The 144,179-nt window shown below is 43.2% G+C and overlaps 1 protein-coding gene across 1 annotated transcript; it reads right to left on the reverse strand.

Annotated features, from left to right (window-relative positions):
* Positions 1-59,965: 59,965 nt before the first annotated feature.
* On the reverse strand, positions 59,966-117,643 carry APOB (apolipoprotein B). The gene is made up of 30 exons (XM_049903983.1): positions 117,624-117,643; positions 106,263-106,462; positions 104,066-104,181; positions 102,660-102,805; positions 101,725-101,878; positions 100,639-100,794; positions 98,513-98,637; positions 97,762-97,847; positions 96,250-96,469; positions 95,382-95,609; positions 95,031-95,148; positions 94,773-94,919; positions 93,614-93,825; positions 93,098-93,335; positions 92,379-92,555; positions 89,322-89,513; positions 88,202-88,369; positions 87,532-87,743; positions 82,217-82,399; positions 81,260-81,381; positions 78,929-79,139; positions 77,856-78,031; positions 77,543-77,730; positions 76,759-76,904; positions 74,030-74,403; positions 63,893-70,640; positions 63,318-63,817; positions 62,803-62,917; positions 62,516-62,699; positions 59,966-61,606 (listed from the first exon to the last, which is right to left on the reverse strand). Exons 1-30 carry the CDS (start codon positions 117,641-117,643, stop codon positions 59,966-59,968), a joined length of 13,503 nt encoding a protein of 4,500 aa, XP_049759940.1.
* Between the last annotated feature and the right edge of the window lie 26,536 nt (positions 117,644-144,179).

Consider the following 144,179-nt stretch of genomic DNA (forward strand, 5'->3'; position numbering starts at 1 on the left):
TGAAAATCAACTGATTCTTTTTGGTATAATGCCTCTGTGTATTCCTTCTACCTTCTTTTGATGATTCCTGTGTTGTTTAATATTTTCCCCATGGAATCCTTCACTATTGCAACTCAAGGCCTGAATTTTTGTTTCAGTTCTTTCAGCTTGAGAAATGCCCAACGTGTTCTTCCCTTTTGGTTTTCCATCTCCAGCTGTTTGCACATGTCATTATAATACTTAGTCTTCTCGAGCTGCCCTTTGAAATCTTATGTTCAGTTCTCTTACTTCATCAATTCTTCCTTTTGCTTTAGCTGCTTGACATTCCAGAGCAAGTTTCAGAGTCTCCTCTGACAACCATCTTGGTCTTTTCTTTCTTTTCTGTCTTTTCAATGACGTCTTGCTTTCCTCATGGATGACGTCCTTGATGTCATTCTGCAACTCTTCTGGGCTTCGGTCACTGGTGTTCGGTGCATCAAATCTATTCTTCAGATGGTCTCTAAATTCAGGTGGGATATACTCAAGGTCTTATTTTGGCTCTTGTGGACTTGCTCTGATTTTCTTCACTTTCAGCTTGAACTTGCATATGAGCAATTGATGGTCTGTTCCACAGTCGGCCTCTGGCCTTGTTCTGACTGATGTTATTGAGCTTTCCCATTGTCTCTTTCCACAGATGTAGTCAATTTGGTTTCTGTGTTTTCCATCTGGCAAGGCACATGTGTATTGTTGCCATTTATGTTGGTGAAAGAAGGTATTTGTAATGAAGAAGTTGTTGGTCTTGTGAAGTTCTATCATTCAATCTCCAGCATTGTTTCTCTTACCAAGGCCATATTTTCCAACTACTGATCCTTCTTCTTTGTTTCCAACTTTCACATTCCAATCACCAGTAATTATCAATGCATCTTGATTGCATGTTCGATCAATTTCAGACTGCAGCAGCTGATAAAAATCTTCTATTTTTTCATCTTTGGCCCTAGTGGTTGGTGAGTAAATTTGAATAATAGTCACATTAACTTGTCTTCCTTGTAGACGTATATATATTATCCTATCACCGACAGTGCTGTACTTCAGGATACATCTTGAAATGTTCTTTTTGACAATGAATGCAACACCATTCCTCTTCAAGTTGTCATTCCCAGCATAGTAGACTATATGATTGTCTGATTCCAAATGGCCAATACGAGCCCATTTCAGCTCGCTAATGCCTAGCCTAGGATATTGATGTTTATGCATTCCATTTCATTTTTGATGATTTCTAATTTTCCTAGATTCATACTTCGTACATTCCAGGTTCTGATTATTAATGGATGTTTGAAGCTGTTTCTTCTCATTTTGAGTCATGCCACATCAGCAAATGAAGGTCCCGAAAGCTTTACTCCACCCACGTCATTAAGGTCAACTCTACTTTGAGGAGGCAGCTCTTCCCCAGTCATCTTTTGAGTGCCTGCCAACCTGGGAGGCTCATCTTCCAGCACTATATCAATGTTCCACTGCTACTCATAAGGTTTTCACTGGCTAATGCTTTTCAGAAGTAGACTGCTGCGTCCTTCTTCCTAGTCTGACTTAGTCTGGAAGCTCAGCTGAAACCTGTCCTCCGTGGGTGACCCTGCTGGTATCTGAAGGATGGTGGCATAGCTTCCAGCATCACAGCAACGTGCAAGTCCCCACAGTATGACAAACTGGCAGACACGTGGGGATCGCCCCGTAGAGCTCCCCATTAGGCCTTTCCTTTCTCCTGCAGGGCTACATCCTCCGACTGGTTCCTTACAGGGGATGCAGGGAAAAGCAACGTTTCCATAAGGTGGTGGTGAACAAGACTTTGAACGAACAGGCCGTCCCAGGTCCCTGAGACCTTCTGGTGTGTGTGGCCCCTCCTCTGCTGGGTGTAGGACCACATGTGTCTCCTCAGTACAGATCTGATCCTTAGGCCCCATTTCCCCAAACTCAGAATTTGTGACCTGTCCTGAGCTTCAGCTGAGTCTGAATCTCATGAATTCTTGAGAATGACTGCCTCCAGCAATGTATCTACACAGTCTAGCTACGCTTGGGCCCCTATGAGCTGTAAAATAGAGGTCTTTGTTCCAGGAAGGACTACATTTGCATTCTCTAAGCAATTGCTTTATTGGGCCACAGTAGCAGGGCCTCCACTCAGCTTTGAGACACCACATTATGGTGAGTCTCTTAATATGTGTCCTAGATCTTTGCATCGGGCTTGGCTAATATTTAAAGAGGGGTGTGCGGGAAGGACATCAGACTCCAGATTCCTGTGCTATCAGGCTCCTTGGAGCTCCTTCATGCATGTGGAGTAGAGAAACCTGCCTGGAGATACAGAAATGAGGGAGAAGGCATATACCAGCCAAGGCTGTCCAGGTTGGGAGACTAGTCATGCTAAGCAGACCAGAGTGTCAGTACATAGTAAGGATTTAATTCATAACTGTTGAATGGAAGAAGAGTTGATGAGGCAGCAGAGAGCCTTCCCTGAATTCCAGAGAGCTCTGCCCAGTCATCAGGCTACTCAACCCACAGAGGCCCGTCCTAGTAGAACATGACCTTGCCAAGCTGCTGGTGTTTAACCTTCTCTGACAGGCCATTGACCTCAAGATTTTTCAAATCCAGTGCAATAGGCTTAAACTTATGACGATATTGTTCTTCTGTTCAAACATCTTTGCTGGTTTCTCATTGCCTTTAGCAGCGTTTCCTAGAGTATGTTCTATGCAATATTTTTCCCATGAAGCGCTCTTTAAAAATGGCTTCCATGGTCATGGTGGTCAGGGCTTCTCTCCCGAGGATTTGCAATGCACATGAACACATCTAAGGGTTCTGAGACGCCCTGCAGGAAAGAAAGTGGTTCCCAAGCCTGACCGTGGTGCACTGCCATCCTGTCTTCTGTTTGCTTATTTATTTTGCTTAATACCTATTAGCACACAGCAGAGCATGGGGCACACTTGGTAACACTAACCTTAGCATAAAAGTCAAACAAATTAGTCTTGCACTCAAGGGATTGTTAAATCTGGCCCCAACCAAATGTTCTTCCTGTCTCACTTCCATGTTTTTCCTCCCTATGCCCCACACAGCCCTCTCCTGCGGCATGCTGTGCTACCTACAGTGCCCCCACCTTACCCTAAGACTCGAGAGTTCCATTCCATGATCTTGCTTACAACCCCTTCTCCTGGGATGCTTTTCTCCTGTATCTTTCTAGACTTTACTACCATATTTCTTCATATAAAAACCAACCAACTAACTAAACAAACAAAATTAAAATAAAGTAAGATATAATTTTGCCGATCCTTTAGATCTGACTCGAATGCCTCTTTCTCCAAGAAGCTCACCCTGATCCATTCAGCTGAAGTGAGCCCTTCTTGCTCCTGTGATCCCATAGCCCATGGAAACTTTATTTTAGCTTTGCTCTCCATCTGCATCTGCTGTGGTAAGCTGTGCATACGTATTCATGCCACCAAAGTGTTATATCTGGGGGGGGGGGCAGAAACTCGTCCTGTGCCCCAGTACCTAGCACAGTGCCTAGCACAAAATAGGTGCTCAATCACTATTTTCTGAGTGGGATTAAAACCATGTCTCTTGTCACCAAGCCAAGAGGAGAACTGAGGGCTGTCTGAATGCCTGGCATTTGCTAGCTCTTGGGATGCTGACAGGCAACCCTGCTATGGTTCAGGAATGGCTACGTGGAGGAGGGGGCTTTTAGGGTGGGCTTGAAGGGTGTGCCTCCATGTAAGCTGCTGGACCAGAAAGCTACACTATCTCAGGTTCCAAAGAATTGCACGTGTGTTTGACTTGTACCCTAGGGCCTCTGTTCCTGATCATAGAGGGAACTCAGTGACCACATGAGGAGGACAAAGACAGGCGATACGCCAGCATGCCAGGGCTGTTGGGGAAGTCTCTTCTAGTAGAATCATTGGAGCCAGAAGACAGGACCTTCAGGAAGCCCCAGACAGGTCAGCCCTGCACCAGGACACCTAGAGCCTGTGTCTCACCTCTCCTGTGGTGTTTGTCAAGCGTGGTGGGTAATGCTCACATCCACAGGCATGCTGACCTTGGGGAGAATGGCCCCGGTGGAAGGGGAGTTTTGACACCCTCCACTCTGATCCGAACACAGGTTTTTAATTTCCCAGTAATTTGCCCTTTCTCCCTTTCCTTGGTTTGGCTTCCCTGTCATTTCATTTCCTGCAGTATTCTCATCTTACAGAAGAGGTGAAGAGAGTTGAACTCTCCTTGCCCCAAAGCTGAATAAAATACAGAACAGATTTTTGTGAATAAAAATAGGCTTGAATACCAACAGCCAGTCACTTCAGGCTCTATTCAGCCCATCTGACCTAGTTCTCTCCCCCTGCTGTTGGACAACTTGGTCCTTTGACATAGGGGGCGGCAATGAGGATGGAAGCCTTTGAGAGGTTGCCTTTTCTGGGGGACCAAGGAAGGAAGATTGAATTGTCAACCCCTAGCGGGAAACAAATTTCTGCCTGGAACACTCGGGAAAATGCGAGGAGGGATGGAACTAGAGCCTCCAGTATAGTAGAAGGGATTGTGCCTTTAGAGACAGACAGAACTCACATCTTTTGCAGCTTGCTGCATTTTAGGCAAGGCACTTAATCTCTTCAAACCTCAGTTTACTCAACCGTAGAATGGAGATAATATCGAATCTGTAGGTCAGTCGTGAGGATGCAACGAAATAACACGTGGAAAGTGCTTGGCACATAAAAGGTGAACCTAATCCGTGTGTCATTCAGGTCTCAGCTTAAACATCATAGAGGCTTTCTCTGACAGCCTCGTCTAGCACAGTCCCTCAGCTCCAGTCTGTCAGAGTGCAGTATCTTACGTCTCTGCATAGCATGGATATTTTCTTGTTTCTTTGTGTGTGAGTATGTTGTCTGGCTCACCTTCCTAGTAGGAAAGCCTGTGAGAGGAAGGTCCTAGACTCTGTGTATGTACCCCTGTATCACAGCATCCAGCCATCCTGGCACAGAATGGGCACTCAACAATGCCCACTCAATAATGATTTATTGAATAGACCAGTAGATGCAAAAAATGATGGCTGAGTTGAAAATTGACTTGATGGCACCTAACAACACCAACAATAATTATTCTTATTGTGTCAGGGCAACTTTTGAACATGTTAGTTGTTTTTCTTTTCTTTTCTTTTTTTTCCGTCTCTGTTTTCCTATTTTTTTTATCCCCTGTTCAAGCAGTTAACAAGCTCAAGTTTCCTTGCCTCAGGGAAGATTTGTGGCTAGGCAAAAAGCAGAAGTTGCCTACAAGACCTTCTACTTAACTGGATTTTGTTTCCAAAAGCCTAGAATCATTGAAAAGATTATGCTAGTTGCCTGGAAGGTTTAGTTTTTTTTTGTTTTTTTAGTTGCCTGGAAGGTTTGAGGAGAGAGAGAAAAAAGAAAGGAGAGAGGAGAAGAGGAATGAAAGGGGAGAGTGAGTGAGCACCCAGCTGCCATCAAGCTGACTCTGACTAATGACGACCTCATGTGTGTCAGAGTAGAACTGTGGTTTATAGGGTTTTCAATGGCTGATTTTTTGGAAGTAGATCACCAGGCCTTTCTTCCAAGGTGCCTCTGGGTACACTTGAACCCCCAATCTTTTGGTTAGCAGCTGAGCGTGTTAACTGTTTGCATTACCCAGGAATTCTATGAGAGAGCAAAAGGGGTCATTTCTGGAGGAAACATAAAGAGAGACACCCCACCATCCCCACTTTATGTTCAAAAAGGCAAGTGGGGCAGAGTCTGAGTGGGGCAGGAGGAAGCACTGGGGGCTCTTGAATAACGGTGGCTCTCCATGCACCCTTGAGTTAGCATCCTAAAGAGATGGTTGGCACTCAGAGGAGGTAGCTGTGGGGGGCCCCAGGGCAGGCAGCTGGAATAAGGGATTCTCCAGTTGAGGCAGAGCCCCCACAGTGCTGTATTCTTTCCCTGGCTTCCTTCCCTATCGTGTTGTATTACAAAATCATTTCCTTTGCTGGGCTTCCCTCCCACCCCACAGCTTTGCATCTGAATCCTGCTTTTGCTTGGATGTTATATGTAAACCCCATTGTGCCTTCAGTAGTATGATTAAGGATAGATGTTGGTGTAACTTGTATGAACTCCCTACTTGTATACCCCTTTAAAAGTGATTTGCCTACCTGCCCTTGGTGAGCAGTCTTGGCAGCAGCAGCTCCAACTGACTCCATTTCCTTGTACAATGAAATAAAGGCACCTTTCCTGTTCTGCCACCTCAGTCTCTCATTTATTGGCCAATACAAGTCACATCAAGTAAGAACTTGGGGTTTCCACCTGGTATCACAGTGCTAGGCACAGCAGAGTGGACATGATGGGTGTCTAGGTGTGACCAGGGAGGGCTGGTGACCCATGACCACAGAGACCTCCTTAAAACCATGGAGAGAGAGGACGAGCCCCTAGAATGAAGTTAAATGAGGATGCAGTGTCAGAACTCAGTTGTAACAAAAAAACAAAAAACACTGATATTTCTTTTAGCCCTAAATTTGTGAACGGATTCACCTCATAGCACACTGCATCCTTCAAAAGGACTGATGTCCCCATGCCCTTGTTTGAAGCAGAACCATATGTTGCTGTCAAGGCAGGACGGGGGTACCAAGTAATGGAGGAAGGGGAGGGTGGGTGTGAGCAGTGTGTCATCTCTGCCCCCAGATACCTCAGGGGCATGACTTGACTACCCACTTGGCTCTGCCTCAGCCCAGGGCATCAGGGCTCTCGTCATGAGTTGTGAAGATCAGAGAAGACTATGTATCAAGTATACATTTTTCCACGTGCTAGAAGGGTCACAATTCTTTACAGGGTATAATTAAATCTCATAGAAGGGCCCTTGTACCATAGTCGATGTACAATATTTGTCATTTTTCATGGCTCCCCTTCCCTCACTTGTGTTACACCTCAGGGCTTTGCAATTCAGATGAAGTATGGAAGAGCTCGAATTTAGGCTGAGCAGTTGCTGTGTGCAGGACCAGGTCTGCCATGGGAACTTCTAAGGTAGGCTTGTGCCCTGATGCTTATTGTCCTCATCTCCACTGGTGCCCAGCCAGATGTTCTGCTGCTTCTGGGCTCTGCATGGAAGTGGGGTCTGGGTCCCTTCCATCCTGCAGCCTCAGGGTCTAATGTCTTAGGGGCAGGCCACTTCCCTTTGTTCCTCAAAGAACCAGCTTCTAGTTCCTCCTCGCTAAGACAAAGTCAGCTAATTCTCCTAGTAGATTTGCCTTGTTCTGCTTGATGAGGTCCCCTCTTGTTCTGAAACCCAAAAAGTATGTCAACAGAGTACTTGCTGAAAAATAAAATGACTAAAATCTGTTTTAGTTTCCTATTGCTGCTATAACAAATTATCACAACTTGGTGGTTTAAAACAGACAAGTTTATTATCTTACACTCCTGTAGAAGTCTGGTATGGGTCTCACTGTGCTAAAATCAAGCTGTTGGCAGGGCTGGTTCTTTCTGGAAGCCCCAAGGGAGAATCCATTTCCTTGTCTTTTCCAGCATCTAGAGACTGCCCACATTCCTTGGTTCTTGGTCACTTCCTCCATCTTCAAATCTAGGAACATAGATAGCATCTCTCTGACCTGCCCACAAGTAAATTTTGATCTATTTGATAATAGACAGATGAACCAACAAATGCAATCTTCAGTGGTAAGTAAAGAATGGACAAATGTTCAGGGAGGGGCACTGTAGAAGGAGAGCCCAGTAGCCTGGGGGAGGCAGGGAAGGCTTCTCAGAGGGTATTCCTAAGTCAATGCCTGTCTTCTTTCCTCTACTAGACTATGGAAAAACTGTAAGGCAAGGACTGGGTATGCTTTATCCTTCTCTTTCTCTTGATTTTAAGTTCACTGCTTTGCACCCTGTAGACACCTAATAAATATCACTTGCAATGAAATGGATCAACTCCTCCTGAGTCATCTTTCTCTTTGAGGCCACAGTTGCAAACTGTGATAGGACCATAAATGAGGGACCATTGCTCTTGCTGATAGGGCTGAGCCAGCATCCTTAGGGCAGAGCCCTAGGGTTTGGGGATCTTCTTTTTTATTACGCATCTCCCCCATCTCTCCACTGAGGACGAATTGAAGCAGAAAGCTCTATGTCCAGTAGAACCTATGGAACCTCACTAGGAGTTTGCCCCAGACGTCAGAGAATTAGATTTAAAAACCTGCCTTTGGGTTCAAGCAGGACCTTAGGATCACTTGGGGGTTGATCTGTGACAGATGTCTCCTCTTTTGAGTTTCTTCATAAAATAACATGCTAGGAGCAAAGGGGATAAATTGAGCAAGCGAAATACTTGGCAGAGTGTCAGGGAAGGCTTTCTGGGCAGATCTATTAGCTGTGCCCAGGGGGGAGGAGAGCTGCTGTCTGAGTCTTGGAGACACAGGAGCTGGCTGCAGAAGGGGCGGCAAAGGAGCTCTGCCTCTGGGCTCAGGCTCTGAGATTCTGGGCCTTCGGGTCCAAAAATTCCCTTCCTGCTTATGTCTGGTGGAGCACCTGAGCTGTGAGCCGCTCTGGCTCTCTGGCCTCAGGTTCTGCTCCATTATTCCTGTCCTTTCCTTCACACAAGGTCTCAGAAGCAGGACCCTATTCAGGTCATGGGATTCGCAGGCTGCAGAGGAATGCTGATCACAGGGGTGCCTGAAGCCGGAGATCACCTCCTCATAGGAAATAGAGGGGTCAGGGCTGAGCTCTCTGTGGTGAGTTAGTGTTTGCTGAGGGAATGAATGAAGGAGTAACACAGACAAAATGAAGCTACAGGATGAATCAAGATTGCCTTTGGTGCTTTCCTTTCCTCGAGTCATTATTCTCCCTCTTAGAATGGAGCAGCTTAGCTTCCTTAGACCCCCTCACAATCTCTTGTAGGTTCTGGGGCCTACACAGATGGCTAAGCCATAAGCTTGAATATTTTACATTCTTTGGAGGGCCATTCTCCAGGACTTCCTTCAAACCAGGACTAGCAACCAATTACTGGGTTGTCAAATCAATATAGTGGATGGAGACCAGTCCAGCATTACAAGAGAAAGAAAGATAGGAAGGAAGGAAGAAAGGAGGGAAGGAAGGAAGGAGGGAGGGAGGGAGGGTGGAAGAAATGAAGGAAAAAAGAGAATAGAATGCAATTAAAAATATCAGAGGGTATCTTAGAAATAAAGGAGCCTTGGTGGTGCAGTGGTTAAAACAATCAACTGCTCACTGAAAGGTCAACTGTTCGAAACCACCAGCAGCTCCACGGCAGATAGATGTGGCAGCCTGCTTCTGTGAAGATTACAGCGTTGGAAACCCTGTGGGATCACTATGAATTGGAATCTACTCAATGGCAGTGGGGTTAGTGGATATTAGAAATAAGGGTATTGATTTGTGAAAAATTTGTTTTATATGTGACATATGGAACCCTGGTGGCACAGTGGTTAAGACTTATAGCTGCTATCCAAAAGGCTGTCAGTTCAAATCCACCAGCCGCTCATTTGGAAACCCTATTGTGCCAGTTCTACTCTGACCTATACGGCCAGTATGAGTTGGAATCGGCTCAACAACAACAGGTTTGTGGGTTGTTTTGTGTGTGATACATGGTATACTAAATGTGGGTTGCAAAGTAAAATGTATTTCTTGTCGTGGGCTAACGTCTAAGAGGTTGGAACATCCCAGGAACTGCAGGGGTCTCCCATGCTCCCTGGAGGAAGATGCTGAAACTCTGATGTGGCAAATTCTTTACTTGTAAAATAAAAATGCGTAGCTATCCACATTGAGGCTCCAGGAATTGACAGAATACGAATTGAGATGTTTCAACAAAAGGACATAGGGCTGAAGGTGCTCACTTGTCTATGCCAAGACATTTGGAAGACAGCTACCTGGCCAACCAACTGGAAGAGATCCATATTTGTGCCCATTCCAAAGAAAGGTGATGCAACAGAATGCAGAAATTATAAAACAATATCTTTAATATCACATTCAAGTAAAATTTTGCTGAAGATAATTCAAAAACAGTTGCAGCAGTCCATCAACAGGGAACTACCAGAAATTCAAGCCGGATTCAGAAAAGGACGTAGAATGAGGGATATCATTACTGATGTCAGATGGATCTTGGCTGAAAGCAGAGAATACCAGAAAGATGTTTCTCTGTGTTTTATTGACTATGCAAAGGGATTAGACTGTGTGGGTCTATCTTAGTTATCTAGTGCTGCTATAACAGAAATATCACCAGTGGGTGGCTTTAGCAAACAGAAGTTTATTCTCTCACAGTCTAGGAGGCTGGAAGTCCAAATCCAGGGTGCCAGCTCCAGGGAAACGCTTTCTTTCTCTGTCGGCTCTGGAGGAAGTTCCTTGTCAATCTTCCCCTGGTCTAGGAGCTTTTCAGTCACAAGGATATTGGGTCCAAAGAATTCAGTCTGGTCCTGGCGCTGCTGTCTTGGTGGTATGAGGTTCCCATGTCTCTCTGCTTGCTTTTCTCTTTTATATTTCAAAAGAGGTTGACTCAAGACACAACCTAATGTTATAAATTGAGTCCTGCCTCATTAATATAACTGCCTCTAATCCTGCCTCATTAACATCATACAGGTACTATTTACAACACATAAGAAAATCACTTCAGATGACAAAATGGTGGACAATCACATAATACCAGGAATCGTGGCCTAATGAAGTTGACACACATTTTGGGGGGGACACAGTTCAATCCATAACAGGATCATAACAAATTATGAATAACATTGTGAAGAATGGGAATTCCAGAAAATTTCATTGTGCTCATTTGAAACCTGTACATAGAGCAAGATGCAGTTGCTCAGACAGAACAAGGGGATATTGCATGGCTTAAAATCAGGAAAGGTGTGTGTCAGGGTTCTATCTGTTCACCATACCTATTCAATCTGTATGCTGAGCAAATAATCCAAGAAACTGGACTATATGAAGAACTTGGCATCAGGATTGGAGGAAGGCTCATTAACAACCTTCGATACACAGATGAGAGAACCTTGCTTGCTGAAAGTGAAGAGGACGTGAAGCAGTTACTGATGAAGATCAAAGACCACAGCCTTCAGTATGGATTACACCTCAACATAAAGAAAACAAAAATCCTCACACCTGGACCAATAAGCAGCATCATGATAAATGGAGAAAAGGTTGAAGTTGTCAAAGATTTCATTTCACTTGGGTCCACAATCAATGCCCAGGGAAGAAGCTCTCAAGAAATCAAACAATGTCTTTTACTAGGCAAATCTGCTGCAAAAGACCTCTTTAAAGTGTTAAAAAGCAAAGACGTCACTTGGAGGACTAAGGTATGCCTGACCCAAGCTATGGTATTTTAGATTGCCTCATAAGCATGTGAAAGCTGGACAATGAATAAGGAAGACTGAAGAAGAATTGACACCTTTGAGTTATGGCATTGGAGAAGAATATTGAATATACCATGGACTGCCAGAAGAACAAACACATCTGTCTTGGAAGAAGTACAGCCAGAATGCTCCTTAGAAGCAAGGATGGTGAGACTTCATCTTACATACTTTGGATATGTTATCAGGAGGGACCAGTTTCTAGAAAAGGGCATCATGCTTGGTAAAATAGAGGGTCAGTGAAAAAAGGAAGACCCTCAATGAGATGGGTTGTCACAGTGGTTGCAACAATGGAGTCAAGCATAACAAAGATTGTGAGGATGGCGCAGGGCCAGGGTGTGATTCATTCTGTTGTACTTAGGGTCACTCTAAGTCTAATCCAACTCAAAGCATCTAACAACAACAAACCGTCCACAAAGTCTTTTTCAGACCTATGATGGCAAGTGAAGGAGTATCATCTAGGAGTCAGGAGGAATATTGGCGCAGAGTCAGGAAGCTGGAGTTCTGAACCTGGATCTGTCATAGTTTCCTTGTGAGCATTGGGCACGTTGCTAATCCTCTGGACCTTAGTTTTCTCCTCTCTCAAATGGGGCCGTTAGGTTGGGCTATGTGTACTGCTGCCCTCTAGCGGCAAGCTCTCTAACTTGCTGCAGCCATGAGTCCAATCTGGGTTTGTTGATTGGTGTGTAGCTGTCCGGATCCTTCAGTCTCCTTGTGAGAATGTGCATTGTAAGCTTCACTCCCAGGTGGAGTATCTAGTAGCTCACATGTGTGTTGTGAGGTTTCCATAAAGATCCCTGCCGTTCATATACTCCGTCTCAAGAAATACCCCTATATAATACTATAGAGCACAGTCCTTTTGTGAAAAGACCCATTTGTCAATAAATGTTGCCTAATCCTTCATTAACAGTGTCTGAAGCTCTCCTACTGGGGGCTTTAGGCCATTGGATTAAGGCAACAGACGCCATCAGCCTTGTCAGCTTCTGGCTTTCCTTGGTGTGGGAGTTCGTTTCGGGCACTGCCTGGCAGGGTCAAGTTGAGGGTGACAGCTTCTGGAGTCATAGCCACAAGGTTTCCAGACCCCCAGGTGGTAGTGTGTCTCCCTGACCTTTGTCCACAGCTGGGTTCCTTTCCCTGCAGGTGCCTCCACCAAACGTCAGAACCGCTAAACTGTGGTAAAGGCTGACTTTTCCTCCCAGTAAAGTGCGCAGCTAATGGGAACCTACTTTGTAGCCAAAGGTTTGATGGTGTCCACCTGTCTGAGAGTACCTAGCTGTATTTAGGGTACTCCAGATGCCCCTGCCAGGTCAGAACTGTGGTTTTTGAAGTGGCTGAGAGGGGAATCAGATGCTTAGCATGTAGAGCTTAGTTGTCTTGTCATTTTCCTCTGCCTCTTCATTTTTTTAATGGTATCGGTATCCAGTTTCATCTTCAGTTAAGGTTCTAATTAAATTCCCTTCAGTGTTTTACTCAGTTTCTTGAGGAAGTGATTTTCCCCCAAAACTGTCTCACTTAAACAGCTTGTTGCATTGTTCTGAGATTTATTTCTAGCAAATTAAAAGGGGACTGAATGTTCCCAGGCATTGTCCCTCGATTGAAAGAGGTCAGTTGTCTGCAGGAGCATATCGACCCGAGGTCTCTCCAGAATTGTGCTGTTGTTAGCTGCCACTGAGCCAGACTCATGGTGGCCTCCTGCACAATGGAACGAAACGCTGCTTGGTCCTGCACTATCCCCGTGATCAACTGTGGATAGACTGTTGTGAACTAGAGGGTTTTCATTGGCTGATTTTTGGCAGTAAATCACCAGGCCTTTCTTTCTAGTCTGTCTTAATCTGGAAGCTCTGCTGACACCTGTTCAACGTCAAAAGCAACACATAAACCACCATTGATAGATGGGTGGCAGCTGTGCTTGAGGCGCATTGGCCAGAAATTGAACTGGGGCCTCCCACATGGAAGGCAAGAATTCTACCATTGAGCCAGCACAGTCCATCGCTTCAGGATTAGAGGTTTCGTATTTATGTCCAAAGCATCTTCAAATCCCCTAAAGCAAATACTTGGGATCTGCACTTAGTAGGTGCTTAATAATTGTGTGTTAAAAGACTGAATCAATGAATGAATGGATGGAATCTCAGCAATGGCACTACAGGTGAAGCTTCTGAGCTGTGAAGTTACAGTGCTGCTGAGAAAGGATTGAACGTGTGAAGCCCCTGTTATGTGGCAGGACTGGCTGACCTTGAGCCAAGTCAGGGTATTGAATCTGTGAGGTTGAAAGACGTGAATAAACATTGGCAAAATGGAGTCAAAGCACTTTTCAGAATAATACATTTCATTATTAAACGGCTATCTTATGGGGTCTAGGAGTCTGAAGTAGGGAGTATTTTACTTTTAAACAATTTATTTCCCTTCTAACTTCAGAAATCCCCATAATAACTTGGTTTTGAAGACATTACTAGTCAGCCACAGCCAAGACGTGATTAGCAAATGCCTGCTCCGTAGACAGAAACCTGACTTCTGGGCTGAGTTCAAAGCAGACTTCTTGGTTTAAAAATAATACAGGATTAGCTTCCCTTTAAAGAACACTCCACACTGGAACCATTTTGAACAAACACAGATCTACCCATGGAAGTTTGGGAGCACAAGCAAAGATTCTGAAGAAATATTAAGTGCATGTTTGAATTCTTATGTCCATCTTCTTGTTAGGAATGGTGAAGAAAATATCCCTCCCTTATTCTTTTGATGGGAAATGGTCATTGTTTCTCCTGGGACAGAACAAAGCAGGAGATTTAATTCTTCCCGTCACCAATAAAAATGCCGTTGGTCCCAGTGCTCATGGTATCTTCAAGGAGTGGTACAGTATTGCATATTGTTCGTGAGTAGTAAAGGAATCTGACTAAAGTTTTGGAAGAAACACTAAAATTTAGAGCAGTGTTTCACAAAGTTGCAAAAGTACCGCAGGTGGCATGTGAAACAATTTTAGCAGAACATGAATAAATATTTTTTATTTTAATGCTTATGTGTTTAACACATGAAAAAGATATACAACTTAAACATCTTACTTTCACAAATGTATTTGCTCAGGGAAAAGCTAAAGGAGCTATTTAAATAAAAACAAAACAAGGGAGGCAGGTTAATTTGAAGAAAACTAATAATAGCATATTTTTAAAAAGCTTTTAAAACAAGTTTTAGGAAGCAAAATGTCACTTCGATGACTGAGGTGCTCCTGACCCAAGCCATGGTATTTTCAATAACCTCACAGGCATGAGAAAGCAGGACAATGAAAATGGAAGACAGTAGAAGAATTGGTGCATTCAAATTGTGGTGCTGGCGAAGGGTGTTGAATACCATGGACTGTCAGAAAAATGAACAAATCAGTCTTAGAAAAAATGCAACCAGATGTTCCTTAGAAGCAGGGATGGAAAGACTTTGTCTTGCTTACTTTGGACACATGATCAGGAAAGAACAATTGCTAGAACAGGACATCATATTTGGTAAAGTAGAGGGTCCATAAGTATGAGGGAAACCCTCAGTGAGGTGGATTGATACAATATCACAACAATGGACTCAAACATGAGGATGGTACAGGACCAGGAAATGTTTTATTCTGTTATACATTAGATTGCCATGATTCAGAGCTAACTCAATGGGAGCTAACAATAATAATAATAGTACATAGCAAAAATTCTGAGCCTGGTACCTCAATACTGAAGTGCAGGGAGCAGATTCAAAGTAGTCAGACTCTGTAGCATCATTTGGAACAAATATTCAGGAACTACCATCTACTTTGGGGAAGGATCAGGTGCTGTGGTTGTGCCTAGCGCATGGTTGCTCTCTCTGCTGTGAGGAACATTCTGACTCCAGCGCCCTCTCTAGAGTCAGGTCTTTGTGAGTCCCCCAGTAAAGACCCCAGCAGATAGTGATGTCTGTGCCCGGAGCTCTGTTCAGGAGAGGAAGTCTTCTCCCAGGGTTGAGCCAGCCATCAGAGGAAAGCTCACAAATTCTCCAAAGCCTTCCCCTCTTTTCACCTGTCAAGGATGTCATTGCTGGACCTCCCAGAGCACCATCTCACCAGTGCCACCACACTCCACAGTACATGAGAGTGGAGGCCAAGCTAACAGGTAGCTTTGCCATGAACTCAGGCTCCTCTACACCTAGGCTGCAGGCTGGGGTGTGGGCTCCCAGTGCATCTCTTTCAGGTTGAAGACAAGGCAAGGGGACTCCTCTTTTACTCACTTTCCTGAGGCTTTGGCAATAGACAAGTGTCCTGGGAGACAGAGCATAGCTTAACTAATAAAGCTCCTTTTCTGTGGCACCATGAGGAGTCTTGACTAGAGAATCCACTTCTAAGCCTGGCTTGCTCTGGACCCCTGGGGACAGAGAGGTGGAATATGGGATGGTGGGCTGGGGGAGGCGAGAGGAGGCCTCACCTAGTTGAGTGGTATTTCATTGAAGGAACTCAAAAGGTGCCCGGAGCTGGTGCTGGGGATGTCATTTGGTGGTCTGGGAGTTGCTGATTGCTTTCTCTGTCACAAAGCCTTTGATTTCCACCGGCTGGTGTGTACACATGTGGGTATTCTTGGTGGCCTGACCATTGAGCATAATTAAAAGAAATGATTGGCTTTCTCTTGATGCAAACATCTGGTTTTACTTGAAACAAGATGACTTAGCTGTTTCAGAAACATTCTTGTAACCCTGGATTCACATTTTCTTCTTAAAATATATATTTTCTCTGTTCGGGCAGCATGTTAATGTAAACACTCCATGTAACTGACAACCGACAGTTTCAGAAGTATGTGGGGCTCCAAGCACCGGAGGAACCGCAAGAATGATTGCGTTTTTGATTTGATCACTGGAAATCTGTTTCAACAGTCACCCTGATTTAAACAATTACTCTGATTTATACTCCAAATGCTGTAATTTGCAGAAAATGTAACCATGTGAGGACATTTTCATAGAGTATGTCTTGGCAACTTTGTTTTGTTGTGATGTCATTCCTTTGGCTTTAAGGAAGCACAGAGGGAATCAAAGGAAAACAGGGTCCTTCTTTTTGATGTGCTTTCTTGACTGCCAGGGAAAATATTCTCAAGTCTTCCTGGCATCCTTGCCTCTCCCAGCCCCCAATGCCAACTCTGCAGGGCTGAGATTGACATCCAGGGACCTTGAAAGTAGAAGAATTAAGGACCAGGAATTGGGTGGCTGGTTTTGTGGTCACCTCTGCTTTCTCTGAAGTTAAGGCAGGGTGAGTGGAAAGCTTGCCCTTGCACCATGGTCATTCCTCAAAGCTCAGGATCTCTGAGCTGGAAAGCTGTTAGAGAGCCTGAGATTCCATCTAATCATCGTCCAGAAAGGAAGCTCTAGAAAGAGTACAGAACACCACCCATGTTCCAGAGCAAGCTAGTGGCAGAGCCAAAGAAGGAACCAGGTCCCTGGGTTTCTGATTCATTGCAAAATTTTAAGTACAGACATGTAATTGTAAGTTGGTCCCATTTTATGTACAGAGTGTGTAATTTAGTGAAATGAGAATAAAAATTCATAAATAAAGAAAATTAGGCTGTACATGTTTTGTAGGGAGCTGTTTATGGAGCTAATGTTCAAAGTGTTAGCTCTGTTTATGCCGCCTCCCGCTCCAGCTAACCCAGCTGGGTCAGTGCTGCTGGGGAGAGAAACACGTAGGCAACTCCCTGTGGCCTGACTCTGCCCACTGTCTTGGTGGCAGCTCAACCAAGCCAGTGAAGGGTGCTTCTCATACAAGGTAGGCCCGCATCTATGCACACGGAGCCGAGACCTACAGTGGTGGTGGGATGCCCAGCCCCTCTGACCACATCTCCCTGGACCATCTGTTGCAAACAGCCCAGCCCAGGAGAACCACAGGCAGATGGTTTTATCTACAGTTTATCTCCTTGACATCTGTATGCTTGGCTTACTTTTTTAGTGACTCCTTAAAATCTACTTGTGTGGCTCCTGTTTCCGAGGTACAGTGGATCATTGTGAGTTCCAGCTCCACTCCTAGTTTGCTGTGAGACCAAGAAGGGGGCTCGTTCCTTTGCTCTCCTGGGGCTCCTCACCAGTTAAATGAAGGCTGAGACCAATAAGGGCTGAGATCTCTTTGAATCTATGAGTTTATCATTTTGTGTATTTGTTTTTCTTATTTAAAAATGACAGTGGTGGACATTTTTGCCATGTAACCTCATACCCTTGAAAGTGTGAGGTTCTTCCTGTGTGCTGCCTTCCTGGAGAGCCTGGAAGGGAAATGCTTAGCCAAAGGCATGCCTGTCATGGCCCATCACATCTCCTTGGACAAGCCTGAACCCCATGCACGTTCTTGTGTGCTTCTGAAATATGGTGATCTCCATGGCCCCTGAAAAATGAAGGCGAGCCTACCAACCGCTCAGCCCCTAACATTGTGTTTGGCGCATAGTTAGCACTCAACAATTGTTTGCTAAACAACACTGAATTGGATATTTGATTAATATGTCATGTGGTGATGTATTTCTCCACACTAACCACACACAAAAAAGTTGTTCTTTCTTTATTTTCCTAAAACTGATCTGGTGTTCTCCATGAGTTCCTACCCACTGGGTAGTGGGTGAAAAAATAAAACTAAATTTTGGTCCAATTCAATAATTTCAAACTGACCCCTTCATGAATAGCTTCTTTAGCTAAATGTCCTTTCAGCTTTCCTCCCTCCCCCTTTCTCTTACCCCACACGTCATTTGGGTGTGTGAGGAGGGCATGCTGTGTTCTCAGATTCCTGAGGCATTGCTAATCCTTTGGTTTCTGAGGCAATGTCCTTTCATCTGGCCACTTCTTGCCTTGCTGGCTTCGGTGGACAAGGTCAGCAGCTGGTACTTGTGACTGTAGCTCTCTTTCTCTGGTTGCCCTCTCTGGCTGGTGCAGCGTCTGCTGCATCCCCCATCTGACTTCTGACCTAAGGGGTCCACCATAGTCCTGCTGCAGGGCCACTGCCGCTTGCCATGGCAGCTCGTGCAGACTCTCTGGCTCCTACCTCAGTGTCTGTACAAACCCGTCTTAGAGAGTCTGTGGGAATGTCTGGGTCCCAGACACACTACACAGAAACTTACTACAGAAAAGGTAACCCAAGCTCTGATCTTGCCTCAGCTCTAGTATACTGTGCAATTAAGTTTACTTTGGTGCGGCTGCCACCATGTTGGTACGATGGTAGACTACCAGGTGAATTAACTCAGAGTCTCAAGTGGGATACAGAGCAAAAAATCTCTTCCCATTTTTCCCTCCAATTATGTAACATACTGGAACCCACCTATCTCATCCCCTGCCTCTCTGTATACCCTGTCTTTCTCCCTCTAATCCCTCAGGGCTGGAAGGGACAGATTTCTGGGTTTTCTTTCCTCTATATAATATCCTCCTCCTGTACTGGGCAGCGAGCCTCATGGTCTGTATATACTACAGAAGAGGATCCACAATCTGAATTTCTCCAAGCGATGTGTGGGTCACCTGCAAACATTTATCTCTTGCCTGGACTTCTACTCCGAACTCTAGATTTGGATATCCAATTGCCTTCTCGATCTTTCCACTTGGATGTCTAATAGGAATCTCAACCTTAAAATAGCCAAGTTGGAACTGTTTTGCTGCCCCGACTCCATACCTACCCCCTACTCTAAGCATTTTTAATCATGGTAAATGGCATTGCCATCCATCCACTCAGTTGCCCAAGCTAAAAATTTAAGAATCATTCTTAACTTCTCCCTTTCTTTCATACCCACATCTAATCCACAGCAAAACCCATGACTGTATCTTCAAAATGTATCTTGGATCCAAAGCACTTTTCACCATATCTCTCACTTGGACCACAGCTACAGCTTCCTAGATGGGGTTCCTACATCAACTTTTGTCCCCAGAGAGCAGAGATTCTTTTCCAGGACTGATTCTGCCCTCCAGGGGGACATTTGGCGAATGTCTGGAAACATTTTTGGTTGTCAATACTGGAAGTGGGTGCTATGGGTATCAAGCGGCTAGAGGGCAGGGATGCTGCTAAAAATTCTATAATGCATAGGTAAGTGCCCCACAAGAGAGTATTATTTGGCCCAAAATGTCAATAGTGCTAAGGTTGAGAAACCCTGCCATAGAGTTTATTCTCCCACTAGTGATCTTTCTGAAGCATAAATTAGATCATGTCACTCCTAGGCTTAAAACAATATGTGTTGTCACTATAATAAGAATATAGCCTTAATTATTTACTGTAGGCAAAAAACCAGTCAACCAGCTTCCATCGAGCTGACTCTAATTCCTGATAGCTCCATGTGTATCAGAGTAGAACTGTGCTTCATGGGGTTTTTAATGGCTGATTTTTTAGAAGCAGATTGCAAGGCCTTTCTTCTGAGGCACCTCTAGGTGGACTTGAACTTCCAACCTTTTGGTCAGCAGTCAAGTATATGAACAGTTTGTACCACCTGAGGGGCTCTACAGGCCCTACAAAGCCCTCTATACCCTACCCCCTGAAAACCTCTCCTATTATTCTTCCAGCCTGCTCATTTACAACCCTGCAGCAACGCCAGTCCTTTGCCTTTCTCTCTAATTTTCTAAACTTGTTGCTGTCTCAGGGACTTTGCACTCAGTGTTACTCTGGCTTCGAATGTATTTCTCCAGATCTTTGCTTGGTTGTTGTCTCATCACTCAGGTCTCAAGTCAAATGTCATCTCCTCAATGAGTCTTTACCAACTTCCCTAGGTCAAACAGGCCCCTTTGCCTACCCTTCCAACACACACACACACACACACACACACACACACACACACACACACCACATTATACAACGTCATCTTCCTCATTGCACTTACCAGTATCTAAAATTATCTTTCTTTGGCTTGTTTATTTGTGGACTATCTCTCTCCCCTAAGTTTCTTGAAGATAAGCCTGTTTTTCAGGAATCGTACAGAGAAGGGACTCATAAATATTGCTGACTGCCTGCTGATTGACTGTCAATTTGTCAGCTAGAAGTGAAGGTGATATAGAACATCCTTTCCCTCCTGTCAATGCCTGCGGGCCTATTGTCTTACTGGGAAATCTTATTCCAATGATATGAGCTGAGTATTAACTCTTTCGTTGTGCGTTCCTGCCATAACAGTACTAGCCACCCCACCTCACAAATATATGCCTCAATTGGCTAAGAAACACATCACGTACAAGGAAACGCAAAAAAGAAAAAGGGGAAAAAGTTACTTTGTAACTTGTTATTTAAAAAAAATATTACTCTATTACAAGTGTCAACAGCCAAGTGTTCAATTTATTATTAAAAAAAAAATCCCACTTCTTCCAGTACCCAAGTGCCACCTCCCTTCTCTTTCCCCCAGTGGGTGATAGGACTTGCCTTAGCTGGTCGGCCTGTTTGCACTGGTCCTAGTAACTGAACATGGGTCAGCTGCCCCTTCCCAGCAGCAGAAACATTACCTAAGGCTATTTCTACACTGGTGAAAAGAATTTATTTCCTTGCAAATGAACAGAGAAAGCTAAATGCAGAAGTGCTGGATTCTCAGGTGCTACTTAAATAAGAGGCTCGCCTTGGCCAGTGCAGAAGCAGCCCGAGGTTTCACTGACGCCACTGGGTGGGACTATGCGAGTGTGCTTTCTGTGCGTGGGTGTATATCGTGCTTAGTGTGTATGCACAGGTCTGAGTGTGTGCCTCAAGTGTGTGTCTGTGTCTGTGTCTGTGTCTGTGAGTATATCCTAGAGGCCAAAGACTGAAAATGAGAAAGGGTATTTTGTTTATCCGTCCTGAAAAGGGTAGTGGGGAGAGCATATTCATTTCACCAATCTAGTGTTGAAGGAGTGATGAAGGAGAAATCGAAGGTGTCAATGATTTCATTTTACTTGGATTAACAATCAGTGTCCACGGAAGCAGCAGTCAAGAAACAAACAACGCCCCATAAAATGAACACTAATAAACGTAGCTCAACTACATATACGAGACTAAATGGGCACACCAGCCTGGGGGCATGGATGAGAAGGCAGGAGGGGACAGGAAAGCTGCCCTAATGTGGAACCCAAGGTCGAGGAGGGGATAGTGTTGGCACGTTGTGGGGTTGGCAACTGATGTTACAAAACAATACGTGTATTAATTGTTTAATGAGAAACTAATTTGTTCTGTTAATCTTCATCTAAACCACAATTAAAAAAAAAGACACAAATAATGTACTGCTTTGGGCATATCTGCCGCAAAGGATCTCTTTAAAATCTTAAAATGCAAAGATGTCACTTTGATGGCTGAGGTGAGTGTTATGGATTGAATTGTGTCCCTCCAAAAAATGTGTTGTTAATCCTTACCCCTATATCTGTGGTCACTATGAGTTGGAAATGAGTCCATGGCAACAGATTTGGCTTTTTTTTTTTTTAATTTCTGTGGTTATAATCCCATTTGGGAATGGGTTTTTTTATTATGTTAATGAGGCACTATTAGTGTAGGGTGATTCTTAAATCAATCTCTTTGAGGTATAAAAGAACAGATTAAGCAAAAAAGTAAGCATAAATGGAGGGGAAGGTACAGGCCACAAGATCGCCCAGGGACCCAGAAACAGAAGCTAAAAAGAGATAAGGCTTTCCCCCAGAGCCAGCAGAGAGAGAAAACCTTCCCTTAGAGCCAGTGCCCTGAATCTGAACTTCTAGTCTCCTAAACTGTGAAAAAAATTAATTTCTGTTTGTTAAAGTTACCACTTGTGGTATTTCTGTTATAAACGAAAACAAAACAAAAAACCAAACTCGTTGCCGGTGAGTTGATTCTGACTCACAGGGACCCTATAGGACAGAGTAGAACTGCCCCATAGGGTTTCTAAGGCTGTAATCTTTATGGAAGCAGACTGCCATATCTTTCTCCCTCAGAGTGGCTGGTGGGTTTGAACTGCTGACCTTTCAGTTAGCAGTTGAACGCTTAACCACTGTGCCACCAAAGCTCCTTTTATTTCTGTTATAGCAACACTAAATAACTAAGTGCACTTGACCCACACCATGGTATTTTCAATTGCCTCATATGCATGTGAAAGCTGGACAACGAAAAAAGAAGACAGAAAAAGAATTGATGCTTTCAAATTGTGGCGTTGGTGAAGAATACTGAATATAGTACAGACTGCCAGAAGAACAAACACATCAGTTTTAGAAGAAATGAAACCAAATATTCCTTAGAAGTGAGGATGATGAGACTTCATCGTGCTTACTTTGGACATGTCATCAGGAAAGACCAATCACTTGAAAAGAGGATACCATGTTTGGTAAAGTAGAGGGTCAACGAAAATGAGAGAAACCATTAATGAGATAGAGTGACACAATAGCCTCACAATAGACTCAAACATACCAAAAATCATGAAGATGGTGCAGGACCAGGCGACATTCAGTCCTGTTATACCTAAGAGAGTAGACTCGACATCAAGACAGGGCCGACTTGATGGGAACTAAAAACAGCAACATAAACTGATATCATTTGGGTAAGGGGCAGTTATTCACCGTTTCATATAATTTATTTGCAAATAACCTGGGTTCAAATCCATTTACATTTATTAGTTTCTTCTGGAAAAGTTGCTTAATTTTTGAGTCTGAGTTTCCTGATCTGTAAATTGTGGCTGATATTTCATTAATGATGATCCAACAAATGCCATGAGTTCAGTACCCACCACCACAAGATACCTCTCCAGCTCCCGTTACTGGCTGAGAAGCATTCTGTCCTTGCCTTATAGTTCTGGGGTCTTTATCACCAGATCAGGGGGTGTGGGTGAGGGGAAACATGGAAGCTCATGGAATTCCTGTTGCAAAAGGCAGAGCCGGAAGAGGATGTAGAGAAAGAGATGAAGCCTGTGCAGGCTGAATTTGAGTGTTAGAGATGATGGAAGAGAGATTTGGGGCATCTGTCAAGCATGCACCTGGGTGGGACAGTGGTTAAGAGCTCAGCTGCTAACAAAAAGGTCAGCAGTTCAAATCCACCATCTGCTCCTTGGAAACCCTACGGGACAGCTCTGTTCTGCCCTATAGGGTCACTATGAGTTGGAATTGACTTGAAGGCAATAGGTTTGGTTTGGTCAGGTCAAGCATTTGAGACGTAGTGAGAGAGGCAAATGGGGGAAGATGAGCTTTAAGATGGTTTTTTTGTGTGTTACGATGGGGATTCCACTTTGGCATTTCCTTGATGGACTACTGCAGTACTGACTGATACTGTTCTTCTATCACTTTGGTGGCCAGATAGACATTCCTTTAAATGTGACATCATACTGAGACAGGCCTTAAGAGAAGAGCCAGAAAACTAGACTTTTTCAAGTTAAAACCAATTTGTACCGTGGTTGTGAGGATTAAATGTGATTATGCCCTTAAAGCTTCCGCTCAGAGATCGAGTTGATTCCAACTCATAGCAACCCATGCATATGAGGCAATTGAAACACCATGGCTTGAGTCAGGTGCACCTTAGTTCTCAAGGTAGCATATTTGCTTTTCAACATTTTAAAGAAGTATTTTGCAACAGATTTGCCCAATGCAATACATCGTTTGATTTCCTGACTGCTGCTTCCATGGGTGTTGATTGTGGATCCAAGTAAAATGCAATCCTTGACAACTTCAGTTTTTTCTCTGTTTATCATGATGCTTATTGGTCCAGGTGTGAGGATTTTTGTTTTCTTTATGTTGAGGTGTAACCCATACTGAAGGCTGTGGTCTTTGATCTTCATCAGTAAGTGCTCCCAGTCCTTTAGCAAGCAATGTGGTGTCATCTGCATAAGGCAGGTTGTTAATGAGTTTTCCTCCAGTCCTGGTGCTATGTTCTTCTTCATAGAGTCCAGCTTCTCAGGTTATTTGCTCAGCATACAGATTGAATAGGTATGGGGAAAGGATACAACCCTGACACACACCTTTCCTGACTTTTTAATATTAATGATATTGTTCAATAATTTCAGTGTTCCATTGGATCATCTTTCTTTGGAATGAGCACAGATATGGGTCACTTCCAGTTAGTTGTCCAGGTAGCTGTCTTCCAAATTTCTTGGCCAAAAGCAGTGAGCACTTCCAGCTTTGTATTAGTTTGTTGAAACATCTCAATTGGTATTCCTTCAATGCCTGGAGCCTAGTTTTTCAACAATGCCTTCAGTGCAGCTTGGACTTCTTCCTTCAGTATCATTGCCTCTTGATCATGTGGTACCTCCTGAAATGAATGAATGTCGACTAATTCTTTTTGGTACAGTGACTCTTTGTATTCCTTCTATCTTCTTCTGATGCTTCCTGCATTGTTCAATATTTTGCCCATAGAATCCTTCAATATTGCAACTCGAGGACTGAATTTTTTCTTCAGTTCTTTCAGCTTGAGAAATGCTGAGTGTGCTAAATGCTCAGAGTCTATTAAACATTAAATGATAAATAAAATGTAGCTACAGTTAGGATGTTCATTACTGTCATTCAAGAGATAGATGCTACTCTCGAGAGTTCACAGCATCATTTACCTAGCACTTATCATTTGCCATTTATTTAATAATTGTTTTACCTGGTGTGCATTTTGGCAACTCCTACTTCAGGTCATATTTGCTCAGAGCTCCTCATGAATCTAAGACAAACTTTGCAAGGTCAATTTGAGATCCAGAGAAATGGGGCACAGCTTTAAGGACACCCAATTCCTTTCCCTGGGAATGGGTGTGTCTGGTTCGTTTGGAGATATCTTTGTGCAAGCAAGGGAATGAGAATTCTAATGGGATGCAGATGGGACTAAAGAAAACTTGATCTAAGTTCTGATTTCTTCCCTTAGCAGCCTGTTCCTAAGTGTTGTGGTTCTTTGACTCAAGGAGTTATTAGGTGGGCAATGATGTCATGGTAAACATGTGGAACAGACAAGAGAGAAGGCCATAGATTAAGACCTGGGCCAGAAGTTGAGAATTGCAAGCTGACAATGAGCCTTCCGCCACTAAGGCTGTCCCCTGGTTCTCACCCCCATAAGAGCTGATTGTGAGATGAGTTGGCCCCAGGAAGAATATGGGAACACGGGTCCTCCTAATGTGTGCCTTTCTTGTTAATGCTGACCTTATTTGATTGGCAGATTTAAGTACATTATGGTGACCCTGGCCCTTCTGGGACCCTAGAACCCCAATAATGGCAGGTGACCCTGATACCTTGCTTATAATTGTATTAGGAACTTTAGCTTCTATGGAAAGAAGATCTAAGGTACACTCCTAGGAATGGTTGGGTATAATCTTAACCTTAGTCAAAATGGATCAAAAGGGAAATCCAGGTAAGAGGGAGAGAGAATAAAAAGACTTATACACAGGAAAGGCAGGATGCGGGACTGTAGGGTGGAGGAGATTGATTGATTGATTGATTGAGGAGGTTGAATGCAACTTTGTCAGTGAACATGTAGAAGATGTCCAATATTAAGTGCAATGAACTCAAAAAGCTTGTTCTAAAATCTTGGGCTCCCCTCTTTTTGCAATTTTGGAGGCTCTGCCTTAAGGGGTCACTGCCAAGCAGGCTCAAGAATACAGTGCTCCCCGTGTGACAGATCCCCACAACCTGTTCTCTGGAGAACTATTGGCTTATGGCTGAATATCGGTGCTATTTTTGTGAACAGTAACTCTGCTAGAATAGCAGGTTTCTCTTGGTGGCAGAAAGATGTACACACACTAGGGAGTGGTCACAAATGCCCAGAGAAGAAGTATGGGTAAAGTTTATCTTATCCCAGTGATTGAGAAGTGTCTTAGTTTCCTAGTGCTGCTGTAACACAAATGCCACAAGTGGGTGGCTTTAAAGAACAGAAATTTATTTTCTCAGTTTTGGAGGCTAAAAGTCCAAGTCAAGTTCTTAGACATATAGATTCCTTCCTTGCCAGTAGCCCTCAGCATTCTTTAGTTCCTGGGCATTCCTTGGTCCCTTGGCTTGTAGATGATCCTCACACGACATCTGTCTTGCCCTGTGTTTGTGGTATCTGTGTGTACTCTGCTGTTTTTATAACTCAGGTCCAGGATTTACCCTACACTTCTACGGCCTCGTTAACATAACAAAGAAAACCCTATTTCCATACAGGATTACTTCTACAGGTTAGGATTTCAACGCTTATTTTGGGGGGACATAATTCAATCTATAACACCAAGCATTTCAAGTAGAAATATGCCTTAAAAAAAAAAAAGTGGCTTTAAACAACAACTATTTATTTAATTCACAATTCTGTGGGTCAGCAATTTAGGCTGGGATTGGCTGAGTAGAGCCAGGCTTGGCTGACGTTGGCTGGGCCCCCTTATGAATCTGCAGTCAGCTCTGGGTTTGCTAGACACTGACAGTCTAAAATGGCTCAGTGAGAGGGCTCGGTTCCATGTGGTCTCTCATCCTCCATTAGGCAAGTCTAGACATCTTCACTTGGTGGTGGTGGCAGGGTCCCAAGAGAGGGAGTGGAAGTATGCAAAACATCCCGAGGACTAGGCTTGGAACTCGAATAACGTCATGTTCTCTGCATTCTATTATCCAAACCATATCACCAGGCCAGCCAGATTTAAGAGGCGAAGAAATCATTTCTGCCTCTTGATAGGAGAAGCTGCAATGAATTATGGCAATTTTTGCAATCCACCACAGTTGTTTTCTGTGCTTTTGTACCCTTTGGAAGGGTTTGCTTCTGGCCCTTTTAAGTCCATCAAATCATTCATGAAACGGAAATCAGAGGAGAACCTGTGTTAGCAAGATTATAAAGAATCCTTTTTGATGTCAAATGTTTTAAAAGCCTCACAGAACAGTAGATGAACGTTTACAACCAGGTGTTTGAAAACTTATTTAATGTAAAATTACTACAAATTTGAGAAACCTTTGAAATAAATTTGTACTTTTGAATCACAGTAACATCAATATGCATTTAAAAGTAGCTACAGTATATATGGAATAAGACATATTAAGACAATAAAACAAAAATCCATTGCTATTGAGTCGATTCTAACACATAGTGACCCTATAGGACAAAGTAGAACTGCCCCAAAGGGTTTCCAAGGAGCTCCTGGTGGATTTGAGCTGCCAACATTTTGGTTAGCAGCCAAGCTCTTAACCAGTCTTATAGACATTGCTTAGTGTGCAAACAGCCTAATAGGCACTTTGTAAAGCTCTGAGATCTTGATAAAGTTCCAGGGCCCATAGGGTGGGAAGCACTGTTGTAAACTAAATGAAGAACCAGCCAAAAGTGTTTTGATTCTGCACATCTCCTGCCTCCTGTGATGCATACGTATAAACCAAATCTAGCGCCGTCGAGTCGATTCTGACTCATAGGGACCCTATAGGACAGAGTGGAACTGCCCCATAGAGTTTCCAAGGAGTGCCTGGTGGATTTGAACTGCCGACCCTTTGGTTAGCAGCCATAGCACTTATCCACACATGTATGTGTGTGTATATATATATTTGCATATGAATATACGTATATGTAAAAAAAAATTTTTTTTTTATATGTAGCTACCATTTATTGAGAGACTACACTAGAAACTTCCCTAGGCCCTTTATCTCTACTACCAACCCCTAAACCATCTTCCCTTAAGGCAGTCAGTAAAGTCTGAAATTCAACCACTGAAAAGTCACGTTCAAGTTTATGATTCACAGGGTTAAAATGCATTGCAAATCACCCTGGGATGGGAGGATAAAGTGTGAGGTCACCATCATTAGTTCACTGTATTGCACCCTGCCACAGTGCGTGGCAGGTGGGCGTGCTACAGGGGGGTCAGGGTTCCAGCTCCTGATCTGCCACTAAACAGTGGTGGGATACTGGAAATTGTCTTTTCTGGGCTTCTGTTTCCTGTGTTAGGAAGGTCAAGATTGAAGAGAGTGGGAAGGAGGAGGTGAGCTTTCCACACCAGACATGAATAAAAACTGGTTCTCCTCTCTTTCTTTCTCATCTATTTATTCTTCTTACCCCACCTGCTCCCTCTGCACCTGGGCCTGCTGGTCTCCCAGAGATGGCACCGTCGCCTTCTCAGTTGGAAGAACCCTGCTTTGAGAGGCCGTGCCTGCCATGACTGGTGAATCTCCTGCCTCAAGTTTGGGGCTTTTGATAGTGGGTTTAATATACCAGTAATTTGACACTCTAGCACAGGGCCTCTTAGTGAGGGCCCAGCGACCAGTCACGCTGGTAATGGGCAGAATCTAACAACATTTGGACAGTTTATCATTTGATTTAGAATATTGGCTCCATCCTATGGACCCTATCAGACATGCAGAGGGAAATAGAGGCAAGAGGCCACCTGGAAGGAGAGAGAGAGGAAAGCAGGACAGAGCTAGGTACCTTGGTTTCTGGGGGCTCTCTTCTCTGTAGGGTGGGTTTTTGGGAGCTTGGCTGCACTTCTGACCTTCGATGCCATGAGATGCCTCCACTGTATCCCCCACCCCGATTTTGACTTATGCTAGTTTGCAGAGGTGTTCTTTTCCTTGCAATCTTAACAGTATTGATTGTGTCTTAACACAGTAATTAGCAGTATCGATTATGTCTTAACACATTAATTTAACAAATTAAGACATGTTTGTTGGACGTTTATCTGTGTCAGGCTCTGGCGGCTGCATGTTTATATCATGGACTCTGCTCTTGCAATATTAAACCTGGTATAGAAGACCAGCCTGTAAACAGATAATTATAGTGTAGGGTGAAAAGAACAAGAGATGTGCATATAGACCTCACAGACTAATGGAAAGAAGAGGGTGAAGTGGGCAGGAAAGGAGGTGCCACCAAAGGTAGGTTTTGAAAGTTTGTTAGCCATTCAACAGGTGGAGGGAGCAGCAAGACGCAGAGCAAAGAGAGGTAAAACAGGTTGTTTTCAGGGCTTTCTGGTGTGGAAGTTTGGTGTTGCTCTGCTATAGAGCGAGGGGAAGTGAAGGAGCTAGGGAGGTCAGGCCAGAGGACAGGGCCATATACCTGTGCTCAGAGAACCTTTCCAAGCTTTCTCCATGACTCTTGGCTGTTGAATTATGGAGAACTACATAGGTGTAATTACATTTCCCATATTTTCAGCAAAGGCATGTTATTAAACAGTGTCTATCACCAATTAAAAAAAAAAAAAGAATTCTTTAAAATGTTTCTACCAAGTGTTCTCAACATAGCACTAAAAGAAGGCTTCAAAATTAAATCAAGGTGGAAACAGATCCACTTAACAACTGGTTCTCATCTTCCCCCTTTTTGTCCTCACCCTCCCTTTTCCAGCCATCCCTTGCTTTGTAAGCAGAACGCTTGGAAACAAGAATGGGGAAATGGTGGAAATGTTCCCATGTTAGGGTACTGTCACCATCCAACCATGCAACTCATCTGGCTTGCTGTCACATGTTCAGGAACAGCAGTGGGGACATGTGCTGAGAGCCCCAAAAAGACATCCCCAGATAGCCAACCAGACATCCAAGACACAATGTTATAATGCCTCACACATGACACTTGATGAAACTAATTCTTTCCAGTCCTTCTTAGAGAGTCTCACCATCTTAGTGACCTAGTGCTGCTATAACAGAAGTACCACAAGTGGGTGGTTTTAAAGAACAGAAATTTATTTTCTCACAGTTCAGGAGCCTAAAAGTCTGATTCCAAGGCACTAGTTCTAGGGGAAGTCTCTCTCTCTCTCTCTGCTCTAGGGGAATATGCTTGTTTCAGCTTCTGTAACCCTGGCATTCTTTGGTTCCTTGGCCATCTCCATGTGGCATCTATTTCCCCCCCATTTGTGCTTGTTTCTCTCTGTGTCTAATCACTCTTTTTATATCTCAAAAATCATTAACATCACAAAGAAAACTCTCTTCCCAAATGGGATTATATCCATGGGTATAAGGGTTAGGATTCCAACACATATTTTTGAGGAGCACAATTCAGTCCTAACACCTGCTTCTAAGGCCACCTCCATTAGTCAGGCTTATGTTCACATTGTTGCAATATAAATTATGGAGCAGCCTGTAGCTCTCACTTTTTAAACTGGGATATAAAAGAAGCTTTAATATTTCCTCCAGGAATGCATTTCAGAGTTCATATTTCCTCCCGAGAGGCTGCTTTGGATAAGGAGTCCTCATTTCAAGCCTGACTTAATCCAGGAAGTGCCTGGGAATCAGGCAACACCAGCAACAACCAGCAAGTTCAAACCCTATTCTAAATGGTTCATCTGATGCTACCCTTGTGCATTTGCTAAGTCAGTAGGTCAGTCTATTGGTGGTTACCAAATGCTTACTCTCTACCAGATTCTCTATATTCACTGTCCCTGCCACCACCATTGCCACCATTCTCATCCCCATCTACCATAAATCTCACCATCACCATCAGGGTTATCACCACCGGGGATTCTGTGAGCCCTTACTCTGAAGCTTGCCCCATAATGAGAGGGCCAGTTGACATGAAGGGCACGTTGTCTGCTGGTCTGTTATCTTCCCTTCCCCTTGTCTTGCTGCAGAAACAGAAGCAGCAAAGCTTGGCCTAACAACTCCCTGTGAACCAGGTGGAACGGGCTTCCACAATCTGTACTTCTGGGAGGGAACTGTGGGTCAGGCAGCTATGCTACCCATTTTGCGAAAAGGAGACTGCCCAGCACTGTGAACCTTCAAATCCAGCATCTTTGGTTGGTTGGACATGCACTGCTTAGGGTAGCCATGTTTCCTGGATCACAAATGGAGTGACACATGACCATTGATGGGGCCAATTTAACAGAATGTTTGAATTTCAGTTATCTTGGAAAAATCTAGGCTTGTAGGGTATTGAGGAGTGAACCAAGAAGAGTGAAGTCTGTTCTCCAGAAGGCTATGGTAGCTGAAGGCCTACATGTGTATTCTCAGTCTTTGAACCTGGATAGGTTACTCGTAGCAGAGACTCCAGAGAATATTCACAGGAGGCATCTGGGGCAAGTCCCTATGTCCTTTTGGAAATAAAGCTGTCCAACTTATAGAGATTGAATTCTGCCCAGGGAGAGAGTGAGCTTGTGTTACTCCAAAGCAGTAGTTCCCAAGAGGAGGTGATTAGCCAGGAGACATTTGGCAATGTCTGCAGACCTTTTTGTTTGTCATTACGAGGAAGGAGGTGCTATTGGTATCAAGTAGTCAGAGGCCAGGGATGCTGCTAAACATCCTTCAGTGCAGACTACAAAGAATTATCTAGCTCATAATGTCAATAGAGTTGAGGTAGCTTTGAGGGGCAGGTCCAGGCAACTACTGCAGTGACCAAAGCCTGGGCTCAATGGGAAGTAAGACCAGGGGAGGGAGGCTAGAGAAGTACTGGCTGCTACCACAAGCCAGGGTCCTAGGACAACTTAATTGGACACCTAGCTTTGAAAATTGTAGAGAACTTACACAGAAATAAGCCAGACAATGAAGTTGCAATCAGACCTTGATTTGTTTTTATAAGTTCCTTCCTCTCCACCCACATCCCCAAGGAAGTGCAGTTGGAGGTGACCTGGGCCTGGCCACTATGGGGAAATGAGTGTAGTAAAGTTCCACTGAAGGCTTCATCAGACGAGGCCCGGGCTCTGATGGCTGCTGGAGGAGTTAACTTCAAAAAGAGCTTGCAGCTCATTAAAAAGTTGAGTGGCTGGAAAGCATGACCTCTACCATCATCTTGCAAGAAGTTAGATATTTGGCAGGAGTAGGAAGGCGGATGGGTGGAGATTTGGGAATTTCGGTCTGGCTGCATGAATGAGACACTGGCTCTGCAGTCTGTGATCCCAGATCCCAGATCTTGGCTGAGCAAGTTCTCATAGCAGACAGTCCCAGCTTGGCCAGGATAGTGCAGCCCCTGCCCTTCTTCCCGTCCACATAAAGCCAATGAGAGGATGCAGACTAGTGTTATTAGAGGTGCATGCTCCAACTCTGGGGTTGGCCTGATGCCTGGGCAAGGAAGGCAGTTACATTCTCTGTCATATGGTGTCAGATATGCAGGGGGCCCCCTGGCCCAGCACCTGCCCTCCTCCCTGAAGCCTGATAACCCCTTTCCTACTTTAGGAAGATCATTAATATGAAGACTCCTGGGCAAGACTCCAGTAACTTCTCCCTCCTCTTTTTCTGACTGTGCCTCCCGGGTGAGATTGCTCCCAATGGCCTTTGAGGGATATTATGTGGGCTTGGGCTATAAGCTGTTTGAGTACTGGGCAGGGACCCAGTGTTATTTATCTCTGTATTCCCCACCCCCAGTGAGGCCAGGAGTAGTGCTCTGTAGCATGGAGGAACAGATGGATGGATGGGTGGTTATATGGATGGATGGATAATGAAGAAACGAATAAGCGGCAGATTTGCAGAGCACTTGTTGGCCACCTGCAGAGTATATGATATTTGGCCCCTTTCTTTGATATCTCCATACCAGGGGTATCTCTGAACAGTGGAGGGTTGAAATGAGAGCAGAAGGCATGTCAGGGAGGGAGCCGAAGGGCCATGCTAGGCCAAGGTCAGCTTTCCATGGGAGGCAGTGGATAGATCTGAAGTCTTCTCAGAGATTTATGACTGAGATGCCTCCATGACCCAGGCTAGCCTGGTTGGAGGAAACTCGGATGAGCAGGGCATGGGACCTGACCTCAAGAGGTGCACATTTTAGTTGGGAAGTTAGAACATGGACGTATAAAACATTAAATGTCATATTAAGCTCTTAGCTCAGTTGAGGACTATTTGATTATAAGAAACCAAACTACTCAAATGAACTTAAGCAAAGCAGGGGATATACAATAAGAACAGAGAGACTTCATTGCTGAAAGTACTGCCAGCCCGCATGGGATCGTGGAGTCATGGAGTCAGGCCAATACCTGTCTGTCTTTGGTGCTCTATCTCTCTCTGGGACTGCATAGTCACTATCCTTTGCTTCTCTCTGCTCCAGACTCACCCTTGCAGCTTTCTCTCTTCCTTAGAGTTTTACCTTGCCCCCAGTTTGGGGTTGCCTGACACCCTCTCTGGCCTTTTAGCACCATGACTTAAACAGTTTTTACTGTAGTTTTTGTATCTCTTTGTTCAAATTCCAGAGAGAAAAAGAAAAGGGAGCAAGAGAATATCTGCTTGGTTCAGCTTGGCTAAGTTTCCCTCTTCCAACCCCAGTCACCCAGGCCCACAGCCAGAGCTGTGGGAAAGCTTACCTGAAAGGAGGCACGAGGCGCAAGGATATTTAAGCAAAGACACGTGCAAGAGATGTTGTAAATCTGTGTTGAACGAATGAGAGAAATTCCCAGGAGTTTTGACTGACTGATGACATGTAGAAAGGCTCCTAGGGGTCAAGCCTATGAGACGGGAGTATGAAGACAATGAAAATTAGCTAGGTTTGGTGGTTAGGGTTTGGAAGATGCTGAGAAAGTCAATTTTAGATTCATTGAATTTGACATACTCTTGAAGTAGTCAGGTCAGTCAGGACTATGGGGTGCTCCCTGCTAGGGGATGTTGGCCTGTAAGTGTGGGTCCTCAGGATAGACACTTGGGACAGACACGCAGGCTACTGGGATGCAGAGATTAACCCCTTAGGTGGGAGAGAATCAAGGGGCCACTGCCCCTTGGCTGGTACCTTGAAACCACTTTGGTCAGAGCCTCATGGTTTTCTCTAATCCTGCCCCAGAAAGTATGTTCCAAGTTCCTTAAGAGAAGAGACTATGGAAGTAGAAACAGCTAGTTTGCATGGGGGCCTCCAAAAGAGCTCTACTCATTGAGGTCATCTCATGTTTGACTGGGAGCCAGGCTAATAGCTGGGAAAGCCCAAGCTTCATGACCCATCGGGAGGCAAGAGGTTAATACAAGGATGAAGTCTGAGAAGCAGAGAAACAGCAGCACAGTAAATTCCACAAATACAAAGGAGAGCACGTGAGCCCCTGGGCCCCAGGAGAAGAGGGGAGAGACTTGGAAGTTTGGAATCTCAGCAACTTTTCAGAATGGGAACCCAGGGTCCAAGGTCATAGGGATTGTTCTTTAAGGCCGGAATAGCCCACAAGACCACGGCCTGAGATAAGTCAGAGGGAACATGGCACCTATGACATTCCGAGGACTGCTCAGAAGGAACTTTGCCCTATATCCAAGACATCCAGTTCAACTCAGAAAACTTTTTTAGGACTGAACTGAACCCGGAAGAGAAGAGACCCTCCTCCCATACAGACTCAAAAATGGCACCTTGAGAAGCTGCATGTCCTATGAAAAAGCCAGTTGATTTAGGTGACAATAATGGAGACGGCAGCAGAGAAGGCAGGTGACAGCCCACTCAGAAGTGCCCACACAGACACCAGCTCTATCTCCTCCCTGGCCTGGGCCACTTACCAGCGCCCTGGAGGTGGAGAGGAAACTGGAGCTGGAAATGCCTGTCAGTGGTAATGGATCTATCTGGAGGGGGAAAGTGAATCATTACCTGAGATCCATGACAAATTTCTGCATGTTATTATTTTATATTTGTATCTGAAAGTCATCATCCTGGGCTGTGACGGGGGCGGGGGGGTATGTATTCAATATAGAATTTCTGCTTTGCCTGAAAAACTCGCTTTTGGCTGTGAAAGTGACACATTGTCAATTGTCTGTGTTTTGGCCTTCACACTGCATTTCCTTCCCCGTGGTGAGGCAGTAACTGGTCACATACCTCCTCTCAGCCCGCTCCGTGCTGATGAAAAACATTCCTGCTCCTCTAGCAGAGCTGTGACAATGCTCTTGAAGCACAAACCTGAACCTCAAGCCACACTGCCTTCCTGCCAGGTGGAGGCCCCACCTGTGGAAATGGCCTCAAAACTTCCTGAGCATAGGATGATAAGCATAGGATGACAAGCATAGGATGATGATTCGTTGAGCATCACAGAATTGCCATAATGCAATTCAACACTTACTGTCATGGCAGCAAGCATAAGCCAGGAGCCTCTGGGCATGGGGTGCACACCAAGGGAATGAACAGAGTCAGTAGGAATATTCTGTAGCAATTAAGACCACAGATTTTAGAGTTAGACTTAGGCTCAAAGCCCTGTTCCACCACTTATAAGCTCTTGGCCTTTGGGCAACTTGCTTAAGCTCTTGGGCCTCAGCTTCCTTATTTGTAAAATGAGGGTAATAGCATCAACTTCAGAAGACTGGAGTAAGGACTAAACGAGAAAATGCAGGTAAAATGCTTTTCCCCCTAACTACTCGATATGTTGTTCGGCCTCCCAACTCATGGAGACCCCATGCACAATGGAATCAGATGTTGTGATCCATGTGGTTTCATTGGCTGATTTTTTAAAAGTAGGTCACCAGGCCTTTCTTGCTGTTCATCTCAGTGTGGAAGCTCTGGTGAAACCTGTTCAACATCATAGCAGCATACAAGCCTCCACAGACAGATTGGTGGTGGCTGTGCTTGCGGTGTATTGGCCGGGAATTGAACCTGGGCCTCTCACTGAACCACTACAGATCACTGACTACTGAAAAACCACCCACTGCTGTTGAGTCAATTCTGATTCATAGCAACTCTATGGGACAGAGTAGAACTGCCCCACAGGTTTTCCAAGGAGTAGTTGGTAGATTCAAACTGCCGATCTTTTGGTTAGCAGCTGAGCTCTTAACCACTGCTACCTGGTCTGTAATGGAACAGTGTAGCTTTATCAGTGTCAACATTACTTGTGCAATGTTTGAACTCTGCCTGGTTTCTAACATCCAGTGTAGGACAGTGCATGAGGCCAGGAAAGCTAGCTGCATGTTCTAAATAGCATCTGGGAGGAATCTATCACGTTTTGGAGGTGCCAGCCAAAGATCATCTTATTTCCAGCTAAGCACCTTGTTTGTCCAGCTACAGAGTATGGCTTATTTATCTGAGACATAGTCACTCCAGCCCCATTTTTCATACTTACTTCTCAAGAAGTACAGCCAATGAGGAAATTAAGTTGTGGCTTGGTTACAACCCAAAATGCAGACATTTTCCTTTATGATAGGCGCATCCGCCCTTCCAGTGGCCCCGTGAAACATGCAGGAACTGAGAATCACTTACGGTCATTGGAGGAATTGATACCCTTTGAAAGCGGGTTGAGAATCATGCACATGTCACGTGATAGCTGCTCTGCACAGAGTAGAAGGAACAAACCAATTAACTAATGGAATGTGGAGCATCGAGGGAAACTGCAGGGCTCTGAAAGTCCAAGAAGAGCAGCAAAATGGGTTACCACATGGACAGGAGTCTGCCGCCTGTGCTAAGTTTGGCCCAAACTAACAGCTTTAATGGCTTTGACTGGCTCCGAATCATCCTCTTGGGACCCTTACTTTCTTTCTAGGTGAGCACATCCCTCTTTCAACTGATAGGTTTCTACACCAGGACCCAGACATAAAGCCCAATTCCTCTTTTTCTAGAATCTTGAGTCCCCACCAACTTGTGCCTTTGTTCTTGGTATGCCTGGATCTGCTGCCTTTCCCAAATTGCCAGTCTCAGGTAGAAGGCACCAAGTCTTATCCAGATTTGAACCTTCAAAGGCAGGAGTGGATTTTTAACCACTGTCGTTGAGTTGATCCCGTCTCATGGGAATTCCACACGTATCGGAGTAGAATTGTGTTCCACTGGGTTTTCAATGGCTGATTTTTCAGAAGTAGATCACCAGGCCTTTCTTCCAAAGTGCCTCTGGAGGGGGACAAAAGCTGGCTGAATGGACCTGGGGAATACAGAGTGGAGAGGAGGAGTGTGCTGTCTCATTAGTGGGAGAGCAACTAGGAGTACACAGCAAGGTGTGCATAAGTTTTTTATGAGAGACTGACTCGATGTGTGAACTTACACTTAAAGCACAATAAAAAAATAATAATAATAATAAAAGTGTCTCTAGGTGAATTTGATCCACCAACCTTTTGGTTAGCAGCCTACCCTGCTGTTTGCACCACCCAGTAGAATTTTTAGTGGGTGCCTGAAAGCACCACGTGAAGGATCTTTGAGAAAGTGTGCAGTCATCGATTAGCAATGTCTGCTGTGGACAGGAGTACATTGAGCATAGGCTAATCAGGAAGTAGTGCACAGTAAGTGATTTATAAATGTTTTCAGAGCAAATAGCCAAATGCATGATGAGGTAGGTGAAGTGTCTTGCTGAGGGTCACACGGGCAATTTGTTGCAGAGTATGGAATATAAAGCAATCCTTTGATTGGCAGCTCTAGATTCCACCCCCCCTCCCGCCCCCCACCGTGTTATTGGCTCTTGCCCTTGGCTCAAAGCTTGGGGGCTGTGGGAAGTCACCAAGAGGGAAAGAGAATCTGGTAAAGGCTGGAGCTCTTCTTCCAGCTCCTGTTTGATCTGGTCAGAAGCAGATGCATCTGAACACAAGCTTGGGAAGAAACCTCAACTGAAAACAAACAGATTAGACCTGGGAGACTCCTGGCTTTGCTTCCACCCAGGCTGAATTTAATGCACGTTTCAACTGAGGATTGCTAGTCACATGTATTCTCCATCTAGAAATCATTTGTTAATCAATGAGTGCACTTTCTTTTTTTTTTTTTTTTAATGTTGACTAACATCTGGAAATGATCTACCTCCATAAACTGATGCTCAGGGAGATGATTAAAAAATTCTGATTGTGCCCAAACGAGTATGGAAATGTTTAATAAGGAGCTGGGTTCCTAAGATGCCTGTGAGGCACATTCTTGAATCCTCATGGTCTGGACTTCACTTTGGACAGAAGGGACCAAAGATGCGGATCAGGGTAGGTGCTGGTTTGGTTTCTGTTCCCCACCCAGTGTGGAACGAGCTCTCCCCTGTTTGCCCTTCTTCTGTCTTTCTGGAGCCCTAGTTTGCATTGCTTGATTCTTGAAGCATGTCACCAGCCTTGCTTCTGGGATGGAGGGAAGGCAGGGAGAAGAGGTGACTGTCACAGCATGGGCATATCACAGAAACACCACGAGGATGCTGGGAGGTGGGGATCACCATCCCTCCCCACCCTCAGGGAGGCTAAGTGTGATCCAAAATCTTTTTCAGCCCGAAATTCCATGGCTTTGGCTGGCACAGGGTCACGTGACAAGTCACAGCCTCGTAGCCGGACTCTGGACGCAGTGTCTTTAGTGCCTCACACCCCTTGGACTCCTGAACCAGGTCCCTGGGATGGCTCTTCCTCTCATGGGATGCAGCTGTAGGAGTTTTGAGGAAATAGGACTTAACAACCTTTGCGCTCTGGGCAGACACCCAAGAACTTTCAAAGGAGGTTCCACTTGAGGAGAGGCAGTGAGGGAAGAGGACAACACTTATTTTTCCCATTATTTCAAACCTGAGCACGCTCTGCACTCCCTACCTTTCTGCATGGGTAACTAATAATCAGCTTCTCTGAAGAGATTCTTCCTTCTATATTAGCTTGTTGTTGTTGTTGTTAGCTGCCGCCAAGTCAGCCCCCAACTCATGGCGACCCCATGCAAAATGGGACAGGACTATTGTGATCCATAGGGTTTTCATTGGCTGATTTTTGGAAGTAGATCACCAGGCCTTTCTTTCTAGTCTATCTTAGTGTGGAAGCTCCGCTGAAACCTGTTTAGCTTCAGAGCAACACACAAGTCTCTGCTGACTGATGGGTGGTGGTTGCATATAAGGTGCATTGGCCAGGAATTGAACCCCGGAGCCCCCACATGGTAAGTGAAAATTCCACCACTGTCGCTCAATGTCCCCAAGCATCATTCTAAAAAAAAAAAAAAAAAAAAACCCATTGCTGTCAAGTCAATTCCGACTCATAGCAACTCTATAGGACAGAGTAGAGCTGCCCCATAGAGTTTCCAAGGAGCACCTGGCAGATTCAAACTGCCAACATTTTGCTTAGCAACTGTAGCTCTTAACCACTACGCCCCCAGGGTCTCCAGCATAGAGAGAGAGAGCATCACTCTAGTATTCTCTGATTAGTGACAGGAGCCAAGTTGTTTTTATTTTGTGTTTTCTTTATTACATCTCCCCCTCTTAAGCCACACACCATATTGATATCCATGCCACAAAAAGGAAGCCCCAGGTTTCCAGCTCAGCCTGAAAAGACAAGTGTGATGGGGCTGGAGAAATTCTAGGGATTCAAAAGAAATCCACAGGAATAAACATGGGCTCATGCCGACTGGTCCATGCCCCATAATCTCCAAAGTGGAGTGAGCATGACCTTCTGTCTTCAGAAGACTGTTGGCACTGATATCTTCTGTGGCCTCAGCTTTTTATGTATCAAGTTCTACTTGTTTTTAGCTTTTTGTTTAACTGCCTTCCAACGTCTGGACAATAACTTATTTAGGGATGCAACCAATCACGGGGATGGCACAGGACTGGGCAGCATTTCGTTTCATTGTACATGGTTCTCCGTGAATTGGAAGCTGACCTGACAGCAGCTAACGACAGTAGAATGATGCTTATAAATTATCACAAAGGTGATTCCTCTAGAAGCAGGCAGTTAAAACGTCAAATAACCACCTTGTTCTAGGCAAAGCGATCAGAGAGCACAAAGTTCAGGCCTTGATATGGTTGTCATTTCAATGGACACACTGTATTTTGTAGACTATTGATGTTACTGAGTGGGCCGAATATTTCTGAGTATGTTTTCTAGGGATGGAAGATAGTTGAGGAAATGGTAAGTTTTATCAAGGTGAGTCGAAGCAACATTTTTTCCTTGTCTTTTTCTGTACTTGTTCTTCTCCCAGCTGAGGAAGGGGAGGAGGCAAAATGCAGTTCTGCTCAGCAGACTTTATAGCAAGCTTTCCTCCCAATAGCCCACGTCTGAGGCTCTCTGGTGCTCAGCCGGTTGTCAGGGACCTGTCCCTACAGTCCTTACTGCAGAGACCAGGACACGTAGGGATGCCTTGAATTGTGAGATGGGGTGCCAAGGAAAGGAGAGAAGATATCAATTCTAGAGAGAATTTGGGGGTCTGAGAGCTAACTCCAGGGTCACCTTCACACTAGTCCTCCATTCCAGTGCGTTCGTCACAGTCAGCTTGACGCCCAGGAGTTGGGCAAAGCTCTGTAAATCCCTGCCTTAGGCTGAGTATTTCTGGCACATTTTGTGCTTTGCCTCAATTTTTGCTGGTTTGGACCCAACAGTGGTCCTTGGCCTGAAGCTTGATATTGTGTGTAAAATATCTGTCTCCTGGCATTGGGGACAGTCCGTATATAGATGCTGCCTCCTCTGCCCTGGGCTGCCGTGTTTGCAAAGGGAGGGTGGAAGTGAACAGTGGGGAAGAGTCTAGTCAATTCCTTGGATGCAAGAGCTATCCAGGGAATGGGCTCCCTTCAGCTGATGCTGACCTGGCCAGCAAGGTGGCACAGGTAGAGAGGTGATGGGTGGAAGGGGGAGAGGAGGTGGGCATGGCACATAGAAGTTCAGAAGGGAATCGGGAAAAAAGACCCTGACTTTGGTGAGCTGATTCTTCTGGAGACAAGACAGGCAGCATGTTTCTGGGGCCATGGGTGCTGTGCCTGGTCCTTTGCTGGGCGGTGTCTGTGATATTAGGAGACATGATCCCTGCACCCCCGGAGGGGCTCAGGGCTTTTCACAGGCTACCAGCAGGCAGGCGGTCCAGGAACAGCAGCTCTGGCAAATGCTTCCTGGAGCTCAGAGGTTTGGCTGGAAGGATCTCCAAAGAGATCTGTTGGTCTTGGCAGCAGGCCTTGCGTGTCTTCTCATCAGTGTCACTTCTGGAATTCCCAGAGACCTCTCTTACTTAGAATGAGACAGAGAGAGCACTAGCATGACTGGAAGCACATTTACCAGGCAGCCAGGCCCCTTCCAGCCCTTGGATGGAATTTTTGGATGGGGTGGGTTTTATTTCAAGGTCTCTTACTAAAGTGAGACACACTGTCTGGAGAAACTCAAGTCTGGGCCTATGGCTGGCAGCGGGGGCTCTTTCTCCACAGAGACCAGGGCTCCCTCTGCCCTCATGCTTAGACAGCTCAGGTCTTTTCTGGAAGCTTTCCTGGCTGGGAGACACTAGACATCTCTGGACGTTACCCTGGCAGTCTGACTGGGAGGGACGGGAGTGATCCTGAGGCCCAATGCCTCGTAGTTCAAAGGGAAGGCTGTGGTCTCAATAGGAAATCTCACAGAGGCTGACAACCACAATGTTACTGTAGGGTAAGGCGAGGGCTCCACTGGCAGAGATATTCTGGGCAGAATCAAGAGACCTGAGTTTTGTTCACTGCTGTTTCCCCAGTGCCTAGAAGAGCACCCAGCACAGAGTAGGTACTCAACAGATGTTTGCTGACTGAAAGCTCATCCTCAGTTCTCACCTATCTCTTAGCACTGTATGAGGATGGCTCAACTGAGAGGCAGGGGCTGAGGGAATCTTCTATTTGTGCCCAGGCCAGAGAAGTGGGCTGACCTGCAGCAGGAGTTAATTTGAGACCTAAATGCTGTGATGCTCTCTTGGAGGTAACTTCTCTGTTTCCAGAAGGCCACCTACACTGGGTGTCTCTGAGCATCTTATCAAGAGCAACAGATCAGTGAAGACCACCCTGGCCCCAACCCCTGAGTCCAGCAGTGCCAAGCTGGGCCTCACCTGGTACTGGTGGAACAAAAAGACTCCTAGCCTCCTTTCTGAAAAGAGGCTGAACGTGTGGACTTCACAGACACTCAGAGGCTGCTGGTGGCAATTGCACTGGCCTGCCTGTGACTGGGCTATTTCTCTTCTAGTTGAGGTATCTTTTATCAAGCAGAGTACCAACAGGGGCCAGTTCTGTGCTGAGCACTCCAGGTTAGGATGACAAAGGACTTGCCTCAGTTCCCTCCCTCAGTGACCAGCCATCTGACTATTGACACTAGCTTCTCTCTGCTTCCAGGTACTCGGAGAGACAGCCCTTGGTTTCAAGGGAAGAGCTAAGAGGGCGCCAGGGAGCACGGGTGAAACTTTCAGAAGCAGGGGCTGCATCTGAGCCTGGGTCGCGATGTCTGTAGCAATTGCAGGGAGGCACCAAGAGGGCAGACGAACTGGGGGGATCTGTGTGTGTGTACATTTGTTCAATTGTGTGTGCACACATGCAGATGCATGTATCTCTCTCTGTGTATGTGCCTTTGTCTATACGTAGGCATTTCTGCATTCGTGTGTAAACAAGTATGCCCAGGTATGAACGTCACATGTGTGCCTACATGGCTGTTATGTGCATATGTTATCACCCCCAAGGGACGACCCTCAGGATATTTAAAAGCAGCCTGGCACAGGCACTGACCATTCAGAATGGACACTGTCAGTAATGCAGTGGTCGCTGGAGTTGTGTCATGGGGAGACCCAGAGGTCCCATGGAAGGAGCTAGGATGACTCGGGCAGTGGGGGTGGGGGACAGCATCAGGGGAGCTTGGAGCAGCAACTAATTACCAACCTGCACAGATGTATTTCAATATTTTAATAGCTGGGGTGAGTAATTAGGAAAATATGTTCTGGCTAAGCAGGTTACATTTTTGACAGAGGGAGTGACAGGGTCAGGTTTACATGTTAGAAAGAGTACTCTTGGCTCTAGACAAGTTACTTAATCCCCTGTAAAACTGGGATGATTATACCCACCTTTACGTAAGGTCTGTGCAAAGATGAAATAATATTCATGCAGTGTGCCTGGCATGTGGAAATTTTTATTATTATTGGTGTCATCATTTTTATTATAAAAATGGTACAGTGTGTGTTTCAAGGCACTGGTTTTGGAGATTATAGAGATCTGGATTTTTAAACCAGTTTACTGTTACATGTTGTGAATATGAAAATACGTAGCTTCTCTGAGCTTCAGTTTCCCCATCTATAAAGACTACAATGTATTACTATGGCTTTGCTATAACACCATTAACACCTCCTTACACAGAGTAAGTGATCTATAGATGACTCCTGTTATTATTGTCCTCGATGATGATGATGGTAGCAGAAGAGACTTCTCTTTAGTTCATCAAAACCTGTAAGTCTTTAGGATCACCTGATCCAACATTTCATTGTACAGATGGCACTACTGTACTCTGGAGAGGTGCAACTGGGCCTGACCTCAGGCCTCCCAGGGGCGGTGTCTTTGAGGGGCCTCAAAGAGAAGGCCAGTGGACCTCCAGCTGGGGGTGGCCTTATCCACTTTGCTGAGTCCTGGGCTCCACAGCTGACTTTAGGACTTTGTAAGACATTAGTGCCAGTTACACCTTCCATTACTCTTGATGAACTTAGAATTTGTTACTCATCACCCATAACTTGCTTCTCATTCTTCATACATGTGTTGTGGCAGGCACCCTCCATGGAACCTGGGTTCTTAGTCACTTTGAGAGGAGGGGAGCAGGAAGGAAGGCATTACTGGGCTCCATCTCTGCTCATGGAGCAGCAGCTTGGCTGGCTTATCCACATTGGCTGACTTTGTGGGCCCAGTCACATGCAGAAACTCTCTTCACACTATGAGGCCTGCTTAGATGCTGCCTTCAAGTAGTGGCCAAGGTGGAAACTCAGTCTAGACATCCTGCCTCCCAGCACCTGAGGAGCCAAACGTTACAGAAATTCATTGGTCCTTTAGAGGATGGTGAGGAGGCAGAGGCTAGTCGTTAATGAGGTGTCTGATTGGTAAGTTTTGGGAGTCATATCTTCAGATTATAAGAATATCAAGGACTTATATAGCATTTAGATTGTGTAAATATTTATATTGAATGACACAGAAAGCATCAAAAGGAGAGGAGTGAAATACGCAGTCACTGTACCAAAAAGAACTGGTCGATGTTCAACCACTTCAGGAGGTAACATATTCTCAAGAACCAATGGTATTGAAAGAAGTCTAACATGCACTGAAGGCATTGGCAAAAACAACTCCTAGGCTCCAGGAATTGATGGAATACCAACTGAGATGTTCCAACAAACAGATGCAATGTTGGAAGCACTCACTTGTCTGTTCCGAGAAATTTGGAAGACAGCTGCCTGGCCTACCAACTGGAAGAGATCCATATTTCTGCCCATTCCAAAGAAAGGTGATCCAACAGAATGCAGAAATTATTGAACAATGTCATTAATATCACACGCAAGTAAAATTTTGCTGAGCATAATTCAGAAATGGTTGCAGCAGTACATCGATGGAGAACTGCCAGAAATTCAAGCCGGATTCAGAAAAGGACATGGAGTGAGGGATATTCTTGCTGAGGTCAGATAGATCTTGGCTGAAAGCAGAAAATGCCAGGAAGATGTTTCCCTGTGTTTTATTGACTATGCAAAGACATTTGACTGTGTGGATCATAACAAATTACGGATAACATTGAGAAGAATGGAAATTCCAGAACATTAATTGTACTCATGAGGAACCTGTATATAGATCAAGAGGCAGTCATTCAAACAGAACAAGAAGATGCTGTGTGGTTTAAAATCAGGAAAGGTGTGTGTCAGGGTTGTATCCTTTCATCATACTTAGTCTGTATGCAGAACAAATAATCCAAGAAGCTGGGCTATATAAATAAGAACGTAGCATTAGGATTGGAGGAAGACTCATTAACAACCTGTAATATGCATGACACAACCTTGCTTGCTGAAAATGAAGAGGTCTTTAAGCACATACTGATAAAGATCAGAGACTACACTCTTTAGTGCAGATTACATCTGAACATAAAGAAAACAAAAATCCTTACAACTGGACCAATAAGCAATATCATGATAAGTGGAGAAAAGATTGAAGTTGTCAAGGATTTCATTTTACTTGGATCCATAATCAATGCCCTTGAAATGGCATATTACATTGGGCAAATCTGCTGTGAAAGACCTCTTTAAGTGTTCAAAAACAAAGATGTCACTTTGAGGACTAAGGTGCACCTGACCCAAGCCATAGTATTTTCATGCAAAAGCTGGACAATGAATAAGGAAGACGAGAAGAACTGATGCCTTTGAATTATGGTGTTGGTGAAGAATATTGACTATACCATGGACTGCCAGAAGAAGGAACAAATCTGACCTGGAAGAAGCACAGCCAGAATGCTCCTTAGAAGTGAGGATGGCAAGGCTTCGTTTCATGTACACTGAACATGTTATCAGGAGGAACCAGTCTATAGAGAAGGACATCATGCTTGGTAAAGTAGAGGGTCAGTGGAAAAAAGGAAAACCTTCAATGAGATGGATTGACACAGTGGCTGCAACAATGGGCCGAAACATAACGATTGTGAGGATAGCGCAGGACTGGGCAGCGTTTCGTTCTGTGGTACATTGGGTCGCTCTGAGTGGAAACTGACTGTATGGCAACTAACAACAATTGTGTCAGGGATTACTCTAAGCAATTTACACACATAAACCTCTATAATCCTCACAAGAACCTTCTGAGGTAAAAACCTTCTGAGGTAAAAAAAAAAAAAAGTAGGTAATACTATATCAACATTTTACATATGTAGAAACGGAGGTACAGAAAGGCTCAGTAAAGTGCCCAAGGTCACACTCTTGCACAGATGGAGCTGGAATTTGAACCCAGGTGGGCTGGCCCTGGAGTCTGCCCTCTCTATGTCTTCTGTTGGAGGGTGGGACAGAAAGACAAAGTGGCTTCTTTCCCTTTGGTAAGGTTTGAGCTGATTGTTGGGAAATTTTGAGCACGGACGTTTCTTCTCACTTCAGCAAAGAGAGAAGCCCTGGAGTTCCGTGTAGGGGCCAGGCGACTCTGAAGTCAGCTGGACTACATTCCACTGCAGCCACACACAGTTGCTTGGAGAGCCTGGGGGCTGCTGGGAGTGTCATTAATCATGGGGGGCCCTGGTGTGGGCTCACCCCACCTCACCCTGCCTTTCTTCTCCCTTCTTTTCTCTCCTCTCCTCTCACTCGTCTCCTCTTCTGGAACTCTCACTGAGAACAGGGCTGCAGGAGAGAAGCTCCTGGCCTCCCCGAAAGCATATAGTCAGGATCAACACGGTTTTGCTAGAGCCTTCCAGGGGACAGGGCCTCAGCCATGTACTGTAGAGGGGACAAAATGTGTGAGACCCAGGCCTGGCCCAAGGGGAGGGTGCAAGCCACAGTAACAAAGAAAGGAGGACTGACACCTAAGAGGAGAGGAAAGTCCCTATGGGTTTGAGGATTGGCAGTCAGAGAAACCTTCCCTGAGAAGGGGGCCTCTGGAAGCTTTGTGATGGTGAAGAGTTGGCAGACATGACGTGGTGTGTCACTGGGAAAGGTGAGGGGGCTCCTGGCAAAGCCCCAGGATCCATGTTTCCTGAATCCTTTCATTAGGCATCAAGAGGGCTGATTCTACCCAGGAATTAGGGGGAAGCCCACCTCCTGGTGCTGGGCTGCACAGTCCACTCTTACAGGAGTGAGCAGTTTGACTCAGTTGTTTATCCCTGTGTTTGCCTTACCCCAGCCCTCTTATAAGCCCCATGGGGCAGGCCCTGCTAAAACACGTGGCAGGTATTTGAGGTAGGTGAGGTGAAGAAATTAAAGACCTGAAGACAAATATTCAGGTGGTTCTCCACCTGGCACTTGATGCTCCGGCAGAACTCACTCTGAAGCAGAGGAGTGAGACGTGGCCTTCAACTCCGGGCCTGGTTGAGATCCAGGTGGCCTCCTCAGGCCCCTGAAGATCTTGGATTCGTGTCTGAATGGCTCTGGTGTGTCAGGTTGAGGTCCTAGCCCTGACTTACGTTGCTCACTCTTCAGCTGCCCTGGGGCACTCTTTGCCCAGCCTTTCTTTATACTGGCCTCAGTGTCGATCCTCCGAGCAAACACACGGAACTTCCTGGGAGATAGGACGTGGAGGTAAGAAGGCCCCCACCTCTTTCCCAAGGGAGACTACAGAAAATACAAAAATACCTTTTCCCCTCCTTCTTTCTGGAGTTTTCCAGCCTTTAGGGAAGTAGGGGACCATTAGGTTTTGAGTATCCTGCAGAAATTTTAAGGTCTCTGAGCGGTGCAAGCAGCTTGTGATTGATCAAGGGGATGCTAACCTAAAGGTTGGTGGTTTGGCACCCAGTGGCACTTGGGAAAGAAAGCCCTGGCAACCTACTTCTGTTAAGATTACAGCCTAGAAAACTCTAAGGGGCAGCTCCACTCTGTCACATGGGGTCACTATGAGTCAGAATCAACTCGATGGCAAGGGGTTTGGTTTTTTGGAGTCCTTGGGTGGCACAGGTAGTTAAGCACTCGACTACTAATCAGCACTCAACTACTAGCTGAAAGGTTGGCAGTTCAAACCCACCCAGAGGCGCCTTGGGAGAAAGGCCTGGCTATCTGTTTCTGAAAAGCCATAGCCTTGAAAACTCTATGATGTGCAGTTCTACTCTGCACAGGTGCGGTCGCCATGAGTCAGAATCTACTCGACGGCAACGGGTTTGGTTTTTGGTTTGGAGGAATTGTAAGTCTGATTTTCTATCTGCGGCCTCTGGGAAAGCCAGTGGATATTTCCTACCCAGGAGAGCAACACACTCAGTCCTCCTGTCTCCTTCCTGTCCCTAGCAAGCCCGAGTCACACCTCAGGGCCCTACCCAGCAAGGGCTGTGGCCTTGGGTAGCGGTGGGGGTGGCTATATTCTCATAGATCTACAGAGCTTGGAACCTAACTTCCCCTGGGGCTGCCTTATATTCTCACCTCCAGCTTTAGAGTTTGCTCGGAACCACTTACATTACACTTAAGTGCTTAATTCCACAGCCACAGAAAATGTGCTCTTTTAACTTATTTATTTTTTCATGTTTTGACCTAAGATCATGTTGGTGCCAATTTCCTTTAAAATGATTCTTTACCTGTAGGCCATTGGTGGGAAATCCCAGCAGTAGCCCCCTCTGGCCCTCCCTCCATAATTCCACAGCCTCCCCTGACTCATACTCCCCTTGGGGATCCTTGGCCTCTGTGTTTAGACACTAATGTTTTTTCTCACACATTCATTGTGCTGCCTTCCTTAATTTGGTGTCCCGCCGAGTGCTAGCGGGAGGCCACTCAAACATTATGTCAGTGATCTCAAAATTGAACCCCAGGGCTTTCTTCTGCCAGCGGCCGGAGCAGATGTGTGGCACACTTTATTAACTCAAGTACCCACGAGTTGAAAATTTCATTAGTTTGAGGGAAGGGCTAAGTCCCATCAAGAGACCTGGTCTGGACAGATTCTTTGTGTCAACCTGACCCCTAGCAAAACGGATTATTGTTCTAAGTGAGACAAGCGACCTAATGTTCTGCCTATTATGCACACATGGTCTGTAACCTTTTAAAACAAGAGTGTGGGAAAACAGCACATTCTGCCACATCCCTGACCACAGATTCCTGACAGGTGGCAGCCTGGCTCTTAGCAACACCACAAGGAGCCCGGAATTATCCAGGGGCCACAGTGGTTCCCTTAGGCCAGGTACTGGGCAGGGTCAGGAGGCCAGTGGCTGGGGGGAAGGCAGAGCCTCGGCCTCCAGTGCCACCCTGTGACAGGCCAGGGCACGGCCACAGCCCGGCAGAGGTCTGGGAAGAGAGTGGGAGCAGCCCACCCCCCATGTCCTCTCAGCGCGGGTCCTGGGCTGTCCACCAGGACCGAGAGAGCTGTGCCACCCAACACTGGAGCCTAAAAGGGAGGTGTTGGTTTATCTGTTGGTAAATTCTCGTTATACCAAGGACTCCCCCACTTTCTCACCTGTGCTCACCTGGGCACCCTCCCCTCCCCCTTGTCCTGAGTGACCTAATATTCTGCCTGTTACGCACACATGTCTGTAACCTTTCAAAACACAAGTGTGAGAAAACATCTCTGCCATATCCTGACCTCACATTCCTGACAGGTGGCAGCCTGGCTCTGTGGGGAAAGGTCAGGGCATACTCAGTTGAGCTAAGCGCCTCCTGGGGCCTCCCCAGCAAAGCCCTGAGCTGGGGGGCTGGGGAGGAGACAGGGGTCTCCCAACTGTGGCAGTGTTTGGGGATGAGAAGGTGGAGGAATGGCCATGCCAGGCAGGGAGCTATAATCACTGTGCCCACTGTGGCTGGAGGAGGGATGGGTTTTTAACCAAGGGACTTGGGGAGGGCTCCCAGGAGAAGAAGACCTTGAGTAAGGGTGGAATGGCCGGGAGGAATAGAGTAAGGAGGGTACTGGGAAGGAAGAGTACAAGCTGTGGGTCTTTGATTACAGTTTCACAGGGATACTACCAGGTGGCTGAGTCCCTGGGTGATACAAATGGTTAACACGCTTGGCTGCTAACTGAATGATTAGAGGCCTGACTCCATCCAGAGATGTCTTGGATGAAAGGCTTGGTGATCTACTTCTGAAAAATCAACGATTGATAACCCTACAAAGCCCAGTTCTACTCTGAAACACATGGAGTCAACATGCATAAGAGTCATCTTGACGGACACCAGTACTAGTGTTCTTTGGTCCGTGTTCTCAGCTCAGACACAGCGAAGTTCTTGGGTAGACAGAGATTTCTACCAGAGAATGTTCAGGAAACATGTCTGGTGATATATGGGTGTCCAGCAGGACCTGCAGCAGGACTCCACCCTCTGACAAGCACAGCTTTTGGGGAGTGGGCCAGGATGCCTGGAGGCCTCGGGATGCGGCTTAGGCCTGGGTTTGGCTCTCCTGACAGCCTCTGTGACCTAGCCTCCCAGAGAGCTGAGGGTAGGGCTGCACTGGCCCCTACCTTCTGACAGACACAAAGCAGAGCTGGTTGTAAAAACTTAATTAAATGAAATATTTTAACAAGAAATTCCAAGAACAGAATGCCCTGCTCGTAAGCAAGCCATCACAGAAATAAAAGCTGACGGGAAGCGTGTGTTCTGTCCAAAAAGAGAAAAGTTTCTGCAAGAAACGAGGTAGTGCAGAGAGCTGAGTTGGCCTGTTTCCTGGGGTCAGTGCCTAGCAGGGTAGGCCATACCCCTGGGACTGTGATCACTTGGCTAGGAAAAGCTTGGAGTCTGGACCATAGCCCACGTATTCAACCAGCCTTTACTGAGCACCTTTTATGCACCAGGTGTGTGCTAGGCTCTGGGCGTACAACACATTCAGTGTTCCCATGCTCCTCTGAGGGGATATTTGACAAAATGAAGAAATGGAGGCTCAGGGAAGTAAGTGACTTCCTAACTGTAGAGCACAGGGTACGATTGTGGCAAAGCTGGAACTAGACTCCAGGTCTACTGGATTTTTCACTGCCCCACTTACTCATTCCACCACAGCTCAGTTAAGAGAAGTACTGAGAAAGAAACCTGACTGTTTTTGCATTTCCACTAAATTGCAGGCTAGCCCTCAGCAGGGCCACCTCCAGGGCTGGGTGGGGCACAGGGCACATTTTCCCAGGGGGGAAGGGCACAGCCAAATTCTGTCCTCATAGTAGCTTGACCTGACTGTGGGCAGGAACCCTCATCCCCACTTCTGGGGAGAGAGACTGCAGACCACAGTGTTCGTGTAGCTTGACTTGTGGACTAGGCCATTACTGCTGAGGTACTGTGGCGTGCCCAGCCTGTGTCCAGGCCCAGAGCCAACATAGGACCTGACAGAGAACAATGAGGTCAACCATGGGACAGGCAGTTAGGTTGGTAGAGCTCAGAAGAGGGCTGGGAGATCTGGAAGGCTTCCTGGAGGATGTAGGAGTAGAAAGGGCCTTGACAATTTTTACTAAGAGTCAGGGGAAGGTGTTCAGCCAGGGGGAAAGGAGCAAGCAAAGCATGGAGCAGGGTATCAAAGCCTGGCGTGTAGCCAAAGGGCAGGAGGAGCCTGCACTGGAGATGAAAGTGGAACCTGGGTCAGCTGCTTGACTTCTGGGAAATGTGGCAGCAATGCTGAGATGACAGGAAACAGCCCCTGCTCCCATGTTGGCATGGGGCCTGTGAGAGGAAAAAGGACTTGTCTGACTTCTCTTGATTATTTCTTGGACTTGAAAGAGTCCAAGAGCTGAATCCTTGTAACAGTAGAACTGAATTCGTCCTGCCACCAGGTATATTTGTATGGTCTTCAATGGCTTCAGTAGGATGTGGCCTAGTGCCAACCTGACTTAAGAAAGCCCAATAAAAAGAAAAACTTGAAATCTACAAAGAAGATTTCATTTAGGTAGAAGTGGTCACAGAATAAGAGGAAACTTCACCTTGTGAGATTATTCCCCGTCAGGTTCTCTTATATTTTAAATTTAAAATTTTCTTTGTTTGTTGAAGTAGATACTCAAATTTTCTGGAACCTAGTAGAAGTGTAAATCACACTCAGAGAAATCAGTTTACAACACAAGTGACTCTTTTTTGCAGCAGAAAAATTGCCTGCAAATTCTACACACACACCCTGTCTTCCACCTGTTCTGTTCCCTTCAGCAGGCAAAGAATGTTCTATCAGGAACTTGCATCCACAGGGCCCATCTCTTTCGATAAAACAAAAACAAGACTTTTATGAACACTCCCCTGTGCTTAATTCTCATCTCCGGGTCTTGGGAGATTCTGCTGCAGGTGGTGCCACACTTTGAGAAACCCTGCCCTATCCTAGAGGCCCTTGGAGGAGGCAGGTCCATGTGAGCCTTTCTTCAACCAACTTACCTTGTCCCAGGAAAATTACATGAAAAAAATGTTTTGGTAAATAGATTCTTTTAAAAACATGATAGGATGAATCATTGCCCATTTTATTTGTGAAAGGAGGAAAAGATATTTTTAAGCTGACTGCAGCTGGAGCCTGTTGACTTAAAAGGAAGGCAAAGCTTTCCCTAGTAAGAGAACTGTTTGTTTTTTCTTAAGAGAAAATATCTCAATGAACCTGTTGGTTATAAAATGTAACACCCCTCACCCTCACTAGACGGAACCTACATAAGAGAGGCTTAGCCCAAGAAGAGCTTAGTTGTTCTGCATTCTACAGTAATAGGTATATTTCTCTTTTGCATGGGGCAGAAAAGATCTGGGGACCTGGGACAAGGAGAAGGGGAGATGGAGAGAGGGAGCTATAGGGAGATTGGAGAAAATGGCTCAGAGAAGGACAGCCATAGGCTAGGGATGGCCAAGGAACCTCAGGTGGGTATGTGGAATGGATGGAGCTCAGACTGGTTTATTTGGATGTTAGAGAGTGTGATGATCTTGGAGGCTGGAGAATGTGGGGACATCCAGGCAGCCAATACTTGGTCACATAGTGATTTTAGACTCGTATTTCTATATATTGAATTTTCTTAAAGTAGGTCATGCTGTGGTCATATTAAATCCACAGGCTGTCAGTTCTGGGAGGACCATGAGGACAGAGACTCAGAGACGGGTGGTGACCTATCCAAGTTCACAAAGTCATTTGGGTCACAGCAGAGATGGGACCAGCATTGCCCTTGAGGAGTGCTTTTGAGCAGAGGCCCCGCTCTGAAGCAGCTGACTCTCCCACTAAAATCAAACCAAACCCCTTGCTGCCGAGTCGATTCCAACTCATAACGACCCTACAGGACAGAGTAGAACTGCCCCATAGGGTTTCCAAGGAGTGGCTGGTGCATTTAAACTGCCGACCTTTTGGCTTACAGCAGTAGCTCTTGACCACTGCGCCATCCACTGGCCAGATGGAAACTCCAGGAAGGCCAGATTTCTGCTGGGGTTCTCTAGGACTCAGTGGCCCCATGGGGGAGTCTGGAGAAGCCAGGGAGCCCTTGGAGAAGGAGAGGGGAGTTAGGGGTTGGTGAGACCTAGAGTTGAATTATTCTCTGCCTCCAGGGTTATTGGGGAGTCGGCTACCCTAACTCCATAACTTCATCGCCTGCAGCTCCTGATAGAAACAGTCAGTCCTGCATGGCCTATGGGATCTGTGAATGGGGAGGCAGGGTGCCAGGGAAGGGGGAGAAGAGGTGGAGGGTAAAAATGCCCAATCTGGCATGGAACAAGGGCCCAAAGAGAAGAGAAGAAGGTAGATCAAAGGCATTTGGCCCCAGTCAGTGAATGGGCTGCTTTCCATTATTAGTCACCCATTTTGTTTGGTCTGGGTCAGTGCCTTGGGTCAGTGAGGGTTAGGTGTCCAATGCAACCAATGGCCTGGTGTGCTTTAGAAGTGATCGGTAAAGGCTTCAAGGACTAAGAGACATTTTTTGCTGGGCCTTGAAGGATTTTTCCTAGAGGGAATGAAAAAGAACAAGTCACATACATGGGAAAGTTTAAATAGTGTGGGAGAACTGAGACTAATTCAGTTTGTCTGAAGGCATTACTGTTCTTTGAGTTTCCATTTTGCAGATAAAGAAACTGAGGATCAGGAAAGTGATTTTCCTAACGTCCCATAGGTAGTGAGTGGCAAACTTGATACTCATACCCAGGTCTCCCTTCTAACTGTGGTGCTCTTTCTATTGCCCCAGTGCCCCTTGCGGTCCCAGGGTCCCTGTGAATCTTGCTGTGGGACCTTATGTCCTCACGTCGGCCCCTCTCAGGCTGAGGCCCTCCCCTAGCTCCTCCCCACCCCTGCCTCCCAGGACAATGCTTTTTCATTTCTGTGCTCTGAATGCTTAGGAGAGTGCCTGGCACAGAGAAGTGGCTGGATAAATAGCTGCTGGAAAAATGAAATAATTATCCCTTGAAAAGTGGGAGTTTGTCTACCCCAAAACTCAGGTTATTAAAGGGAACCACATAATAATTTAGGTGCTTTATATGTATCAGGCGCTCGCAGGTTTTCTTTTCCCTTTTTTGCCTGAATTAATTAATTAATAATATAACACCCACAACTCACTGGCCGACAGTGACAGTAACTTACATCTACCTGTGAGTCCTTCATCTGTCCTTTACCCTGCCTCTCTCCACCAGATGTAACCTATCTCGAATCTTGAGTTTATCATCCCCTTGCTTAAAAACTACAATCTTAGAAAACACATTGCTTGGTTTTAGTTGATTTTAAATTTATTAAAAAAGCATCATGCTGTATCTAATCTTCCAGGACTTACCTTTTTACTCAATATTACATTGGTAAGATTCACCTATATTGTAATTGCAATTATAGTTCATTCATCTTGACTTCTGTCAATATAACACAATCCATTTATCCATTCTGTGTGGATATCCATTCTCATTCCTTGAGGCCTTGGATACCCATGAACTTATTTAATCTTTATAACAGCCCAATAACATAAGAAGAAACCACTATTCTACTCCTGCTTAGAGTGGCTCAATCAAGCCTTCTTTCATTAATTCCATTTTAAAGGTGGAATTGAGGGTTAGAAAAATCAAGTAACTTTACTGAGGTTACATAACTCACGATTGGTGAAGCTCGAATTTGGCCCCAGAGCTGGGGTCTTCTTTTGAAAAGAGGGAAGTGCTGGTGCCCACAGTCTTGCCTACCCCAGCTCAGTAGAGCTACAGGGAAGCATTCTGCCCTCTCCCTGCTATTCTTTCCATGATCTTCCAATGTGTCATGTAATTCCAGGAATGTTCTGTTGATTCCAGCTTGGATTCATCTAGCCAGGCCCCAGTACAAGGGCCTTAGTTCTCTTGGACCTGTCCTGGGTCTCATTGTTCTATAGGGAATTAGATTACAGCCTGGATGGGCTCCATCTGATGGAAGAGAAGAGAAGAAGTGAAGAGTCTGCTTAGGAAGAATTGGTAGAGCTGGGCTGTTGACCAAGCTGCCCTTTCCTTAGAACACTTTCTAGTTTAGAGTCTAAACTCTGGCTGCTTCTGCTCAGCCTGCCTTGGTGCCCATGTTGCACAGCTGAGAGCCCTAGCCATAGCTTAAAAATGAAAGTGGGGTCACAAGTCTGCAGCTCCTGTACCAGGCCAGCTCTAAGATCTGAGCCATCCCTCTTATCCCAAATTTGAGCATCAGTGGTGCCAGTCCGGGGTAAAATTGGTAAAATTGCCAAAAGGGCCAGAGCTTAATACATCACTGACTTGATGCATTGCTCAGACCCCAGGCAGGGCGAGCAGTTTGTGCAGGAGAAGGGGAGGATCCTCACCTTGTAGAAACATGTGCACCTATTCCACCAACTTTTATGAGGGCTTGAATGTTATTTGTTGGTGACCACCCAACCATCCCACCAACAAATGCAGAGCTGCAAAGGGAGTTGTGCTGACCTCTTAACGTGAAACAACAAGACAAGGAGATGAGCTAAGAGGTAGGGTCTGTTTCTGCACATTTATCTCTGGTTATTAGACACTTTTAGAGGAAACATCTGTTTGTCCACCCTGGATCCCATATTGCAGGCCCTATTTGAAGGCCAGCTTGGCCCCTTCTCTGACTGAATGGGGCCTAGGCCATAAATTAGAGCCAGAAGAGGGACCCAGGATAGATAATCAGAGGAGGCTTTGCTCATCTCACCACAAAAGAGAATTATGCTCCTCAATGGACAGCCTTCAAGTGAAAAGCAGAAGTATCTCCAAAGGCACCTGGTGATGCCCCACTCACAATGGACCCATTTATTGCCAGATTTAGCCTGGGGACAGCATCACCAGTCTAGGTCTGGAGTCAAACTAATGCACACACCTTGATCATGCTTCAGAGGTTCCAGGGGCAACCTAAGCTGGGCTCCATTATTTCATTTCTCCTTTAGTTTTAAACTTTGGATATTTGTTTTACAGGATGAATAGCTGTGTTTATAGCAGGGCTTTCTGCATCATCTCACAGTATGTTCTTGGGAGATGTACATGTTGGCTCACTCTAAGGACAATAGGCCAATAACTTGTACAAGAGAGAAAACTCTTCGTTTTCTTGTTAAGTTCCTAAAGGTATTTATAAGGACATAAAATCAATATACTAATTGGCCAACAGTCTCCGACATTCCTGTTCCTTTGGATATTTGTTTCTCTAGCTCAAATCTCCAATTTGTTTTCTAGATATTTCCACTTGGATGCACCATTGTGACTTGAAACTCACCATGTGATAACCATAACCCTTTCCTAGCTGTGATCGTCAATAAGCCCATGCCTTACACTTACAATCTTCCCCTCAGCACATTCCTTCTCTTTCTGTTGATGCCCTATAGCTCTTCAAGTTACCCAGGAAACTTCAGAATTTCCTAACTCTGATGTCTGCTTTACTCCTTCTTCTTCTTTTCTCCTCCTGTCTCCTCTGCAATCCGTCCAACACCCAGCACCAGTAATTTGCCAAGGCAGCTCTATTTTTTAATTGTTTTTTCTTTTTTCTTCCTCCCCCCACCCCTGTCCTTGGCAGCAGCTTCAATGGGGTCCTTGCTATTATTAACAATAGCCAAAAGGGGGAAGCAACCGAAATGGCCATCAACAATGGAACAGTATACAGTCATAAGGACAGAAGCCTCCCTCAAGCAAATACAATCAAGGCCAAATTCTTAAAACAAAAATCACTTTGGTTTGAGAGGTTATTGAGGCTTCAAATGTGAATGTTATGGATTGAATTTCACCCACCAAAAATATGTGTTGTAAATCTTAACCTCTGCTTGTGGTTATAATTCCATTTGTGAATGGGTTGTGTTTGTTCGTTTAATGAGGCAGGATTAGGTTAGTCGATGAGGATTAGGTTATGTTTATCGTGTTAATGAGGCAGGGGTAGGGTATATCTTGAGCCAATCTTTTTTGAGACATAAAAGGGATTAAACAAGGAAGCAAGAAAAGCAGAGCTAGGGGAAGAAAGTTGCCAAGCCACATGAAGATCCAGCAGGAGCTCAAAGAGACAAGCAACTTCCTCTGGGCAGCTCCATTTTTGATAGCTTTTGTACCCATCCCTTCTGTTCTAAACAGTCAGCCACCTGGTTCCATCAATTCTACCTTCATGATGTTTCTTGTAACCAACCCCTCCTCTTCATTCCCAGCATCTGTGACTTGGCTAAGGTCTTCATCATCTTTCAGTTGGACCCTGACAGCCTCATGTAAAAATTCACCTTACTGTAATTCATCCTGCACATGTTGCCCACATCAGTCTTCCTAAATCATAGCTCACATCATCCTTCTACTCAAAACCTTCCATTGGATGCCTTTCTCCCGCAAGCCCTCTGCCATACTCTGCAATACTGCCAAACCTGCCTTTCCAATCCTGCCTTCCTCTTACTATCCCTGTGCTGTGGCCAAACTAGATGATTCAGTGAGTGTCAAACACACCCACCTATCTTTCTTTGCCCATTTTTCCCCTCTTCCTAGAATGACCTTTCTCCTTTATCTGCTTGACAAAATTCTATGTATCATCAAGATCCATTTCAACCTTTTCCATGAGAACTTTCCTGGTCCACATCCTTTCCTGTTTTAAACTCTCACAGTATTTTACCTTTCATGAAACATACATTCCACCTTTGATGGGTAGATGGAGAGATATTCAGGGACTGCATTTTACTGATCTTTGTCTCCTCCACAGAGCCTTTGCACAGTGCTTAGAACACTGAGCTGTTTAATGAATGTTCATTGAATTGGATGGGTCTCTCTGCCTCCATTCTCCTCACCATAAACTTATTTGAATAATCATCTAAAAATAATGACACTTAGTTTCTAGCAACATTATAGATTATAAAACTCTTTCACATCTATTACTTCAATTGATTGCAAGGCAGGCAGGGTGGATATTATCCCCAATTTACATGCCAGAAAACTGAGGCTCACATAGGGCAAATAATTTTCCAAAACTATAAGCAAGTAAGAAATGTAGCCATTCATCAAATCCAGAGAAGTATCCTGGTATACATTAGAAGACCAAAGAAGGAAGAAAGCAGTCTAAGTCCCCTAAAGGATCCCTCCTTCTAACAGTATTGAACATGGTGAAGACATTCTAAGGCAGCCAGGGGCACATCATGTGAGGAACACTAGTCTTGGAGCTGAGCAGGGGGCACTGTGGTAGCTACATGATCAGTTTGATTTGGGTGCTATTTTTCCTCCTTTTAGCCCCAGGTATACCCACTGCCGTTAAGTCAATTCCGACTCATAGCAAGCCTATAGGACAGAGTGGAACTGCCCGATAGAGTTTCCAAGGAGCGCCTGGCAGATTCTAACTGCCGACCTCTTGGTTAACAGCCGTAGCACTTAACTACTACACCACCAGAGTTTCCAGCCCCAGGTATAGATATCTTCATATGAGTATCAGGAACCCATCCTGATACTGTCCCTTACTTCCCTGCACTGTCCCTTACTTCTCAAATTAAACCAGAATTCCAAGTCTCCTTTCAGCTTGAGCATTCAGCAGCTTCTTCTTGTTTCTACTTCATCAGGAAAACTCTTGGAGAACTACACCAGGAACCATTCATGTGGTACCCTGTGATCTGAGACTAATTCTCACCCTTCTCCCACCCTTAGAACTGACCGCTCATTTACCTGTTGTTTCACCTATCGATCCATCCACACCCTCCACACCATCCATCCATCCATCCATCCATCCATCCATCCATCCATCCATCCATCCATCCATCCATCCATCCAACCATCCATCCATCCATCCATCCATCCATCCATCCATCCATCCATCCATCCATCCATCCATCCATCCATCCATCCATCCATCCATCCATCCATCCATCCATCCATCCATCCATCCATCCATCCATCCATCCATCCATCCATCCATCCATCCATCCATCCATCCATCCATCCATCCATCCATCCATCCATCCATCCATCCATCCATCCATTATCCAACAGATTTTCCTTGAATGCCAGGCCCACGCACTACCATGCATTCTACTTCACTCAGACTTTTTCTGCTTCCTCAATTCCAGACAGAAGAAACCTGCTAAAGCACCAATAGACTAATGTATTTCCTTTCCAGGTAATGCTTGAGTGTTTTAACAGTGGGCTTCACCAAGGAACATGAAGGCTTTACAAAAGAACGGTGGAGGTTAAAGGTATCTTTGGATAAAAAGAGTCTTTTCCAAACAGATATCATACAGGACTGGTGGGAGGTGAGGGGGGTAATCTTCAATTTCTTATTCCCTTTGTTCTTCAATGCCATTGAAGGGAATGTGCTATTTTTATGTGTCACCTTCCCAATGGAATTAGTGACAGTTGTGTTGCACAGGTTCTTTGCAGCTTTTGCTTACTAGGGCTCAGCTTGGATACTATCATTGGATGTTGTCCATTTTTAAAGTTAGGGTTTGAGATGAGTGGATGTGACAAGGAAAGCCCTTGAGTTTTACTTATCCTTGGGATTATTAGATAGTAGGTTTGGAAAAATCAGGAAATTCAAGAGCATAAAAGTGTGTTTTGTCCCAGAAATGTTAGGAATTCGTGACCCCATCCCTCCTCTCCTACCCTCCTTTCTCCTGAATAAAGCCTGGCGGAGCTGCAGGGAGACTTCTGGGGTTCCTATTGCCATGAAGCCCTGGGGGCTAGTCTACCTGGCCATCCTTTCCCCATTCCTGGCAGGCTGAATGATATAAATGGCCTGTTGGTTTATCTCAGAGCCCAGGAGAGAGCCTTGCCTGGCAAAGGCAGGTTGGCTGTTGAGAGAGAGATTGTGCAGCACATGAAGACAAGGTGGGCACTCCTTGGGATCAAATTATGTGAAAACCTTTGTGAATAGCTTGGCCAATGCAATCCCTGAGACCCATCAGTTACTGCCCTTTGAAGTGGTAAAATATTTCTCCCTACACATTCACTCTTTCCCCTTTTACTCTGTCACTTAGACCACAGTGTATGTTCTTCTAGAGATTTTGAAATGCCAGAATATTTGAATCCATGTCCTCATATCGCTATCTTTCAATGCGAATAAGCCACATTGAGGGGTATGGTACCACGTACAGAATTCATTTATTTGTGTCCACCCCCCCCGCCCCAAGTTTAGCAAAATAACAGATGATACTTTTGTTCAACTTGCAAAAGTATAGTTTCCCAGAGTTCAGAGACCTTTACAGCCCTGGTGTCAGCTTCAGTGCAGATCCGGTTTCTGTGGGCTTTTGCTTCTACTTAGCTGCCTGCTGCAGGGCTGGCTCTCTGCCCAGCTGTAACATGTGTCGGTCAAGGGACTCCTAGCCATTCACCTCATTTCTGAAAGCCTTCCTCAATGTATGGTTGTATCGACACAAATGGTTTGAATTATTTTCCCAACGATGTGAAAACTTAATTGAGTCAGAAGAATAAATGAGAACTACTTGAAAAAAAAATTAGAAGGTAATAATAAGTTCTCCTGTGGCAACCTTGATATAGGGGCTTATGTCGCTAGCTGTGGCTGATTGCAGCTTTTTCAGTAACTCAGTGATATATCTCAGAAACATGTGGTATTTTTGAATGGACAGGTCAATCAATCTTCCAGATTCAGCGATGAATTTTTCATAGTAATCCCAGAACTGGTCTGAAAAATCCTGTAGTTTATATCTGAATTGCTGGTGGTAATCAGAAACGATTTCCTTCATTGCCATAGCCCAGCTTTTAATTATACCCTGAGCAGTGGTAGAAAGCTCTGCAATCTTCTCCTTCCCTTTTCCATCTGCATCAGTAAGGATATTAAGATATTCCTGGAAATCTCTGAGCATAAATTGCTCTACTCGGCTTGAGAATTCAGAAGCAAAGTCAGCAGCACTACCAGTATATCTGGAAGGCAAGTCCGTGAGGATGACTACTAGGTTCTTGGTCAGGTTAATCATCTTTTCTTCAAGTTCATAATATTTCACTGTCCAGCCAACCATACTCGGATCAAAATACTCTTCCCGAAGAGCCTTTATATACTGGTGGAGCTTCTGTAACTTTTGAGAAACTTCCTGATATTCATTTTGAACAAGCTCATTAAACTTACTAGGTTCAAAATACAGGTTTTCTTTCAGGAATCTAAAAACATATGAAATACATTTATTGAAAATTGTGTAGACCTTATGTTGGATATCATTAATTAGATAAGTAAATTTCTTCTCCTTTAGGTGGTTTATTTCATTTTCTATCTCTTGGAAAATGCTTTGTAAAAATCTCTGAAGGTAATTTAGCATCTCTGTACTCTTGATAGACTGAAGGTCATTAAATACTCTTTGGGTCTCTTGTAATAAAGAGCTTAACAGTTTTCTAATCTCTGGGAACACATCAATTAGTTTATAGCTTCTTGAATTAAAAGGAAATTTAATCTTCAGGTCCTTGATAAACTCATAGTTCTCCACTAGGTCTTGGAAATAGGAAACCAGTATTTCTAACCCACTTTGGATTTTCGAGTTTACCTGCAACAGTACCTTTCCTACTTCCCTTATGATCATAGCGTAGAGTTCATCTCCAGTATATGTCCCAGCTTTCCCCGGGAGCTGGAATCTGGTGACCTTCAAGAATTCAATTAGTGAGTCAATTAGATGCTTAACTGTACTTTGGTGTTCTTGAATTACTTGTACTGAGCCATCATACACCGTATCCTTGAGTCTCTGGAAATCCGCGTGGCTCTCCTGATCCAACAGTTCCTGGTACAGATTCTGGCCCCTGTCCTTCCACTGCTGGTAGGTTCTAGTGGTGCTGCTGGTTGCTCTCCGGAGCCTCATTTCCACCTCATCAATTCGCTTCACAGCCCCTTGATAGGCCCGCTCAGCACCATTCTGCAGGCTTCTTCTTAGTCGTGAGGATACATCTCTCAGGTCTAGTCCTGTGTGCTCCCGGTGGTATGTGTTGACATAGTCATAAAGGGCCCTTGTGGCTTTGGGCACACTGTCTTTGAGAGAGCTTAGCAGTTGGGAAGTTGCCTCTTCTTCCCAGTTAACTTTGATCTGAATTTCATCATTAGACTCCTGGTACCTCCACTTAGTTTTGAATATGTTGAGTCTTTTATCTGGAGAGGACTAAAATCAACAAAAAAGAATGAAAAAAATATGTTTTCAATTACCCTGATTACATAATATACTGCACTAAAACTTCATTAGCAGTTAAAAGTAAAGATCAGAGGTTCATTCATATTCTGAAGGAAATTTATCTTTCATATGTCAGTTCATGTGTTTGTTTTTTGATTAAACAAGTTCACTGTTGTTAGTTCCTCTTTATCACATGCCCCAGAAAGGATGAAAAAACTATGCATGGCATTTACATGGTGACACTTAGATTAAGGCCCTCCTAGTCCTGAAAATTAGAAGAAGAAGAGAAGGAGGAGGGGAAGGAGGAGGCAGGAAAATACAAATTCAACGGGACAAAATGTAGCAAAAAAGGAACAAGTCCAAAGCCAATCTAGCAGACTCCTAGAACACAAACACCAGAAGCCATCTATTCTCCAAGTCTATGACAAACTTTAACAATAGAACCTGTTTCTGTCTTCGCCTCTGTTAATGGCATCTTTGATTTGGCTGTGACAGAGCTTGTGAACTACAGGAGAGAAATTTGGCATATCTCATCTAACAATTCTATCGTAGGGAAGAATTTTTAAGCCTTAAATACTCCAGAAACAATGGTTTGAAAAATCTACTCTGCATAAGGCAGAGTATGCCCATGATTTAGGTGATGAGACACAACCTCACCTTTCTAGATTTGCCCGAAAGCAATAATCGGTGATGTAATATGTGCATCTAATTGTTAAAATCAACAGAAGGCTCATTGTAATAATTTCTGGAGAAGAGTTCCTCAGACAGAAAGTCCAAGCCACTCACTGTCTTTCACCTAGTTTTAGAATGCCCTGAGAGAATACTTTGTACAGAATTAAATTTATACACCCAAACTCTCTATTGGCTCTTGGGATATACAGCCCATTAGCTGGGACTCACCTGTGGGTAGTAGTAGAAGTCCCATTTAAAAGCATCGTTATCTTCTCCCGAGTCTATAACCACAGCACCTATGGCTGGGGAGGCTACTGAGGAGGAGAAGTTCTTCTCGATTACTTGGTAGCGAAGATGGACGTCAGTGAACCTTGGGCTGGAGATATCAAGGCGAATGTCTCCTTCCCACTTCCTGAAAGCAGACAAGCAGATGAGCTGTCATGAAAGGGGCACAAAGATGGCAAAAATCATAATGGGTTTTGAAAAAATATGAACTTTCAACAAAAGTTCCATACATAAGTCCTTGATATTTGCCATCTTCTTTATATTCTGCACTGAAGTCGCGGTGTGAAAATGTCCCTTGGGTCTTAGAGACTAACGTGCCGTCTTCAAACATGTGTGTTCCCAGAACTGTATAGAAGAGATTTTATATTTCATTAGACTTAATAACTGTAGGACATAGACACTTTCATTGTAAAAACTGGGAGGATTCCATCTTAACCAAGTACCTTATTTATGTGTTTGAAACATGTAATATGCAGGCTATAATTTTTTATAAATAGATAGGAGAGATTATACATCTTAAAATTATTACAAAAAATCGAATGTCTTTGTATCCACTCCTTGTGAATGTGAATAGGTTTTCCACGTACAGTTTTTATGTGTGAGGTATATATGTATCTCTTTCCCTGTTCTTTTAAATTTTGCTATAAAAAAAATGGTGCCTCTAATCATATTTAAATAAATATTTACTTAGCATTCTAAATGAGAACATACAGCATGTAGGAAAGGAGTCAGAACATTTACTTACTATTTAGATCATATTTCAGGAACTGTAGGGTTGAGCTGCATGTGGTATCCAGAAATGTTTCAAGGTGCTCTCCTTTGTTTTTCAAGCCAGCACTCCAAGTGGTATTATATAGGGGAGAGGCCACTTCAAAATGTGCAGTGACTGATCCAAAGGAAGGAATGAAAATTCCAGCAGGTACAGATAACTTAATGGAAGGAATCTCAATAGTCTGCTCAGGCACGGTGATTGTTGGCAAATCGAAGCCTGCAATCTTGTTGGCTGCCTTATTTAGATCCAAAACAGCACCGCCAACTGAAATACTCTTTGGAAGGGTGAACTGTGACACAATTAACTGAGATTCAGGCACGGTTACCTCAAAAAAGGGAACTGAGGATTCTTCTGGTTCATAATACTTTGTTAACACATCAACTTCGGGGAATTTTAGTTTGGGTAGTGCTGGCATGTTAAGGTCAAATGGTAAAGTACTTAACTTCTTGCTGATTTTTATTTCACTGAAGTCAAGCGTGTATGATGGAACCTGAAGATTTGTAAATGGGACTTGGAACATAGGAATGACAAGAACTGAGTTTGGATCATTTAGTTTCACTCCAGGGATAATGAACTCATTGGCCAGTTCTTGTACAGGGACAGAAAAATAATAGCCTTTGGGGTTTTTGGTGTACACAAGGGCTGTTGAAGCACGAATATACTGTCTTCTGCCAATGCTCGTGGTTACATCCAGCTTTAGGAGGTCCCATAAGCTCTTGTCATAAACGGGTAGGATGATTTCTTTGAGGAATGACAGGTGTCCCTCTACGGATCCTGCAATGTAAAGACGTGCCTCTTCTTGATCACTGGAGAGCTGTACATTGTTCTGGAGAGACCCGGAATGAAACTGGACCTCACTTTTCCAGCTGACCTTCTGGTTCCCAGTGTTAGCATTCAGGACTACTTCCTGGCCAAAGTAAGGGATATCAAGGAAGGAATTGGGCTGGCTTGCATTGACCTGAACAAAGGCTGATATTTTCCATGGGGAGAGTTCCAGAGTAGCTTTGCTTGTATGCTCTCCAGATGTTGAAAAGATGCTCTTGAGCTGTAAAAGGTTTTTTGTATTGTGTTCCCAGATGGCATATATGCGTCGGAGACTGGCTTCTCCAGCATAATTTTCTTTAACTTCAAAGTTCCAGATACCATCAACTTTGGACGCCCCTTGCAACTTCACTGAGGACCGAGTGCCCTTGGAATTCAAATATGTGTTGACCTCACTGGAAGCACTCCCTGAATATTCCTGTGAAAAGACTGAACCTTTGACATCTCCTTTGGTAGATGACTCAATGGAAAAGTAGGAGGTGAGGCCTTCTAAGCTGAGCTTGTGGTCAACTGCCCCTTTAGCAGTAGAGTACAGCTTGGGGCAATTGAAATCATATTTTAACTCAATGGCTGAAGAGACAGTAGGCTTTGACTTGGTATTTCCATTAAGTTCTTGCTTGAAATTCATTCCTAAAATTGGAATCTGGACTTTTGCAGTTGTTGTCACTGATGTTTCCATGTTCTTCTTGGTTAAGCTAATGGTACTGTCATGACTGCCTTCCACAAATTTGTTACTCAGAGACAAAGCTGTGGCTAACTTCAACCCTCTTTTCCTCATCAAACTTGAGGAGCCCTCTAATTTGTACTGTAGTGCATAAATGAATGAAGAAGAGGAGGAAAAGAAACGAGCAACAATATCTGACCGATTATAAAGTCCACCATTGGTATTCAGTGTGATGATGCTTGATTTAAAAGAAAAATCATAGGTAATATTGCCCATGGCTGGAATAAAAATGTTGTTTGAGGTTCTTGGTAGCTTGAAATCTGGAAGGGAAAGTTTGCGAATACTCCTAGGGACATCATAGGATTTGGTAAGAAAATCTAATGCATTGTCTCTGCCTTTCTCAAAATGCTTGTTGAAGGATATGATGTTCTGACTGATAAACTCATAAAACACATTCAAAGGAATTGGGATGGAATGTCTCTCTTTGTTTTTCTTATACTGAGCATCTATACTTAAATCAAATGATTGCTTTGTTGTTCTCAAGAATTCCTTCAAGCCTGTTCTTTCCCATAAGGAGAAGTTTTTCAGCTGGGGAGTTGTGAGTGTTGTATAAGGTAGAGTCATTTCAGGAATTGTTAACGGGGCGTTTAAGAAATCCAGGTTGGCTTCTCCATTCATTCCTATGTGGGCTTCCATGCTATTCTCATTGTTTGCAGCAGAGAAATTTTGATTGTACTTATACTGATTGAACCTGGCATTGGCTTGCCAACTTGCCTGCTGGACATTAGGACTCAGAAGCAATGCATAGTTATTCAGAAAGTCTACCTTCCCTGTTAACCTTAATGGAAAACTAACTTTCAAATTCCCTTCATTGTTTGTGGATGCAGTTATCTCAAAAGGCTGTGCTGAAAATAAAAGAGAATTTTTCAGAGTTCCAATAACTTTTCCATTTAAACGAGCATCATGGTTGCCAGTTACCTCGGCCTTCATATCTCCCAACAATGCTGTGCCTTTGGCAGTTACAACGCTATGGCCTACGTGCTGGGATTCAATTTGTGACTGGATTTCAAATTTAGAAAAGTTGAGGAAGCCAGACTCACAAATCAAGTTTTGGTTAACTCTTAGATGTTTACAGTTGATCTTATTGGACAATCCAAAGGAAGCAATGGGTCCTTCCACAGTGAAGCTAATTCGTGATTCATGTGTTCCCTCATCGGAGAATTTGGGGCAGGCCCATTTCCATGACCCTGTTCCAGAAGAAGTCCATGTTATGCGTCCAGCTTCCAACAGTGTCTTCATTTCATTGCGCAGGTCAGCCTGACTGGAAAAGTCCAGTTTGGGGATGTTCAATTTGTGGGAGTACTTCGTGTTGCTGTCCAGGGTAAGCTGTTGGTTTATCTTGAGAAGTACACTGTTACTAAGCTCCAGTGTATTTTTTTCTGTGTGTAAACTTGTCATTGTATCTGACTGTCCCTCAACAGCCTTCCCAGAAAACAGCACTTGACTCGCATGCTCTGTTTTCAGGTACTTGCTGGAGAGTTTCACAGATTCCTTCACAACCATTGGCTCGATCTCAGAGCCTGACAGTTGTGCATTTGCTTGAAAATCAAAATTGAGAACTTCTAATTTGGATTCTCCTTTGGCAGTGAAGGAAGCCACAATCTCTGCCTTGTTCACTGAAGTGGTGACATTCTGAATGCTAGCATTTGTGTCTAGAGTGAAAAGTGGAGACTGGATTTTCAAAATACCATACAGCTTGCCAAAAGTGGGTACTTGAATTGTGTGTGAGATGTGGGGAAGCTGGAATTCTGGTATGTGTAGGTTGGGAGCATCAAAATCCTTAAGGTTGAGATTTGGGATTACGAATTCAGGAATTGTGAATTCTGGTAAATAGAAGTCTGGTAGAGCGATTCTAGCAAGAAAGGTGTCATTCACTTTCAGATCCCTTAAGTACACTTCTGGAACAGGCCACTGCAGCTCACTGTTCAGCATTTGGTCAATGGTTCTGATGAGCTTTACTTTAATTTCTACCAAGTCAATCGTAAATGAAGAAATGTGAAAGGTATTGAGGACAGTAAATTCTGGTGTGGTAAACCTGGATGGGATTTTTATATCTTTCAATGTTTTGAAGTTTATCTCAACTGATGGAATTCTCAAATCTGTCAGAGGGACTATGAAGTCAGGAGTCTGAAATGTAGCTCCTTTAAGAGCACGAAGACTCACTTCAAAGGCAGGCATGGTCCCCAACATGGTCTGGATTTCAGGAACGGTGAACCCCTGTTCTACCAGTCTTTTCAGCTTTTCAGCCCAGTCTTGGATAGAATACTGTTCTGCAAAGTCAGTAAGGTTCTTAGCAGCAAGAATCCACCAATCAGAAATGTAAGTGACAAGGGTACTATAAACCTGGCTTATCAGAGACAGGCATCTCTGGAGTTCCTGCTGAATGTCCATCTGATATATTCTGTCTCGTATATCTTCTAGGGTCTCTTGCAATTTGCCTTTCATGTAAATTAAAGATGCTGAACTGAAAGCATCTTGTAGCCAATCGAGGAGAAAGGTTATTTTGGCATCCTTTAGGTCTTCCAGATAGACTGAGATCACTGCTTTGACCTTCTCTATAAACAATTTTAAGGCTCTAGCTTTCTGTGGTAGCTCCAGAGCCTGAATTTCATGATTGATTTTCTGAGTCAGCTCACGGATTTTGTTATTGGTTTCATCCACAAACTGGTTGTAATCAAATGACCTTAATTTCTTTACTAATATGTCAAGGAATCTGTTTACTTCTTCTATAAAATTTTCAAAATTCAATACTTTAAGCTTTTTGACATTATCATCAACATACTCAACCAATTTCTCAAAGTAAGCTTTTATCTCAACTCGTTTTAGGGCGTTGCTTAGCCTTTGAAGAGTTTCCTTCAACTTATATTGGTGGACCAACTCTACTGATTTATCTATTAAAACCTGAATTTGTTGGTCTACTTCGTACTTTTTAATTAGCTCACGGACTTTAGCTGTAAAAGCATTGATGATCTCAGCTACTTCAAAATCTTCAATAAGATTTATAACAAAGTATTTGACATGCTCAATAATGTCCTTTATTCTTTGAATTGGAATTGTAGTTCTTAAGGGATCTAAAAGCACTCTGATATCAATAATCTCAACCTGTTGTTTTAACTTTTCAGCAAGGTTCTGGATGTCTATATTCTGAATCTGTGTCCTGAGCTCTTGCAATTTTTCTTGTATCTGGATTCTGATTTTATATTTAGTATCCACATTTTGAATCCAAGCTGCAGTACTACTTCCAGTTTTGTTAAAATCAATCTTTTCAACAAATAAATACAGATCATGGATTGTTTTTATTAAATTTACATGGATATGATAATGTTCATCAAGAATTTTTAATTTTTCAATGATTTGGTCAATAATCTTAGCAACGGCTAGTTTAAAATCATGTAGATCATAATTATCTTTAATATACTGATCAAATTGTATCACATATGTCTGTAGTTGAGATAGTTTTTCATTTAAGTTGATTTTGGCATTATCCAACATTATTTGTAGATCATTTGCTGTAATTTTGTAATTTTTTGTGAAAGCAGTTAGTTTCTTCTTGGCATTTGTAACTCGTGCCTCCCAATTAAATGCATTCAGATAGTCAGTAACTTGCTTTGGGACTTTGTCCAGGGATGCTTTGTATTTCCTTGCAAATTGATTAATATTGATGTGCTTCAATTCTCTCTGCATGCTTTCCAGAACAGCTATAATTGCTATTCGATTTCTCTCAAAATATTCTGGCAGAATTTTCAAGAATGGGAGGTTGATGATGTGCACATTTTGGTTCTTATCATACTTCACAGAAGCAACAATAGTGAATTCTTGGGGCTGGTCAGACACGTCTCTCATCCCTAAAGCATCAATGACATTGACTGGCTCACTGAGTAAAAATGGCACTTCAATTGGTGAGTCTAGCATGGTGATGTCAGCCAGGCCTCGTCCACTAAGCTCTATACCTACTTTGTCTTTAGTGTTGTAAGCATCAAAGTCCTGGTTGTATTCATTTTTGTTCAGTTGGGTCTTCAGTTTCCAGGTACCTGTCTGCTCAGTTGGAGTAAGCAGGGCACTGACTTTGTGATCAAGAGCAGTATCAATGCTTGTCTTATACACGAGATGGTGGCTTGTGGATCCTTTGTAATCATGAGAGAAAGTAAGGGCTAGGGGTTCTGCTTTTAACAGGAATTTGCTATATAGCTGCCCCAAGTGTTCCCCCCAGAGACCCAGTTTTCCATTGCCGTTCGTATGTGCATCAATGGTCATTGTAAATGGCGCCATTGTAGAGTGGAAAACATTGCTGAAATGCAATGAGTCTGAATTGTAGTTTGTACTGATGTCAATGGCTGAAGCCAGCCCAGCAAAGTCTGTGTTGAGCCGATGGTTAAACTCCACACCTTGAACCTTGGCCACTGTGTCTGCTTTGTAACTTGCTGATAAGTCAGCATAAGAAATGGTGTAGATGTGTTTTATCTCATTATTTTGGTAGGTTCCTTTTATGTTACCACCCACATTCAGCTTCAGGGGTTCTAGCCGTAACCTCCCACTATTGGTCAGATCCAGAGCTTTGTATTTCAGGTCATTGTTTAAAGTAGTTACAAGAGAATAGGGCTGGAGCTGTAAATTAAAATTTTGTTTATAAAACTTGTCAGAGCTATAAATGTTGTCAAGTTTTGAAGCAAAGTCTAGTGATAAGCCTGCAATGTTCAGACTGTTTGTGTAGTCAAGTTTCATTTCAGCGTATGACCCCATCATGTCATTTGAAAGCTTAAGTCCTTCTTGGTTGATTTTGAAGCTGAAGATGTTTTTGCTGTCAACACCCAGAATTATGGCCTGATAAGCACTGCCCAAGGATACCTCTGTGAGGGTGGCTTTTCCATCTAGATTGAGTTTTGCATTGTGTTCCCTGAAGCGGCCACTTGTTGTTAACTTCACTGAGGCTCCAGAGAGGCCAAGCCCCGCATTCAGCTCATTCTCCAGCACCAGTGGGCTATATCTGAAGTTGGTAGTTGCGCTGGTAGACATTCCATCTTGGCCGATCCTTAGTGTTGCCTTGTGAGCACCGCTGTTAATTTTGTCAGTGCCCAAGATGTCAGCATTTAATTCAAGACCATGGGAATTGAGTGATCCAGAAAGCAGGGTGAAGAACCTCAGTGCTTTGTAATCAGCCTGATACTCAGAACGAAGCAATGCGTTTTGCTTAGAGAAGGTCACATCCACCTTGTTGGAAGTGGCAAAGTCTTTGTACTTTCCAGTGGTGTCAGATTTCAGAGTCAGCTCATAGTTCTCATATTTCAGGGAAGCCGTATTTTTAAGGAGGCCACCTTGCAGATCAGAGGTGGAGGTGAAGGAGACTGCTCCATCTTTGTAACTTCCAGTTACCTGGTTAGTGCCCTGGAGGTAGGAGGAGTTAAACCTCAGGTTGGACTCTCCACTTAGCTGGCCTGTGTTAAGATCCCTCTGGTAAGACAGGCCAAAACTGCCTTTAGTATAGAATGAAGAGGCTCTGAACTGCCCATCCACTTTGACTTCCTTGATATACAAATGCTGTTTCTTTTTTGAGTCCAAGTGAACTAAAGCAGACATCTGTGGTCCCCAGGCACTAGCTGCCTCAAATATTAGTGAACATGTTGAGGCTGGACTATTTCCACTTTTTTCTACATGACTCAACTTGATATTTGAATCCAGAAATTTGTGGTGTAGAGATCCATCATATGATAATGTGAATGTGTTCCTATGGTTATACGTTGTTTCTCCTGATCCTACAAAAATGAAAAGGCATTGGTTAAATTAGTACATTTTCAGAATAATCTCTATGTTGAACATCTTTGAGTAATAAAGCCTCTTTTATCTGAGTCTGCCATGCAATAGTCTCTTCCATCTATACCACAAACATAAAATCTGATAGTAAAGGCATTCCTCCAGGAAGACTTCCCTGACCACCACAAACCTTGTTGGGTTCCTTTATCAAGTGCCTCCACTATACCTTATACATGTACACTATACCCTATCATAGTACCTCTCACACAGACTTATAGCTGCTGGTTTATCTGTCTGCTTTTTCTGCTGCTGCCTAGTGGAATACTTGATACATATTATGTGTTCAATAAATATTTCTATCGGTTAAATGTATGAATGAAAGAATGAATGAATGAAAAGGCTTCTAAGTAGCAAGAAAAATGTCTGTAAGAAAGCCGAAATCCTTTCCTCCCCGAGAAGGCTCTCCTATTAGAGAGTGCACTGGATTTTCCCTTGCACCCTTTAGCCAATTGTTGTCCTTCAGGATAAGGTCCTACAACCTGGCTCTTACTTCCCTTTCTAACCTCATCCCTCACTACAGTCTTCATAGAAATTCCTCCCGAAGCAGATTAGTCCTCTTCCTGGCCTTGCTTGGCCACATACGGTTCTACCTCAGCCCTGTGCCCACTGCCTACTTCAACATATTCCTGCCTAGAATGCCGGCCCCTTGAGACAGTCACTTTGCTACCCTAAGCCTCAGCTTCCTCATCTATAAAATGTATCTGATAATGCTTACATCAGAGTGTTGCTGATATGACTGTATGAGATAATACACGTAACTGTGCTTTTCAAAGTAAAAGGAAATATACAAATGGATGCTATTATCTCTATTGAGTGATCAAGAAGCATCTTCACTTCTCTGATCTAGAGCTAATAATATAGTTATTAAATATTAATTGGTGAAACCCGTAATACCTGAAGGGTCCAGAAAGACAAAGCCATGATCCTTGTGTTCTAAGAAGTGGCATTTGAACTGGAGAGACAGGACTAACTCCTATGAAGCAGGGGTGAGGGGGAGAGATAGCACCGAACTGGGAAACACAGCTCCTAAAAGCCACTGATATTGAGAGAAAGAATATTAGTGACGGTGGGTGGGCTCAACAAAGGCTTCAATGAGGAAGGAGCTGGGAATTGAGCACGATAAGAAGGTGAAGGCAGAAAAATAGTGAATATACCATGGACTGCCAAAAGAACGAACAAATCTGTCTTGGAAGAAGTACAATCAGAATGCTCCTTAGAAGCAAAGATGGCGAGACTATGTCTCACATACTTTGGACAAGTTATCAGGAAGGATCAGACCCTGGAGAAGGACATCATGCTTGGTAAAGACAGAGTCAACAAAAAAAGAGGAAGACCAGCCACGAGATGGATTGACACAGTAGCTGCAGCAATGGGCTCAAGCATAACAACGATTGTGAGGATGGCACAGGATGGGGTACTGTTTTGCTCTGTTGTACACCGAGTCACTATGAGTTGGAACTGACTCAGCTGCACCTAACAACAACAGAAGTGAAGAAGGAAGGAAATAGGGCAGTCTAGGTAGGGGGAGACATGGAAACAGGCTAAGGACTCCCCACGGAGAGCAATCTACAGAAAGCTCTGTTTTGGATAGTACGGGGTATAAATGTTAGTCACACAGAATAGGCCCAGATTATAAGGAGTGTCGGATGCCAGACAGAAGAGAAATAAGAACTGATGAGCTGGCAGAGGTATCTGAGCAAGACCTACAGGTTGTTAGGACTAGAGGTGATCTCAGAGACAATCTTGTCCATCGAGTTCTAAAACTGTGAACACCTAGAGGCTTACAATGATGCCAGATGCTTAGTCCAAGCAGGCCTCCAAACACCCTCAGCCAGAGTGTTTCTGCTTCAATCTGTTTTACAAATTGGGGTTTATACTAAGTTTTCATTTGACGAACTGGTTCTGCTATTCAAAATGTTTCAAAAATTTTGATTTAATCCAACCCTATCGTTGCAAACTTAGAGGAACTGAGATCCAGAGAGAAAAAGTAGCTTCCCAAGCCCTGCTAGCTGGTGTATAAAGTGGAACCTGGCCAACCTTTCAGATTTGTTCTTTTGAACTATGTCCCTAAGTACATCAGTGAGCTACCTGGAGATGAGTCCCAGGAACATGGAAACTGAGAGAAAACCTCTAGTCTTTTTTGTTTTGCTGAAAATCTGAACCAAAATGAAATAAACACATTCTTTTGATCCCTTTCCTTTGAAGGCTTTACCTTTAACTGACTATATGGTTCTGTGGAAATCGTCTAATCTCAATCTCATAATCTATATAAAAAGGATGATATTCTAATGCTTCAACCCCAAGAAAAACATATATGTCTATACCTACACGTAGCCCTGGTGGCACAGTGATTAAGAGCTCGGCTGCTACCCAAAAGGTCAGCAGTTTGAATCCACCAGCCACTCCTTAGAAACCCTAGGGGGCAGTTCTACTCTGTCCTATAGGGTCACTATGAGCCAGAATCGACTTGACAGCAATGGGTTTTTTGTTTGTTTTTATTTTCAAGCCCATATATTTCAAAATGCCAAATCTTGTAAACAAGGCAGATCATATATAATGAATTTTTTTTATTCCTTAGCAATGTAACTTTGAATCCCAACAAGAAGCTAAAAATAAATATTGGGCATTTTGTACTTTCCCGAAATTTCAATTTTTAAAGTAAGTTTGTGGAGTTTCTAATGGAAATTTTACATTTCTGTATCTATATGGCACCAGAACAATCGCGCTTTTCAAAACAGTCGACCTGAATAAGTTTAGGGGAGGGGATCAGTCAAATCTGGGACCTCAAGAATCAATGGCCTATTGAATTTTTTTTTAGTACCTTTCTGTATTTTCACTGCAACTAGCCTAGTGTCACTGGAAAACTTTAGATAAAGGAATGAGTCCATTTCCATTGGAAAAATAACAGCTGTGAAAATCTGGACAATTATCTGGCACTGAATTCAAACACTGTAAATGAGAGTTTTGTGTAACTCAGAATCTCTCCAAACTCTGTATGTTTCCTTGAGTTCTATGGATAAGAGAGTCAAGCCATTGCCCTTTTTCATTGAAAGATAGTAGTAGGAATGAAGGTGAATCGCTTCAGGTTTTCCTGAAAATATCTGGAGTGGCTGGTGGATTCGAACTGCCGACTTTTTGCTCAGCAGCCGAGCTCTTGCCTACTGTGTCACCAGGGTGCTAATGCCTGGTTGGTTTATATTAATTAATCAGGATGGTCATGCTGAACATTTACAATGTGGTTGCACAGAGCAAGGCAAGAGTAGGGCAGAGAAGAGGATACGTAAGCTCCAGTCTGTGCTGCAGCACCTGGGCCCAGCCAGGAATGGCTCACCTTGTACGCTGTAGGAGAACAGGTCTACCACAGAGCTGGCCTTCATGTAGTACTGGGCCTTCAGGCTCAAGTGATCTGTGCTGGTGTTGCCGCCAGTATAGGAGGCGGACCAGTTGTACACGTTGCTGTAGACATTTGTGGACAGGTCCAGGACACCCAAGAGAGGTACCCGCAGTGGATAAAACTTGGGAATGGTAAAAGAGGGAATTCGAAACTCTTGAGACGGCAGGTGGAATCCCACAGACTTGAGGTCAAGGGCTGGTGTCTGAACAGTCTCTAAGATCTTTAGATCTTTGGAGGATTTGCCACCAAAAGGCAAAGGAATCTCAATTTTCACACTGTTCTTGTTCAAGGTGTATTTGATCCGGCCATCACTAAAATGAACAGCAAAGACAATGTTCTCACAGTCAGACATCAGGGACTCAGAGTTTTCTGCCATCTGCTCTTCCAAGCAACACTGAACATGCCCCATTCTGAAACCCGCACTGTACTTTCTCTCTTGCTGCTCTCTATGCCTGGAATCCCTTTGCTGTCCCCTCTACCAGAAACACTGGTGGCGCAGGGGTTAAGTGCTATGGCTGCTAACCAAAAGGCCGGCAGTTTAAATCCACCAGGTTATACTTGGAAACTCTGTGGGACAGTTCTGGTCTGTCCTATAGGGTTGCTATGAGTCGGAATCAACTCGATGGCAGTGGGTTTGGTTTTGGGGTTTGCTTCCCTCTATCTGTCATAATCACTCAAATCCATTCACAGTCCTTCCAAGAGTACTTCTTACCATTACCAGCCCACTTAAGTCATAGTTAATCTCTTTCACTCTTACAGTCACATCGTCCCCTACACCTAACTCAGAAAGCATGACATAACTTTGCTTATATAATTAATATTTATTTGTCCATCTGTCAGTGTCCACACAAAGTAATATATCTGGAAGGAAGGACAATGCCTTAACCAGTTTCTATCTTTTCACTTTACAAAGCCTAGTATCTTTCATAAGGGGGACACTTGATAAATGTTTGCTAAACTCAACTGAGGCAACTTACTATGTGGAAGAAGTGCGGGAGTCAGTAAACTTGGGTTATAGTTTTTGCTTCCACTAATTGGTTATGCTATCTTAGTGCATTAACCTCTCTGAGTCTCAGGGATGTTACCTGTACAGCAGGGATTGTAACACTTTTCCTGCTGACCTCACACAACTGGCCTTGGATATCAAATGAGGAAAAATACCTAAAAGCACTTTGAAATCTTTTCAATTCTTTGCATAAACAAAGGACTATTGTGATAACTAATAATAAAGTAGAACACCAGGGTTTAAAGGCTGTAGTCAAATAAACTCCTGTTCCCTCTACTGCTTCAGCAGGGACTAGATATCATCTACCCAGGACCCCAGCATTCAGTAAGGGGATGTATTGATAACCATGAAGGTCTCATCTAATTCTAAGGCCCTGTGGCCCTGTCTTCTCAGCATAGCACAGAGAAGATAAAGGTCAGAAACACCTATAATAAAGGAAGGTCCCTGGGCTCTCTGCACCGCTAGATTTTCTACCATCTTCAATGAGCTTTGTTTCTATCAGTGCCATGGCTGACTTCAGCCCTTTCATATTCATCTTTTCCATTAAACTATGCTGCTCAGTCATAGAAAACTGAAAGGTGCACGTGACCCAGGCTATTTGTTTTCTTAACCCTAAAAATAATACAGAGAGCCACCAAAAAACAAAAACAAAAACAAACCCAGTGCCATTGAGTCGATGCTGACACATAGCAACCCTATAGGACAGAGTAGAACTGTCCCATAGGATTTCCAAGGAGCGGCTGACATATTCAAACTGTCAACCTTTTGGTTAGCAGCCAAGTTCTTAACCACTGCGTCACCAGGGCTCCAATACTACACAAAACAGTCAATCTAAAAAAGACTTTTCAGCTCACACTTTGATTTTATTTTTTAATATTTTCATGAAATAAAGCAATCAAAGCTCATGCATTTCTGTAAATATAAACATGGACTAAACAGTTTGGAATCTGACTGCCCTGTAATGACTAAAGGTATACTTCTAAACTGAAATAAGCTCTTAGAATGCTGCCTTCATTCAATATTTCACTGAGGCTGTTCTGACCCCCTATAGCTCAATAGCCAGCCTGTAGTCAGTAATTCCTCTAGCTACTCTTCAATTCTTCAAAGTTAAACAATTCTGAGGATATCCTAATCCTGAATGAAGAGGGAAGTGACTTATGATGGAAGAAAACTGAATGGATTTCAAATTCAGCTTTACAGGTAAAAATTATAGTTGCTGTCAATAAAACATGGAGCCCTGGCAGTGTAGTGGTTAAGAGTTCAGCTGTTAACCAAAAGGTCAGCAGTTTGAATCCACCAGCTGCACCTTGGAAACCCTAATGGGGTGGTTCTACTGTGTCCTATAGTGTTGCTATGAGTTGGGATTGACTCACTGACTACGGGTTTGGGTTTTTTTTTTTTTTTTGGTCAATAAAACATGTAAGGATGAAAGTATCAGAATCCCTCAATTATGTTCTTAGGTTCTTCCTGAATGGTTAGCATACACACTCAGACCTCGCATACCATACAGGAAAAAGGCAAAAGCACTTACAATAGAGTGATTAAATTGTTTGCATTGTCTCCCTTAAAAATGTAAATTAAAAAAATTTAAATCATGCCAAAGTAAAATCTTCCATTTACTTTGCACGATTCAAGAAACATTTCTGGTTTCTTCTTTTACCTTTTCAAGAATAAGTTCTCTGGAATGTGGAAGTCTGGCAATCCCATTTTCTGTATGTTCATCTCCTCTAGGCCACTGAGGTGATCTTGCAAAGTCTGGGCATAAGGAAGGTTCCTGGGTGCCTCCTGAAGCCAGGTGTTTGTTGCCTACAAAACAAGAGAAGTTTTCTAGAATAACAGACATGGACGAGTGTCAAAGTACAATGAACATTAGGTAATAATCCAGATTTGATAGATTGATTATTAAGCAAGACAAAGCACTGAAAGTTAAAATAAATTGCAGAAAATTATGAGTTATGATTCATTGATCTCTTCCCCTATTTTATAAGAGGAATATACAGCACAGCCAGATTCCTAGACAGTGCCCCAATGCTTCCATTAATAACTTTAGGCTCAACAAGCTCTTCCTCTTAGTAGCATTCATTTGGCATTTATCACATACAGCTTTATTCATTAGGTATCTATGCATGCATGAATGCCTCTTTTCTCCCCAAGAATTCTCTAGGGACAGGAAGCATGCCTTACACATCTTTGGCTAGACTCCTGCAAATAACCGAGGGTTACCCAAAAGCCCAGTGCCGTCGAGTTGATTCCAATTCATAGCGACCCTATGGGACAGAGTAGAACTGCCCCATAGAGTTTCCAAGGAGCGGCTGGGGGATTCGAACTGCCAACCCTTTGGTTAGCAGCCATAGCACTTAACCACTACACCACCAGGGTTTCTACTTGAGTATGTAATTAGCACTGATAACCACGCATTTATTGACTGCCTGATTTATACTTACAGCTATTAATTTGGAACCCATGTGCCGGAAAGTCATATCTGTTTGAGGAACCCTGTGATCCAAGAGGCTGTTGGCATACGTATGCAAGCTTCTAGAAACATCAGAGAGATCCAAAGGGAAATTGGAAGCCACTTTTTTGGTATCCACATTGGTGCCAGCATTCCATTCAAATTCCATCTTCTCTTCATCTGAAAATGCACATATGAAATAGTTGTAAATGGTGCCAGGTCAGCCCTTAATTAATGATTCTCAACACCTGTACTCCAGGGCACAGTGGTCCTGGAAGCCCTCATCTAGGGGAAGAGGCCCATACCATAGCGCCACGCCACCTTCTTGGAAATCATTGAGCCATAAGCTGTAGCAGAGGAGTCCATTTGGAGGAACAGTTTTGTGTGGGACCAGCGGGCGAGGATCTCACTTCTGGCTTCGGCTTGCCAATGGGGTATGGAAATAACACTTTTGATCTTGCCTTCTTCCTTAGAGTCATAACTGTTAAATAGAAAATCAGTTGACACAGGATTAAATAGAAGTTCCATTTATGGCAATAAAAACCAGATACGTGAATGGATCAGAGAAATTACCATAACCCACACTCATTAACTTCTAAGGGCAACATTCAGCACAAATTCAGGACTTTCCAGGGATATATGGAGGGGGTTGGGGGAAGACAGTTTTTGAAAACTGTTTGAATCCTAGTGTACCATTTACTAGCTCTATTGCCTTGGCCATGAGGCATTGGTAAAATTCTCACCTCCTGTGCGGGTGGCTCAAGTTCAATGCACCTCATGGATATCCACTACCGGTCTGTCAGTGGAGGCTTACGTGTTGCTATGATGTTGAACAGGTTTCATCGGAGCTTCCAGACTAAGATAGACTATGAAGAAAGGTCTGCTGATCTACTTCCAAAAATCAGCCAACGAAAACTATGTAGATCACAATGTCTGATCCCCACACAATCATGGAAATGGCACAGGATTGGAAAGTGTCTCATTCTATTGCACATGGGGTTGCCAAGGGCTGGGGGCTGACTCGACAGCAGCAAACTACAACACTGCCTTGGCCAAGTTATTCAATGCATCTCAGTTACCATTTTCTCGTCTATAAAATAGGGACAACTCATACCTCCTTTGTAGTTTATTTGTGAAAACTGAGATAATTTCTTCAAAGCACTCAGCACTAAAAAAAAAAACAAAACAGTGCCTGGTAAATAGTAAGTGCCCCCAAAATTGTAGGAAGGTCCAGTTGGACATGTGTGCAGGGCCAAAATGTTGAAAGCTCTATGTCACTTGCATTGCAGACCTGGTAACACTCTGTAGGCCAGTTTTACAGATGAAGAGAAAGACCGGAAATTGCAGCTCAGGACAGGTCACCCTAAGTCTTCCTTACCTTACGTGGCCAGTGAGAGTAACCTCGGTGATTTTGTTGTTCTGAATGTCCAAGGTGAGCTTGTAAGACTTTTTGTCTTTAGCAGAGTCATCACTAACTCTGAGGACTGTCCCAAGGTCAACACTGAAATCCGGAATTTGGATTCCACTGGACAAAGTCATACTCTGTCGGTTATATTTGAACATCATAGTAGCTTTGGCCTGCTCCAGACCTGAGTATACAAAAGCATTAAGAAATTTGTATTAAGAAGCTATGCTTGGCAGGAATGGCAGAAAAAGGCAGAAAACCCACAAGCACCTATCGGGTTTAAGTGAGGACACAGTTCAGGATTTTACCTTAAATTTTTAACTCATTGGTGTTCATGCATTTGCTCAATCTACAAATATTTATTGATTGCCTATTATGTGCTAGACACTGCCTTTAGCACTGGTGAGTCCTGGCCCTCATGGAGCTTGCATTATAGTGGGGGGAGGGTGTACAGACAATAAATAAGAAAATTATTTATGGCAGATGGTGATAAAGGCTATGAAGAAAAGTAAGACTGAATAGAAAGATACCAAAAAACGGTTGCCGTCGAGTTGATTCCGACTCATAGTGACCCTATAGGACAGAGTAGAACTGCCACATAGGGTTTTCAAGGAGAGCCTTGTGGATTCGAACTGCTGACCTTTTGGTTACCAGCCGTAGCACTTAACCACAATGGCACAAGGATAGAGGATAGGCAATGATGACAGAAGAGTTGCTATTTTATATGTGGTAGTCAGAGAAGTCTCCTCTGATAAGGAGATATGAAGGCAGAAACCTGAATGAAGAGAGGGGCTGAACACACAGATGTCTGCAGGGAGAGCCTTCCAAGCAGAAGATCGTGAACCCAACTGCCCTGATATGGGGAACACTTGGCATGTTCAGGGCACAGCAAGGCAGGCATGTCCCACGTCTCTATATTATCATCATCCAAGAGGCCTCTCTTGGCTCCTGCCCAATCCAACCCTGGGTTCCTCTCTCCCATATCGTCATTTCTTTGTAAAAACACTCCGAGGCTTTCTTCAATTCCTAGGCTCATCCATTTTATATCATTTGTAAAATATTTATGTAATTTTTCTTTCAGTATATACCCCTTACTTCCTGTAGGCTTTGTTTATCTAGTTCAGTCGTGTGACATACTGTCCCTACATAAAAATCTTCCAGCGTGAGCACCTGAGTTTGCCCAGCTCCCAAAACTTGCCTCTCCAGTAGCCTTCTCCATCTCAGTATATGGCAACTCCATTCTTCGGTTGCTTGGGTGACAAAACTGGGAGCTGTCCTGATTTCTCTTTTTCTCTTACACTCAACATCTAATACATAAGCAAAGCTTGTCAGCCAAATCTTCAAAATATGGCCAGAATCTGACCATTTCCCATAGCTCCTCTGCCACCCCTCTAATCCAAACCACCACCATCTCTTGCCTGGATTATTGTAACAGACTACATACAAGTTTCTCTGCCCTTGTCCTCCTATAGTCTGTTCTCAACATAAGCCTAAATCAAATCATGAAAACCCTCCAGTGGCTTCTTATTTCGTTTGTGGTAAAAGCCAAAGTTCTTACCATGGCCTACAAGACCATTTTCTCCTCCTTGCCCTTCTTTCTCTGATTTTAGCTGCTATCGCTTTCTTCTCTGATCTCTCTGCTTCAGCCATACTGGCCTTCTTCCCCTTCCTCAAACATGGCAGCCATATGCCAGCCTCAGGGCCTTTGCATCTGCAGACCTCTTAGCCTTGCTAAGATACATTCTTTCCCACATGGCTTATCCCCTTACCTGCTTCAGTACTCTTTTTTATGCTCACCTGACCTGTAAGGCTTTCCCTTATAATTCCAAATGGCTCTGCCTTCCCTCCATCTTTTACCAACTTTTGGCATTCCCTAGACCCATGCCTGCTATATTTTTCTTCCCGGCACTGATCTGACATTCTCAATATTTACTTGTTTGGTTAACCCTGGTGGCGTAGTGGTTAAGGGCTATGGCTGCTAACCAAAGGGTCGGCAGTTCGAATCCGCCAGGGGCTCCTTGGAAACTCTATGGGGCGGTTCCACTCAGTCCTACAGGGTCGCTACAAATCGGAATGGACTCGACGGCACTGGGTTTGTTTGGTTTTTTGTTTTGTTTTGTTTTCTGCAAGCTCCACAAAGGCAGACTTTATCTCTGTTGTTCACTGTTCTAGCCCCAGCCATTAGAACCAAAACTTACCAAGTACTCAAGAAATATTTGTTGAAAGCATTAAGTTAAACACGTTCTGTGAGTCCTGAACCTAAGACTAAGGCCAGCAATGGAGGAGTCCTTCACAGATACTTACGTTCTGCCTGAGTTACAAACTTCAGTGTGTCCACCAAGGCTGTGCCTTCTCTCTGGAGTTCATAGGTTGCACTGGCAGAATACTGTTCTACCTCTCCCGTTGGCTGCAGTTCCAGTTCAAATCTAAAGGTGTTACAATGTAGCCACAATGTTCAGCTTTTCAAAGAGGATTCTAATGTTCCCAAAACCACTCAGCCTCAATTACAACAAAAAGATGGCTTTTATTTTAATATTGTCTCTGGCCCTAAACTAATGATGACCTTTATGGTCCCTTTCAGCCCCTCCAAGAGCCCCAGGTAAGGACAGACCACAAGATTCCCAGGATTTTTTAGACAAACAGAGCAGAAGTTGGCTGGCTGTGTCAGCAAAGCTGAGAACAAGCTGTAGAAGTAGGGGTGGTGGGAGTGTGAAGACAGCAAGGGGCCCTTAAGCATGGGGAGCATACCCAGTGAGGTCCAGAAAAGGCCACACCAATGTGTCTGAAGACTAGGAAACACAGATACTGAATTAGGAACAAACTAGAATCTGTAATGTGATCTCCTATTCTAATGCCTAAGGAAAAAGAGAGCGGACATCATTTACAAGTAGGTGCTTTTAAAGGAGTGATTCTCAACTGCGATGGGTGTAGTTCCCCTGAAGGAGTATAACGGAATCACCTTGGGTTATCTCTTTTGAGCTACATTCTTCCCTAGGGGTTATAACTCCCCACCTTCCAGCCCTATCCCCTTACCCCTACCCCATCTGTGGAGAAATTCAGTCCTAGAGTCAAAGTTTTGGTAGGAGTGTGAACACTCCTTAGGTGGGTTGGGGCAAAGGACCACTTTTTTACATAATCGAAGGATAGTGCAAACCCCTACTGACAGGGGCCTACAACACACAGTACTTTTTCCTTTGCCCCACTAGGTGGCCAAAATGTGGAAGTGGGTAAGCAATGCACTGAGCATTGAGCATGCCTGACCTGGTTTCCCCCGTTAGTGGATAGTAGGAGGCGGAGTCTGTGGAGCTGGCGTTGGTGTAAGCGCCAGAGGTACAGTAGTTCAGGCCAACAAAGAAAGGCTTGCAATTTGACCAGGTCTGCCTGTTCTCAATCAGAGGTAGAATCATGTCCGTCTTGGTGGTAGAGACCAAATGCAATGTGTTACTGGAGAAGAAAGAAAAAACCTGAGTTATCTTCAGTTCATGACTCTAAATGAACATGACTGACTCTGGTGGTACAAATACTCCCTTATCCTCCTGTCTTTCTCCCCTCTGTCCACATCCACCTTGAATTATTTGATTTATTGAGAAATAAATAAGGTCAAGAATCTCCATAAAACTAACAGTCATAGTCACTCTTGTGTTTCCAGACATTGTACGAAGTTCTTTATGTTTATTATCAGCAATCTCTCAACAAACCTGAAAAGTAGGGATTAAGACTCCCATTTTCTAGCAGAAATGGAGGCTCAGAGATGTTAAGTTACTGATCACTACGATCTGAACTTAGGTGTGCTCATTCCTTCATTCGAGGCCATTTAGATAAGAGGTGTCCCCACTTTCTTTCATCTGCAATCTCTTACTGGCTTCTTTCCACCAGCATTAAACAGGCTCAAGTCTCTCCCATTAAATACACACACAGCTTTCTTTCCCTTCTAGCTACAGCCTTCTCTTATCCCCCTTACAGTCAAATTTCTTAAGAGAGTTGGCTGCTTTTGCAGTCTCCACTTTTCTTTCAATCGCTTCTCAAGGAACTGTGATCTGATGGCCACCCCCATCATGTTTCTGAAACTGCTTTCATCAGCATCTCCAATCACCTTCTTGCTCTTAAGTCTAATGGAAATGATGAGGCCTTATCTTCCTTGACCTCTCAGAGCATTCAGTAGAGTTGTTCACCCATGGCAAGATTAAGACTTTCAAGGCCCTAATGTCTAAAAAGATATGGCACCCTCCTCCCAAATATGTACTTAAAAAACTAGTAAGCCGTACAATAAGTACAAGTTCAACAACGTTCTGATTTTTTTCCAAGGATGCTTTCTTTGAAACAATATATTCTTTCCCAAGTACTGTTTCCTCATTTTGAGGTACCCAAAGACCATGCTTTCTAGCGTGCTGGAGCCCTACACACTGGCTTTAGCCTGCCTCTGGGGTCATCCAATTCTTGGCTGCTCCTCAGCTTCTGTGACCCCTTAGCACCTTGGTTTTCTTTCTGCCTCTCTGGTCACTCCTTCTCACTCTCTTCTGTTTATTCCCTTCCCCCATTAAATGCTTGTTTTCCCATGATTCTAGCCTACTCCCACACATCTCACTCTACACCCGTTGCTGTTTGACCTCCAGAATCTCTATATGCTGGTGATTCCAAAATCTATATTTGGAGCTCAAATGTCTTTACTGAGCTCCAAATATTGCTATTGTTATTGTTGTTAGGTGCCATTGAGTCGGTTCTGACTCATAGCAATCCCATGTACAACAAAATGAAACACTACCCAGTCCTGCACCATCCTCATGGTCATTGCTATGTTTGAGCCCATTGTTGCAGCCACTGTGTTAATCCATCTTGTTGAGGGTCTTCCTCTTTTTCACTGATCCTCTTCCTTAAGAAGCTTGATATCCTTCTCCAGTGATTGATCCCTCCTGAAAATATGTCCAAAGTACATGAGACAAAGTCTCACCATTCTTGCTTCCAAGGAGCATTCTAGCTATACTTCTTCCAAGACAGACTTGTTTGTTCTTGTGGCAGTCTATGGTACATTCAATATTCTTCACCAACAGATAATCAAAGGCATCAATTCTTCGGTCTTCCTTAGTCATTGTACAACTTTTGCATGCATCTGAGGCAATTGAAAATACCATGGCTTGGGTCAGGTATACCTTAGCCCTCTAAGTGACATCTTTGCTTTTCATCACTTTAAAGAAATCTTTTGCAGCAGATTTTCCCAAAGCAATACATTGTTTGATTTTTTGACTGCTGCTTCCACGGGCATTGATTGTGGATGCAAGTAAAATGAAATCCTTGACATTTTCCATTTTTTCTCCATTTATCATAATGTTGCTTATTGGTCCAGTGGATCTTTGTTTTCTTTATGTTGAAGTATAATCCATTCTGAAGGTTGTAGTCTTTCGTTTTCATCAGTAAGTGCTTCCAGTCCTCTTCACTTTCAGCAAGCAAGGTTGTGTCATATGCATAATGCAGGTTGTTAATGAGTCTTCCTCCATTCCTGATGCTGTGTTCTTCTTCATGTAGCCCGGCTTCTTGGACTATTTGCTCAGCATACAAATTGAATAAGTATGATGAAAGGATACAACCCTGACATACACCTTTCCTGACTTTAAACCACACAATATCCTGTTGTTGTGTTCGAATGACTGCCTCTTGGTCTACGTACAGGCTCTGCATGAGCACAATTAAGTGTTCTGGAATTCCTTTTCTTTGAAAATGTTATCCATAATTTGCTTTGATCCACACAGTCAAATGACTTTGCACAGTCAATAAAACACAGGGAAGTATCTTCCTGGTATTCTCGGCTTTCAGCCAAGATCATCTGACATCAGCAATGATGTCCCTCGTTTCGCGTCCTCTTCTGAATCCGGCTTGAATTTTTGGCAGTTCCTTGTAGATGTACTGCTGCAAACATTTTTGAATTACCTTCAGCAAAATTTTACTTGTGTGTGATATTAATGACATATTGTTCAATAATTTCTGCATCCTGTTGAATCACCTTTCTTTGGAACGAGCACAAATACGGATCTCTCCCAGTCGGCTGGTCAGGTAGCTGTCTTCCAAATTTCTTGGCATAGATGAGTGAGAGCATCCCACACTCATCCATTTGTTCAAACATCTCAATTGATATTCCGTCAGTTCCTGGAGCCTTGTTTTTGCCAATGCCTTTAGTGCAGCTTGAACTTCTTCCTTCAATACCATTGGTTCTTGATCATATGCTACCTCCTGAAAACATGGAAGGTCGACCAATTCTTTTTGGTACAGTGACTCTATGTATTCCTTCCATCTTCTTTTGGTGTTTCCTGCATTGTTCAATATTTTGCCCATAGAATCCTTGCAACTCAAGAATATTGCTACTCAAGGCTTGACTTTTTCCTTCGGTTCTTTCAGCTTGAGAAATTTCTTCCCTTTTGGTTTCCTAACTCCAGGTCTTTGCACATTTCATTATAATACTTAGTTTTCTCAAGTTGCCCTTTGAAATCTTCTGTTCAGCTTTCTTACTTCATCATTTCCTCCCTTCATTTTAGCTACTCTACGTTCAAAAACAAGTTTCAGAATTTCTTCTGACATCCATTTTTGTCTTTTCTTTCTTTCCTGTCTTTTTAATGACTTTTTGCTTTCTTTGTGTATAATATCCTTGATGTCATTCCACAACTCGTCTGGTGTTTGGTCATTAGTGTTCAGTGTATCAAATCTGTTCTTGAGATGATCTCCACATTCAGGTGGTATATGCTCAAGGTCGTATTTTGCCTCTAGTGGACTTGTTTTAATTTTCTTCAGCTTCAGCTTGAACTTGCATATGAGCAATTGATGGTCTGTCCCGCAGTCAGCCACTTGCCTTGTTCTGACACATGATATTGAGCTTTTCCATCATCTTTTTCCACAGATGTAATCAATTTGATTCTTGCATATTCCATCTAGTGAGGTCCACATGTATAGTCACCATTTATGTAATTCTATATGCTGGTGATTCCAAAGTCTGTATGTGGAGCTCAAATGTCTTTACTGAGCTCCTGATATAGATTTGGGAATCACCAGCATATAGAGGTACTTGACCCATAGGTCCCATTTCCAGCTAGATATTTCTAATTCGGCTTCTGACAGGATATCAGTTGCATCATATTCAAAGCTGAACTTGTCATCTTCCCTCTAAACCAGCTGCTCTCCCTCTGTAGTCCCTATTTCAATTAAGGGAACCCCTCACCTACCTTTCTTCTTTTGTTTTCCTTGCTTCCCATATCCAGTCAATCACTAAGTACTCATGGTTTCACCTCCTGGCACGTTCTAGTGTCTGCGCACTCCTCTCTACACCTGGCCCTCTTCTGTTGCAGCCCATTATCATCTCCCACCTCTATCATTGTAACAGACTCCTAACTGGTCTCCCTGTCTCCAGTCATGCCTCCTTTCTGTCCATTTTCCACACTGGAGTCAGAGTGATTCTTCTAATGCACTAACCTTATCTTTCCTTTTAAAATCCTTTGCCTTCAGAAGAAGTCCAAACTTTCTAAAGTGGTTTACAAGGCTCGTCATGGCCCGACCCCTGAAAATCTCTCCACAGCTATCCCTCACTAATTTCCTATACCCTTTACCACACTGAACATCTTTCAGTTCCTTTAAACGTATTCTTTTTCTTCCAGACCGTTACGCTTGCTTTTCCCTTTGCCTGGAACACTCCTATTTTTTTGACTAGATAACTCTGACATAGCCTTCAGGTATCAGTTTAAGTATCACTTTCCTCAGAAAGCTTTCCGTAACTATCACAGACTACATGACATACATCCTCTAATTTAGCGTTCACTTCACTGTTATTGCTTGCTCAATTGTATGCCTTTCCTGCAAGCTATAAGCTCTCAAAGTTCAGGGGCCCTGTATCTCACTCAACATACCTGATACATATTATGCAATTAAATACTAATTTTGAATGAATAAAGGAATGTGTATCATTGAAAATAGAGCTCTCAATATGAGGCTGCATTTTTTTAACCATAAGATTACATGCTTTACTTACTGAGCCGTTGTTGTCATTAGGTGCCGTCAAGTCAATTTTGAGTCACAGCAGGCCCATGTGACAGAGTAGAACTGCTCATGGGATTTTCTGGGTTGTAATCTTTATGGGAGCAGGTCACCAAGTCTTTCCTCCCGCAGAGCTGCTGGGTGGGTTCAAACCACCAACCTTTCGGTTAGCAGCCAAGTGCTTAATCACACCCACTGAAATAGCTAACACAAATTGATATGTTCACTGGTATATTTCCTGGGAAAAATGTTTATTTTCTAAGGACGATTTCTCTAGAGCTAGTATTTCTTCATTCTCAAAACAAAGAAATACAAGAACAACCTAACAACAATTAACTAGACAGTAGGTATTAAGTCTCAATGCAGAAAGATAGAGGATAATTTAGTAAATGTGGAAAGTAATTACTTAGTGAGTCTAGGCTAGTTTAAAAATAGGTAATCAAGAAACCCCCAGATTCACTGTGGCCCGAATTATCTGAATAGTTGTCCAGCCTGGCCAAATCCGGCAGGTACAGTCTCAACTTTCTCTTTCAGATTGGCTAAGTGTATAGATCTGGCTGAATTACCTGCCACTGAACAGCTTGACTGGCCTCTTTGGAGAAGGAACAATAAACTTCAGTTGCCCAGCCTTCAGGGCAACACGAGCCTCCAGGCCTGACTCGTGGAAGAAGTTGGTGTTCATTTGGACCCCACTCCTAGCGAAGTCTGGAATGATGATGCCCACATTTGTCACAAACTCCACTGACACAGAGGGCTTTGCCACCAGTTCAGCCTGCATCTATAAGCCAGAAAACAACTTCTTCAGCTTTGTTAAATACCCAGCACCCGACAGTCAAATCATCCACCCTTTCTAGTCCTGGGATGACTCGCACCTCAGGAAGCATTATTATGATTTGTTTGGAGGAAGAAAAGCCAAGTTCTCAGTTCCCTAGAGCCAGGCTACACTGACACCCAGGACTAAGAAGTACCCAAGTGACCTTTAAGCATAACAGAATGAAAAGATGAAAGGAATTATCTTTTATTGAGAGAGAAGCTGAGTTTTTAGCCCTGCCACACTGAAGCTAGTGAGGCAGACCATCGTAGGGGAACCTTAACACTTTTAATAACAATTAACAAGGTGATCAAAATGATGATGCACTTTGTCTTGAACTAGAAACACATTTAAAAATTGCACCAGAAACCCATCCTGGAGGAAAAGAACAACATGCAGAATCAAAAAAGTGAACAACGTCTTACACTGGCTACTTCAAGTTTCACTCCAGCCTTCATCCCAGGAGTGATGACTCCAGATGAAGATACTTGCAATTGCAATCCAGCTCCGGTGGGGAGCTCAAAGGCAGTGTCCATGAAGATGTAGTGAAGAAACAAGTCATTCTTTGAGCCTTTACTTATGGCTTCTCCGATCTGTAGATTCAAGCAGGAAGAATGACTAATAGTAAGCCTCATTGAAGTGGATTTTGCTAAATGCAACCCCCCATAATTGAACAATAATTCTTCTTTATCCAGAGGGAAGGGACTAGCATATTTTGATTAGCTGAAGAGTTTGACAAGCCAAGATTAATGATTACTGATTTCAATGAACTGAAATATGAGAAGCTGCTCTGAATAGAATATACCACTTTTAATTGGTGATTCAGAAGGCACTTAAAAACATTGCTGAACCTCAGAGATTTACGAATTTTAAGTGTCATTGTTTAATCATTTTGGCTGAGTCCAGATACAAGTGAGATCTTACTGAAAAAAAGAATTTTTTTTTCAGTAAGTATATTATATTATCGAGAAACCAATTTTTGGAAACCAAGGAGCTATTGAGATGATGTACATAATCGTATGCATCCATTTTTTAATAACATTTCATAACTTAAGATCTATTTTCATACATAATATGAGATCTGTGTTCTCAAAGCCAACATTATTATTTAACAGGTCTCAGGACCTATGTTTGGATATTTTCTTTCTTACTAATAAATTAATAACAATAAAAATTATAGTTAATATTGGAGAGTGGATTACAGTTCACCAAATACTTTCTTTCATAATTATTGTTACCATTTCAATATAAAAAGGAACCTGCAGCACATGTAGGGGAAAGCTCACTTAATGTTGTTTTCCAGATAAACGAATGCTCTTAAGAGGCATACCTCATTATGAATAGCCTAATTTCTAGATGCTTCCAATTCACTGTGACCCAATCATTTTTTTTTTTTTTCACTAAAATTCAAAACAAAACTGCCTCTTGGAAAGAAGTACAGGACTTTCTCTGATTTGTGTGTCTGGAATCTTAAGGGGATCTGGGAGACCTAGAAAGAGCACTGGCTAATCTCATTGATCCTCTGTTGCAGCCTGGTCGGCTTACCATCCGGGGGACCCCCTGCAGAATGTGAATGCCACTGAGCAGCAGCCTTCCCAGGAACTGTAGGTCATTGAGTTTGACAAACCCAAGCTCCTCTCCCAACATGCGAAGGTAGGCTCTGGCTTCTGGGACTTCTTTGGACTTCAAATCTTTGATCAGCTTCTCAACATTGAGCATAATTCCATTTACCATGTCCTAGGAATTTGAAAAATAAAATACCTGGTAAGATGTCAGCCCAGAAAACAATTTTAGATTCCTGTTGTGGGTGGGGCCTGTCTCCTGCAACCATAATGGGCCTAAACACAAACATCCAAGGTAGGGATACAGGGCAGGCATTGTTGTTATCATTACGTGCTGTCAAGTTGGTTACAAGTCATAGCAACCCTATGTACAACAGAATGAAACACTGCCCAGTCCAGCACCATCCTCACAGTCATTGCTATGTTTGAGCCCACTGTTACAGTCAATGTGTCAGTTCTTGTCATTGAGGGTCTTCCTCTACTTTACCATGTATGATGCCCTTCTCCAGGGACTGGTCCCTCCTGGTAACATGTCCAAAGTATGTGAGATGAAGTCTCGCCATCCTTGCTCTCTAAGGAGCATTTTGGCTGTACTTGTTCTAAGACAGGTTTGTTCTTTCTCCATTTTTGAATTATCTTCAGCAAAATTTTACTTGCATGTGATATTGTTCGATAATTTCCACATTCCATTGGATCACCTTTCTTTGGAATGGGCACAAATATGGGTCTTTTCCAATCAGTCGACCAGGTAGCTATCTTCCAAATTTCTTGGCATAGACAAGTGAACTCTTTGAGTATTGAATCGTTTGTTGAAACATCTCATTCGGTCATTTGTCGATTGCTGGAGCCCTGTTTTTCACCAGTGCCTTCAGCACAGTTTGGACTTCTTTCTTCAGTATCATTTGTTCTTGATCATATGCTACCTCCTGAAATGGTTGAATGTCGGCCAATCTTTTTGGTATAGGGCAGACATTGAAAGATAATTCTTCCCAATTGAGATGAAAAACCAAGGTCTTGCCAGGGATAGTGGTGCTTCCAAAACTTGTCTTAACTTGAATTAATGTAGGAATAGCAAGGTGTATATCACCTTTCTAGGATTCAAGAATCCTAGGGCTCCCCAAAATTTAAGATCCTCTGTTCACCCCCTGTTTATCCCTCTCCTTTGTCTAGAGAAGAATACCAGGGGTTCCTTGAGAAAATATAGCTGCTATATACATTGGTCAAAGGCTTAAAAAGACACTTGCTCTTAAGCAAAGGTCTAGAGGTAAGAAGAATACCAGACTGTGGCCTAGGCATTGAGAAAGAAGAGGTTAACAGACCCAAAACAAATCAAAGACTCTCAGCCTCGAGTTGAGGTAAGTAAGTTAGAAGATGGAGGTGGGGTTACCTGTGAGCATCTAGGAATAAATTAAAGCCATGCTTCTCAAAGCTGAGTGTGCTTACAAATCACCTGGGGATCTTGTTAAAACGCAGACTCTGATTCAGTAGGTGGGAAGTGGGGCCTGGGAGCCTGCATTTCTAACAAACTCCAACTCGATGCTCATAACTAGGCCACACTGAGAAGTTTCAGATTATATATATATTTTCTCTTCTAAAGTGGGGAGTTCAGACCAATTTCAAGGTGGATTTTCCTCCCTTTAGCTAGTGCACTGATGAGAGAGCCAAAGAAAGTGGTTAATAATAAGAAGAATATAAATTAAAAAATTATAACAGTATCTACTTATTGAATAATCAGTACCAGTACCAGGCACTGTCATGGATTGAATTGTGTCCCCCCAAAATATCTGTCAACTTGGCTAGGTCATGATTCCCAGTATTGTATGCTTGTCTACCATTTTGTCTTCTGGTGTGATTTCCCTGTGTGTTGTAAATCCTATCTCTATGATGACTTGAGGTGAATTAGTGGCAGTTATATTGATGAGATCTTCCAGACTAGATAGTGTCTTCAGCCAATCTCTTCTGAGATATAAAAGAGAGAAGCAAGCAGGGAGACATGGGGACCTCATACCACCAAGAAAGCAGCTCCAGGAGCAGAGCGCATGATTTGGACCTGAAGTTCCTGTGCTTAGATGCTCCCAGACCAAGGGAAGATTGATAACAAGGACCTTTCTTCAGAGCTGACAGAGAGAGAAAGCCTGCCCCTGGAGCTGGAGCCCTGAATTTGGACTTGCAGCCTACTTGGCTGTGAGAGAATAAATTTCTCTTTGTTAAGCCATCCGATTGCGGTATTTCTGTTATAGCAGCACTAGATGACTAAGACAGGCACTGTGTTTAGCACTTTACACACCTTATTTCATTTAATCTTTATAATAATTTTGTGAGATATATATTATTATCACTCTGGGGATGCGGAAGTGGATACATATAATATTAGGTAACTTGTCCAGGTTTGCACAGCTTGGAAGTCACTTAAGTTAGAATTCAAATTCATGCCCCAAAGCTCACACTCTTAATCGATGTTCTAGAATGCCTCTAATGAGTCTGGTTCCAGGACATATTGAATCAGCGTGCCCAAAGCTGCAGTGGTTAGTGGCTCTCACCCACATTAAAAAAAAATTTCCAAACCTGTTGCCTGGGAGTCGATTCCAACTCATGGTGACTCCCTATGTTACAGAGTAGAACTGCTCCATGGGGTTTTCTTGCTGTAATCTTTACAGAAAATCACCAGGCCTTTCTTCTGTGGCACCACTGGGTGGGTTTAAACCACCAACCTTTAGGTTAGTAGTTGATCACAAACGATTTGTGCCTTCCAGGAGCCCATAGAGCTGATTAATAACATCCACAGCTATAAGAGCTCTGCTGCTAAACAAAAGGTTGACAGTTTGCATCCCCAGCTGCTGTTTGGAAACCCTATAGGGCAGCTCTACTCTGTTCTATAGGGTCATTAAGAGTCTGAATCAACTCAGTGGCAATGGGTTAATTATCATTATTATTTCTCAGTAACATCAGATAGTACCTTGGTGATTTTTAGGCATAGGTAAGAATGTCTTTGCATTGAGAACCAAAACTTTCCTTGAGAGGATAATTAACAAATACTTACCTGTGCATGTTTATCATCTTTGGTGTAGCCAAAGTGATCCACCAAGACCCTGGAAACCTGATCAGGAACTCGGCCATCAACCCAGTATAAAGCCTTGTTGACACTGTCTGGGAAGAATCCTTGCTTCCCAAAGAGAGCTTCCAATGTTGGTTCAAAGCCCTTTCCTTCCAAACCAATCTGAGATCAGAGCAGAAAAGCAGGCAAGGAAATTCCGTCAGGTTTCTTTGTTGTATGTCAGCCTCCCATTTCTCTCTTTACGTCCATTTAATTAAACAAGTAGTTATGAATACTACAGGGCAGGAACTGAGCTTAGTACTTCATAGAAGTTGTCTTATTTAAATCTCACTGGAATTTTGAAAGGCAGAACTTACACTTTTACAAAAGAGAAAAGCTAAAGTTCAGAGAGGATAAAAAATGAAACCAAGGATACAGAGTTGGGAGTGAATTTAGGGTTTAGACCAGATCTGACACACCATCAGTGGATTTAAGGGCTTCGAAGTTCAAATATCTGTATTTACATTTATCCTAAGGAGCCATGCTTCAGATGACCCCTAGGAGGGGCAGAGGAGAGTAACGCAGGTGGGGGGAAGAAGGCCTCAAAGCGATGGTACAAACTGCTTGATGATTCTTATTCCTCCCCCAGGCTGGCTCACCAATCCCCTGCCTTCCTACATATGGTCTTGTACAGAACAGGTTAAAGGATTCAGTATCACACATACCTCGAAGAGATCAGCTGGGGAAAATCCAAAGACAGTGAGGGTGGTTTTCAGCATGCTTTCTCTAGGAAGGTAATTATTTGGATCAAATATAAGATTCCCTTCGATTTTGGCTGAGATTGGGTCAAGTGATAGAAGGGAAACAGATTTGGAAAAGTGATAGTTCCGGGAAAATTTTTTGAAATCCATGATGGTTGGAAGTTGAGATCCTTTTAGAGCTTCTTCCAGTAATGTTTTCAGACTAGATGAAAAGAAGTAGCATATTTTGAGTTGACACACCATGCCATTTATCCATTGTCTCTCTTACCCTGAGGGAATGTGGATTTCTATTTGCTACCAAACTATTTGGGTTCATTTTCCCCAAGACTTTGGCTCAGAGAATGCTACAAATTTGCACAAGTGCTTGCTACAGAAGAAAGCACACTCCGTAATAAGCAAGTAATGGCTGTAGCAGAACGGAGCCTTGAAATTCCAACCCAGGGCCTTTGTGGCAGATGGGGGAAAATGAGTCTTACTTACTCTTGGATATACAATTCTTCTGAGTTTAAGATGTTGGCAATGTGGGAAGCCACAAAATTCTTCACTTGGTCATTCTGCTCCCATGGGAGAAGTTGGACAATTCTGTTAACATCTGCCTGGGAAGGCCCCCTCATCAGCATGAGATAGGCAGCCAATCTCTTATCCACTGGAGAGGCACCATCGAAGAAAGCCTGAAGAAGGGCTTCCTGGATCTGTAGCCAAAAGAGGGGACTATTGTACTATCACCGTCCTTTGGTCAGAACACCAAACATGCTTGGCAAACACTGGCATGGCCTGCTGGCTTTTCCTTATGTGTAAGTCTAATTTCTCCCCAATAAGTGTTTTGATCTGGTGCTGAATCTTCTTTTCAGCGTTCTCCAGAGCAACCAGATCAAGGGAGGGCTCCTGGAGGACACTTACCAAATACATGTGGAATTAAATCACATTAAAATACACAAGTTATGGCCAAGTTATGACTAGTTTGGGGATCTGCTGCTAAGTGAAAGTAAAGTTGTTTTAGCACACATTATTTCAATTTGAAGATAAAGTTTTGCAGGATTAGTGAGAATTTGGGGCTAATAAACAGCATTGTTTTCAAAGAGTCATTGCCACTTAAAGTAGGACCAGGCCGACTACCCTAGTTTGGGGATATTGGGGAAAGTCAGGAATGTTCTCTCAAGGTAAGAGTGATGATCAATCTGGTAAGAGAACAGCATGCAGCTAGACCTCATATTCTGCATGTTGGAGTAGCAGCAAGGTCAAATATTTCTCTCATGTGAACATATTACTTGGCAATCAAATCCATAAACCCATTGCCATTGAGCTGATTCCAACTCATAGCAATCCTACAGGATAGGCCAGAACTGGCCCACAGGGTTTCCAAGAAGTGGCTAGTGGATTCAAACTACTGATCTTTTGGTTAGCAGCTGAGTTCTTAACCACTGTGGCACCAGGGCTCCAGTCAAGACTACAGACTTGTTGAATTTTGCAACTAATAAACAGTAGAATAAAGTCATGAGTCAAAAGCGACTTGATGGCAACAGCTTTTTCAGAATAAAGTCAGTAGAATCATGACATTTAGAACTTTGTAACCGGATAGACTCCAAATCCTTATTAATCTGAATAAATGTCTCACTTTCAGACCTCCTGTGGACTTTACCTCTTCGTTAGATCCCATTTTCCTCAGGGCCTGGATAGCAGCTTTCTGAATTAGCAGTGATGGCTCTGTACTTTTGATGCATTTCAGGACTGAAGACGACAGTCTTGGGCTCACCTGCTCCATGGTTCTACCCATATTTCCAATGACCTGCATTGAAGAAAAGAGACAAGCTGGCATCAGGGTGCAGAAAGAGGGGGGAAGGGTGTTCAGAGAAAGTATTTCTGAAATGAAATGTATTATACAAAATAGTGAAAGTACCCTCAGAATCAAGTAGGTGTGATCTTTGTCCCCAGTGCAGTCATTGTGAATCTGTGCCAACAGGTAATCCTCAATATCCAACAGGATCTGTGTCCTCTGTGGGGCTATCTTATGATAACTATAGAATAAGGGAAGAGAGTTAGGACTCAGCAAGCCTAGCGAAGTTTCTCTTAAAATCTAAACTTGTGTTTGCTGATTTCGTATTTCATGCCATTACTCTCAAAAGGATCAGTAGGAAAATAAAACTGTAAGCACAAGAGTTTAAAAGTGGAGGGAGAGGTATAATTTTAATACAAAGATGTGGGATCTTCCTCAGCCCCTACAGGAGAAGTACAGTATAAATCCACTCACTTGTTGACCACATGGCTCAGGGCATATAAGGTGGCCCGGCTCTGCTGCTCCTTTGCTGTGTTGAAGATCTCCCGCACCCTCTCTTCCGGGGGCTCTGGAATCAGGGCCATCAGGTAGGTTATGATATCTATCAAAAGGGGGTGGGCTTCCTTACTTTTCAGCCACTGGAGGATGTGATTGTAACACTGGGGCTGCCCGCACTGAACCAAGGCTTGTAAAGTGATGGGGCTGAGAAGAAAAGAGCAGAAAGTTACACGGACCACCTTCAAGGCAAACTATCCTTTGCTCATGGCGTTCCCTCACTCACTATCCAAATCCAAACATCTTTCAAAACCCAACTCAGATTTCTAGAACCATGAAGCTTTCCCTTCCTGAGTTCCTTCTCTGATCCTCAGAGCTCTTAGAGACATGAAGTAAAGACAAATCATGCTATTATTTATTTGCCTGAGTGCTTTCTCCACCTAACCTATAAGCTTCTGCAGGGCTCAGACTTCTTTTTCTCTCAAACTTCCCAGAGTACCCACAATGGAGCTAGGAATTAGAAGAAGCCCATCAAAATGTAAGGACTGTGGTTCCAATTTTTAGATACTACCATTTTTCCTCCTATTTCCCCCCTTTTTTAACACACACGTACATAGCTGCCTTGAATGCAGTGTGTATGTATGTCTCCCAAAGAACTCTAAGCTGTCTGAGGCAAGGCACCTTGGCTGATATTTTTGTATCCAGCAAATGTTAACTGATTGACTGATAAATGTGAAATTTAAATGGTGCCTGAAAATGAAGATTCTCTTTTTGGCCAAGGTTTGAAAGTTCAGTCACAGTTACCATAGGCTATATGAGATATCGAGCTGCAACATTAAAGAAATACCTGGACACCTCGATCAGCCTTGGCAAGAGGGAAGTGACAGCCTCATTGCTGAGGCCTCTCAGCTCAGTAACCAGCTTACTGAAGAGGTTAGCTCTCTGGGCATTCTGCTCAGAAACCGACAGATTTTCCAAGTCCTGAAGGGTCTTCAAAACGGCCTCTGCCTGCTTTGGAGGTGACGTGGACTTGGTGCTCTCAAAGGCAAGGCCCACCTCCTCGGCACCTGGAAGAAGGAAGTGTATCTTAGGAGTTCTTGTTTACCTCTGCATCTCAACCACATCTTAGTACACTGGAATCTGGTCATTGGGGAGATATCATCAGAGAGGAAAAGAGTAAAAACTATCCTATTATGTGCCCTGTGCTAGGTGTTTGACTAAATTTTTTTCACTGAATCATCAAATACTCCTGCTGGTTAGTGGCATTCCCGAGTTTAAAAATGATCAAACCAAAACCAAACCTATTGCCATCAAGTCAATTTTGACTCATAGCAACCCTTTAGGACAGAGTAGAACTGCTCTGTTTAAAGATAAGGGAACCAATTTAACCTGCCCAAGAACACCCCGGGACTAAGGGGCAGAGTCAAGTTTGTCTGAATCCAGTATCAGGTTACTTCTTTGCTAGAAGAAACTGGTGAGGAGGGGCTGGGGCTGCTGCTGACTTGGCTACAGCTGAGGCTGAGACTCATTGAACTTCACCAACAGTTTCCTCTAATCAGAGCTACTGGCAGATGTGAGGAGGGAGATACTCCTGTGTTCTCTTCATCACCCTGCTCTGAGACATGCTGTGGAGGGTGTGAAAGTCAACATGGAAGTGTGGTGTAATGGAAGAGACCTGACTTAGCTTAGACCTTGGAGCTAATTCTGCACCGCCTCTAATAGTCCGTGACCTTGAATAAATCGCTTCTCCTTTCTATGTATAATTTTCCCCTCTGTAGAACAGTTATAAAAGCACATGTTCCTATACAACCTGACATCACAGGTTGCCATGCTATACAATGAGGTAATGCATAAGAAAGAGATTTGATGGGCTTCAGTACAAGACAAATGCAGGGGGGTTAGGGTTGACTAGAGATCTTTAAAGATCCTTCCATCTCTCAAGACTGACTCCTGAGATTATTATCTGGCTTGACTCTAAAGGCCCTTTTCCACTTGCCCACCATAACTAGGCCCCAGGCTGCTCTATGGGGCCCTGTGACTTTATCATGGGGTGTATGATGTTGTCAGTCTACTAAATGGGTCACATTAGACTTAGGACACCACTTCCTAGTCAGATGTTCCGCTTCTGAAAACCTTGGAAGCTATGAGAAACTATGCCCCTTTTTTACCCCCTTGCCACTTGATGTTTTGAAATGAATAAGCTTTCTCATTAAAGGTAGCTCAGCAGCGAGAACACCAGAATACACTTAACTCATTCATCAGTGGACAGTTAACAACGCCCAGCCAAGAGCTAAGCCATGCTTGCTACATCGTGGGTACATCTCCCAGCTTCGGCAGTCGTGTGGACATAAAGGCCTACCTTCACCAAAGAAGCGACTGTTGATCTTAGATGTGTTTCCAAATTTCAAAGACTGTGTAACATGTGCCATCATTCCATATTTATTCCTGGTAACAAAGGAAGCAAGTCATATCACTGATGGGCAGCCCCCCTGGTTTCCGCAGCACGTTCTTCTTTTCATGTTGAATGTTTCCGCCTTCTGTTTCTACCCAAATCCAGCCCACATTTCAACACACAGTTAAATCCAGCTGTTTCAGACTCCTCTAATGAAGACCACTCAGCCTTCCTGGCCACACTAGTCATCCCTTCATCAGAAGGATGTGTACCTTCTCTCCACTGGTCTGGAGTGCCCAGAGGGTAGGGACTGGCACTGTGCATTGAAATCCTTTTGTATGTCCCATAGCACAGTGCCCAGAATATAGCAGATACTCAATTAATATGAGTTGATTGATCAGTTTTCAAAATGAAAACTGAGTACTCATATCTCCAGTCCAAATCTCAAATTGTCCATCAACCCTTTTCTAACCAGGGCAGCCGGTAATGATCCCCAACTTTTTCCTGATCTATAGCCCTTAAAGTCTAGGTCTGGGATATCTTTGGTTGATCTTGAATTGATTTGAATGCATAAGGCTTTTCTGCCAAATTGCCTGTGAGCCTTGGAAGAGGAATAGCACTGGGGTCTGCCTTGTACCTCTTTGTAGCCCCATTGCTAGTTGGAACGGTTCACATCGACCCCCTAAATGATGAGTCAAGAGTGCAGCAGGTGACCTACTTGTAGGAGAAAGGCAGGAAGAGGTGTTGCTCTTTGCAGGTGGCTTCTGACACATGCTTCCTCTTGGGGTCCAAGGTGTACTGGCAGGACTGACTGCTGCTGATCAGAGTGGACAAGGGGCGGATCTGTGCATGAGATGGGGTAAAAGTATTTTAATCAGTCCTTGTGGCTTGGACCTGAGTCTTCTTTTATACCTTCAAGGGAGCCTGGTACCACTTGATAAAAACCAAAAAACCCGTTGCTGTCAAGTTGATTCTGACTTATAGTGACCCTACAGGACAGAGTAAAACTGCACCATAGGGTTTCTAAGGAGTGGCTGGTGGATTCGAACTGTTGATGCTTTTGATCTTAATATCTGGCATTTAGACAAGGGGATGCAACAACTCAGCTGTCCAACATCTAAATTAAGGTATAGAATCTTTTTACTTTGTCTCAATGGACCTCCTATCCTGCACAAAGTATACATACACCTTGTATCCAACACATAATACCTCACACACTGTTGTCAGTTGTTGTTGAGTCAAGTCTGACTCATGGCAACCCCACGTGTGTCAGAGTAGAACTGTACTCCACAGGGTTTTCAGTGGCTGTGAGTCAGAATCAACTTAATGTCAACAGGTTTTTGGTGACCTTTTGGAAGCACACCACCAGCCTGTCTTCCGAGGTGCCTCCGGGTGGGTTCAAGCCACCAACCTTCTGTCTCGTAGTCGAGTGCTTGACCATTTGTGCCACCTAGGCCTAGGGACTCCTCTCACACAGCATCAATTACTTTTTCTTGCCTAGAAGTCCTTTCTCATGTATCTCTTCCATTTACACATCTTTTGTGCTGCAGGGTCGCTACAAGTCAGAATCAACCTGATGGCAATGGGTTTGGTTTGGGCTTTGTGTTTTTCGGGAGCCCTGGTGGTGCAGTGGTTAAAGCGCTTGGCTGCTAACCAAAAGATTGGTGTTTCAAACTCACCAGCTACTCTGCAGGAGAAAATAGTCTGCAAAGATTTATGGCCTTGGAAACCCTGTGAGGAAGTTCTACCCTGTCCCATAGAGTTGCTATGAGTTGGAATCAACTCGATGGCAGTGGGTTTGGTTTGTGTGTGTGTGTGTGTGTGTGTGTTTCAGGTCCATGCTCCACATCCTCCATGAGATTTTAGGCCCAGTGAGCTATGTGACTAGTACTTTCTCCTTCCTAGGGCTGCTCATCTGCACTGCTCAGTTTATCGATTTCTTGGGGTACGCCCTATGTCGTCCTTTATTGGCACTTGTATAAACCTTGTTCCTGCATTAGACTGTTAGCATCTTGAGGGGCAGGTCCATGGCTCATCTGCCACAGTCCTCCCTCAGTACTGCCAAGAGAGGGGCTGAGCACACCACAGGTGCTCAGAAAAGATGCTCAAGTCAGCTGTCCTTGTGGTCATTGGACTCCCTGTTTTCAGCCCCAAGGACAACGGCCAGGAACACTGCTGGGAATGGCAGTGATTGCTCAAGTCCTTCATGTTTACTGAGACTACCTGTGGCTTATGTCCTGGAAGATGTTACAAGAGTAGTGTTTGAGCAAGCTTAGGTCATATGGTTCTCCAAGACCTTAGTTAACAGAGGATAAGTTCAGTACTGAGGGGATGGCCTGGGCAGGAGGCAGCGGGGCCAGACTTTGGTCCAGGTCATAACCGGGATGGAAGGACATGAAGTTGGTACACTTTGGCTTAGTCAGTGCCACTTTATGGGACCGAGGGAGAGGAGAGGGAAATACTTATCTCGAGATGTCCTCTGAGGCCAGAGGTTGGAGCTGGGGACTTCCGGTCCTTGCACAGGAAGAAGCAGTAGGTATGGTCACTGTCCTGTGTCAAGCCCCAGAGCCTTCCACAGTGATTACTCTCAAGTGAGACCAAAGGGTTTATTGCCAGTGACAGAAAGACAGAAAGAAGGACAAGAGCATTGGACTATGAGTCTGGAACCTGACCCTGGTCCTGGCTCAATTAGTAATGGGCCATATGACCTTGACAGTCCTTCACTGTCCAGTCCTCTGTCAGGCTGGCTAGGTTATTCTCTGAGATTACTACTATCTGGAACAGTGTTTCGGTAATAAAGAGGATACTGTTTATTGAGAATAATAATGCTGATGTGAGACTTACCATGCCTTTGACGAAAGCAAGTGGGCTAACGCCTGTGCTGATGGGCTTGAAGTGATCACACTTCTGCAGGTTCCTTTCAATGGATATCTCTGTCGCCACATTTCCTGTCCTTGTTTGAACAGTTAAGTCGCTGGAGCAGTTTCCGTATACAGTATCCTACAGGAGCAGAAGATACAACCAGGTACACTCAATGGTGGGGAAACAAGCCATAGTGCTTTGGGAGAGCTGGGAAAGGAGCTTGGGAGAAAAGGCAGAAGCAACACAGGATTTGCAAGGGTGCTTCTTCTGTGGGGTGTGGGCATTGCTGATACTTGGACAGTCAGAGCTGGGAGAGAGAAAACCAGTTAATGGTGGTACTCAGGCTGGAGGCTGGGCACACCTGTCTAGCCTCTAGAAGCCAGCCAACTCTGACTTTCTGTTTGTGCTCTCAGAGCATTTTCTGTCTTGCTTATTACAGCATGTGAGCCATTCTTCTTTGTGTTCTATGTATCTAGGCTCTCCCCCTGGCCCTGAGGACTCCCTGAGGAAAGGTCTGCAGAGGTGTCTCTGTATTCTCCAGGAATAGTCTAGTACAGAACCCAGATCGCAGTAAGGGCTCGAAAACATCTGTGGGACTGAAGAAAATGAAATTCTCTCTAAGGCTGAAACGTGAAGTTCTTAAAAGAGGCTGGCATCATATTCAATTACTTTTGGTGTTTAAAATACATGGACACAGGCTTTACTGCATTATACCTCATGGTAAGAGGAGAACAAATCAAACAAAAGCAGGGAGCAGGGTGGTCAGAACTCCCCAGTAACTACTTTTAAATCACATACAACCTGATTACCCTGCTAGGGGTGAACTGTCAGTAAGCCCTAGGGGCAACACTTTCTTAGCCTTGGTGGTAGTTACAGGTGGAACCAGAGGAAACCTGGGTGATCCGGCCACTGGTATTCCATACCAGTGTACCCCAGGTGGAAGGTCTCCTGTGTAACCAGCCATGTAGCTAAGCCAATGATCCACTTTATGCACATAGTGGGGCTGGTCTTGAATACATGAAGAAGATGAGTTTAAAAACCACTATTAAGAGTTTTCCAAACTCTCACCAGAAACAACACTTGTTTGGCCTCTCGTGTCTCCGGAGGAACCAGAAGGGCAGAAATGATACCCCTCTTGATGTTCAGGATGTGTTTGGGTTCCTCCTTCTCTGGGTAAAGTAAAACCTGCTCCCCTTCAGGAGTGGTTAGCCTGAGCTCGTACCTGCCCCGAGAGAGAGAAAGCATGGTCACAGAGGGGTGAGACAAGACAGACGAAGGAAAGTGTGCATAAAACGATCTTCTTCATATAAAACAATGACAAAATCTTTATATTTACATGTTCATACCCACACACATATAGGTGCCTGTTGGAAGATTGTTGGAAGTAAGCTGGGGTGGCTTCGCAGGCTCTTTCTTACTTATTGTTCTTTTTACACCATTTCTTTGTAAACATACATACATTTTCAAAAGAGTATACAAATATATATATATAAATATTCGTTGGCATTTTAAAATTTCTTTTCTTTTTTGGCATGGCTTGTCCATTCCATCTCCTGTGTCCTCCACCCATGCCAGTCCCTGCCCTCATTCTCCCACAGCAGCACATTCCACCAGAACCCAACACCCAGGACCACCAGACACCAGTCTTGTTTAATCCTTGAAACAAGAATTCACTTGCTTACACAAACTACTTCCCCTTTCCTGTCTCAATGAGTTTAAAACATGTGATCTTTCAGAAACACGTTTAATTGCTAATTAAGGAAACTTAACTAGGAGGGTAAGCCACACTTGCCTCATTTTGATAGTTGTGGAAACTCAGACACAGAGGGCAATTCCCTGATCCATGGTGAATACAGAATACCAAGGCTCATACTTATATACACACCTAATATGAACACACACATTCACACCTCGGTGGACACGCAAATACACACATACACATTCACGAAATAAGCAGTGGTGCCCAGAGCTCAGACACTTAAGTAGATGTTCCCACGCCTTACTTGGACATGGCAGCAGCAAACTCGTCAGAGTTCTTGGTCTTCTTTAGCAAGGCCTTGCCCTCAGGGTCGAAGCCATACACCTCTTTCAGGGTGCACTGGCTCGTCTTCAGGATGAAGCTACAGAGTTGAGGGACCTCCAGCTCAACCTGAGAGTAGAGGGAAGCAGCACACTGAAACTCTCCAACAAGAACTCAGATTCCCGCTAATCCCAGGGCTTACTCTCTAATCAGGACAACAAGGGAGATGCTGCTGAGAGCACAGCTGTCTGTTTCCCCAACATCATATGCCTCCTCAACAGGCTTCCACGAACCAAGCCAGACTTAGCCCCACTTTTGGCCCTTTCCACATTCTGGAATACCAATTTTTTTAAGTGGACCCCAACACATGTGAAGGAGGATGTCTTTTTATTGGTTCTAAATTTGCCCAGTTTACTTTGAAAGAGATGTTATTGGTTAGATGAAATGAAGACCAGGGGAAAGAGTTAAAAAGAAACATATGGGGCAGGAAGAAGGCTATCCTTGTTTTCAACAGCAAACGTTTTCTTAGCATCACCCCCCTCCCCAAAACAAAACCAAAGAAAAACTTGTTTGTATCTATCACGGCCTGTTAGAGCTTTGCACCTAGCTGAAATTTAAACAGATCCCTAATTGTTACCCAGTGCTGTTCAATGATCTTTCTGTGATGATGAAAATGTTCTATATCTGCACTGTCCAATACGGTAGCCGCTAGCCACACATGGCTATTGAGTATTTGAAATATGGCTGGAGTGACTAAGAAATTTATTTTTAAATTTCATTTAGTTTAAATAGCCACATGCACAGTGCAGGCAATGGGATCCTATAAAGAAGAGGGCAACTTCTTAGCCATATCCTTGCCTTCTCTTCCCCACACCAACCCTAGTAGCAGCCTTGACATCTTCTCCATATGCATATGGATGTAAGTACAGCCAGTCTTAATAATAAGTAGATACTTTTATTTTAGGACAAACTATATTTTAAAATTTTTCTTTTTGTTTGCAGCAACTGATTCTGTTTGACTTAGGTTATAAAAATTGCATACCACAGTGCCTTCCTGAGATGCCCACCTTCCTTAGCCCACCCACTGGGCTTCTCCCATCACATTCAAATCTACCATTGTGTAGTCTTGCCATTTTAGGGCATGTATTTTTTTTATTCCAATTGTAGCTTTGAAGCTAATGGCAAAACAAATTTCAATGGTAACGTTTTCTGTGGCTGACAACTTCTCAGCAACATAGCTGATTTACAAAGTGAGGGCTGATCCCAGAACAACAATCGTGGCCTGTGCTAGGTTTGTCAGCACACAGCCTCTTGGAGGGTCTGGGGCACATGGCCAAGCAGGGCTGGGGAAGGCTGCAGGCTCTAGTTTACTCCAGCACCCCCTTGTACCTCGCATTTGATCTTGGTGGCACTTCTCGAATCAGCGGTCCCAGGGATTCCACTGGAACTCTCAGCCTCATATTTGTAAAAGTACTTCCTGAGGTGTTTGAATCGAGTTGCATCTTCTAAAATGAGGAGAAATTGGTCAGCCAGTCAGCCACATAAAAGAAATAACTCTCCCAAGCACTGGCAATTCTGGTCAGAAAGGAGCGGTGGCAGACATAACCAAAAACGGTAACTAGACTCAAATTATTCTTAATTGACTTCACATTATATTTAATTCTTTTTTATAGGTTTAACTTCTCTGTTATATTTTTGGAGCCCTACTTAATGGCACAGTGGTTTAGAGTTATGGCTGCAAACCAAAAGGTCAGCAGTTCGAATCTACCAGCCACTCCTTGGAAACCCTGTGGGGCAGTTCTGCTCTTGCTCTGTCCTATAGGGTTGCTATGAGTCGGAATCAACTCGATGGTAATTTTTTTTTTTTAATGTTTTTGCTGTTTTAAAGCCCTAGTGGCGCAGTGGTTAAAAGCTTGGCTGCTAACCAAAAGGTCGGCAGTTTGAACCCACCAGCCCCTCCATGGGAGAAAGATGTGAAAGTCTGCTTTCATAAAGATTCCCAAAAAAAGAAAAACCATTGAGTCAATTCCGACTCATATTGACCCTACAGGACAGAGTAGAATTGCCTCATAGGGTTTCCAAGGAGCAGCTGGTGGATTCAAGCTGCTGACCTCTTGGTTAACAGCCAAGATCTTAAGTACTGTGCCACCAGAGCTCCTTGGTTGAAACCCTACAGGGTAGTTCCACTCTGTCCTACAGGCTCGCTATGACTCGGCACGCAACAATGTTTAAATTAACTGGCATTCCTTGAATATGCCATCTGTGGTGCAGAGAAGAGAATGTCAATGAACTGGTTTCAGAAAATCTATGGGAAGAGGCTCTCTCAAAAACTAAGACTTGACAGCATTAAGCAAAATGGTATGTTACCTCTACTGCCTTTTTTGGCTTGAAAACATAGTTCGGTGACTTTTTTTTTTATTCTACCAAATACTTGAGGCAAAATTCACTAAGGGTGAGGGTTATCTGAATGGCTTGAGAAGCCAACAGAAATAAGTTTCTGCAGATTTCTACTGTGCTCCAGAGGAATTTTCTGAACAAGTTTGAGGGAAAAAGGGCAAAGAACATCTAGAGCAGAAACTCAGATGCAGTGATACCACAAGCCCACCAGATGGCAGTGCTACCCCATGAGAGGCCAACCCCGGCCCTTTCAGGAGAGCACAGGGTACTTATCGCAAGGCCAGCTCTTTTGACCCTTAGGGGTCAGGTAAATATGAGGGGGTGGGGGTCTGGAGTCTTGCACAGAGGTTAAAGTCAGCATTTCCTCACCCTCATGCACGTCAAATCAATAATTAGTCACTGATAAACAGGATGGTTATGCTCACTTTAAAGTGTCCATGAGTCAACAGAGCTACTGTCTTATCTTCCCCCTGCCCCCCAGACTCAGCTTTAGGGGCAGAACAAAAGGTCAGGAGGAAGACAGTTGAGATCCTTTGGGGGTGGGCAGAATGCAAGGGACTTGCTTCCTGTGGGGTCAGACCACTTGCACACCCCTACAGAATCCCAGCGCTGTAGAGTGGAGGACCGTTAGTGAGTGGAGGTGCAGAAGGATGAGCTCGTGCGGGGCAGGGGGGCCCTTCCATGCCCACTGGGGAAACGCCTTACTTGAACAGCTGGGGCCAACGTTTTCCAACAATTGGTATTCTGTAAGAAAAGAAGAAAGAACACTGTAGGTTTTCCCAGCCTTCTCAGATGGACCCCTAGGGTCTGGCAGGGAGGATCACTGCCTGATCTTTTTACAAGAGGATCAGGCTCTGGGAATCCACTATCCAGCCCTTTCACCCCACCACCCCGAGTCTGGAGGAGCCACCGAGTTGGTACTGCTTCCTTTTTCCTGGTCCCTGTGGAAGTCCAGGTCAGAGGCTGTCCTCCCTCTGACTAGGGCTAAGCTGCCCCGTCTAATGTCCCTGCCACTGGTTGCCAGCCACCGCTGTTAAACCCATTCCTCCCGTTGGACCAATCCCTCCAGCCTCACCCCAGGCGCCCTCAAGCCCGCCTCGGAGCCGGTGATGAGGGGCTGCCCGGGCTGGGGAAGGGTGTCCCATCCCAACACACGCAGAGCGGAGTCAACCCACCACCCCTCACTCACCGGCCGAGGCGCCACCGGCGAGAAGCAGCAGCAGCAGCAGCGCGGGCCTCGGCGGCCCCATGGCGGACCCGGTGGAAGGGGGCGGCTGCCTCTCCGCGGCCTCGGCCTCGCAGGATCCGGGGCTCCTTAGGGACAGGCGCTCAAGCAGGCTCTCCGCCCCGCTGGCCTGATGATGGAAATGCGCTGCCGGCTTGTGCGCCCTATTTATATAAGGGCTGGTCCTAGGGTCACAGAACCCTGGCTTAAAGAGCTGCGCGCGAATTGCAAAAGGTCCAAAGGGCAGGGTCCCCGGCCTGGGCCTGTTTGCTTTTCCACACAAGGCCTGTCTCCAAGAGATGAGGAGGGGGCCAGGTGAGGGGCTCCCCTCGGACTCAGCTTTTCTTTTGCTCTGGTCTTTCCCCAGGGGTCTTAGAGAGTGGGGGCCATGGAGGCAGTGGCCTTTGTACCTGAGAAGCCTGCCCTGTCTCCGGAGACTAACGGAAGATTAGGAACCAGGAGGAAAGCCTGGTGGTGGAGTGATTAAAACCTAAGGCTGCTAACCAAAGGTCGGCAGTTGCGATCCACCAGGAGCTCCTTGGAAACCCCATGGGGCAGTTCTACTCTGTCCTATAGGGTCTGACTATGAGTCGGAATCTACTGGAAGGCAACAGTTTTCTTTCTTTTCTAGGAAGTGGGAACAAAACCCAACCCTCCTCACTGTTCTTTGCTTGTAGCCATTTGGAAAGCCAGTCCTTTCTGTCTTTGTTGAGACATTTTACTGCCCTTTTCCATTTTGGTGGGCTGTGGATTTGCAATGGGCATCCCTAGTCCTGGTGAGTTTCTTGGGGGGGTGGGCTATCTGCCCTGGATTCAGCCAATTGGGAGGTAGGAGAGAGAGGGGAACTGGGGGAGGTGTGGTGACTGACCCTCACTGCCCTGAGGGTTGGCTGTCCTAGTCATAGCAGAAGTTACATACCCAAAGGCTTCAAGAAACCCCAGTGAGGCAGGGCCTCTGGAGAAGACCAGTCTCCCAGGGCTCACCCCCTTGGGCTTGATTTTCTTGGAGCAAGGAGGAGAAGACTTTTCTCTAAATGAATGAGCTCCTCAGTTTCCGCCAGTGACGGGGAGGCCTGTGAGGAGAAGCAGAAAGATGGGCTGGACACAGCATTCCTTCGTAAGCATCGAAGACTCTTTGCCACGAATATTTCTTTTTTCTAGTACTTTTGCCAATTCTCTCTTTTTCTGCCCAAAAACCCATTGCCACCAAATGAATTCCAACTCATAGCGACCGTAAATCAGCAATAGTACCAAACCCAAACCAAACCCAGTGTCATCGAGTCGATTCCGACTCATTGTGACCCTATAGTACAGATAATTAAAAAGGACAATCAAAAAGGAAGACCAAAGAAGAACTGACACATTTAAATGGCGGCGTTGGAGAAGATTATTGAACATAGCATGGACTGCCAGAAGAAAGAACAAATCTCTCTTGAGGGAAGTACAGCCCGAATACTTCTTAGCAGCAGGGGTGATGAGACTTTGGATATGTCATCAGGAGAAAGCAATCCCTGGAGAAGGACACCACGCTTGATAAAGTAGAGAACCAGGTTGCTATGAGTCAGAGCTGACTTGACAGCACTTAACAACAACAACAACATAGATGTTTCAGTAAAATGGATTTTATTGTCCCAGAATCAATCATAGAGTCATTGATGGACTAGTACTGTACTAAGATGGGATGGACAAATAAATGTCTGAGACTGGCCATGAGCTGCAAAGCCCTCCAACCTGGTTGAGTAGACGAGATGCATAGGCAAGAAACTCGTGCACTATCAAGGTAGAATATAGGCAAGTGTTGAATTGTGAGGTATTTAACTATTGGAGGAGTGCAAGGAAGGAGTGGGAGTTTGTTATAGAAGCAACTGAGGAAGAAGACCCAGAAAGTGGGACTAATGGAGAATATGATACAGGAAGCATTTGTTCCATAAGTCAGCATTTGTTAGCTTTGTTTATAAGGTATACCCAGATGTAACAAAATAATTGTGAAGCTGTTTAAATCTTCTGGTGGCATGACTGATGGTCCCAAAAGGGTCATATTCTGTAACAGTAATACTGTATAAAACTCCCTGTTGCCTAAGTGGAGACTCACAAGATGACATTTGTCCTATCTTCTGAACTTGGGCCTCCATAGCTCATGCATGTACTATTGTCTTTAATCACAAACTCTTTGTGGGCAGCCTAGGGACCCCCTTCAGTGATCAGTTGCTTTGCATCCGTGGAATATTAATGTTAATAAAGATGGATATTACAGAGATCTCAAATCAAGACTGGTCATTGTTGTGTTGCTGAATGCCATAGAGTCAATTCCAACTCATAGTGACCCTAGTACGGAGTAGAACTGCTCCATAGGGTTTCTTAGGCTGTAATCTTTACAGAAGCAGATTGCCACTGAATTGTGAAAGGTTCAGGAAAAAGTATTTACCTCAACCTGCATTTCTCTGGGAATTTCATTGGAACTATTTTCTGTAGAATGGTTTTCTACAGGACTAGGTGCAATTAGTCTTTGAGGACATGGTTCTGCTGCCATGCATATTCACTTCAAGGAGAATGGGTGAGGATATTGAGGTAGAAAGAAAGCAAAAGGAGCTGGTTAGCTTCAATTTACAGGGACAAGTCCAAACTTCCTCTGTTGGATGACTGTTGTAGCCACTATGGTGTAGTATCAATAGAAAATATAATTTTTACAAATTGGGGAATCTAAAATTAATCTGATAACTAGGATGCAGGGAAAACTGTGGCATCGTTGGGTACCTCTGATTTGACTATTATCAACTCTGGAGGAGAAAGCCTATGACTTGGAAGCACTGAGTTCAGCTTCCTTTCTTTCCCTGATTCCCTTTGAAAAGTCATCCTGCTCCAAGCCTCAGGCAGCAGTGTTTATCTCCTACAGGGCCAAGAACATAAGCAGCACAGAGAGAACGTTGATTTTTTGAGTTGAGCGCACTCATAGAAGTGTTGTAAAGATTAACTTGTAGGTTTTTCTGAAATTACAAAATCCATTGAAATCCTTTGTCAAAAGCTATTTGAAATTATAGTATTATTTGCGCCTATAGAAATCAACCCACATCACCTTCTCTTTAAATAGAACATTCTTGGTTAACTCTCCTAAATAAGCTTTGAGTTTTAAAGGTGATTGACCAGTTCTCAAAGAGACTTCAAATAGAATCAGGAGTCAGGAAATCTTCTAGTACAAGCTCCTCATTGAACAGCAGACAAGCCTGGTCCAGAGAGGTCAGCTGATGTAGAAGAAACCAGTGTGGGCATTAGATTCAAGGAGACCTGGGATCGAATACTGGCTGGGTTTCTTACGAGACTTGTAAACTTGGGCAAGTGACTTCACCTTCCTAGGCCTCTGTTTCATCATCCCTAAAACAGGGTTAATAATGCCTATCTCATAAGGCTTTTCATAAGAATTAAATGAAACAATTATGTAAAACACCTAGCATGATGCCTGACAAAAGACATCCAGTAATATAGTAGCTGTTATCATTTATTAGGTATGTGTTAGAGCACAAGTGTATTTGTACAGTACAAGTTTGAGCTAGCTAACCACAACCTATATATAAACAGAGATTAATAGAACACAAATGGGAAACCAGGACTGAGGAAAGGAAACAGAAATAAAACAGGGCAATTGTAAGGGCTTTGGGTAGCTGTGACTGAGCATCCATCTGCCTCTGACAATTCCTAACATTTCTGGGTATTTGAAACCACTGTCCTTTCTGAGGCAAATAGAGGTCCTCCCAAGGCAAGTGGGCTAGTGACTCTCTAGCAGAGTATGATGGTTAAGATTATGTGTCAGCTTGGCTAGTCCATGATTCTCAGTTATGTAATGATGTAGTTTGACAGTTATGTAATGATGCAGTTATCCTCCATTTTGTGATATAATCACCTCCGTGATGTGATCTGATTAGCCAATCAGTTATAAAGGACGTTTCCCTGGGGGTGTGGCCTGCATTCAGTATAAATAGACATCCTGGCAAAGCTTACCGGGTTTTGCTAGCTCTGGATCCTGCGCCTTGCTCATCATCATCTGACCTCCAGTTCTTGGGACTTGAGACAGCGACCTGCTGTATTCTCTGCCAATCTTGGGTTTCATCAGTCTCCACAGCCTGTGAGCCTGTGGCCTGTTGTCTGACCTGCCAATCTTGGGTTCGTCAGCCACTGTAGCTACGTGAGTCAGGAGAAGCCTCCAGACTGATGCCTGACCCATGGACTTGGGCCTTTCAGCCTCTATAACCACGTAAGCCATTTCCTTGAGAAAAATCTCTCTCTCTATGTGTGCATATATATATATATGTGTATAAGGAGCCCTGATGCTGCAGTGGTTAAGAGCCTGGCTGCTAACCAAAAGGTCAGCAGTTTGAATCCACCAGCCGTTCCTTGGAAACCCTATGGGGAAGCTCTACTCTCCTATAGGGTTGTTATGAGGCAGAATCAACTAGATGACAACAGGTTTGATTTTTTATATACATATATGCTCCATTTGTTTTGTTTCTCTAGAAATCCCAGCCTAAGACACAGAGACACATTCTGGCATCACACAGATTAATCTCAGCCAGTTGCCTTGACTTATCAACTCACAAATGCAAAGCCCATTTGGGTGAACCATCAGTCTGCGTAATCACAGAGCTCTGGGTACCAGTTAAAGCCAACTGGCTAGTGGAATTCAAGGAATTAGATAATACTGAGTATTGCAGTTACAGTCTCTAGAAGTGAAACTATCCATTTTATCTATCTGCAGATGACCAGAAGGGTCCTCCCAAAGTTCAGAGAACGTTGGAAGCTATTAAAGGCACCCTAGAAGCCCAATATTGCTGCAGTGCAGTTCACATACTGAAGTAGGTACTCAGTACATTATTTGCTGAACATAAATGAATGAATCTAGGCCTTTCAGTTGTACCTCATTGCTTCCAGGATACGTATGTATAGTGACCATGATGATGCTAAACAAATGTTTTCAGTGACATAAAGCAAGGAAATACAATCTGATGCAAATTATTCCCAGCCATGCTGTTCAAAAAGCTCATCTGGCAAACAAGGCCTAGTATTGACAATGATTAATTAGCCTATCTCTTTTCTGCCTTTGACAGCATTATAATTGCAAATCATGACCAGAAGCTGGAAAGTGAACTTCAAGAATTAGAGATGGAACCATGCCCATTGTGTTCTATAGATGCCAATACCAAAGTACACACACACACACACACACACACACTCACACACACAGGCATAAAAGAGAAATGTCATGTTGCTGTAAGCAAAAAAATAGTGCACTTGGGTGAATTGCGTAGAAGAAAGATTCGGGATGGGCCAGTGTCAACGAAATTGAGACATTACTGAAGCGTGATTAACCTCCTGTGAGGATCAAAATGAAACTTTCCTGCTCTGTCATGTTGTTATCCAAGGGTTGAGCTCAGAATGCTGATCACCAGTTCTTGTTGAGAGAGAGAGGTCAGAAGTCAGCACCATCCAATATGTAGAGAGATTCTATGAATATGAAGTGTCACTTCCTTGACTATGTGGCTCTATCTCATCTATCCATCTTTTGCAGGCCTTTCCAGCCCACCTATGCTAGGAGCCTTTTTCTGGGACCAGCCCATTTAGGCTTGATGATTTCTGACCCCTGTGTTATGGATTGACTTATATCCCCCAAAAAACGTGTGTATCTATTTGGCTGGGCCATGATTCCTGTATTGTGTGATTTTCCTATGTGTAGTAAATCCTGCCTCTATGGTGTTAATGAGGGAAGATGGGTGGCAGTTGTGTTAGTGAGGCAGGACTCAGCCTGCAAGATTGGATTGTGTCTTGAGCGATCTCATGATATATAAAAGACAGAAGCAAGCAGAGAGACAGGAGGACCTTACACCACCAAGAAAGCAGCACCAGGAGCAGAGCATGTCCTTTGGACCAGGGGTTCCTGGGCAGAGAAGCTCCACTACCAGGGGAAGATCGATTAGAAGGTGGACAGAGAGAGAAAGCCTTCCCCTGGAGCCAACACCCTGAATTTGGACTTTTAGCCTACTTTACTGTGAAGAAATAAATTTCTCTTTGTTAAAACCATCCACTTGTGGTATTTCTGTTATAACAGCACTAGGTAACTAAGACACCCCGGTATATGGCAGTCAGCTTATATATATATATATATATACATATATATGTGTGTGTGTGTGTATATATATATACATACATACATATATATATACATAAAAAAAAATATATGTATATATAATTTGGACATGTTATCAGGAGGGATCAGTCCCTAGAGAAGAACATCATGCTTGGTAAAGTAGACGGTCAGTGAAAAGCAGGAAGACCCTCAGCAAAATGGATAGACACATTGGCTGCAACAATAGCAACAATTGTGAGGATGGCACAGGACTGGGCATTGTTTCATCCTGTTGTACATGAGGTCACTATGAGATGGAACCAATTTGACGGCACCTAAAAATAACTATATGTATATATGTCATAAAGGGCCTTGTAATAAATCTATTGTTACTATGAATCTGTATTTTCTCTGGTAATATTACTTAATTCTCCCTGTGTTTGTATATTGCCTTGCCAACAAACTGATAAGCTTGGAGGACAAGCACTGTGTGTTTTTCACCTTTGTATCCCCTACCCTCTCCCTCACTAACACCTTGCACTAGACTAGACAGATAGCAGCTAAGGAGTAAATACCATGATTAACAATGTGATAAATCCTTGTGAGACAGGTTTTTTTTTTTTTTTTTTTTTTTAATAATCATATATGCACTTCATTTTTCTCGTTGGTCTGTATGTGTTACACCTTCATTTAGGATGCATGGTGAACTTGGAATGAAGTGGTATGAGAGGCAGCAGGATCTATAAAGTGGAATCATGGGGTTGTGTCTAAGCTATCTGAGTGTCAGCACCCTCATCCATGTGATGAGGGGACAGGATTAGATGACCTCTAGGCCCATTTCAGCTCTGACTACTTGATTTATATGAAAACTCTGACACTTCAGAAAACAAATGCATAAATTATACAAGGTTCAAACCTAATGGCAGTTAGGAGCTGAGGCTGAGGATTCAGAATCACTGAGCAAGAGGGACATTCTGGAAGGTCTCTACATAGAAATGCAGTCCTTCTACCTAAGAAATATAACCCTTTATCCATTTTGAAAAGATTCCAGGTAATGAGAGGGCATGAGAGCATATTCTTCTGGGGTAATGGACAACAGGAAATCACAACTCTCAGGAAGTTCTTCCTCATGTCTAGCTTTTGGCTTCATCCTTGACCTTAGATACATTAGCTTTTCCTTTGAAAGATTTTTGTGGTTCTTGTCTGCTGCTCTTTACATTTTTTTTTTTTTTTAATTTTCTTTGTCTTCTCCCAGGACTAAGGCTGAGAATGAATACACTACCTGCACAATGGATAAACAGATGGTTGAGTGAATAAATAAGCCTCATCATCCCCAAACAACCATTGGTTCTCTTCAAACATTTAAGGAGAATCTGCCCACCCTGTCCTCCAAGAGCTGACAAATGGGTTGAGGGGATGGAAGTAAATACATGTCATGGATGATAACGAGACCAGGCAGTGGATGTAAAGTGCCCCACACCGGGAATGAACACTTAGACTGTCATGGTCCAATGTGGGCCTCAGGGAGCAGGGAAGGCTATCTGAAGGAGGTAAGACTTGAGCTGGACCTTGGATGGGGGACAAGATTTGAGAATTAGGGTAGACAACTGAAGGAGCAATGGCAGGAAGTTGAGACTATGTTTGTTGACGTGTCTGATGGTCTGTGACTGAGCTGCCTACTGGAGTAGACAGAGAATGCTGAGGAGAAGAGGGGTGGGAGATCGGGGGAAAAAAACAGCTTGATGTACCAGGCCCTGGACAGAGCTTCCTGGCTCATTAAATCTTTGCTCTAACTGGGGGTTACTGTACAAACTGCACGTAATATATTTGGCACTAAGTATAGGGTCGCTACGAATTGGAATCGATTCTATGGCAGTGAGTTTGGTGCCCTGGTGGCACAGAGGTTAAAGCACTTGGCTGCTAACTGAAAGACTGGTGGTATGAATCCACCAGCTGCTCAGAGGGAGAAAGATGAAGCAGTCTGCTTCGATAAAGATTACAACCTTGGAAACTCTAAGGGACAGTTCTACTCTGTCCTATAGGGTCACTATAGTTGGAATCAACTCGACAGCAGTGGGTTTGGTTTGATTTTTTTTATTGCATTAAAACCCTAGATTTCAGAAGCCCATGATTATGGCTGAATTCTCCTTGCTGTGAAGGGAGACTTAGAAACAGGGATTCATTGACTGTTAGAAAATCTTAGAGCCTGACTCTAGGCCAACATTCTCACTTTATAGATACAGTAACTGAAGGCTAGACAGCCTAAGAGTTTTTTTTTTTTTTTCTTTAATGACAAGGGCAGATGTAGGACAAAACTTAGGTCTCCTAGTTTATAATCTGGAGTATTCATTCCACTCTGCACTAAACCCATATTGACTTACGACATTCTTAGAAATTGCTTTATAAAGATGCATCTTTGATACCAGTGCATTTCCTTAGAATCTATTGCTCATTAAAAGTGAAAAAGGTCATTGTTTTCTGTGTTTGGGGTTTAGAATAAATAGACACATGTTTATATTATTACTCCGTAACTAATTGTATAGAATCACAGAGGTGCAGAGTCTCAAAGGGCCGTAAATGTCATTGAATCCAACTCTTCTCCCAATATGGGTGTCCAATTAATCTGAGGATTCCTGGGCACCCATTAGTAGGCTGCCTGACTGATGAAATTTTATGAAATTAGCTAATGCTGTAGTCAGCACAGCAGTTAGAGTCCCTGAAAGGGCCTACCTGGCCTGTCTATCTCCAGATGGCCAGATGGGTTCTGCATAGGTGGGGCAATGCTTTGTGTTCAGTCTCCTCTCTCTATTTCTTTCCTTCATCTCCAGGTCACAGGCCACCCTTTATGGGGAGAGCTGGGAAAGGGGTTAGTATTAAGGTAGAAGTTTCTCTGATGCTGTCTTTAACTATATTCTGATGCTAAAAAAAAAAAAGTAATTACCAGATTGCTGATGCTGTTTTCATCTTTAGGGGATAGACCATCCCCAGAAGCCAGCCTGCTCTGGTTACCTGGTCTCCAAAGCAGAGATGGGTGGGAACATGTGCCACTTGGTATCAGAGAATTCCCCCACATTTTTTTTTTTTTTTTGTACTTAGCTTTTAATGAAGTTTTTTTTTTTTTTTTCCCAATGATGGCAACCTTCAGCTGTTTTAAGGTCTACTCTGGAAAGGAATTTCTTTTTAACAGCTTTATTGAGATATAACCCATTGCTTCGACCCTACTGACAGAGTAGAACTGCCCCATAGTGTTTCCTGTGCTGTGATTTTTAAGGGAGAAGATCACGACTGAACTGTAAAAGGTTCTGGAAAAAGTCTTGCTATTGAACTGCATTTCTCTCAATATTTTATTTGAGTCCTGGTGGTGCAGTGGTTAAGTGCATTTAAAGTGTACAATTCAGTAATTTTTAATACAGTCACAGAATTGTGCAACCACCACTATAATCAATTTAAAAACTTTTATATCACCCCAGAAAGAGACCCCATACCATTAGTTGCCACCTCCTAAACTCCGAACCAAGCCTCTAGCCCAAGGCAACTACTTACCTACTTTTTATCTCTGTGGATTTGCCTCTTCTGAACGTTTCAGATAAATAGAATCATACTATATGTTGTCTTTTGTGAATGGGTTTTTAAAAAATTTTTATTATGCTTTAAGCGAAAGTTTACAAATCAAGTCATTCTCTCACACAAAAACGTATATACACCTTGCTAAAAAAAAAAAAAAAATACACCTTGCTACAAACCCTTAATTGCTCTCCCCCAATGAGACAGCCCACTCTCTCCCTCCACTCTCTCTTTTCATGTCCATTTCGCCAACTTCTAACCCCCTCTACTCTCTCATCTCCCCTCCAGGCAGGAGATGCCAACATAGTTTCAAGTGTCCACCTGATCCAAGAAGTTCATTCCTCACCAGCATCCCTCTCCAACCCATTGTCCAATCCAATCCACGTCTGAAGAGTTGGCTTCAGTAATGGTTCCTGTCCTGGGCCAACAGAAGGTCTGGGGGCCATGACCACTGGGGTCCTTCTAGTCTCAGTCAGACCATTAAGTCTGGTCTTTTTATGAGAATTTGGGGTCTGCATCTCACTGTTCTCTTGCTCCCTCAGGGGTTCTCTGTTGTGTTCCCTGTCAGGGCAGTCATCGGTTGTAGCTGGGCACCATATAGTTCTTCTGGTCTCAGGCTGATGTAGTCTCTGATTTATGTGCCCTTTCTGTCTCTTGGGCTCATAATTACCTTGTGTCCTTGGTGTTCTTCATTCTCCTTTGATCCAGGTGTGTTGAGACCAATTGATGAATCTTAGATGGCCACTTGCTAGCGTTTGAGACCCCAGACACCACTCTTCAAAGTGGGATGCAGAATGTTTTCTTAATAGATTTTCCAATGCCAATAGACTTAGATGTCCCCTGAAACCATGGTCCCCAAACCCCTGTCCCTGGTCTTCAAAGCATTCAGTTTATTCAGGAAACTTCTTTGCTTTGAATTTAGTCCCGTTGTGCTGACCTCTCCTCTATTGTGTGTTGTCTTTCCCGTCACCTAAAGGAGTTCTTATCTACTATCTAATTGGTGAATACCCCTCTCCCACTCTCTTTCCCTCCACCCTCTGGTAACCATCAAAGAATATTTTCTTCTCTGTTTAAACTATTTCTCGAGTTCTTATAATAGTGGTCTTATACAATATTTGTCATTTTGCAACTGACTAATTTCACTCAGCATGCCTTCCAGATTCCTCCATGTTATGAAATGTTTCACAGATTCATCACTGTTCTTTATCAATGTCTAGTATTCCACTGTGTGAATACACCATAATTTATTTATCCATTCATCGGTTGATGGGCACCTTTGTTGCTCCCACCTTTTTGCTATTGTAAACAGAGCTGCAATGAACATGGGTGTGTATATATCTGTTCGTGTAAAGGCTCTTATTTCTCTAGGATATATTCCAAGGAGTGGGATTGCTGGATTGTATGGTAGTTCTATTTCTAGCTTTTTAAGGAAGTGCCAAATCGATTTCCAAAGTGGTTGTACCATTTGACATTCCCACCAGCAGTGTATAAATGTTCCAATCTCTCCACAGCCTCTCCAACATTTATTATTTTGTGTTTTTTGGATTAATGCCAGCCTTGTTGGAGTGAGATGGAATCTCATTGTAGATTTGATTTGCTCTCATTGTAGTTTTGATTTGCGCGAATGGGTTTTTTTTCACTTAACATACTGTTTTCGAGAGTCATCCATGTTGTAGCAGTATCATTACTTCACGCCTTTTTATTGCCAAGTAATATTCCAATGTATGGATAGACCACATTTTGTTTATTTATTCACCAATTGATGGACATTTCGATTGTGCCCACCTTTGACTATTACCAATATTGCTGCTATGAACACTCACATGCAAGTTTTTGTGTGGACACATTTTTCATTTCTCTTTGGTATAGTCTTAGGGGTGGACTTGCTGGGTCCTATGGTAATTCTGTACTGGAAACCCCGATGGTGTAGTGATTAAGTGCTATGGCTGCTCACCAAAAGGCCATTAGTTCAAATCTACCAGGTGCTCCTTGGAAACCCTATGGTATGGGGCAGTTCTACTCTGTCCTATAGGATTGCTATGAGTCGGAATTTGCTCGATGGCAATGGGTTTGGTTTTTTGGGGTATGGTAATTCTATGTTTGACCTTTTGAGGAACTTCCAGACTATTTTCCAAAGTGACTGCACAATTTTACATTCTGACCAGCGGTGTGTGAGGGTTCTAATCTCGCCACATCCTTGTCAACACTTGCCATTATCTGTCTTTTTGATTATAGCTTGTGGCGCATTGGTTAAGAACTATGGCTGCTAACCAAAAGGTCAGCAGTTTGAATCCAATAATCGCTCTTTGAAAATTCTATGGGGCAGTTCTACACCCCATAAGGTTTCAATGAGTTGAAATCGGTTTGATGTCAGCGGGTTTGGTTTTGGATTTAGCAGGTGTGAAGCTGTATCTCATTGTGGTTTTGATTTGCATTTCCGTGATGGTTAATGATGTTGAGCATCTTTTCATGTACTTATTGGCAATTTGTATATCTTCTTTGTAGAAATGTCCATTCAGATCCTTTGGGCTTTAAATGTTCTAATTGGGTTACTGTATATGACCTTTTATTATTAAGTTGTAGAGTTTTTTGAATGTATTCTGGATGTAAGCCCCTTATCAGAGATATGATTTATAAATATTTTCTCCCATTTGGGGGGTTTTCTTTTCACTTTCTTGATGGTGACCCTTGAAGCACAGAAGTTGTTAATTTTGGTGAAGTCCAGTTTACCTGTTTTTCTTTTGTTGCTTGTGCTTTTGGTGTCATTGCTAAGAAACCTTTGCCTACCCTAAGGTCAAGAAGACTTCTTGTTGTTAGATCACGTTAAGTTGATTTTTGACTCATACCAACCCCATGTGACAGAGTAAAACTACCCTATACGGTTTTCTAGGCTGAAATGTTTATGGGAGCTGATTGTCAGGTCTTTTCTTACACAGAGCCACTGGGTCAGTTCAAACTGCCAACCATTTGGTTAGCAACCGAGTGCTTAACATTGTGCCACCAGGGCTCTTTCAGGAAGACTTCCTCACATGTTTTCTTTTAGAAATTTTACAATTATAGCTCTTACATTTAGGTCTATGATTCATTTTAAGTTAATTTTTGAGCCTTTTAGAAATTTCTAGGTTCATTGAGCCTATAAGTAGCCTGAGTAACCTCTTCTGCCTGCCTGCCAAAGGGCATGACCTGTCCCCAATGGGGATGACCGCAGTCCTGTTGCTCAATGAGCAGGATCAGCCCTTATCAGGGTGCTGCTCCTCCCTGGTGCTTTCCAAGGCAGAGACCAGTCACCTGGAGCTGAGAGGCACTGTCACTGAGGGGCAGGCCCTGTGACCTTGGAACCTCATAAGAAAAAAATAAAGATGTTCTTGGTCTCTCATGCTGAATTCCAACCTCCTTTTGGAGTTCATAATGCCCTGATAACCATTCTTCCCTTTTCCTTCAGAAAGCATCAAGTCATTAGAAACATAACATACAGCCTTCCCTGCACCCCAAACAACTCAATATATTTTACAAGAAAACATACAAAACTAGTAATACATCAATGAAATAAATACAGCAACAGCAAATGCCACAGAATGATTTTTTTGAAGAGGAGGAGAACAGGACTTGGGAGTTGTGAAAAGGGAAAAAAACAAAACAAAACAAATAAACCAACAAAATGAGAGCAGGGCCTTCAGAGACCAACAACAGTGTTCAGAGGCTTAGCGGGACAATTCATCTCTTTGCTCCTGAGCAGCAACAGAAAAATACTCATATTATTATAAATATAAAAAATCTAATATTTACCTAGCACCAAAAGTGCACTAATAATTCTGATAGTTACTTTCACATAAAATTTCATTGAATACTCAAAAGAAAAAAAAATTGCAAAATAGCTATTTTAACCCTCATTGTTTAAAATGAGAAAGCTAAGGTTAAGTTTCATGTAAGTAACCAAATTCTGCTATCTTCATTATACAAGCACAGGTACCTATAAGGGGCAATTATGAGTTTATAAGCAGATTGAATGAACAAGGTAAGATTGTACCTCAGTCACTGTGGGCATACAATGTCTGAACAGTAATTGCTATTGCACAGTGCTTTAAGGTTAAAAGGGGCTTTGGGATCTGTTATTTATTTTAATCCTGTAAAGGAGCCCTGGTTGCACAATGGCTAGGCACTCGGCTACTAACCAAAAGGCTGGCAGTTTGAACTCACCAGCTGCTCAGCGGGAGAAAGATGTGACAGTCAGTTTCTGTAAAGATTACAGCCTAGGAAACCCTATGAGGCAGTTCTACTCTGTCTTATTGGGTCACTATGAGTTGGGATCGAGTCGATGACAATGAGTATTATTTCACAGATGAGGCTCCTGAGGCTTCTTGTAATTAAACGACTTCCTAAGATCACCTGGCATATACCTGGCTGAGCTAGAACTCAAACTCAGGTCTTCTGACTTCATATCCCATGTGGTTCATACTCCACCTTCCTGATTCTCAATGAGAGAAATAGGAAATCCAGGACCCTTTATGGCATTTTTGGAGAAATAAGGCCTGGGGGTTCTGTGACTCTGCTGGTTCCCAGATAGAACTCCTAGAGAAGTAACATAAAAATAGCACAGAAACCACTGCCAGAGAAGGTGATGGGCTTGGAAATATTTCCTAGGGTATATCTTTGGTAATACCCAGATTTCTAACGCAAGTACGTACAGCAGAAGCCTAAGCTTGCTAAGTAGCTGTGATCATTGCTCTTTGAATTTGTTCTTAATGTAATTGCTCTTTATTACAACTTTTTGCTTTCTAAATGCTTTATGCATTTTCCTCAAATGCATGGGAGTAAGAAAGTAGCTGGCTCAGACATCTCTGTTCTTTTTTCTCGCTTACCTGCACGTGTCCAATCATGGTCTTTACGTGATTAATCCTATTGGATTAACAATGTGGAATGTGAGATACTGTGCCACACCCAGAAAATACCTCTGAGAATGAGTCAGTATGAAATGATACATCTGTCCTCTCATTCCAGATCAGGCCTCTTGAGGGAACACTGGCTGACGATATTGTCTACCACTGGCTGACCCATAGGCAAAGCTAAAGGCCACCTATGTAGCTTAATTTGGGCAAGCCCCAAATAAAATGGTAAACTGAGGCAATTAATTGGATCCAATCTATTCCTCTTAACTCCTACACATTTTTTTGTTTGTTTGTTTGGACATTCTGGCTGAACATGAATATACTAAATGTCCTGAATTATCGGTAATTATTTCACTCTCACTTTTCTTGTTAGGAGGCAGAGAAGCTATTGGCTCTCTTACACGGCAGAGAAGCCAGGACCTTTCTAAAAGGATGGAGGCAGAGAAGGCTTCCAAACTGATCCCATGGCTGACCTGCTCTCCATGTTTAGGATGAATCAGCAGCTTCTCCCCTTCCACCCCTAGTGATCTCCTGGCTAAGATTCTTCCAAGGAGGGGAAGCACCCCTGCATGTGTGTTCCACCTGCCCCCACTCCCTCACCTCCCTCTCCCAGTGCCCTCACTCCCCTACCCTAGTCAACCAACCTTGGTCCCAATCTCCACATCGTATACTAAGGTAGTCTGTTCTAATCTCCCTTCTCCTTCACATTCTCTTTACCATCCACCAGTTAGGTACCCCAATATCTCCAAATTACTTTATTTTCTGAGCTTTTTCCTGGGCTGTGATGCTGGCACATGTGGAATGGGCCACAACAACTCCCATTTTTGCCTGAATGGGGACCACAAACAGAAGTACGCAAGACCGCTCACCAGTGGGTGGTGGTATAAACCCAACTAGTAACATGTTGTCTTCGAGTCGATTGGACATGTTGTCAGTGTAGAACTGTGCTTCATAAGGTTTTAAATGGTTGATTTTTCAGAAGTACTTTGCTAGCCCTTTGTCGTAAGCAGCCTCAGGTGGACTTGCACTTCCAATGATTTGGTTAGTAGCCGAGTGCTTAACAGTTTGCATCACCTAGGGTCTCCTAGAATAAGCCCACACTTCCTGTATTTCCTGAGAGGGGTTTATAACAGCTTCACAAAGATCCTGATAGCTGACTAGTTGACTAGGGACAATGGCACAAATGACCTTAGCACTGTCTCGTGGAGTTCAGTGTGGCTTCCTCAGTGGCAGAGCACTTACTGAAAGGGGTCTTGGCTGCAGTCATCGCTGTAGTATAAGGTCTTGTTGGAGAATGCCTCCAGGGCATACCATTGGGCAGCTTTGCTACTGCGCTCTGGGGGTCACCCGTCCACGAATTCCTGTGGCATTCATTCCAGGGGTAGGACAAACCCTGAAAACACCTGCCCGGGGACTCTAAGACAGCCTGTCAACAATGGCAAAATAACTCAGGAAGAAGAATGATAAAGCTTGTTGACTTTTTCTCTTTATGGGTTACTTTTCTCCTAGAAGAGTAAACTCATCTCTTGTGGATTAAAAGCAGGCTCCCAGAATGCTGTGGGCTCCCCTGCACCTACAGGCCACTGAGCTCAAGAAACAGGGCAGCCACAAGTTTGGCCTAATCAGGAAGGACAGATTAATGCTGGGATACTGTGACTACTTTGGGTGGGGGAGAGAGAATAAAGCTGTCCCTTACAAGAAAAAAACAAGCACAGGAATCTATAAAGCAGGAACCATTCATTTATGAGACACTAAACTTCTGCAAGGAAGTGCTGGAAGAAATAGTTTTGGTTATTTATTTATGAGTTTCTAAAGTGACACCATTGACATTAACCAGCCTATGAGGAAAGTCACTGTAAAACCATATTTGGTAAAAATAATATCAAAATAAGACAAAAATAACTTTATATTACTTGCCTGAGTAGTTTAATCAAACCCAAAATAGTTTGATTCTATTATGGTCAGAGAATTTCCTCTGTATGATTTCAATTCTTTTAAATTTGTTGAGCTTTGTTTATGGCCCAGAATATGGTCTATCTTGGCGAATCTTCTATGGGCACTTAAAAAAAGGGTGTTCTGCTGTGTTAGGTGTAGTTTTCTATAAATGTCTATCAGATTCTGTTGGTTGGTAGTGTTGGGTTCTTTTACATTCTTGCTGATTTTCTGTCTATTGGTTCTATGAATTGCCAAGTGTGGGGTTTTACTGTCCTAGAATACAGTTGAAGCTGGGCTCAAAAAGGAAAACAAACAAAATCTTCCTACTATCAATCAATCAATTGATCCACAAAAAAAGTATTAATCAGTTTCTTGCAGCATCCTTAGGCCTGTACCTGATGGTGAAAGAAGGAGACACAGGCCTAGCTAAAAGACTGGATGCTTACATTATGTATGAAATGAATGTGTATGGGCTCAAGTCTATATGTTGAAATATTTGTAACTTCCCATTTCTGAAGAATTTTATACATGTTTGATAAACTCATCTGAGTAGCCAGACCTGGCTTGGGGCAGCCATATGGAGCAATAAGAAGGAAGGCAGGGCTTCTGCGTGGTTGGTGGTCTATTTAGCTCTTATTCTTGGTAAAGGGCAAGCTGATTCCTGGAAGACTCAGAGATTCACCATTTTTTCAGAGCTGGGTACTGAAGCTTCCTTTCCTCGTGTATCTCTCCCTTTCAGGAAGCAGAATAGCAGGGTAGCTGAGAACATGCACTCTGGAGCCAGTTGCCTGGGCTCGCCCTGCAGCCCTGCCACTTATTAGCTATGATTTGGGACAGGTTATTTAATCTCTCATGCCTCTGTTTTCTTATCTGTAAAAGGGGGATAATTAATAATAGATGGTGCCCACCTAACAGAGTTTAGTGATTATTCAATGAGTTAATACAGGTAAGTTATTTGGCACAGTTCTGGCACCTAGTAAATAGTTATTACCCAACCACCCAGTGCGGTCAAAGTACCGTAAAACCTGCAAAAGGCGGAACCTGTGTAAGGAGGAGTCCTGTCAGAGATTGAAAACACAAACATTTTCCACTAAAACGAGCAGTAGAAAAGTGGTAAGTCTGCACCCTGTCAAAGGCGAAAAACTTTTGAGACCCAGAAAAACAAGGCAGTCCCGTCAAGTTCCAGCTCTCACAGGTTTCACTGTGTTAGTATCCTTGAACTGCCAATATATCCTTTAACATTCGTTTCCCTTTCTTCTTCCAAATGTCTGTCATCTTCCACTGTGCAGATGTAATGCCCACTTCAGGCTTTTTCCCAAGGATATAAAGATGAGAACAAAACGTTTCTGATCATTTACTCTCTATTAGAGGAAGTGAGGCCTATATGAATAGTCAGACTGTAAGGTCTAATATTATTGCGTTAAATGAGGTGCAGCAGCTGCTGGGGGCAAGGGTGGTAGCCAAGGGAGATAAAGCTGCTATGATAAAGCGCTCAGACTTTAGAGGGATTTTACAAATATTTTCTTTGGATACCAGTTGAATGGCCAATTAACTTCTTTGTGATACTTGTGTTTTACTGCATATATCCAGGATATTTTCTTTACTAGGTGGAATTTGTCTTTTTACTTTAAGTAAAAACACTAACTTTATTTTTTGTTTTTTTTTAATCTGTTTGGTTCATATTTGGTATTTTTATGTTTTCAGAGGAGTTTCTGAAGAAACCTTGAAACACATAATTTTTCAGGTAGGCTTTCCTTTCATCTAGCTTTAGCATTTATGAAAAGAGAAAGAATTCTTCCCCCATGCAATTTGTATGAGTACCACCATAACCCGTTGCCAATGAGTCCATTTCGACTCATAGTGACCCTATAGGACAGAGCAGAACTGCCCCATACGGTTTCCAAGGAGCGCCTGGTGGATTCCAACTGCTGATCATTTGGTTAGCAGCCATAGCTCTTAACCATTATGCTACCAGGGTTTCCGTGAGTACCACCATAAGCACTCCTATAACGTTTGGGATCCATTTAAAAATTCTTGGTTGGGCTGAAGATAGAGTTGCCTGAGAACCTTCTGAATGGTGAGGGAGTGGGTGGGGCTCCTGGGACAGGCTGTAAGAGAGCTGCCCAGGTCTCTGGTTTCCAGGAAGTAGTTCCTCCCAGCTAGTCTGTTAGAGAGTATTCTTACATTAAAGAGTTCAGAATTAGAATTCATGGCTCTGTGATTTGTACGGTAGGAAAAAAAATACCAAAATTTTCCTTTCCTGAAAGAGTAACATTAAATGCCAAAATGCACCTGACTCTCCACTAATCTAACCTGTTGTTCCAAACGTTCTTGAGGCTGAGACTCTCCCAGGTTTAGTCATTATACCTTCACAAGGGAAAAAAAGAATCTACAGACCTTGGGCAAGTCTCTTAATCCCTAGAAATCTTCGTCTTGCCCACAAAGTAAAGGGGTTTGACTAAATAAGCCAAGAATCTACGATTCTTTATTCCCTCTCCTCTCACCTTCTATAATTCTGTATTTATTATTCTTAGAGGGTCACTGCTTTTCAAAACCACACTATCATGTACTTTAAAAAATGTCCATTACAGAGCCTAGTTTCAACAGCCATGTATGTCCTTAATAACTTTTTATTGACGGTCAAGGGTCTTGTATGCCAGGCTAAGGGGTCTGGACCCCTATAAACAAAGACAATTCAGTGAAGGATTTTGTACAAGGAGAACTGGATCCCTGTGGGAACAAGACCATTTAAAGAGTGAAGACAAAAACGGGCCCTTACTCTTCCTGGGCCCATAGCCCTATGCGATCCAATGCTCAAGTGACCTACCCCCAAGGTGCGTCATCCCCAAAACTGGTCAAGTCAAAAATGAGTATTGTTGTTCTAAACCTGGTTTGACTGCACCCAGGGAAGCCTGTGGACCCCATGCCCTAAGCTACAACCTCTGTGTCAGAGCAGTGGTGTGGTACAGTGGTTGAGAACATGGCACAGAAAGCTAGTCTGCTTGGGTTTGTACCCTATTTTAGCACTTCTTAGTTATATGACCTTAAGTACATCACTTGACTTCCTTATGCTTCAGCTTCCACACTATAAAAATGGGGATAATCAAGGTACCTATCTTATGGGGTTGTTGTTGAACGGATTAAATAAGGTAACATAGGTTAACAGCATGTGGATAAGCAAAAAAAAAAAAAAAAGCAGGCATGATACAATTATTAGCTATACTCATTGGTGCTGTTATTGTGTCTGATCTGCCAATGACAATTCCTCTGAAGACATTAAACCCTGTATCTCCCTCTCCCCTCTGGGGCAAGAAGCCTGGGGTAAATATTCCCCTGGTGCTTTGAGAGGCAGGAGAGAGAGGTGTTTGTGTGAGGAGACAGGAAGCTATTCTGCTTGTTTAGACTAAGGGCTCCAGATAGTCACAAGTGCTGAGTGATAGCAAAAAAAAAATGTGATAGTTTCCTTCCATCCCTTTTCCCACCTCCTCCTGGACTCTGACCTTCTTCCCTAGGTAAGCACGTATATTTTCCCTGTCTGGCTTTTCTTTAGTGTGTTAAGAAGGCAGCAGGGTGGTCAAAGGGTTTCTTTCCATTTGCATTTCTAAGGGTTTTTTACATTCCTCAATTGTTGACCTGTTTCAGATGACAGACTGATTGTTTCACCTGCTTTCTTGTGCCTTCCTGCTCCTAGGGGTTCTTTCAGCTGCTGGGTCCTCCAGCTCCCATCTCCAGACTGCTTTGTTTGCATTGAGGCATCATAAAAAAGGTCTAGACTTTGGAATCAGGCTTGGGTGTGAATCCTACTTCAGACTCATTGATTTGTTTACATTAGTCAAACTGTTTAACCTCTTAGACTCATCTTTTAAAGGGAGAAGAGCTATATTATTACTGCCCAGATTTGGGGGCCAGGCTTCTGGTTCAAGTGTGACTTTGCTGTTTCCTAACCCTATGCTCTTGAGACATACTTTACCTCTCTGTTCCTTAGTCTTCTCATCTGCAAAATGGGTAATAATATCACCTACCTCATAAGAATTATTGTGAGGATTAAATAGATAATATAGGTAAAGTTGGAGCCCTGGTGGCACAGTGGTAAAGAGCTTGGCTGCTAACCAAGAATTCAGCAGTTCAAATCCACCAGCTGCTCCTTGGAAACCCTATGGGGCAGTTCTGCACTAGGGTCGCTATTAATCGGAATCCACTTGACGGCAATGGATTTGGGTTTTTGTTTGTTTGTTTGTTTTATATGTAAAGGGCTTTTAGAACAGTGCTTGGCACATAGGAAGTGCTCAATAATGTTAAGTATTAATATCACTTCGTTACTTTGAGTTAACTGAGAAAGCCTATACAAAATGATTAGAATAGTACATATAAAACAAGCTATGTTATTTGCATATAAAACTTGCTCAAGTTCCTATCACCTTAAAAAAAAATTTTTTTTTTGAACTCTGCATTGCTAACTACCACCCTTCATTGCCAACTCCCACTTCCCCTTAATTTTGCCAAAAGCTTTTCTATAAAGCAGCTCACACACATTGCCTCTATTCCCTCACTCCCATTCACTCCTCAGCTCAATGCAATCTGGTGTAGGCCCTCTCCATTCCACCCCAAACCAAGAGAGCTGCTTTATTAAGGCTGCCAAAGCTTATTTCACAAACCCAGTGGCAGCATCTCAGTCTTTATTTGGCTTGACCTAACTGCAGCTTTTGACACTAGTATATATTGCCTTTTTGTTGGAACCTTACTCATCCTATGGACTTCATGTCATCCCATTCTGCTAGTCTCTTCCTGCCTTGCATACAGGACCTTTGCAGACTAAATTACAACTCTGCACACCCATCCCTTAAATGCCAATCCTCCTCTGGGCTCTGTCCTTGGGACTCTTTATCTCATCTATATCTGTGGCTTCAATTTCTATCTATACAGTGAGGGCCCCTATGTTTACCACTTTAGCCAAATTTCTTCTCTGAGCTTCTCACCTACAAATATAATTGCCAATCAAGCATCCCCAGTTGGATGTCCTGCAAGTATCTCAAACACAATGTGTTCAAAACTGAATACATCACCACCCATCCTTGACTCCAGATCTGTTCCCCTCTGTCCCTGCCACTGTTCTCCACTTGCCAAACCAGAAACCCAGGAGTCATTAGAGTCCCCTTCCACCTTTACTGCCACACAGTCAATCACGAGCCTCGTCACGTCTATGTTTTACACATTTACTTCACTCATCCTTCCATCCCTTCTTTTTTTGCCACTGATCTAGTCATGTCTCTCCTATATTATTGCAACAGACTCTGTACTTTAGCTACAGCCACACAAGTCAATTATGATTTCCTGAAGGTGTCCTTCAAGGATGTTTTTCTCCCTGCTTGGAATGCCCTATTTCCTCTAGCTTGACAAATAAAATCCTCAGTGTAGCCTTCCCTGGTGTTCCCAGCAAATTCAGTTGCTGTTCCCAATGTTATCAGTACATTTTGTATGTATTTCCATTATAATATCTGATGGTACTGTAATGGTTCATTTGGCTGTCCGTTATTCTGAGCACTTTAAGGGTGGAGAACATGTCTCTGCATTTTTGTCATCTCAGTGCCAGGCACATCAAAACATCTTCCGTTGAATGTCCCACAAGCACCTTGAACATGATGTACCTGTTGAGCGAGCAAATAAATTAATGAATTTATTGAAGAAATCATTTCCATCTTCTGTATCTTGAGTGTAGAAGGGACTATCTTCATCGCAGTTCGTAATTATTTATTCACACATCTTGACTGATGGAGTTTTATAACTTAGTAAAAAAAAAAAAAATTTTTTTTTTTTTTAGTAGTTCTTATTTATTATTCACAACTTGTCCCTTTCCCAAGCCTCAAGTTGCTTATAAAATGTGACAGATAAGATTGCTTTTCCCCCAAGCAGTTTCCATTGTCCCATGGAAAGATTGCCCTTTGGGAGGGATTCTTAGCACGAAACACAACATTAATAGAATACTTGCTGGGTGTACAGTTGGATTTGAACAGGGAACTGGTGTTTTAAGAGTGTAGTTTCCTTTTTAATGGGCATACATTTTAAAAGATTAACAAGGATAACTTCTATCACAGAATCATTTGCAGTTCTCTCATCTGTCTGGTCAGACTTAACAGATGTTTTTCTTTTGTGTCTTGTGATATTTCTTCTGTCGTTAGGTGCCCTCGAATTGATTCACAACTCATAGCGACCCAATATGACAGAGTAGAGCTGCCCCATAGCATTTTCTAGGCTGTAGGCTTTCTGGGAGCAGATCACCAGGTCTTTTCTCCCTTGGAGCCCCTGGGTGGGTTTGAACCACCACCGTTTCTATCACCAGCTGAGTGCTTCACCACTGGAACCGCCAGGACTTCTGATATTCTTTCTAGCCCTATTTTATAGAACGCTGTTCTACTTTGAGCAAAAAGCACAGAGGCCACTTTGTAATTCTTTTCTTGTGGTTCAGTAATGAGATCCAATTTTCACTCTAAATAAAATCATTTGGGCTTTAGTAAAATGCAGTGGCTTAGAATTTAAAATATAAACTCCCTGATACACAGACCACAGGTTCACTTCTTTGGAAAAAGAACCTATCAATTAACAACAAACAGACAAAAGCTGTGAAGGGTAGAATGTAGTTCTCATTTCTCAGCTATTGGAAGAATGTCACTGGACCAACTTTAATCATCTTTCTCTTTATCATCTAAAAGTATGTTTGAAATGCAGTATCATAGTCTAAAAGGATATTTAGAAGTTGTCATGATAGATTTTCACTGGTCATAAAGCAGACTAATATTATTTTTTTATTATCTTAGCAGCCAAAAAGAGCCTATTTTATACAACACTTAAATAATTCGTATCACCAGGATCAGCCTTAGGTAACTAAAGTCACACAGTGTAGTTAACTGTTAACTCTCTCTCTCCTTTACGACTCCATTAGAAATGACCAGTTGTAATGGAGAGTTATTGATTTAGAATATCGGAAAGACAGAGCGGAGGCCAACTTCCTTTTTCTAAAGTCTGACTTGTTCACTTGTTGTCAGACCACTGTTTTTAGTGAATGAATTTTGCCCATATTAATTATCTATCAGACACTTACTACTCTAATATAATTATGATCAAAGCAAGCCCATAGTACGGCTTTCTATTTTAGGTGAGTTATTTATACAAAGAGGAAGAAAGCATCCCAGTTTAGGTGTGGAATTAGCCTTTAAAGAAACCTAGGGGAGTTTCAAGCTGTCAAACAAGATTAGAGTTTATCTTCTGATAAAAACAGTTGGTTTCATATTATACAATTGTTTAAAAGCCATTTAGTAATTTAGAGAACAATTCTGCAGATAAACTCCTCTTCCTTCCAACCCCTGCCTGTCCCTCAATAATAGGGTTATTCTGTGGTTAAGAAAACTTGCCTCCTCCACAATAAAAGAGGAAAAGAAGCTGCCTAATAACTTCAGAGATAGATTTCAGACTCGCCTAGATCCAATTTTTAAAAAAAAATCAGATTGTGTATCGTTTTATATGCATGGGGAACCTGGACAATGAATAAGGAAGACCAAAGAAGAATTAATGCCTTTCAATTATGGTGTTGGCAAAGAATATTGAATATACTGTGGACGATGAGAAGAACAAACAAATCTGTCTTGGAGGAACTATAGCCAGAATGTTCCTTAGAAGCAAGGATGGTGAGACTTTGTCACACTTATTTTGGACATGTTACCAGGAGGGACCATTTCCTGAAGAAGGACATCATGCTTGGTAGAGGGTGAGGAAAACCCTCAATGAGATGCATTGGCCCAGTGGTTGCAACAATGGGCTTGAACATAGCAACAATTGTGAGGATGACACACGACTAGGCAGTGTTCCGTACTGGTGTACATAGGGTCACTATGAGTTGGAACTGACTCCTTAGTACCTAACAACAACAACATATACACAATTAGCCAAGATAGGCCTTTTTGCTGCAATAAACCAAATAAAAAAGAAACACATGGCCCAGCTGGATACAGTGTAGTCAACCTAGTCTCTTGTTATTCTCAACAAGAACAATTATAGTGTCTGAATCCACCATGCGGTAACCTACACTCTTCAGACTAATGACAGAAACAGTGGAATTGGCTGCATTGCACAGCAAATTGACTACCTTCAATTTACTTTTTTTTTTTTTTTTTTAACATGCTGCTACCAAAAAAGCAAAAAAACCAAACCAATTGCCATCGAGTCAATTCCAACTCATAGCGACCCTATAGGACAGAGTAGAACTGCCCCATAGAGTTTCCAAGGAGCGCCTGGTGGATTCAAGCTGCTGACCTTTTTGTTAGCAGCCGTAGCACTTAACCACTATGCCACCAGAGTTTCCAACATGCTGCTACAGCAGAATAGAAACTGAAACGATTGCAAGAATGTTATAAGGAGTAGTGCTTCTCAAGAAACGAGGGTCTGGGTCTTGGATTTAGTCTACGTACTTCTAATTGAGACAGGGTACATATCCCCGTTGAGGCGGTAATACTCTCATCGCTAGAATGTGGTGACTGCTGGTTTAAGGTTAGAAGTTGGGGCAGTACACGAAGTAGAAGACAGCTTCTGTTACTTTAAACCAAAAACCAAACCCGTTGCTGTTGAGTTGATTCCCACTAATAGCAACCCAGTGTGACAGAGTAGAACCACCCCTTGGAATTCCCAAGGCTATAAATCTTTATGGAAGCAGACTGCCATATCTTTGTCCCATGGAGTGGCTAGTGGGTTCTAACTGCTGACTTTTCAGTTAGCAGCCAGGCACTTAACCACTGTGCCACCAGGGCACCTCTCCATTACTGTAAGAAAGTTCTTTTTTCTTTCTTTCTTTTTATCCAGGCCTGTAAGACTACACTTCTTACCATGAGAATATATAAAAATAGAGTTGAGAAAAAGAATTATTCTTAAATCTTTTTGGATCACAGAGTCCTTTGACAATCTGATAAGTGCTAGCATCCTCTCAGTATAAAACCAAACCTGATTCCAACTCATAGCAACCCTCTAGGGCAGAGCAGAACTGCTCCGCAGGGTTTCCAAGGCTGCAACTTTTACGGAAGCAGACTGCCACATCTTTCTTCCACAGAGCGGCTGGTGGGTTCGAACTACAAACCTTCTGGTTAGCAGCCAAGAGCTTAATCATTGTTTCACTAGAACTCCCTCCTCTCACTATGAGAATCTACAAATTCTCATACACAGAAAATTTTGCACAGAACTTCAGGTGACTGTGAAGCCCCTGAAATCCATCCATGAGCCCAAATTTCCTTAGTTCACCAGGTTTACTGTGACAAGTAGAGGCTCAGGTTCAAACCGTGTTTATATCTGTAATTTATATCTTTATCTCTAAACTTCCCAGCAGAGTGACTGGCTTCTAATAGGTCTTCAGATACTTCGGAAATCAACCAGGGGTTGGAGTTGCTGCTCTCATCCACAGGGACCTCTGTAGCACCAGTAGGAAACCTCCCAGACACTCATTGCTCTAATCTCTGCCATCTCCTGAGGTCTACTGCCCTCCCACTATTGCCTCTTGTCTGTGTGTTCAGAAGAGAATGATTCCAAGAAATCTGGGAAGGCTGGGTAGCACCATGGATGTTGGGTGTGTGTGACAATGGGAGGGGGTTCCTCCCTTTCATCAGCTGCAAGCAACAGCAGCCCCAACCAGACCACACTGGGCAAGTCATGAGTCAAGGCAGTTGCTGTGAGGCTGACCTCGTTTTTGCTATCAGGCTCATCATTTTAGAATATTGTTGTTGTGGTTGTTAGGTGCTAGATATATATTACTGTCCTTTGTTGAATAGTGTGGTTAATTGTTTCTGTGTCTCCATTAAATCCCTGGAGTGAGCCAGAGAATCAGTGCACTGAATCACAGCTTCAGAACCAATTATATTATGGAAAGAATCCAGGAAATGTCTTCCAATTTAGTCCACGTTCTAGCCTTAGAATCAGGCCTTCCCCAGAGCGGGTGAAGGATTACTCTGTGTGTGTGTGTGTGTGTGTGTGTGTGTGTGTGTGTGCATGAAAGAGAGAGAGAGAGAGATGGGACACAGAGAAGGAGGTCCAACAGCTATGAAATCAATCCATGCTTAGAAGGATATTTCAAAGTTTGTTGTTGTTAGGTGCTGCCGAGGCATTTTCAACTCATAGCGACCCCATGTGACCCAGTAGAACTGCTCCATAGGGTTTTCTAGGCTGTAATCTTTATGGAAACAGGTCTTTCTCCAAGAAGAACTTCTGAGTGGGATCAAATTGCCCACATTTTGGTTAACAGGTGAGCGCTTAACCATTGTCTTACCAGGGCTCCCTGTTTTGAGGCAAAACTTGCCAAAATACAAATGTCCAGTGACATGACTTTGTCCCAGAGACCCACCCTGTCTTCATAGTGCCTTAATAGTGGAGCCACATCAAGTCATGCAGGTGGGATGTGTCACTGATAACTCGTCAGAGCACATATTAAGTTTCCATGAGAATGCCTTGGTGGTAAAGGTTTGCTTCCAGCAACGGCATATCAAGAACACAGACATAGCAAGTCTGAAATTACAGATTTGCTTCATTGTTGTACTGCCTTCCTCTTCTCTTTTCTAGCCTATAGTTGCTGTGCATAGGAACTACAGGGTTAGGGCAGAGGGAAGACAATAGAAGGGAGAGAAGAGCCAGGCTATGCCAGTTAAGAGCTTATAACCAGTTGCCATTAAGCTGACTCTGATTCATGGTGGCCCCATGTGTGTCAGAGTAGAGCTGTGCTCCAATAGGGCTTTCAGTGGCTGATTTTTCAGAAGTAGATTGCTAGGCCTTTCTCCCAAGGTAGCTTTAGGTGGGCTTGAACCTCCAACTTTTCAGTTAGCAGCCAAATGTGTTAACCATTTACACCACCCAGAGACTCTGATCGAGTGCTTATACTTGGAGTAAGTCAGGCAAACAAGAGCTCATGGACACAAGAGCTTGGCAGGATATCTCTCCTACTCGTATGGTGCCTCAACTGCAAGCACCTCTCCCAGGATGCCAAGGTGCTCCATGCTATGGCTTGGGCCAGCTACTCAGACAGACCATGCTCTCCCCCAATGGCTCAGGCTCTGCCCTCTGCTCTAGTTACTTCTCGTTTGTCACTCTATGAGTCAAATCCCACCATTTCTCTAGGATTTGCTCTGGGTGGACCTTCTGGAAATCTTACCGAATATTCCAGCTCCTCCTCTCTTGTGATCTCCTGTTACCGAGGAATAATTGTTACCTGATATGGCACTTAAATATCCTCAGTGTTCTCTCATTTTTTCTGGTCTTTCTCCTTCCCTGGCTAGGTCCTTGAGAGCAAGATGTCTTCTGAACACTGCTCCATGGGGCTGAGCCAGTGTAGTAATCAAATACTAGATTGAGTACAGAATCCAACTATTGAATCATTACAGAGGCAGCAAGGGTGAACTCAAATAATTTTATGCACATTGTGGTGGGAAGGGCCTGCAGTCTCTTCAGCACTTTCCAAACTTTTCGAAAGTGACCTACATTAAGAAATCCTTTTCCCGTTATAACACAGCACACACAGAGATAATAGAAACAAAAATCCCTGAAACAAACCTGTCACATATCAGAGTGTATATGTGATACACTCAGATATTTTCTATTCTGTTCCATTTCATTAAAAAAAAAAAAAAGAAAGAAAGAAAGAAACTGGTTAAAAAAAAAAAACCCATTAAATTGATTTCACGACCCACTGATAGTTCATGACCTACTAATAGGTGATGACTTGTTGGTTGTGAAATACTGGCTCACCCCACACGATTATATTAAACCTGGCAAGGGATTTTACCCTGCTTTGTATTCTTCTCTAAAAACAATGAAAATGTTTTCCATTGACACATAATTTAAATAACATTCAAAGCAGTGATTTTGTACAATAACTCCAAAATGGGTTTCGGCACTAATAAGTGATGAAACTTGGAGCCACATCCAGTCATATAATTCCAAACAGAGAGCTGTTTCCACTTTACCATGCTGCATCCATCCTCTGATTTGTGCCTGTCTTGCTTCTCAAACTGGGTTGTAAACTCAGTGACGGCCAAGAGATGCTCAATAAATACTTGATAAATAGAAGGGAATAGTAAGTTTGATCAAAAGCCATGTCCTGGTTTGACATTGCATTTGTGCCGGCAACTTAGATAGCGGTTCATAATCATAGTTCATCTTACATGGTGAGCCATTGGTTGATGTGTTGGCACTGGAAAATCTTTGCAAGCTAGTGGGGCATTAATCAGTGACCAGATAGGAGGTACTGAGAGCTGAACACTGGTCCCTGCCTGTGCTTGGACTTTTCCAAGAGCCCAAAGAGAAAGAGTTCTAGAAAGGTCAATAAAATCACTAGACAGGAAGGTCTTTATTTTTGTGAATTTCCCTAAACAGTTTCCCTAAGGCTATACTGGCTTCTGGAGCCCTGGTTGCACAGTGGCTAAGAGCTACAGCTGCTAACCAAAAGGTCAGCAATTCAAATTCACCAGCTGCTCTTTGAAAACCTTACAGGACAGTTCTACTCCATTCTATACGGTCGCTATGAGTTGGAATTGACTCGACAGCAATGGGTTTGGATTGGTTTTTGCTACTGGCTTCTACCAGACTCTGAATCCATTATCACTGGTAGATTATCAAAAATATGCCCAGATTTCTGCTGCCTTGGGCCTTCCCGGCCAAATCCAATGTCCTTGGGAAAACAAAAACATGCATTTGTCCTAACATATATGCATGTATGGGGAGGCAGAGTAAGGACAGCTAAGATTTGGCATTAAACAGGCACGGACTAATTGTTGAATGAATGATTGCATAGATGGATGAACAAATCAGGGTGTGAAAACATGTATACATATATAGGTATGTAACACTCTTTACATGGGCTTTTTATAGATGTACTGGGATGTGGAAAGGTGACATAACGCAGTCCTGTGGATTCTTGGGAAGGAAAGGACAGGTGGAGCGAGAAGTTGAAGGAAGGAAAGAGAATGTATGAACGGGAAAACAGAATGAGAAGAAAACATCTAGCTAGAATAGCAGGAAGAAGGCCCAGCAGCTCTGAATGTCTTCACAATCTTAGCGTTAGAGTTAGCTGTATCTTACCTGTTACTCTGTGTACTTTGTTGGACTCAAAGTACATGTTTCCTTTGATGGAAATTTCCCTTATTTACTTATGCTCCCTGACCCAGCTTAAAAAGTCCCATCCGGCCACCTCAGTATGTTTCTTTTGGCAGATGTACTTCTGGGCCAAGGTAAAGAATGTAGGGAAGGAGTGTCGTGGAGGCTTCCTAAATCCGGGTCATGAGTAAGAGCTGATGCACAGTGGAAGTCTTCCTAATATCAAGTCAAACAGAACCTTCTTGGCAATTTATTAATATGTGATGTTGCAATGATATGGTTCACTTTTCAACCTCATGTTCGACGTGATTTTGGGAAAAGAAACTTCATTCTTTCCAAAAGTCAGGTCAGAAGCCTCTCCACACTTCAGTTTCCCAACCCAGCACCTGTCGGGTGAGATAAAATGAAAGCACTTGCCCCAAATAAATTGTTAGCAAATATCTCTTTGCTGTCCTGAGAATTGTGTTCTCTCAGATCTTCCTGAATTATCACTTCATGTTAAAACAAAAGTTTAACCTTTTAATTGAAGTAGATGGTGATGAAATCAAAAATTGTGGTTCTGAGGGCAGAACAGAAGGCTGGTGCTACTCTTGTACATTGGAGAAGCATTAGGATTAGAGCAGGCTCTGATGCCAGAATGCCCTGGATTTGAAATGGGTTCTATCACCAGCTGTGTAAAGTGTATAACATTTCTATGCCCCATATATGAAAGCAGGATAAAATAGGCTTATTCCATGAGAATAAATAAGTTAATATAGATGATGCATATACAGCAGGCATTCAATAAGTGCTAGCTATTTGATTGGCTAAATTCAAATTTTATTTTGGTAGTTTGTCTCTTTATTTTAATACAGATCAGTGGTTTCAAGGAATCCTAGAATGTTAGAACTGAAATGAACTTCTATCTTACAGATAATGTAACTGAGGCCCAGGGAGTTGACCCTTCCAGGACCACACAGCTGCCTAGATTCGAAATCAGAAATTAGGTTTCCCAATTCTAAGCCACTCTCACTGTATCACACTCCATTTCCTGGCTCAGGAAACCCAGGGCCAAGAAAGCCCTTTTAGAGCAATGGTAACTGCAGTGGTTCCCCCAAAGTTCCATTGTCACTACAAAGACGTTCTTGTTATTTCATTCATTCATTCATTTATTTATTCTTTCATTCATTCTGTCACTCACAATGCACTTGAGTTAGGCTATCCACGGAAGGTTAAGAGAAGTAAAACATAACCTTTGTCATTAAAGGATTTAAGTTGAAATTGAAATAATAATATGTGTAGTGACAAAATTTATAAGATAAAACAATCACTTTTGTGAAGTGAACGCTATTAGCAGTCACCAGGTATTGCTTGATATGTAGCCAGTCAGAAGCCCAGAAAGTGAGTTCATAAAAAGGTTAGTAAGTTTATGAATGACTAAAAGGAATGAAGTCAAGCAAGGAAAAAGATTCATGGAGCTATTTGACGGTTCAAAAAAACAAAAAATAACATCTGGCTAGATGAATCAAAAAAGTCATCATGGAATAAGTGGTATTAGATCTGAGCCCTGAAATATACACAAGGGATAGGATTAGAATGTACCCTTGTTGCTCTCTTCCCCAAGAATCACTTTCTAAACATAAATATATATTTACATATATAAGCATATACACACACAGAGAAGTAAAATACAGTTCCGCATGGGCTTTCTATAGGATGTAGAAGAAAAGTTGAATAAAAAATATATGAATCTAAAGGACAAGACCATCAGGCAGTTCCAGTCTTATTCTGCATAAGGCAAGTGAAGAACAGGAGGGTTTGTTTTAAGAATTATCATCACGTATGAATTCTGGACTCTTCTATTTCATTGATCTATTTGTCTAATCACAAACTAATTTTGAGCTGTTTCATTTCTCCATAGCAGAGTGCTAAAATGCAAAGGCTCTGAAATTGGACTGCCTAGGTTCAAATTCTGACTCCTTCATTTATTGAGTGTCTAACTTTGGGCTAGTCACTACAACGCCTTTTTTCTTCAGCTTCCTCGTCTCTAAAATGATAACAAGCATCAGCTACTGGCTTTGTTCTAAAATGCAAACTTGGAGATGGACAGAGGAAAGACAGGAGGTTGAAGGATCTTAGAGTCACACTCAGAAAGTAGCACAATGCTCATGGGGATTTATGGGGAGAGAGAAGAGTGCCGGGTACTGGTACAGATAGGTAGTGGTGACTTAGGGAATGGATCAAGGGCATCATTTAAGGGAGAGCTGGAAGGAGGGAAGTTCTAGTTGTACCTTGGTTTTTTCCTCACATTGTCTAGGGGACAGGAGCTCAGACATAAGATTGTTGTTGGTAGTTGCTGTTGAGTTGATTCCAACTCATGGTGACACCACGTGATTAGAAGATTTGAAATTGAGAGGTATATTCCCAAAACACTGTAAATTTTACTGAAGTTTGCCTGCTGAATAAGGAATATAGGGCTCTCAGAGCCTCATGAAATGGAGGTTTAATATACAAAACAAATGAAAATTACGACTAAAGGAGCACATACTAAAGATGAAGGTAGGGCCATCAGGGTGCTTGATTTTCCTATGGCTTTCTCAGGTAGGAAAGTCACAGCATTAGTTTGGGGCAGTGGGATATTGTCATAGTGCTGGAGTCTGTCTTGGATGAGTTGCCACCATTGAGAGAGATGGAATATCAAGGTTACACAGCTGGGAAGTGGCTGAGCCAATAAATGAGCCTGCTCTCTTGATTACAAAAATTGGGCTCTTCCTACTACATAATTTTCTCCATTAAGGAGACTTCCAAAATGATAACAATGACTTTAGTTTTATTACTCAATACAGAACACTTTAGGAACCCAAAGGGGTTTTATTTATTTATTTAGCAGTAATGATCATGATAATAATTTCAATTTAAAAAATGTTTCCTCAAAATAGATTTTAATGGAGGTGGGGGTTATTTAGTTGTTCAACATTTTCAATGTTCTGGATAAAGGTGCTATGCTGACAAGTGAGTCAAAAGTTTGATGATAATCTAATTAGAGACTTTCTGGTGTGTGTGTGTGTGTGTGTGTGTGTGTGTGTGTGTGTGTGTGGTGGAGGCAACATTCCTTTAATGGAAAACCCTCCTCGAAGACAACCAGCAAATTTATATTGTCAAATCTGTTAAGCACTGTCCAGTCATTGAAAGCAAGAGAACTCAAGCTTGTTTAGCTCAAAAAGGAGAGTTTTCTAGAAGAATATAGGTTATCTTGTGGATTCTAGGGAAATTTTAAACAATTAGTCCTCAGGAAACTCTGGGACCTTAACGGCAAGAGTTCACAGAATTTAGAGTTCTACCATTAATACGATTTAGCTGCAAATGTCCATTTACAATCTCTGTTTTTCTCAGATTCTTAAGAGAGAGGAAAAGATTGGACTGGCTTGGATGAGGCATTCACAGGTGAGCTCTATTCGTGGAAGGGAAGAGATAAATGGTTTGCAATTTATCTCTTGCTATTGCTGTTGTTAGTGGTCCTGGAGCACCCCCACTCATGGTGACCCCATGCATAATGAAGGCAAGAATTCTACCACTGAGCCACCAACGCTTCGTTGCAATATATCTAGCCTTCACTTTCTACCTCCAGAGCTTCGTTTCAGTCATAGACGGCAGAACTGTTAGAGATAATCTACTTCAACTCCATTTTTTAGATGAAGCACAAGAGAAGTTAAACAACAGAATTAGTAGCAGAGGCAAGACTAACAAGAGATGCCAAGTGGTATTTCCACATCTATTCCTTTCTTTATATTTCCTTGGACATCTCCTTTGTCATAGCTTCTATTACCTCAGTTCTAACACATTATAAGAGACTCCTAACTGGCCTCAAGGACCTCCACAGCTAAACTGATCCTCAGCTCACTGCAAGATCCTCAGCTTCTCCAAAAAATTATGGTTGTGCTATTCTTTGAATTCGATTCAAAATCTCCAAGGATTCCACATTGTCTATAGGCCAGATGCTTCAATATGAATACCAGTTTGTGCACTTAACGTGGAAAGGGTTCATAAGGAATCAAAGCTTACATGGGGTTTGGAGTGGTTCTTGGGGCTTCAGTTTCCCTGAGTGTAAGATTGAGGGATTAAATACCAGATGATCTCTGAACTCACACCCAAGCTAAAGTTTGTCAAGGTCCCTGGTAGGGCAGTGGTTAAGAGCTATGGCTGCTAACCAAAAGGCTAGTGGTTTGAATCCACTGGTTGCTCCTTGGAAACCCTATGGGACAGTTCTACTCTGTCTTACAGTGTTGCTATAATTCGGAATAGATTCAACAACAACAGATGTTTTATACCATCTTATTTTACCTTCCAAGCCTCATCTTCTTTAACTCCTTAATATGAACTTATCTTTATTCTTTCATGTGTTTATAGATATTTGCCATGAGAAATACATTTTCATATCACTTCAGAAAACATAAGATTCGATGTTTAAGATCTCTGGATCAATGAAACTCTTTTCGTCTCCTCAAATGAAATTATTAATTCAGATTTTCACGTTCCATGAAGTCACTGACTGCTAATTTGATGAAAACATTATATACATATATTCCACTAAAGTATAAAGTCTACAAACAGCAAGAAGTTTTTTCGGCCACAGATATAATCTTAGAATAAAATACGCTGAATACACACAAATGAATAAGACATAAGAATATAATTTTTAAAAGCACTTTTACTGTAGAAATTTAGCTATAGATGCTCCAGAGATAAAATTTCATTAGAATCACCACGTTTCAATCCTCTTTATTTCAAAGACTTTTCGTATAGTACTCGGCTTTTATGCTGGGAATTTATCACTAAGCTTAACTCTTTTACAATCTTAGTTATTTTTTTTTTTTTAAGAGTTGAAATACTGGAATGCAACTGATTCTGGCCAAGCTTTACAGAAAAATATATCGAATTCTAAACTCTTCTGAACTCTTCTGAACTGAGTCACTCTAGAGAGCTGCTTTCTCTATAGCTGTTCTTTTTACCATCAATATTTTTACTTTATCATTCCAAAGGAAATCTTTCCATCCTCCTCAGAGGATAGTGAACGTAACTCAGTATTTTCTTTATGAGTCAAGGTCATCACTAAGCTTTTCCCTTTCATTCTGAAACATTTATTGAGCAACCACTGAACGAAGGGCTGGGGTTATGATTACACCGATACTCACAGACAGAACCTGAATATAATCAGACATGTTCATGGCACAGTAGGAACGGTGGGACACAGGGCTTAAGCTCCACTGGCCTGAAGATGAAGAGGTGTTGGAAATACATTCAGATTGATACGTGTTTATATTTTTCCATTTGTGCTCTGCTTTGTTCTTTACCAGGTGTTTCCATACCCATTCTCTTTCAGCTCTCAAAAACCAACCAACCAACACACAAGCAAACAAACCCTGCAAGAGAAGTGAACTAGTAGTATCCTTCCCATTTGGTAGGTGAAGAAATTTAGGCCCTGTGAGGCTAAGGGATTGGCCTGGACCCCATCGTATGTGGCTGGTTAAAGTGAAGATACTTCATGTTCCTTCTAGTTGAGGCTTCTTTCATTATCTTACCTAATTTTCCTACAAAATGGATGTGGATTTAGTATCCCTGACCAGGAACAAAAATATGGTGGAAAGGAATACATTTGCAATGAAATCAACAGCTCCTTTTGAAAAAATAACGTCTGGATCCTACAAGGTAAGCAAATCTTCACGTGGGTGGGCAACTGGAGAACAGCCCTGACTCTCATCCCTGAAATCTACTTTTACTTATCTACATACTGGCCCAAACAGGTATACAGGTCCTTTTTTTTAATTCCCCGCAGCACAGTTGAGAAACACTTTTTCAATTTCTTTAACAGTGATGGATTCATTCAGATTTTCTACTTTATCTTGGGTTATTTACATTACAGGAAATGTACCCATTTCTTCTGGGTTTTCAAGTTCATTAGTATAAAGTTGTTATGATAGGCTATCTTTTTTGTGTATATAATTTTCCACTTATTCCTAATGTTGTTCTGTGGCCTTTCTTTGTTCCTTGATCCATCTTACTAAATGCCTTTATTTTATTCAATTTGAGCAACAACATATCCTTAATGTTCTGAACATTTATTACATTTGTACAAATGTTGAGCCTTTTGAGTTAGTAGTTTGTTTGCTTATTCACTTATTTTAATCCTGCTCTGTTCTTGGGGGGCTATTTTAATCTGAGGCTTTGTCTTTCTTCCGCTTTAAGAAATTTTCTTCTATTATTTCTTCATTTTTAACTTCTCTTCCTTTTCTTTATTCTCTATTAGGTAGATGTCAGGACTTAGTGAACTCTCTCCCAAGTCTCCTAGGTTTTCAACATTTTATCACTTTGTGCTTCATTCCTTGGTTCTGTCTTCCAGGTCTCTAATTTCATTTTTAGGTGTGCCCATTCTTCAGTTATATAGCTATGAATTTTCAAATAATTACTTTTTTTTTCAAGGTTTGTCATTGGTTTGCTTTATAATAGACAGTTCATGATTCATTATTGCTACGTCATCCTATATGTCTCTGAAGATACTAATTAAACTTGTTTAAAGTCCTTTTCTTATCACTATTTACTTTTTCATAGGGCGTATTTCTTCTGTGTGTTGGGTTATCTATATTTCATGGCAGTTGCATGCCAAATGTTGGTGATTCTTGACTGTGGGTCACTTTCGCGGTTTGGATTCCCTGCCGGACTTTTCATGCTGCTACTCCCACAGCCAGCCTTGAGGGAGGTATACAAATTGTTATTGGGGTTTGTGCTTCCCACTGCTTCCAGTGAGATTAGGGGAAAGATGGGATGTATGCCAGTTGGGATATCTTAGAGGCTGATCTTCCGAGCTCAGTGATTCCATCTGGGCAAGTCAAGATATCTGGGGACCTGTATCTTCTTCATAAGCATGGCTCCTGCCCAAAGACAGGCCTGAATGGATGACAGGGAGGAAAAGGGAGTGCACATGGCACAGGCACTTCTGTGGTAGTACCACAACTCATTTCCCTGTCATTTGCACCGAACCCTTCACCCCTTTATTCTTGGCTCCCATCACCTCCAGACATAGGGTACCTTGGTGATGCTCTCACCTTCTGTGGCAGTACTTTCCAAAAGGCTCAAGCACAAATTTCAGGCTGCGATTACAAATACAGTCACATAAGAGATTTGGGGTATCTCACTTGGGGAGGAGATGAGTGTAGAGAAGGACATGTGTGGATATATGATGGCCAGAGAAGCTGATGAGGGCATAGAGCACTAACTGTCTACCAAAATAATTTTCCAGTTCTCCTTGGACACACAGCTAGGTATAGCCATGCAAATAAATTCTTTCTAGTGGGATGTGAACAGACATTTGTGCCAGGCCCCAGAAAGCTCTCGTTTATACTCCTTCATCTTCCTTTTTGGTGACTGGATGCAGATGATGAGATTATAGGAGATGGAGCCACAGGATACATGAATTCTGGGTACCCGAAAAATTGCGTGGAGGAGAGCTACCTGCTGACAAGAACTACTCACCTTGAACTATTACATAAGTGAGAAATAACTTCTTTGGTATTTGCCCAAGCTAAGTATAAGTTTGGTTTCGGTTCCTTGTAGATATGCTGTATCAGGTTAAGGAAGCTTCTTTGCATTCCTAACATAATGAGAGGCTTTGTTATTGTTGCTTAAATCAGGAATGGGTGCTGACTTTTTAAATAATTTTAAAATAACTATCATGATTATCATGTGGATCTTACCCTTGAATCTCTCAATGTAATAAATTATAATTATTACATTAATAGATTTTCTAAAACAGAAATAAATTCAGACAAAGCCTAATTGGTCATGATGTAGTATTCTTTTAATGCAATGCTGGACTCGATTTCATTTATAAATTTTTGTAAATCTATCCAAGTGTTACATTGGGTTATTAGTTTCTTTTTGTTTGTTTTAATCAGATTTTTGTTGAATTTTGGTTTTAGGTTTATGCCAGATCCAAACCAAAAAGCTCGTGAACATTTTTTTTTTTTTTGGTCTTGAACAACTTATATACTACCATGTGTCATCTGCATCTGATACCTATTTCAGGGATACATTTTTTACTTTGGTTACAATTTCTTCTATGGTTATTGGTCATTCCCCACCGCCACAACTTCTTGAATCAATTTTGGTCACTTATGTTTTCTTATAAATTCATTCTTGTCTTTCAGATTTTAATATTTGTGAAGAAACAAATTTGTACTATGACCCTTCTTTTAAAAAATATTTTCCATATCATTGGTTATATGCCTTTTCTTATTC

The sequence above is a fragment of the Elephas maximus genome, chromosome 12 (genome assembly GCF_024166365.1).
Source record: "Elephas maximus indicus isolate mEleMax1 chromosome 12, mEleMax1 primary haplotype, whole genome shotgun sequence".
Taxonomy (NCBI): domain Eukaryota; kingdom Metazoa; phylum Chordata; class Mammalia; order Proboscidea; family Elephantidae; genus Elephas; species Elephas maximus.

Coding starts and splice junctions, on each gene's coding strand:
- APOB (XM_049903983.1), bottom strand. CDS start 117,643: ATGGATGACTCTCGAAAACA. Junction 89,514..92,378: donor AAGATGATAAACATGCACAG/GTAAGTATTTGT, acceptor TCAAATTCCTAG/GACATGGTAAATGGAATTAT. Junction 82,400..87,531: donor GTCAAGCTGTTCAGTGGCAG/GTAATTCAGCCA, acceptor TTTCTTCTCCAG/TAACACATTGCATTTGGTCT.